The following is a 117661-nucleotide window of genomic DNA, read 5'->3' as shown; positions in this document are numbered from 1 at the left end:
GCTCTGGAGAGCAGCTGGTCCTTTTTATTCCTGTCTCTCTGTAAATACTTATATTTTATATATTTATGTTTAATGTTTTTCTGTTTGAGAATTCTAATATTATTTCAAATACATTTTTATAATGACTAATGTCTCAGTTCTACTACACAGCAAATGTTGGCACACGACTTGACACATGTAGAATTTATTTCATATTATACTAATGACAAAATATACTAATACAGTGGGATGCAGAAGTTTGGGCAACCTTGTTAATAGACATCATTTTCCTTTATAAATCGTTGGTTGTTACAATAAAAAATGTCAGTTAAATATCATACAGGAGACACACAGTGATATTTGAGAAGTGAAAAGAAGTTTACTGGATTTACAGAAAGTGTGCAATAATTGTTTAAACAAAATCAAGCAGGTGCATCAATTTGGGCACCACAAAAAAAGAAATGAAATGAATATTTAGTGTATATCAATGTGTGTGTCTCCTATATGATATATGGGGTGCCTTTGTCTGGACGTGCTTCCCATCCAGAGCTGCACAGCACAGAGGGAAGTTCCAGCGCTCCTGGAATCCCTCTGTGATGGACCGCCAGTCTCCAGGTGAAGGCACAGCCATGAAGTCGTCCACTAGACAGTCCCAGATGGCCGTCGCTGCCTGGGGGGTGATCTGGCTCACCGACTCTGTAACTGAACGCTTGGTGCTGAAGGAGTCCGCGGTGACAAGGAACCTGGACAAAATTGTTCAAAATCAGTATTATGTGTACTGCAGTTACAAAATACATTATTCAAATTCCAAAATACTTTTGTGATGTCAGATTTAAATCACAAAACATGAATCTTACATAAAACCTTTTGTAATTATAAGGATAATTCTAAACGTATATTAGATAATATCTAAAACAGTTGTGTTTTATTTTAACTTTAACATATCATAATTTGATTGGTAGCAACTTTCACAACTACAGTGAGCCAATCACTCATAATTCCTAAACATGTCAATCAGGTAGGAATGAAGTGAGACATTAATAGAAATAAAGAGTTGTGTGTTGACATGTAGCCCTTTCCTTGCTTAAATCATTAATATTTTTGAAAAATTAATCCGTGATAAGACATAGCTTATCAAGATAGAACCATGTAACTAAAGATGAACCAAACTGTTCAGTTTTATCTAACTCTGTTTTAATAAAGGATGCTCAAACTGGCCGAGTGAATGACGGTGATAGCGCTGGAATCGGCCGTCATCCAGGCGCAGCTCCTGGAGCAAGTGGTGAAACTCACCAAACTGCTCACACCTCTGGAGGACCTGATGGACCCAGGTACGGCGAGGATGTCCTTTATGCCGCTACTCTGCTCTCCACAGTAAATAGAGAAGGGAGACTCTCTCTTCAAGCGGTAGCTCGACACCTGCCATCTTGCAAAGATACCGGTCTGGCAAAACTTCCTCCCACATCCCTCCCACATTTCCGGTTCACGCGCGTTAAAATATGATATTTTGGGGCGCGATGGATTTTTCTTGGACACGAGTAGAGGTGCGAATGTACACGCGTCAAGTTAGGGGCGTTTGGGGCTTTTTTCTCGCGCCCATCGCGTTCGGTGTGAACACGCCGTTAGAGATGCTTTGACCTCCACTGCTTTTATTTTACAGAGATGAAAGATGTTGCCAGAGGCCAAACATGCCAGGATTGTGAGCTTATGGGCTAACAAGGTGTAATTACTGGTGTAAAGAGCAAGCTGAAGTCTTCTGCAAGAACTGCATTCAAGCGTTTGCGATAACTGGCAACGAGTCTCTCTTGCTGTGGAGGAGTTTGGCACACTCTTTATTACAGAATTGTTTTATTCAGACATACTGGAGGGTTTTCAAGCATGAGTGGTGTGTTAAGTATCAGATCAAAGTCCAGATTTTAATTATGCCACTTTCAATTTTTTATTTTTTGAACCATTCAGAGATGAACTTGCTGGTGTGTTTTGGAATATCCAAGTGTGCTAGCACTTCAGGAAAGCACCAAAACATCCGCAGACCATCACACTACCACCACCATGTTTCACTGTTGCTATGAAGTTCTTTTTATGAAATGCTGTTAGTTTTACGCAGATGTAACAGACTCAAAACTTCCTAAACGTTCAGCTTTGGTCTTGTCAGTTCACAGAATAGTTTCCCCAAAGTCATCAAGATGTTTTTGGCACATGTAAGACGAGCCATTGTGTTCTCTAGAGTCAGCAGTGGTTTTCTCTTTGAACTCTCCCATGGATGCCATTTTTGCCACGTCTCTTTCTTATTGCTGTATCATGTATTCATTTATTACATAAACAGGCTGTTTGACCTAATTTGGATGTTAGAAAACAGTTTAAGAGTGATTCCTGTACTTTTATACTGCGTGTCACTCACTCAAATTTGACGTCCACGTTTCCACTGTTTGGTAGAGATTCCCATTGGATGTGAGAGTAAAATAAAACTGCTATAAAAGTGGAATCACATTGAAACCTTATAAAAAGGACATAAAATTGTAAACATAATAGTAAGTTAAAGGATGAGTTTTTGTATATCAGTGTTTAAGAAATGATTTCCTGAATTCCTTAGCTTCAATTTCACCATCACCAGGCTGAGCATGAAGACTCACATCATGTTTTGTGTGGTTAGAACAGTTTGTTCTTTGCGAAACAAAGAGGAACGCAGCCAACGCCAGGCTGCTCAAAAACTGCACCTTCTTTTAAGTTTTATCTCCTTTTAAATGCTGAGTTGTACAAAAGAATGCTCACTTTTGTCTTCTTTATCTACGCCTTCATTTTGTACCCTGTGTACATGACTCTGCTAACAAGTCAGCTCATGCTTAAATCAGCTGTGAGCATCTACTCTAACATGGGCACTCTAACAGCTCAAAAATGGATTTTTGTGTCTCAGCTGAAAAGATACACAAAGTGTAGAAAGAGTTTTTTTTTTAAACATTTAATAATGTTAACCAACAGTAAATTAAAAAAGCAATGCAAAACGTTGCTGTTTTCTACATATTTCACATTTTTTGTAAAAAGAATTAGTTGGTCATGAAATTAAATTTAGGAACAAAGCAAAAAGGTGTCAAAATGTGTTTAACCCCGCCCCCCCCCCCCCAAAACAAACAAACAGAAAACCCTACTCATCCGTGGAGTCAAAATGTGAAAGTTATCATTTTCCTGCTCTGGACAAGCGTTCCCGTCCTGTGTGGTTGAAAATGCCATAAATACACTCTGTATTACACCGGGAAAATCTCAGGGCTTGCATTCTTAGACAGACTAAGAGAAGATCTGTGCAAAAAAAAGCTCCTAAAGGACAAATTATCAATCTGTGAGGGATCTGTGAGCAGTTCAATGTTGCAGCATCAAACAAACTTTTAGCAATGTAAACATTAGGGGGGGGGGGTTGCTACAGTCAAAGTGCTACAAGTGTTAAAGTCCAAGCTATTCAGCAAATATGATTCCCATGGAGTAAAAAACAAAGCAAATGATTCTGTTTGCGATCCGTCCTCCGCTGTGGTGCGAGCAGACGGAGCATCTGAGGATGAGGATGGAGTGCTGATAAATGGTTATTGACTAGTTTCTAATCATCGCAGCCCAACAGCTCCATGCGCAGAGTGATGCGCTCGTGCCATTCCCAGGGGATGACTCGGACGTATCGAGCATAGACCGGAGGCTCAAAAACATTCTTCTTATGGGTGTTGTTGTCAGTGTTTCCCTGGAAGAGCTGCAAAAACATGTTAAGGTTACTGTTAAATGAAAACACATTGTTTTGAACACACCTTACTCCCATTTACACGTGTCAGTGACTGTTTTTGTGCATGCGTGGGTGTGTGAGTGTGTGTTTTGTTTGTTAGATTACAATTTTTTTCTGAAGTGGAGGTGAAGTGGAATTTTCTATGATTTTGTGTAGGTTTTTTAATACTGCTCCTGTTTTTCTACCTTACTGAATCAAAATATTGTTTTGTCATATTGTATTTTATTACGTTTTGTTTAATGTTTTGGATGCTGCAACACAGCAATTTCTCAACTTTTGAGATAATAAAGTATATCTTACCTTATTTTTAACGTAGCTTTGACATATATGGAAAAAAAAAAGAGGAAATGGCATTTCAGGTATTCACATACGTCTGACCTTATCATTTCCGGTGTTCTCCTTCACTGTACTCCAGGACTCCCCATCATTGCTGTAAGCAACTTTAAACACTGATACAAACTGCACTACTCCAAAGTCCTTTGCACCCTGTGTGATGATGCCCGTGAGGCGCTTTGTCTTCTCTAGATCAACCTAAGATAAGATAAGATAAGATAAGATAAGCTTTATTAGTCCCACACGTGGGAAATTTGTTTTGTCACAGCAGGAAGTGGACAGTGCAAAAGTTATGAGGCAAAAATTAGAATACAATAAGAATAAATACAGTACACAACTGTACAGAATAGAATAAAATAAAATACTATATACAGTAGAATAAAATAAAATAAATATACAATAAGATAAAAATAGAATACAAATACAAATACTATATACAACTGAGTAAAAATACAACGATGACAGAAAGGATTATTGCACTTAGTATTATTGCATATGTATGGATGTGTGTGCTTGATCAGTTAAAGTCTTTATTATGGAGTCTGACAGCAGTGGGGAGGAAAGACCTGGGAAATCTCTCCGGGGAAGGAGCAGGAAAAAAATGGCATTACCAACTAGTAACTTCAAAGAAAACAAGATTTTTAAAAAAGGTGACTGCTGCGGTTTCCCTCACCTGGATCCACTCTGAGCGGTTGTTGTAAGCAGGAGACCATGCATTAGTCTTCCCCACCTTATCCAGCCGGGCAAACTGAGGGTGCCACGTGAAAGTATCAATGCCCCACGTGCGGTAAGAGCTGGAGGCTGAAAGCTGCCCGTCTGAGATGAACCGAGACTTCATACCAAGAGGCTCTGAGCAACCTGCCGTGTTTGAATAAACTGTGAATCAAAAGGCAGACGGACAGACGGAGGGAGGGGGAAGCCAAAGCAACAGAAAGAGAAAAGAGGGGAAAAATTGAAATCACCCGACAGAAAAGAAGAATCAACTTCACCCAACATTTTAAGAATGACGAACATTCACAAAGCGAGTGACTGATTACAATCACAAATACCCACCAGTGACCGAGTGAAAGGAAAAAAACAGAAGAGCCACACAATGCAGAAGAAAGCATGCAACATAGCACACAGAGCTGTTTTTCTTTAAACCTTTTAGCATTAAGATCAAATAAGACAAAAGCTGAAGATGGACAAAAACACAGCCGGCAGTGTTTTTATTCTTGAGTGCTTGAAATGGCTTCTTTTGTTGTTTCATAATAAGGACTGTACCCACAGAGCTATAGTGGATAACTTCTATGTGGTCAAACTAGGCTAGATGTGGTGCAATTAAATTTCAAAAGTCTGTCATTTCACCTGTCAGCAAGACCACAGTAAGAAGACATCAACACAGTAGCACAAGACACACTAACGATGCTGCGAGGAGTTATGCAGTTTAGGTTAAGGGTTCACAGAGGCTGTGACCTGACTTCGACTTAGCGTACACCACCTGTCCTTTTTCATTATTGTCCTATCTTTTTTATCTAACTGCTTTTGCTCGCTGACCTTGCTGTAAGTGTTACGGCTGTGCTGGAAGTTTATTGTGTTTACCGTGAAGTTCACAGCCCAGCAGCTCCATGCGCAGCGTGCAGGCCCTGCGACAAACCACGGGGATGATGCGGATGTACTGGGCCACGATAGGAACGTCAAAAAGGTTTGTCTTTGTGCGGTCGTTATCTATGTTGCCCACAAAAACCTGCAGCAAACAAACACAGGTGAGCAAACTGAATAAACAAAGTCAACAAGAACACTCAGAGAGCACAACTAACTCCCACCAAAGGGCAAGGGCTATACTAAAACTGTTTTATGATGTTTTTATTACAACATGATGATGTCAGCCTGTAATGGCGTCACGGTGTGTTTTATAGCTCTCTCTATGCCCTTTCATATGATAGATTACTCAATATGGTTTCTTTAAATTCTTTTCAAGATCAACTATGATCTTGTTGATTTTGAAGGTCAAGGTCAAATGCTTAGCTACCCTAGATACCCAGGTCCCCCAAGGGTAGTATATAGTTGTGAAGTTTGAAGACAAAGAGAATAATCCTTATTTGTCCTGCACTGGACTTTGGTGCAACAGGGCGGTCTGGGCTGCCTACCCTTCAGCTTTTTTTTGATTGGCTGCCTCTTACAAACAGAGGGTTCAAACAAGAGGTGGGTGGAGCTTGTCAGTGAGAGCAGATATCATCTGTCATCTCAGGAACACAGCTCTAAATAAACATCAGGGAGAGGCATGAGTTGAAAAAAAAAGTCTGGCTCATTGGGATTACTTCTACACCTCATCTCATTGTTCTAGATTGTTTAACACCTTAATATCGACATCCACCACTGTAAGAGTATCTATGTGTTAGAAAATGAGAAAAAGCTTAACAGGTCCACTTTAAACATAATAGAAAATAACATATGTAGTACAAAGTTGTGTCTACCTTATCCCTCTGCTGGCCATCCACTTTGTAAGTGATGTAGGAGTTTCCATCAAGGCTGCTTGCCACCTTGAAGGCTTTGATGTACTCAGCTGTGCCCAGGCGACTGGCACCCTGAGTGATGATGCCCGTCAGACGCATAATCTTCTGCATATTAATCTGTTGTAACCAAAACGCCATGGGTCAGTGAGCATCTGGACAGGTCATGCACTGCTCAGTCTCGTCAAAAGCATTCACTTCTCTCACCTCGATCCAGGGGTTCTTGTCGTGTGTGGCTGACGTCCAGGCGTTGACGATGCCTTGGTTGTTCAGTCGAGCCAACTCTGGGCCCCAGCGCTGAAGACCCAGAATGCCATAGTGCACAGAGGAAGCAGAAATCTGGGACTCCACGATTGCTCCTCCCTCCATCCCCAGCAGAGAAACACACCCTGGGGTATGAGATGGAGGGATTTTTTGTTACTCTTGCCACGCTTTAGATCTTTTTCTCATGCTTGAGTGAGCCACGCTTACAAGGATATCTCATCAGTTTTTAAGTTCTTTAAAAAATGTTGAGGCAAAGCGAGTAACAACAGGCTGTCAGGCTGTTTGAAATGTGTGTGTCTAATGGTGGTGCACATACGTAGCTGGCACTGCTTTCCAACATACGGTGAGGGGCACTGGCAGGAGTAGTCTCCATCCAGATCTCGGCATTGCCCTCCATTCTTACAAGGCTGTTTTTCACAGTCATTTACATCTGAAAATCAAATTCAGAAATTACAAAACAAATAAATAAAACAACAAAAACAAAAACAAACAAAGAGTGCTTCAGATGCGGTTCACACTTGTCAAACAAGCACAAACATCTGAGGGAAAACTGGTGGAGGACTGAAGCAGGTGAATGACCATAATAATTTCACTGTGTCTCCAGCATTCAGCTGGTGACAAATAATTACTCTTCAATCTTATTGCGTTGACAGAAGTGGCCCTGAGGCATGGCGTCATTGAACAGGTGGGAACAGCGGAAACTTTGAAGTTATATCCATGTCGTGTCACCTGACACACTTACACACCAACTATTCTGGCAACAAGCTAGAACATCTGCTCAACAGCAGTATACACAAACTGAGCTCTTTAAAAAAAAAGAAAAAAAAAAGAAGGTATTTCAAATAATAGTGAAATTTGTCATTAAGTATCATTAATGTTTCTCCTTTGATTGAAGGTCCAGTTTTGATTGAAGGTCCACTGTCTAGGTAATGCTTGGTAATCTCCACAAGGTGGCACACTCATACAACATAAAGACTACAGACAGTTGGGATGATTACACATTTTTCTTCTCTACTGTTTGAAAAAGAACCTATTCATTTTTAAACCAAGCAGTGAGATTGCACACCAAACAATATTCCTTCAGTTTTTAAAAGGCAAAATGTGACTGAAAGTAAGCAGCTAAGAAGACAAAAGGTGCTGTTTTACTAAATGACCAGTATATAGATTGCTTTGTAATAATAGTAGGTTATGTTAAGTCTTTGTGTTTGGTTTGTATTGAAAACCAGTGTGTACCATGTTTATGATGTTTTCCCAAACCCGCAGCCAGAGGAGGTCAGCCCCACTCCCTGCTCCATGAAAAATCCACAAGCAGAAAATCTCAGCCGCATCAATGAATTATATGATCTACACAGCAGAATACACTGTCTTCTGCTTTTTCATCTCTGTGTGAGAAATAGTATGCGCACTGGCTAATACAGGGATATGACATATGATGATACAACATAATATATAGTTTATAATCTGAATATAAATTAACTGTTGTAAAATTGCAATGATACAGTGCTTTTATAAGGTGTTATAGGTGCATAAATGCTACAAATGCGTCATTTTAGCCAGATGGTAGGTGGTTGCTAGGCAATGTGATGGCATAATATTGTATATAGATAAGAAACTTTAGGGTCCTAATGTACCTATGTGTCAATTTTGTTTGCTTAACTCTAACTGTGTAGGAGGAGTTTACGTGCAAACTTTTATAGTGACAGTGATAAAATTGAATACGATTTTTTTTTAAAGGTAAAGTCCAAAAACGTTGTTACGTTATTAAGTTCAGACTTGATGAAAGCTGTGTAACTGACACCTAAGCATCACACATGCCTTATTTCACCCGTTTTAGTAACGCCAAGAAACTTCAGAATGAATGCAGGGCTGACGTAATGCCACATGGGTCTGTTTAATTCCTGTTCCAGTTAATGCTAAGAGGATTGGTCACAACAGCACGGGCACAGCACAGCTAATAACACTGAGAAACAAATGATCTTACCAAGAGGCAGACTGTGAAATAGCCTTTGCTTTTTTTTGCTACTTAAATCTGAAGCCTGAAGATCTGGCTTGTACTGAACATTTTATTTTTGTCAAGTGGAATTCATTTTCACACGCTCTGGCTTCACCTCAGTGACTTCTCAAAGGCTCTTTACCTACTATCACATCACTTGTTTTTTGTGGAGTGTTATTTCTGTGCATTTACTGGACATATTATATAGTGCGGCGTATATTGTCTGCCTGGTTCAAAATGAGAAAATATGGGAGTAGACGACCAGACTGCACCAACACTACAATTGGTGGTCAGAGCATGGGCTTTGGGAGGGTGAGCTGTTCCTCCACAAAAAGAGGAAAAGAGGGGAAAAAAAGCCTCTTCACAAAGTTATGCAAGATTTTGAATCAGAAGGTTTATACATTAAATCTTTTTCATCATTTTTGCTACCAAACTCACAGTTCAGGATGTCAGCCACTGCTCAGAGGTGTCTAGGAATAATATTCACACACACACACACACACACACACACACACACACACACACACACACACACACACACACACACACACACACACACACACAATCCTAAGTTTGGCTCCCTTTTTGTTATTTTCTCATGCATTTGCTCCACTAATAATCCTCATGTTTTAATGCTAATTTTACAAGCAAACTTGTATTGGATTCTGCTATGAGGATATGACTGAATTCACTATTCATTTGACTGGGATAAAATAGATGCAATGTTGACCCTGTGTGAGAAGCATCTGCATGCTAAGAGACTTGGAGTGGTCTTTTACTAATTAGCCAAAGAGAATAACCACAGAAGCCACTGAATGGGCTCCTTTCATGAAGCTGCTGAGCGGACTACACATCCCTTTCATTGCCGAAGATGTGACCGGAAGAAAAAACTCCTTGTGTTAAAACTTCTAGAGAAATCTGCTGCAAGTGGAGCTTGCTACTGTGTTTTTCACATTTTTGGGTAAGCTGTTCTCTAAAAAATACTACTTTGAAAGAAATTAGAATGCAACCCATTCCTAAACGATAAATCTTTTATGTCAACATTAAGTGGCCAGAAATTGTTTTAAAATTCATTGAATAAGGAGTTAAATGTCCTCTGGAGTACAGCAAGTAGTCTTATAGATGCACAAGACAAAAAGGGTTCAGTTCAGGCTTTTGACTCATAGCCAGAAGTAACTTACTGATCTGGCAGTGCACTCCCTTAAAGCCGGGCTGGCACTTGCAGATGTACTCATTGAAAACATCTCCTCGTCTGGTCGGAGCGATGACCTCGCAGGACCCATCGTTCTTGCAGGGGTTGGGACTGCAAGGTCCTGAAGATGGAAAAAGAAAGGTGTTAATTTCGGTAGGTGCTTCGGTGCTTTCCCACCAGAATTTTCCTTTTCAGCTCTACCTGTCTCTGTCAGGTTACAGCTGTCTCCACCAAAGCCATCGGCACAGATGCAGATGAAGGGTTCCTCTCCTACTCCAGTCACGCATGTTGCTCCATTGTAGCAGTGATTTACCTTACAGTAGTCAGCTGAGTGAAAGAGATAAAGGAAAGGCAGTGCAACGATTATTAGTATTTACTATTCACACCGCGGCTGCACATGCATGCATCCACTGCAAAAAGCACACATTTCTATAGTAGATAGTGAAAAAACAACAACAAACAACAAAACAAAAAAACTTGTCATTTAATTGTTTATCTATTAATTAATTACTTGTTGTAGTATGAATGGCCCGGGAGATGTCTTAATCAGCAGGAGAAGCTCCAAACCTCCAAAATATATGCCCTCCTTTACATTATTCAAACCTGCAGAGTGGGCCAAATTGGTGTCTTTGGCAGATAATTCTAGTTCCCGGGCATTATGTTTGATGCCCCAGGTCTAAAAGATGGTATCGCTCAGCACTACCAACTCAATATAGCACTGCATTTCCCAAAGTTCAGTTCTATTGCAGATAATGTATGGTAAATGGTTGGGTACAGCCATCAGGTGTATCTAAAGAGTAACACAGAGATCTTTCCCTGGTGTTGCTGGAGTTTCTGCCCTGATCAGTGCTCCTGCAGTTTTTGCTGGGAGGCACTGAGTCACACATCATGCCTGGATTGTGTGAAATGATGGCTCAGACCTCAGTGGGAGCGGCAGGACAAAAGCTTATGAGTCATACGAGATCTCTCAAAGTTACAAAACCTTTACCTCATTATGTTTGTTTTCTTTTTCCAGTCTATTGACTCAACAGCAGCAGTCACCATTCAAACTGTGAGCAGCTCCAGGTACAACAAACTGCAATTTACTGGCATTTTGTTTGGCAGTGAGGCCAAAACCCTACATGAATTATTCTTGAATACAGCACAATCTATGTTTACGAAACTATTTGCCATGAAAACGGATCAGAAGAATAAACACATAAATAAATAGCCCAAAATACAGTGGAAATGTGACTCAATATAAAGTTTTATGTGGTTAAATTCTCAAAAAGTGTATCCCGAATAAATGCTGGAAAGTGTCTAAGGCTGTGTGAGCTGGAAAACAGCTGGTCCTATGATGTAGCCACTGTCTTTATGAGCCAACCTCTGACAGCAGAATGTGTTTATGTCCAGGATTAGCTGAGTTTTCCAGAAGCATGCGGATCTTTGAATAACAGACTAGGTACACAGCATGACAATACAGCAGCTCAGGGGTGGGACAGGATATGCACCACACCTGACAGACAGGTGGGACTCTGAATGTACACAACCACCATGAGAACAAAATCACATTTGCATGTTGAACTAAATTTAGATGAGTGGACAGCTGCTTCATGATGGCCCCAGACAGGAGCACAGATGGCATTAATTTCCTTTCCATCTGCATCAAATCCTTGTGAGTCCAGGTAGATGTCCACAGAGACAACTAAAGGGACACCTGTAAGTGTGCCTGTGAGAATAATGACATTTCTAGAAACACTGTCCACTGAGAAAGGGGAAAACAACCACGAGAACTGTTCACTACTGCAAGTATCGCTTCTTGTACAATGATCACTGCTCAGAATAGAGCTTAGTAATAACAGAGTATCACGTGTAATAACAGACCGGTCTCACATTTAATCACCTAGTCTACCAGGACAATAATGAGCTCACATTATCATAGGCATACGTCTACATTGACTGCTTTCAGGGGGTAAAAAAGTGCACAAAACTGAATCCTAAATGCTTAAGTAAGAATAGTAAAAATACTTGAGATATTTAGGCTACTGTTGTACATTTGCTGTTTTCTTTTCGCCCTGCATTACGTTGATTTATGTGAAAAGGAAAAACAAAAAGCAATCAAAGTAGGTCACTTCACAGTGAATTGACAATATAATGGGGAAAAGGGAAGCAAATGCCATGGAAAATACAACAAACAGCACCAGAGTCCCCTTAAGGAGAAATGGAGTCTAGTGTTAGAGGCAGAGACCTGTCAACAAAGTAAACTTTTAAGTTCTGCGTTAACGCAATATTCCGCTTTGATTCGTGTCGTTTATTCAAAAGGAAACTTACCTGTAACTGAATGCAGGCAAAGCAGCAGAGCAAATGTTCCTACATACGCTGGGGTTACATTTCCAGGACGTTTCATATTTGTTTTAGCCTTACTTTGTCCCGGGGGGTTGTTTGTCCGGAAAGACGCGCTACCTTTAAAATTTGAATACCAATGCGGCTTTGAAATGCAGTCGGAAATATCGCAATTCCGACTAAAACGCAGATGAAGAGCCGGGTGATAAATGGGAGAGCTGAGATTTTCGCTAATACCCGAGTTAACGACGTGTGACGTTTTCTGGTGGGCGGAGAGAAGTGAGGAGGAAGTCCTCTGATATTCATTCATGGCAGTCTGTTCGCCACTTCTTTCATTATTTTTTACTTCTTGTTGACTTCAAACTTACTTACTCCTACATTTAAACAAAACAACAAAGAACGAAAACAAATGTATTTATGTGCTATGGTGCTGGTCAATTTTTTAAATTGACTTTATGCATTCTAATATGCCTTACCATTAAAGGCATTTTCCACTTTAATTTTGTCTCTTCATCGTGAGTTAACTTTTATCTAAAATTAACTGAAAGTCGTTGAAAGGCATCAGTCAGCTTAATTACCTGTTATTCAACTTCATAGTGCACCCTAAAATATTTGTGCGTTGAATAACTTGTTTTATTGTGAGCATGTGAATGCACCACTACCCCCTCCCCTTGGCCAGATTGACAGGTTAGGCTGAGATTTGAATTAGCCCCAGGGATTATATACTGGAAACGAAAACACCTGTAGCATAGGGTACTGTGCAAAAGTCTTGAGCCACACCTCACTTTTTATTTCCCTTCTAAGGAGCCAGACTTTATTTAAATTCTTCTTTAACACTGGCCTATAAATCATTCAAGTATTTAAAACTCCCTAACTCAAGAGATGAGCCAGTGTTGTGTCTACACACGACATACAACTTAGTAAATAAGCAATTTTAATCGTATCTTTATGTTACTAGCAGCCTGCTTCCTATTTCTTTAGCTGAATCTAACCAAAGATAGCACAATTTGACAGCATTTTTGTACCAAATCAGCAATTACTGAAAAGCTATAAATTACAAAATGTAGTAAACAATCCAAAGAAGAGCTTTGAATGTCCTTAAAGAAGCCTGGTGACGTATTTCTGGAGAGTGTTCAGGCTGTGTTGAAGAACAAAGATGATCATAACATATATAAACTTTCAAGCTGGTTAGAATTGTACATATTCCAGTTTTTGCCTTGTATACTGTATTTCCATGTATCTTTGAAAATGTTTCAATAAACCAGTTGGAAGATATTTCTAATTTTCCCAGAAAAATGTGAAGAAATTAGGGAGGGCCCAAGACTTTTGCACAGTACTGTAAAATTACATGTAAACATGCAGTTGGAACATTTTGCTGACAGGATCTTTTGTTTCCCCCAACATAAAAGAAACGGAGGGATTTAACAAGGGATTTAACAAGTCTAAATTAAATCCTCGTGGGAAAACTCGACTGTTTGGTGGCAGAGCAGTCACACTGCAGAAATCAAACTGATCCAGATCTGATTATTACCAAATATATAATAGCCATTATTTATTTTTAAGTAGTACTTAATACTAAGGGTACTTAAAACTAAAGTGACAAACTACATTAAAGCCAGTGCCTCTTTCGGTTGCCTGCCAAATTAATAGACGCCACAAGGAGATTAAACTCTGTCTCCATCTAGTGGATATCAAGCTGCAATTGCAGTGGGGACATTAATCTTATTAATATTATGAAATTATCTGGACTCATTTAGACTCGTAATCCCAAAGATCCGATCAATAACACAAATATATAACTTTGCATAAGCAAATATAAATAGCATCTTGTAAATGCAGACAATCTATGCTTTATAGTGAATTTTAGAAGAAATTGTGTTAAAGTACGACACATTATGTTATATATATAGCGCAGTACAGGTGTAATTTAAAGCGAAGGCATGGGAGTTGTAGTGATTCAAAGTGATAAATTAAAGCTATTAAAAGTTGTAGACTGGCTGTGTTTAATTGGCAAGCAAAAAATGACCATTCTAGATCTTCCAATCACCTAACATGTCCTCCTGATAATTATCTTTTTCATAGGCTCTTTGACAGGGAATGTTATGTTGTCCTGTCACACTGACCTTCAGCGTATCTATGACGAGGGCTTGACCTGTAAATAGAAGCCTGGTCATTTAGGTCTATCATCCCCCGTGTTTACCTGAAATACAATTAAATGTAATGTGTATAGTTGTATTTCAGCCTAATGTGTTGTTGTGAATTTTACGCTTACGTTATATAGGCTACAGCTTGTCGAATGCTTAAAGCTTCACGATACAAAAAGGTGCAAAGGTGGGCGTGACAGCTGAGGGGATGCTGTAATAACCATCACAGAATAAATGGGAATTAAGTAGTTAAATTATAGAATAACAAATTTCCTGAAAATAAATATTCACGTTGCTAATACTGGTAGAACTAGAGAACGAGTAACCCAAAGTTATCCGCTATCCGCTGACATCATTTAGCTGTCAACAACAGCTAAATGCTAATGTTGCTAATAGACCGAGACATGCGCAGAAGAAACTTTATATAACGGTTTCAGTTCACGTTTTTATCACGTTCGGGAGGGACGGTATTGGCTGTGTGTCAGATACTCTTAGCAGAGATGTATCTCCTCAGAAAATCATATAAAGAGGTCAAATATTGATAGAGATGTCCGAACGCGTATTTAGGCTAATATGTAGGACATATATAAACCACCAGTAGTGTAATGTGGAAAATTACACCGCTGAAGGGGCGTGGAAAGTTATTGGCCTTAAAACGTCATCGCAATTTTATCCAATGGGGGCTTCTTTATGCAAATGACAGATTCTTCTAGGAAGTGGGATCCCATCGCTGCAGTCGCTACTTCAGCTATCTTCGGCTCTGTGAGGGCGAGCTGGACATCAGGCTGTCATGCTTTTATAGACACGTTAAACAAAAGAAAACCTGCGAACATAAATAAGGCCTGCCGCTTTTAAGAAGCAAGCAACTGACCCACAGTTTTCCTGCTGAGGTAAGTACGCTGGAGATGCGACTGTTGCTATGTCCGGTTTGGTCCTCAAGTGATGCTGCAACATTAAATCGATTATTAGCGGTAGAAATGAAGGCCGTTAAAAACATGTATGCGCCGCTGCTTTTTTTTTTTAAGGACTAAAACGATATCAAACTACGGCTAGGAAAGGGGCAAGGCGAAGCGGGGTCTTAATGTGGAGCTACTGCGGCAAATTCTGGTGGGTGGGTAGCTAATTCGTCCAAAAGGCGACACGGTTTTCATTTTCAGGATCGAGAGTATGGGAGGAGGACCGTTGGCCTGCTCTTAGAAAGCTTTTATCGTCCAGAAAAGCCCACGTTTCTCACTGGGTTAGCTACTTGATGGAATCTGTGTGCCCTTGTGGCTGTTAAGGTGCGTCTCAGGATTGTTGTGAGTCGTGACAAAGACCAGAGAGTAAAATTAAAGCTGTTTACACCCCGTCTCTTGGCATTAGTTGTATTAATGTGTCAGATATACTCTTTGGATTGGTTTCCAGTGAAAGACACGGGTATTAGTGGGGTTATTTTTGAAGCTATTTTTACACGCCTTTTGGTGTTAAGTTTGTTTACACGTGATGGCTGTTTAATTGCCTTACTTTTTAATAAGGTCTAATAAGTCTGAGGCCGACTTTTCGTAAGTGTTACATTTAGGTTTTCTGGAGGCAGCGTTATAACTTCCTGTCTGATATTGACAGTCTTGGTTATGGCAACAGGAACATGCTAGAAAATAAGTACAGCCGACAGGTGTCTGAAAGAGCTTAGGACACCAGTCAAAACTAAAATATTTAGATTCATGAAACTTAAAAAAAGAGGATGTGTAATCGTTCAGCAGTTACTTACCATGCAAATTAAGTGGTGTCATTATTCTTACTTAATTTTAGATGAAACTTCTGTTTAAGGAAAAAAGATAACTTTCTGATACTGTACAGTGAAGGTCTTTGTGTGTGTTTTGCTTTATGTGCTTTTCAGGACCACATCACTGTGACTTCACATTTCTTTGGATCTTTTGAAACAAATTTTCATTGGAGGCAAACTTGAACATAAAATGTAAGTATATTAGTTTATTTTAGCTTTCAGTTATGACTGTTTCTGTTTATGTCAGTTTGATGTGGCTGCCTGGTAACATCACACAAACATTTGCGTTGCACATCAGTGATCAGAACTTCCTTTTTTCTTTGCAATAGAAGGCATTGAGCCTCTTCTGTGCCCTTTATAGTTTCTGTTTGTTTACCTATAATTTCACACCTGTGGAGACTTTATTAGCTGTGAACATTAATACATTTAATAAATCTGCTAAAATGTAAATTTGTGCTGGCACATTACATTGGGAGAAATGCTAGTCAGGATTCACCGTGTCTGCTATATGTAATGATTTATTTAAAGCATTGTCAGCACCTCTATCTTCTATGCAGCAAGGCTTCCTATTGGCACAGTTTAAGCTGTAATGTAATTACAGGGAGTGTATTAAATAACCAGGTTTGTCTTATCTGACTCTGCTTTATCTGAGTTCCTTTGAGTTTATATTCCCACAGATGTGTTGCTGCAGGACACCTCGGGAATATTTAATTAATTTATTTCTTTAAAGTCCATTGTTAATCCCTAGAACTGGGGAAAAAAAACATTGACTTGTACAAGCGATGTCTTTTTATATTAAAATTCAGTTTAAAAATGGAGTTCTGCATTTATTGGCTGCTTTTGTTTTCTAGAATAATCATGAGCGCCCACGAATCCGACGTGCACACCATCTCTCCCGAGATGCCAGCAATGTTTGATGGCATGAAGCTGGCGGCGGTGGCCACGGTGCTTTACATCATTGTCCGCTGCTTGAACCTCAAGAGCCCCACAGCACCCCCGGACCTCATCTACCAGGACACTGCTGTCAACCGCTTCCTCCTCAAGTCCTGCTCTCAGTTGACCAAAGAGTGAGTTGCTTTCCTTTCTCTCTGTGCATGTCTCTTTGGAGGTTGCCACGGCAACGGTGCAGCAGCAGTGAAGGTAGCGGTTTGTCTGGCGGCGGTCCCAGCTATCGTCAGTGCTCCTAAGTGTGCCACACGTCTGTACCACAGCCTTCCTGTTGGCTCTTGCATGAATTAAACATGAGTCTGTATTTTTGGGGTTATCTCAAAGGTGCACGGAGTTTGTTGCACTTGCATTATAAATAAAGGCTCATTCACTGCAGGGTAAGAGGATTTGCATTCATGATGATGCTGGTCTCACATTCAGGGTAACTATGATGACCGCTATAATTTGAATGTTTCATCTGAGCTCATAATAACTGACGCAAAGCAGTCGTTCTTGGACCATAACAGAACAAGGCTTTGCTGTGAGCTTTAAACCAGGTTATGCCTCAAACTTCCTGTAATTTTGCTGGAAACACACTCCCTTGAGTGGGAATTGTATACTCAGTTGTGTTTCCTTAGTGAGCATCTCTCCACCTCTTGCTTTGACACTCGACAGGAACTTTCAGCTTTGTAGGGCGAATCTCTCGAAGCACCCTCGAGTGTCAGCTTACATAACGGATGGTTACTGAGCCCTTTGCCTTTCAGCTGCAGGGTCATTGAATCATAAGGCCGCACTGATGCTTACATCTGTGTCTAGTTTGTTATTATTCCCTCCTGAACAGCCGTATGCTCTATGCTTAGAATAGGAAGATGTCTGTCCAAGTGTGTAGTTTAGCAGAGATGTTTTTATCTTCATTTTTGTGAAGTCACGTTTGTAACTCGTGACATCCTGTGTTGTTGCATAATAAATCGATCGCACAGTGGAAAGTATAAGAGGGGTGATGTGAGGTGAACAGCCTTTTTGTTTGGCTGTGTTTGGAGACAGTTGAATAGGGTTTAGGATAACATGCAAAATGACAGAGCGTGCTATTTATTATTTCATTATTTGGCAGTCGCAGTCTGATTTGCTTCAGGTGATTGTCCAGGATATTGCAAAACATTGTAGAGCTTGTTTTCCTATTGGCCAGTATTATACGTGTGTGTGAATGTGTGTGTGTCGCTAGCATCTGACAGTATGTGGTGTATAGAAAAGAAAAAAAAGCCCAATGAACGTAAAGACTGATAGCATGCAGATTAATACAATTACCATAAATGACATGAGTCATTTTGGACTTTGACCAGGACTTCGGGTCTTTGTTTTATCAAGCCACACAGACACATCCAGTTCCTTTTTTCTGTTATCTAATAGCTACAAAGGACAATAGCACAGTCACTGTACATACCCCAAGAAGGTTACACTAGTTATCCCAATTCAAAGAGAGATTTAAGAGCTGTAAGAGCCTGTTACATTTGATATAGAATTATTAAAAAGGATTTCTCAAACTTTATCAGTTAAAAGCAAAGGAAAACTGATAACAGCATTATTTTTTATTTTTTATTGTCTTGATGAACTCAGCTACTCTGGTGTCACGCTTCCTGTCCACATTATAACAGTGAGGTCATCCTCTTCCTGTAGCCATGGATTAAGCCAGCAGAGTACCTTCTAGAACCATGTGGTAAAACTTTAACTACAGTGCACCCTGGAGGCGATCACATTATCACTAAATGGCAATAGTCGGTTTTGTGGTAGATAATTCTCTTATGTAAGACTGTATTTGTTAATTAAGTAATTGTTAGAGCCACTGTAAGAGTTGAGGAAACATAAGGTTAAAGAGCTTGTGCAACTGTTGATGTAACTGAAGCCTCGACTCTCGGCAGTCGCTGACTGTCGTCGTGTTTTGGGCTGTGCTGTACACACAGCTAGTGTCCACACTGCAGCTGTGCTTCAGAGTTATGCTGGTCTTGTTTATCCGATATAGCTCGCTACCGAGTTTTGTCACGAAACTATTCCACACAGCCTTTTATATAGCTGAAGAAGTGAGAGAGTGCCTTGAATGCTCACTAAAGTGTTATTAACAAGCACTCAACCAATATAGTTATCACTGTCGAAACGCTGCGTTTGGAGATCTAGCCTGTCTTTAACTCAAATGTTCCTAAATATCTTCCTGAGTCACTTCAAAATCTTCCATATTGAATAATACTTTTATGTCAGCCAATCCCATTTAAACGGCTGAAGCATTATATGAAAAGCACGGTGTTTTATCTGTTCCTGTCGCCACTGTCGTGATTTTAAACCTAATATTTTACCTATAATATGTGATGAAATAGTTGCAGTGGCAAGTTGAAGACGTTTCTCTGTGTTAGTTCACACTATTTTGCTCTCGGTGTGGAAATGTGATAGTGATTCATGATAATGCCCGGTGTCTCAAAGGAATGTTACATAAGCTAAAGACTCAACTCCTACAGTTAACTCCTACAGAAGTGTCACTGGAATACAAGCGCTGGTTCTGCGAATAACTTTACAAAACATAGCTACACACTAGTGAAACGTTGCTGTCTGTTGGGTCCACGTAGCAATCTTTAAATGTCTTGAAAAGAGATGTGACTTTGTGTGCAAACTCTGTGCTTGAAACTCTGTCATAAACCAGAAATGCAAAAGGCATGTGCTTCAGATAACACTGTGTTGATCTTGTGTCTGAGCATTTGCCCTGCCCTTGTACTGTCCATTAGGCTGAGGGCTCATATTTCGAGACCAAATTTAACAAAGGAATGCAATTTTGTGTTTTCCAGGTACATTCCTCCATTACTGTGGGGTAAGAGTGGTCACCTCCAGACGGCACTGTATGGTAAACTTGGTCGGGTGAGCTCGCCTCACCCTAGTGGAATCAGAAAATATTTGCCCATGCAGGATGGGGCGACTGCGACCTTCGACCTCTTCGAGCCGCTGGGGGATCATCGGACAGGAGGTGATGCATTTGATCAGGATCTGCTTCTTATTAGGGCTGCCACAAACGATTATTTTGATAGTCGACTAGTCACCGATTATTTATGCGATTAGTCGACTAATCAGATCATCATCCACTGGACGTAAAACTACAGCTTATTGCACCAGCAGCATCTGCTCTTATATAACTATCATTAGCTTACAGCTTTAAGCTTTTAAGGTGCTAACTAAAAATAAAGACAAGATGATAGTTTATTCAATTTTAATGAAATTTGCAGATTGTTTCGGTGAAGTTTAATAAACTCCTTGCTATCTAAAATATAACAGGACACCGGAGTATATTCTCCAGCATCTCACACTTCTGATAATCAGCTGTCTGCTTGACGTTTATTCAGCTGTGTAAAAACTATAACTTTAATCTCAGCCAAACCGATTTACTCAGGAACAAATAAAATACAAAAAAAAAAAAAAGCCAAACAACAACATTTTTAATTTATCTAAGTGACTCATATATATTTAACCTGAGTCGCGAAAGACTGCGGTGGGTTTGAAAACAATTTGCCGGGAGTCCGGTGTTCTCACGGCGCTAGTGACCTAGCCCCCGGCTAGCTATCGAGCTAGTGGGTAACAGACGTCTCCGAAAACGTCGGAGCGCTTTTGAAAATATGTGGTGTCCTGATAAACTGAGCCGATATTTGCGGTTTACACAGCTACATTCTCGCCTGAAAATATGTTAAACGTTTATTTTGTGACCCAGAAAGAATAATAAGAGTAATATTAAAACTAACTAGCTACCGCCATTGTTGGAAACTAAGCTGGGCCGCGCTATGAATTCTGGGACACAGCTGCTTCTTCTTCTTCGGGGTTTAACGGCAGCTGGCATCCTTGTACATGCTGTGCTGCCATCTTCTGTTTCAGTCCGTTATTACACTCTTAAATCCTGCTATTATTCCTGCGTCTTTTGCGATCTTACAAAGCTTCAAACGACACGTCGACTATTAAATCAGTCGTCGACGATTTTGATAGTCGACGTAATCGTGACTAGTCGACAAATCGTGGCAGCCCTACTTCTTATTAACCAACATTTTTATGCAGTTGTATAGAACAGGGGCAAGAGAAAGCACATTCATCACAGCTATGGATGAGCACAATATACAGCACTGCCTGAGCTCAGCCATTCTTGGGATGCCAGGGGTGGACAGCTCTCCTAAGATCATTTCACAGCATTGGAGGTGTGGGCTAACTCAAATCTTCAGTGAGGTTTCATTTGTTGAATGCAAGTTTTGTTGAAGTAATCGACCTTGGGTTCTGATATTTTGTCCAGCTCTACTGTGTGAATTTTTACGTGATGCTTTACAAGGGTGAACACTTTTTCTTGCCCCTGTACATTGCGTAGTTGGATCTTTACTGTCATGACAAACATTAAAATCTAATATATTGTAGTTCTTAGTTTCATACTGTAATTCTGTTGCTTTACATTGTAATTCTACTACTGCTACTTCTGTCTAGTCCGTTCATGCCACACCTAATGAGTGTTTGTCAGTCCTGGACGAGGGATCCCTTCTCTGCTGATCTTCTTGAGGTTTCTCCCATTTTGTTGTTCCTGATAAATTTCTTCATTATTCGATTCGAGGGTCAAGAATAGTTAGAGGGTATCACAAGAAACTTTGGCCCCTGGGAGTTTTTATATAGAACATATGGCTAAATAAAACAAGTTTGATGTTTGGAGAATAAAGAAATTCGTTGTCAGTGGTGTCATGTCCAACTTTGGTTATTTGTGCCAGGCCTTGCAAGTCAGCTACTAAAGAGACTTTGCTGCATTATTGTTCTTTTAAATCACGCATAAGATGTGTGTAATTCAGTTGTGGGGGGACCCTTTAAAAGATGCATATGTTTCTCTGAAGGCTTGAGCTTATCCAATCAAATTAACTTCGATCTATTAGTCCTCTCAAAAAGCTTGAGCCTCACATGACATTTTACTCCCGACAAAAGTAGTGTTGCTATTTCCACTGTGTTTGGAAAAGCTATAATTGACAGCCTTATCCTTTATCTTGGATTGGCTGCCGGGCTTTGCCTTGCTCCTTTTGTTATGATGATCTGCTGTTTAGGAGAGTAACACTCTCCTTTCTTTATCTTTGCTTACATTTTTCTCACTTGCAAATATTGCCCTGCTCCATCTGCCTGTTCAACCAGATGACATCACCATGGTGATATGCCCCGGTATCGGTAACCATAGTGAGAAGCACTACATCCGGACCTTTGTGGATTATGCACAGAAGGATGGTTATCGTTGTGCTGTGCTGAATCACCTCGGAGCTCTTCCCAACATCGAGCTTACCTCTCCACGCATGTTCACTTATGGTAAGACCAGTGAGCCAACTCAAAATAGTACCTATTTGGCTTTTGAAAAAATGTGTTTCATATAATTTTTGTCATTGTTGAATGTTTATATTGTAAATGTTCAGTTTCAAATGTTATATACAATTTATGTCTGTGGACCAAAAGTTTTCTACTTGCTGCTTAGGTGGTATCAGTTTGGCACTGATTACATATGGTGTAAGCAAACAAGGCTCATAAGGCCTGCATCTGTTTGTGGATGACAGTGAGGGGCAGCTAATGAGAAGAAAGTGAGGAAAGGGGCTTGAAAAAATGAAATGGGCTGCCTAAAGGCCGTAGTAGAGGACTGTGAATCATGCAGAGCTAGTCTAGTGATGACTCATCCCCCCACCCCTAATAATTTCTGAACCCCTGTTAAACACCAGTCAGTTTTTCATCAGAGGTCTATCTAAGAATGAAAACCATTATTTGCAATGATAAAAAGAATTCAGTCCTGTCAGTAATGCTGTGTCATCGCTTTTGGCTCAGCCTGCTGCTCTCATCCAATTGTCTGTTGTGGTTTAGGCTTAACCTATCCTCTCCAAAATCCATTAAAAGGGGTGAGCACAGTGAAGGTATTAGTTTAAAGCATTTCTGCTGAAAGTGTGCACTTACGAACAGCTTATCCTCTTTTTTTGCCCTGCTTGTACAGCATTATTTCAGGGTAAACGGTAAATTATGGAAAAAGAAGAATGTGAGGCTTTTTTATGGGCATGATGAGACCTGTGCTGTTTAAAAGATCTTAGACACTCAAATCTGATACCCTGAATTAAAGAAATCTTCAGCCAGAAGTGCCGAGTAGAATAAAGTATGTTTCTGTGTTTTGATTATAGCACTATACTGTTTCATTTTACAGGATGCACATGGGAATTTGCATCCATGGTTGGCTACATTAAGCGGGCATACCCTAACACTCAGCTCATTGTTGTGGGCTTCAGTCTGGGTGGAAACATCGTTTGTAAGTTCCTGGGGGAGAACAAGGCTAACCAGGAGCGAGTGCTGTGCTGCGTCAGCGTTTGTCAGGGGTACAGCGCGCTGAGGTGGGTTGCTGTGGTCTCATTTCTTAATTACATGCATTGTTTTGTCAAACCGGCTTTGTAATACTAACACTGATGTGCTCACATTTCTAAATATAAATGAAGCTCAGAATAATTCTACAAAATGAATAGCGCTTGCATAATATAATCACATGTTTATCCATGAGTCTGCAAAGCGGCTCCAGTCAGCTGGTTACCCTTTCTGCTCTTCCTTTTACCATAATTATTGATGGATTGCACCAATTTGGTAAAGTTGCCACTTAAAAAAATTTTTTTTTTCTCCCAAAATGTAAGAAATGAGACACATTTAAAAACCTGTTTGAGGACCTGTCTGATCCCTTCATTCACCTACCACAGTTTACTCTGAATGTCTACAGGACCATTGATAATGTTGGGCATTATCAATGGCTCTTTGCTGAAGTACAGGAGTAGAAGTCCTACCAGCTAATGACTAGTGTCAATTAGTCATTTGTCTTTCAATCAGTTAATAGTTTGATTTTAAAAAACAATAAAACCTTACTTTTTAAAGTAACTAGTAACCAGATAAATGTATTGAAAGTACAATATTTACAAATAGATTATGATGTATATGTCTATTTAGTGCATGCGGGTGTCTGCACTCTGTGTTCTTGTCAGATTCTGTGTTTTTAAATGCAGACAGCATCTCTTGGCAGACTTGACAGGCCGGGTCTATTAAAGTTTCAGTGTGGACAGCAGGGGATGGGTGTGTGTCGAGACTGGCCGTCTGTCAAATTGGCTTTGCAGTTTTTCTTTTTTCTTTTTAAAAATAAAAATAAAAATTTTAATTTAAAATCTGTTTCCAAAATTTAAGCTGGCCCTCCTGTCAGTGTACCTCGAGAGCTGAAGCTGTACAGTAATCAGCCACAACATTAAAAACACCTGCCTAATATTCTGTAGGTTCCCTTTGTGCCGCCCAACAGCTCTGACCTGTCGGGGCATGGACATGGGACCCCTTGGCGTGTCCTGTGGTGTCTGGCACCCGGCATTGGATCCTTTGGGCTTTGCGGGTTCGGGGTAGGCCTTTGTGGATCGGGCTCGTTTGTTAGCATCAGACTGATGCTCAATCGGATTGAGAATTTGGAGGCTGGCTCTGTTTTTTCGGGGTTCCTCGAGCAATTCCTGGGAAGTTTTTGCGATATGGCGGGGTGCATTAACCTGCTGGGGAGGCCACTACCATCGAAGAGTATCGTAGCCTCGAGTGGGTTGTGCTTGGGCTACAACAATGTTTAGGTGGGTGGCACAGTACATATTGTAGTGTCAACCGCATGAATACCAGGACCCAAGGCTTGCAGTGGAATGAGTGATCAATGTTTTTCACTATTGCCTACTGGTTTAATGTTGCGGCTGATCGATGTATGTTCTTCTTACAATAACACACATTTAATATTATGGCCTTATTGTATGAAAAAGCCACAAAAAAAGAAACCTTTTTCGTTTTTGTTTTTTGTAATCAGCAGTTAGCTGCTGAACCTGTTTTTCTTGAGCTCTTGTTTTGAGTCACCTTGTCACTGTCAGTGAGCTGCATATTGATGCCTGACACCATTGCTACTCTCAACCAGTGTGACTCTTTGTGTTAGTGGATTAGTAGACACAGGACATTCAATGTATTGTTTAGATTGCAGACAGTCTGTACAAAGCTAACTTCCTGTGTGTTTGCCTTCCCCTCTCTCTCTCAGGGCCCAGGAAACATTCCTGCAGTGGGATCAGTTCAGGCGCTTTTATAACTTTCTCATGGCCGACAACATGAAGAAAATCATTCTCTCACACAGGTACCACTGTTGCCCAGCTATAAATTTTAGTACATTGTGTGCCTTCTGTTTCCAATCACTGAAAAGTTTAATTGACATGTTTAGTGTTTGGGGAGAAAATTTTATGGTGTTTGCCAAAGACAGTGATTTCATCAGACAACCCAGTCAGTAATCTAACCTCCTAATTTCCCTATAAATGAAATTGTAGATTACCCACAGCCATGGTGGGTTCATTTGAGCAATGATCATTTTCACAGATCTGAGTAGGTTGAACTGCCTGAAATGGTACCTTCCTCTTGCCTCTCTTGCTCTTGCCCTACCTACCTATAACATGCTAAGGTGCCCATAAAATAAATAAAGCCAACTATAAACTACTCAAAACTAAGTAAAAATGTAAAATAAAATTAAAAAAAGCCACTAAATGAGCCACTAGCCTACTAAAAAGAACATCTAAAGTAACTTTCTAAATGCTAATCTGCAAATAAATGAATAGTTCTTACCATTCTTGGTCTTCGTTGTCACTCTGTGTAATAGAGGGAATAGTTGGTACATAGCTGACAGTTATGACTGTGAACTAATTGATTTTTAAAATTACTTGTGTTCATGTTAATGTTTGTATGTTACAGGCACAGTCTGTTTGGAGGACATTCGCTCAAAATGATTGATGCTGATCTAAGTCGGTTGTACACAGCAACATCTCTCATGCAGATTGACGACAACATCATGAGGTGTGTTCTAGTAAACTGCAGCTCTTCCATGTTCTTGATGCTCCTGGTGATACTTTTTGTCAGTGCTTAGAATCTGAAAAATATCAGATATTCTTGTCATTTCTATCAAACCCCTCTAAGGGTTAGGGACTGAATAATAATACCTGATCTTTTTGGGTTTCAACAGAAAATTCCACGGCCACCGGTCTCTCAAAGAGTACTATGAGAAAGAGAGTTGTGTACATTATATTCACAATGTAAGAACTGCTTTTGCATACGACTCACAAATGCCATCTTTCTCTTTTTTGGTCTGTTTGTGTATTTTTTTTGATGGATGGCATTTTGTTCTTAAATTTCCAGGTCAATGTGCCACTGCTGTTAGTGAACTCTGCGGATGATCCTCTGGTTCATGACTCATTGCTCACCATCCCTCGCACGCTAGCAGGTAATTGCCAACATGTTGCATAGCAACAGCAGCTGCACTAAAATATTTTTTTATCACCTTATCAACTAGATGGCAGAGTTGCAGTTAAATGGTCCGTGCAGATCAGGATCAACTTGCTGTCATAGCGTGGCTGCAGTAGCATCAAAAAAATCAAGCTCCTGACCTTAAATAAGAATCCTGCTGTAAAATTACGTGTTGAATAAAAAACAAACAAAAAAACCCCACCTGGACCTTCCTGCTCAAAATAAAAAGAAATTAAAAAATAAAGAAAAGGGTGGGTTCAATTTCTTTGAATATTGCTTCCACTGTAGTATTATGTAACTTTAAATAACTCACTGTAGATTATTAGTAACACCTATATTTTCCACAGTTCTAAAAATGCTGGAAAACAATTCTCCTTCAGGTTGATACAAAAAGCTGTTAATGTCTTAAAGACTGGCCTCAGTTGAATCTCAGTAGTTTTAAAAAAACAAACAAACAAAAACATGTCTGCAGCCTTAAGCAGGCCTATGATGAGCTGGCATCCAACCCCAACCGGGACAGGGTGGGGCACATAGTTTGTGACTAATGTTTTCTGCTGTGTGGCAACGGCTGTAACGCATAAATATAACACAGTGTTCCTCCAGTTGGATAAAGTGGTTCACTGGTCTCCTGCCCCCCCAAAAAACCTTCTGTCCTCCCGTATATGGTGCAGGGTGATTGATAATAAATAAACATAAGCAGGCAAATCTGGCTACACATGACTTAATGTCTATCAAGCATCCATTCTTCTCACTTTGTGCTATTTTTACTCACTGACCACTTTTAACTCTACTGGAAAAGGAATATTGCTTGTGTGTGCGTGCGTGTAAGAGGGAGAGTAGGAGGAGTCCTTACTGGAAGCAAATGGTACTGTATCCTATATGTCTCCAGAGAGCAACACTTACAGAAAAGTGGATTAGCTGTCCCTATGACCTAAAATGTGAGACAGTTGCTCAGACGCTTGACTACCATCAAAAGACTGACAGAAATACACTTGCTGTGCTGGTGCTGGAATTAGCTCGGACTAGAAGTGTTTGATAAGAGCTTTCAGCAGACTGTTAAGTAAGACTGTTCCTGTTCAAGCAAAAATGTTACAGGTGAATTAAAGAACACAAAGAATAGTTGGTGCTTCTTTATTGCAATGATATTTGAATAATATAATTAATCAAAATAAGATCATGAAACTGATGCAACTGTGTTTCAGTAATTACTTGGTAAATGATGCATTTAGGGACTAAGAAAAATCTTTAAACCACAAGCTTGTCTCCGGGCCCCTGTCGCTCAGCTCGTAGTGAGGCGGCAGTTCTCGGTCCTGGGTGAGCACGCAGTTGTCCAAGGGCAACTCAGCAGCTGTCATGAATAGTGCACAGTGTTCAAAGCCCAGTGGGATCTTAGTCACTAGTCTGCTACAGCAGGCTTCCCCACTAACCCAGTTAAGTCCAGGAGACCAAAGAGATCCAGGCCAGTCCTTTTCATGAAACCCCACCATAGTTGTTCACCGCAGCAGCACTATGCTGCAAGCAGAGTGAGTGTGTGGAGATGACCTAGTTTACATTTCAGACTTTATTTATCATCATTATTGTTATTATTATTATTATTTTAATTACACATTTAAAAAAAAAAAAAAAAAAAATATATATATATATATATATATATATATATATATATATATATATATATATATATATATATATATATATATATATATATATATATATATATATATATATATATATATATATATATATATATATATATATATATATATATATATATATATATATATATATATATTTTTTTTTTTTTTTTTTTTAAACTGCAGAATAACCAACCAAAAAAAAAAAAAAAAAAAAAAACAGCAAAGGAAATTGCAGTCCTTCATATTTTATTAGGCAGCACAGATGCAGAGATATTCAGGGTTCGTATATTGCGTGTATTGTGAATGACGTAAAGTCAGTGTGAAAACTACTGTTTTCTGTATGGACAGAGTATAGAAAACAGGTCGTCACATCTCCTAAGGGAAAATGTTAAAGTTTGGCCTGGAGTCCTATCTCGTCAATTATTAATGGTTGCATTATTTTACCATAAGTATGTGGACACAAATGTAATCGTAAGGATCTTGGAAGATTGTCAACATGGCAGTCTTTATTAAGAGAGAGGTATGGAAAATGATGAGTCTTATACTATGAAAATAGATTTTTCCATTCTGGATGACCATTTAAGCAATTAGACAACAAGCAATGAAAAGACGGTGTAACAATCTGTGAGACCTGTCAGTCGAGGCAAACCTGTTTCAACTGTTAAAGTCATTAAAAAATTGCCTCCAGGTTGAAGGAGCAAAGTTGTTTTGTTTTTTTTCTGCCAGCTGTCAGACAAACAAACTGAGTAACATATTGATCGTGTCTAATGGCCAGAAACGTAATCGCACTGTTATCTGCTCGACTGTGCAAACACACCCTTAACAATCCCTTGCAAGCCCATTTCTGGGAATGTGTTGAACATTGTTCTTCCGATGCTGACGATTACAAACTGTGCAGAGTACAGAGGGCTAATTACCGTGTGATTTGTCCTCTTCCAGCAAAGAAGCCGAATGTGATCTTTGCCCTGACACTTCATGGAGGCCACCTGGGCTTCTTTGAGGGTGCAGTCCTCTTCCCCCAGCCTCTCACCTGGATGGACAAAGTGATCGTGGGTTACGCCAATGCCATTTGTCAGTGGGAGAAACAGAAGCCACCATGCCAAAGTGACCACCTGAGTGAGGGCTCCTGCTTAAAGGAGAAAGCATAAACCTCTGTCTCTCTCATTTGTTCATTAACCTTTCACTTTCTCCAACACCACTATCCCCACACTGCACTGAGGAGACACTCTAAACTGATATCTCTTCTCTGCCTTCTCCTCCTGTGCGACTCACCAGTACCAACCCACCTTTCCCGGTCCTCCTTTGTAATCACAATCACCTTACAGTTTGTGAAAAAATGAACTAACTGCCTTCGTGCTCTTTTCCATGTCGAGGACTCGGAGCAGGGACATTTTGGTTCTTTACATCTACACAGTAATGACGCCCGGCTAAGTGATTCTTTTTGGCCGAAAGTGGCAGACGATGAAGTCAAGCTGTCATTTTAAAGGAAAGCAAGAGCACCACTTTAGAGTAGTCGAGTGAGAAACAAGAGCACACAAGAAGCCTCGTATTACATCGAAGAAGAACTGTAAGAAGCTCACTGCTTATCACCGCCAAGGCCATATAGCCTAGTCTGCTGTCTTAACAAACGTTACCGTTTTGTGTGTGTGTGCGTGCGTGCGTGAGTATGTCTGTGTGAGACTGTGTAGGGAAAGACCCAGGATGGTGGTCTTTGTGAGGTTGGTCTGATTTAAATTCTCTGTTCTTAGCCCTTGGCCATTATGTCTGCTCCTCTGGGTGCGTTGCTGTTTGTAGTAAATGTACTGTAGATTATTAAGTATTAAGGTAGGATTGTACACATTGTTTCCAGCTCGTAACATCATCCTGCACATAGTTTTGGCACTCAAAGTTTTTGGTGCTTACCAGACGTGACCAGGGATCGAGCCCCACCCTCAGATGGGATCCATGTACATTCCCACAGTTGCATTCTGTCACTTTGATTCCAGCACTTTACATACTGTACACCACAATATTTTCCCCCTTTCCTCATTTTATTTGTCAAAGTGCAGATATGGAAACTATTAACGGAGGGGCGAGGATGATAACGAAACGTTAGATGAATCAAATGTTCCCCGCGTTGTCTGTCTGTCAGTGTCTTTGAGCCCTCCTTACTCTTTCTGTTGCCTTTGATCAGCTGCAGGTCCAGCCAAGTCTCTGATATTTGTCTCTTACTGCACACACAACAGTCCTACTGCCACTGCGCTGAGGCTAACATTCAACCCACCTGGTTTGGTGCGAACATCTTAGTACAGCTTTTCCATTTTCCAGCAGATGATCATGTGGTTCTTTGAAATGTTGAAAATTTAGCCTTCTGATTGGCGAGCGTGGTGCTACAAAAGGGAAAGTTCAGCAGATGTGAAGCAAATTTTTCATTTGTAATAATCTGAGCTGTGAGGTTTGACGAGTAGGAGGGCTGAAGATACCAAAGCTCAACCGCTATTTATTTTAGTGGCTTGTTCGTATGATTCTGGTGTTTGTTTAACTGTAATTTAGATGGAGAATGCTGCATGCAAGAAAGAAGATGGATTTTAACCGTAGGGAATATTTTTTTATTTCAAAGACTTTGCCGAAAATCTCAGTTCTTGTTTTGTTGACTGCACTGAGAATAAAGGGTGTTGCTGCACAAACTGCTGAAAAAAAGATCGCAAACATCTCTTGTTGAAATCATACTGCAAGACTGGGACCTTTGGACTTTTCAAAACCCGATTTAAATTCAAACCTTGTTGTAAGGGCTCTAAGGAAGCTTCTTCCAAGGCAATATAAAGCCAAGAAATGTGTGATCTAAAACCTGCTTCTGAACACTGTGATGAGACGCTAAGGGTGGTTTGAAATGATTGACTGACAGCAGGGCATTTTATGAGGCTTCCTAGGCCGTGGTTTGTGTGTTGTAATACCTGGTTGATAGTATTTGATAAGTAGAAGTGTTTGAGTACTGGAAGGTTTGCCATATCAGGATATAACAGCACTGAATGTCAATCAATCGAAGCTTGTAAAGTAATAATAAATATCAGATAATAAGAATTGAATATTAAAGCTTATATATGGCGTTCCAAAGTTTGTTCTTAGCTTTAGAAATAGTTGCTTGGTTACCAGTAGTAGTATTTAAAGTGCTGTAATTGTGAATCTGATCTGTTGCTCTTTTTGCTCTTTGGAAATTTTATTATCAGTTATTTTCTGAGGTATAACTGCCTTAAACCTTTCTGAGCAAATACTATGACATCCAGGTATTAATCTCACCAATGCTGGCTTGGCTAATGTGGGGATAAAAGGGAACTCTTATCCAACTTCATCTCCTTTAACTCAGGGCATCTGTCAACACCAAGCACCAGTCTGACACCAGTGAACCCTTTTTTCTTTGTTTTTCGTCTCATTGGAGTCGTTTTTAATGTACTGTAAGATGAAATGAGACACGCTGTGGCAGGTGGTCATCAGCCTGTCTTCTGAGTGGAAACCCTCAGTTTTATAACAGTATTGGAAATGAGGCTGCACTTGATGTGATTGGTGACATAATTGTGTTTGGTGTTTCAGTCGGCCTGCCAACACCCTCTTTCTTTTCACGTCTAGCGGTCGTCAACCAGCATTTGCTCAAACAACAAATCACTGTTGCCATCTGTTGTCAGGGAAACCGAACTACAACTGCCAGTCTTCGTGGCAAACATCCTCTCATCCACCCACAGTCAGATTATAGTAAATGGTTCATCTGTAGTCCACAGCTCTCATTTAAAATTACACGTTTGGGTTTATTCGGGCTCGATTTCGATGACACCAGCAAAAACCCAGTTTCTGCAGTACGAGCCATGTGTTTTGGGTTGTTGCTGTTGTTGTTGTTTTTGTTGTTGTTGTTTTTTGTTTTTTTTAGAAAAATGTTTTTGCCTCTCCACAACTTTGCACAAAAATGCAAGTTTGGATGTATTATTTGGATTTTTTTTTATTCTAGTTAATTATTTTGGGGGTATTTTTTAATTTTATTTTTGTATTGTTCTTATGACTTCTTGTGTTATCTGCTTGTGTAAATGCAGTAGAGTGTGAGTGTTGATAGGTAAACATACAGCAGGTGTATACTGTGTCATATCACCACCTCTGATCCCCAAAAATCCAATATTGTTCACTTTAACAACAAAAATAAAACATCTATGTAAAGATGGTGTATATTAGATTTGAGGGACCAGGGATGGAAAAATAAAGGCAATAACCAAACAGAAGGGATTCTCTTATTATTTAAACACTAATGTGACAATAAATGGTGTCAAAGTATATTAGACCAAAACATGTCATACTCATTGTAATAATTTCTCATGGATCTGGGATCTGAAATGTTATTTTACTGTACTGATAAAAAAATTGTGTTCCTCTGTATTTATCCTAAACTCACTGCTTCAAACATCAAGTTTATGGGCTCATATTTAATTGCTTGGAAACTAAATGACTCAGATATCTTGAGTAAATTTAAAATGTCCAAAAAATTTGGGAAGAAAAACTTGGATTGGAGTAAAATTTGCTTAATATTATTGTTTTGTTTTTTTTCTAGAAAGATTTTTTTAAATGTAGAATCCATAACTGTCAGTACCAGGCAAGTGGATGGGAGCCCACTGTGTGTTAACCTACAATTATCATTATACAGCTTTAATTTTGTGTTTACAGTTTTGCTGAATGAAGGCTAAAGGGTGTGTTGGGACAACTAGAGGGGGGGATGCAGTCACACAACATAATGTACTCTGATACTGAACCCTGGGTGTGTTTGTTGAAGAAATACCAGTGGTGTGCGTGTGAACTAATTATGTGAGGAGACGTGCTTATTGTGTTCCAAAATAAATTATTTTCTCAAAAGAAAAATGGTTTCTTTTTTCTCCTCCAATTAGAGCTTTGTAAATATATTGTAGAACACGCTTTAATATTTAACAATAATTTGTATATCACAGATTGTGCTGAATTGAGCCTTCATGTATTGACTCCTTTTATCTTTATAGCTTTTCTACCTCCCCAGTTATCATGTGTACTACACCACAGGAAAAGTAATCAAAACACAACTAAATCAAACCTTGTTTTGTTTTTTCACCATCTATGCTGTCAATTAGCAAATATGTGGTGTGTTTAAGGACAGAACAGTTGGTGGGAATGCTGCATGCTGTAAGGGCATCTGTGTTTTAAATGCAGTGCAATTTAATAGCTTGCAGTCCAGATTTTAGGTACACATTATGATCAAGTCGTGTGAAAGGTTCTGACAAAATTCAAAACTCAGAAAGATAGGACAACTCTGGAGTTTTGCCAGGCCTAAAAAAGCAGCTTGACCTAGAAATCTGTATGAGGTAACATTGGTCACTGATTCATTTAAGCTACAGCTTGCTGATATTAGCTACTTGCAGATGTATTGATACTAGCGTTTATAATAACCAATGCATAGAAAATATAAGTGAGAAACATCTACCATGAGTATTGAGCTTGCATAGTTTGTCCATCAGAGGGTGGTCTTTAACTTCCTTATTGGCAACAGAGGCCTGGGCAGAGCCACAGCTAAGACCTTCATATACCATGATGACCTGTTTGTCTCTCATGGCTTGGACTTTCTTTTTATGACTGAAACGTGGCTACCCACTGATGATCTAGCTGCTTAGACCGTAGTACAATTAATTACAAAAATCCAACCTGGAGGTCACAAAAGCGTGAATAAGCTTCTCCAGGTCCTCATGTGGAACATAATGCCTAGCCTTAGAGATAAGGCGCAGTTGGTGGAAGCTAGATCTCACTACAGCAGACACTTGCTTATTGAGTTTGAGCGAGCTATCCAGCAATGGCTTAAAAGCAGATTGAAATTTCTCAGCAATATTGTTCGTGTCCAAGTACGCCTGGAGCTGAGAGAGTCTCTCCGGGATCTTGGACACGAATGAAAGCTTAGAGCTCGGTCTGTAGTTTGAAAGGTCATAACAGTCAGAGTTTCTTATGACAATAAACTACGACAAAACTGAGATTATAATTTTCGGTACGCAAGACTCTGTTAGTCTCATAAGAAATGACTTGGGCCCACTATCACCTAATGTACACCCCCATGTAAAAAAGCTTGGTTTCATTTTCAATTCTACCCTTAAGCTGGACAAACAAATAAATTCAGTTGTTCGTGGCAGTTTTTTCCAACTCGGGAGCATTTCCAAACTCAAAAATATCTTTCATCTGAAGGTCTGGAAATCGTTATCCATGCCTTCATATCATCACGTCTTGACTACTGTAACTCTCTCGATTTACACATCTGTCACTCAAGCCTGTTCCGCCTGCAACCAAAATGCATCAGTACCAGAAAGAGAGTATTACTCCGATACTCGCATCTTTACATTGGCTGCGAGTTAAATATGGAGTTGACTCATGGATTTATTATTTGTTTTTAAAGCCCTCCATGGCTTGGCTCCAGATACAATCTCCTTAGCCTGCACCTACCCACTCAAACTCTGCGTTCCTCCAGTCAGATGCTTTTATTGGTTCCACGCTCCCAGTTATAATCTAGAGGTGACAGGGCTTTCTCCATTGCCACTTCAAGACTCTGGAACAGTCTTCCCTCTTTCATAAACTCCTCTTCCTCTTTGGAAGTCATCAAATCAAATTTGAAGACCTACCGATTTCCAAAGGCTTTCGCATCTCTTTGACACCACTTTTATTCTGCTTTAGTTATTCTGGTCTTTTATCTCATTGGATGATGTATGCATGTATATATGTATACACCTATTTTATGTACACGTATGTGTGCTTGTGTGTGAATGTGTACACTTTCGTATATGTATCTGCATATGTGCATGTACATCTATATTTCTACAAACAGGTGTATATAAGAGTCTGCTTTGTGTGTCTATATATACGGATGTCTGACAGTGTTTTTACAATGTTTCTTATCTATTTTAATTCTTTTTTATTTGATTTTATTATCTCTCTGTTCAGCACTTTGGCCGACACTTGATGTCTTTTAAATGCGCTATATAAATAAACTTGACTTGACTTGATAGCTGGACTGGCCATCCAGCTACGCTGCACAGCTGCCTCTTCTTCTCTCACTCTCTCCCCCTCCCTCTCTTGCTGCTACTTCAATCACGAAACTGATCAATGACTTTTCTGTCGCAAGTCCCGTCTCTCTTGTTTGTTTATCGCCCACTTTGCACCAGAAAGAGGAAAACTGCATGTTTAAGCTGTTGTTAGAATTTATTTAATATCACTTTCTAGTATCAGGTGATGTTTGCTGGAGCCACAGACATACAAGCTGCTCATAATGATATCGGTTTGGATGTCTGGTGAGAGGGAAACATGAAGATTTAACCAGGAGATGTCCTTACTGAAACATCAGAGCTGAACAGGTGATGGAGAAACAGGTTTACCTTTTAGGTGACATGAATGAGTTAAAGAGAAGTTATGAACTGTTTCTGAGAGACAAATAACACCAGGATAATTTTTTACATAGCTGACATCTGTGCAGGGGCGGGTCTAGCAAAGTTTTGCCAGGGGGCCAGGTAGGGCATTAACAGGGAAAGGGGGCACAAACAAAGAAATACTTTTCTTTCTTATTCTCATTTAAAATGTCTAGCTTTTGATAAATAATTATCTGAATCTTACAACCAAAGTGGTCATCTGATGTAAAATGTAATCATACATATATACCAACATAACAGTGTACATCACCATCACAACAGCATTTGTTTTCATTCAAAGGCTTTATGGCTTTTCCTATAATTCCTGGTGGGCCGGTCTCTAGTCGGGGCCCGGGCCGATTTTTTGTCCCAGTCCAGCCCTGGGCAGAGCATTAAACAAACAAAAAACAATACAACAAACGTGTGGGAAATCTGTTTATGGTTCATGTGTCTGAAAGAAAAAAATATATCAGCCACTACATCAGAATAACAGATTTTAAAATCACCAAATATAAGGACTGGATATCGGCCTTAAAAAAAATCGCACATCATTCAGTCTCTAATTTAAAACTCCATTATTTTAAATATACTCATTAATTAACCCTGGTATAACCATTTAACCCTAGAGTGGGTTTAGCTGGTTAAAATATAGAACAAATGATAAAAATGGTCATTAATTTAAAAAAAAAAGATGCACAAAAAAGATTTTATTTGACATTTTTCAATCCAGTGCAACCTCCAGAATGCATCTTCTTGGTACATCACGCCTCACATGATATGTTGAAACAAGGCCACTGAGGCAAGCAACTGTTCCTATTTAAGGCACTGCATCAGGAGGCCCTTTATTCTAAAACATGCCTTATTAGTTTTCCCTCTGGATATCAATCTCAAATTCACCCCTCGAGACTTTGCTATGTTGAAATCTGTATCACGGGGTCGTAAGCAAAAGGTTGTTCTGTGTACAGCAGATTGATCTATGAGGCAAAGCACACCAAACACAAATCAGTCTGGTCTTGACCAGCTCTGTCATTCTTCCTCCACTCATACATGTCATACATGAGAGGAATGTCAGTACATGTCAATGTAAAGTAACAAGTGATTACTATCAGTTATTCTCTCCTTCATATATCTAAACAACATCCTTTACCTTTTCCATTTATATAACACAAAACATCCCCTGCTTCTAACCCTACATACGTCTATGTACTGCCTGAATTTTTTTTTTAAAAAAAAAGTAAAAATCTAGCCTTAATACAGACCACATATCTGATCTGATCACACAAAAAGCACTTCAGGTAAAAGGCTCTACTCTTGGGTTTGAAATGGGAGGATTGTTTCTTCAGAGAGCGGTGTCTTCAGAGCCAAAAAGCTTTGTGGCGATGGGCTGGTAGTCGGCCACCGGTGCTTTTCCACCGAAGTCTGAAGGCAGGATGTCTGCATCGAATTCTTTGAGGTAGTTGTCCAATTCATCACCATGAACAAAGACCTGAGGGAAGTTAGAATCAGCATTTAAAGATGTAGCTTAGATTTAAAACCAAAAAAATATAGCTGCTGTCAGTTGTGTCCCTTATCTTTACCCTCTCCAGCAGCTTGCTCTTCATGAAGGGTTTAACCACGTTGTAGGTAGTGGTGAAGTACCAAGGCTGGTGAATAACGTGAACTGCCTTGAAACGGGCTGGGAACGAGTCCTGCAGAAAAACACAAAAGAGCCAAAAACTAGTTTGAGGCTCCACATCAGCTTTCATTCTGAGTCTGTTTGGGCCTGCAGTTGGGGTGGGCGATATAAACGGTATACAGTAGAAATTATATGAATTTGGTCAATGTTAGAGATTTTGACTAGGCGCTCTACCATGATAGCGCATGTTGACGGAGTCACCAAGCTGCGCCTGTTTTGGTTGAAAGCATTGCAGCGGCTGCAAGCAATATCATCTGCAAATTATGCCGGGCGACAGTAATAAGCCAAAAGCTACGCTTCCTCCACTTCCATACCATTGATTTATTAATGCTGAATTCTCTTGCAGCTGCTCTATTCCCATCTGATTATTTCAGTTGTTCTCCTGACTGAAGTTTGGTCCGTTTACAGCATCCTGTCATGCGATTGCATTTGTCCCTAGTCATCGGGAACCCTCGCATTAACTTTTATTGAGTGGAAAAAAGATAGCATTCATCCTCCAGCTTCACTGTGTTTATGCTAACATAGCTGTGTTGCTAGCGATCACATAACACATCATTGTATACCAGCTAGTCCAACTTCAGCAACCCTAAAAAAGTCACTGCTGTTTCGTTTTCTGTCTTCATTTATGTTGGAAGTGATAGCAGAGCTGTACGTTTTAAGTCTTTTAGAAATCTCTCAGTCAAAATATCATGTTTAGGTGGAAACTAGCGAGCTGACTTCCTGCTAACGTCTAACTCTGTTAAATTTAATAAATTCTGTTTTCATGGATGCCTGGATGTTAAACTTAATTGTTACACCTGGTAAAGCAGCAACACTGATCATTTTATTAAAGATGAAAGAATTTAGACAGTTTTTAACTCAGTGATGCCGCTGTGTTCCTTTGACTTTGGGACCTGAAACAGATGGTGTTTTGGACCCAGATTATTCTGGGGATTATTCCGGATTATAAAGCACACTGTCGATTTTTGAGAAAATGAAAGGATTTTAAATGTGCCTTATAGTGCGGAAAATATGGTATACAGAAGAAGAGAATATATCGCGATATATATCGTTACGGCACATGCTTCAAATTAATAATAATAATAATAACTTTATTTATAAAGCGCTTTCAAACAAAGTGCTGTACAGCTATTTGAAACTAAAAAGATGAATAAATAAAAGCAATAAATAGCAGTATAAGTAAAAACACAATACAAGTTAAAAATAGTAAGAATTTAAAAACTAAAAGACATAGAATTAAGATATGTAAGATAGGGTGAACAAATGTGTCTTCAACTTAGTTTTAAAAACCTCCACAGAGCGTGCCTGGCTAATATCTTGAGGGAGGTTGTTCCACAAGAATGGGGCACGAAAAGAAAAAGCACGCTCTCCAACTGTCTTTTTTCTGGCTCTAGGAACCTTTAGAAGGCCTGAGATCGTAGAGCACGGGATCGAACATCAAGGTGTAAAAGGTCGGAGAGGTATGAAGGTGCCAATCCATTTAAAGCCTTGTAGGTGGGCAGCAGGATCTTAAAATCTGCTCGAACCTGACAAGGTAGCCAGTGAAGAGCTCTCAGTACAGGGGTAATGTGCTCAAATTTCCCAGTTCTTGTTAAAATACGAGCAGCTGCATTTTGCACCATCTGTAGACCTCTGAAACTTTTCTTTGGAAGCCCGTTACAATAATCAATACGTGAAGACACAAATGCATGGACAAGAACCTCTGCTGTAAAAAACTTGGGCATGTGGTTCAACATGGTGCTCTCCTTCGAGTCTCATGTAAACTCTGTCTTATCAGTATTTAGGAGCAAGAAATTATCCGATAACGAGCCCCTAATTGCAGATACACAAGATTCTAGTTTAGAGACTTCAGCACAATTTCCAATGGTTAGAGGAACATAAAGCTGCAGGTCATCAGCGTAACAATGAAAAGCTACATTAAAAGAACGTAAAAGAACACCAAGAGGCAGTGATGTTATACTGTGATATGGATTTTAGGCCATTTCGCTCAGCCCTAACCTGCAGCATGTCCACCATCTTCTTGAGCTCAGCTGGCTTGATTCCTGAGGCATGCTGCATTGTGAAGCCTTTGAAGTTCTCAATCAGCACAAATCCATTGATCTGGGTCTCGTCATTCTCGAGCAGCTTCTCTAGGATCACGCAGTATGCCCTCAACACCTATTACACGCAAAAGGACATATATTTCACAGAGTACACTTGGATGACTGAGCTGCAGCTGTGCAGGGCTGCTTTTCGGGTACCTCATCGAAGGTGATCTCCTCCAGGTCCCAGTTGTCGATGTTAAAGAGCAGGACCACGCGGCCATACTTGTCTCTGCTGGGCAGAACCACTGGGTATCCCGCTTCGACTGTGCTGCGGACTGCCTCGGGGGTCAGGTTCTCAAAAAGCTCAGGATACTCCTTCCTGAAGCGTACGTAACCTGGAGAACCACAACCAACAGATCAGCTGCATTCTCATTAGTTATTATTAATCCCCATCTCTCTTTCACGGCGCGTCTTTCCCGTTTTACTCCCATCACCACCAGTCGGTCGTGGTAGATGGCTGCTCGTCCCTGTGCCTGGTTCTGGCGGAGGTTTTATCCTGTTAAAAGGAAGTTTTTCTTTCCCACTGTCACCAAGTGCTTGCTCAAAGGGGATTATTGGATTGTTGGGTTTGTAGGGTCTTTACCTTACAATATAAAGTGCCTTGAGGTGACTGTTGTTGTGATTTGGTGCTATGTAAATAAAACTGAATTGAATTGAATTCTCTCACTGGATACTAATAACTCACAACCCCACAGTGTACACAGCACTGCATATTTCTGATGCACCCACACAATGATAGTCCTGTGTCAGTGGGGCTCCAGTCCATCTAAGCAAGGCACCAATTAACCCACAGTAAATGTGTTTATGAGAGAGAGAGACAGAGAGGGAAAGACAGTCCATCTGGATGTGCATGGATTCCAGTCTCACACGGAACAACTTTTCTATATTGATGAATGTGCAGGTGTTTATTTTTGTTTTTGTGGGGATGGAGTATTCCATCAACAGCAGCACCAAGATTCAGAAATTCTGGTTCCAGAATTATGCCGATGCTTGAGTTAAGGTTACTAGGTTTAAGATCAGCTCAAGGTTTAATGGAATATTACATTATTATATTATTGGAATAATAAATGGGCATCATTTTGACCCAATCTGGTTAGGAAACAGCATTCTGATCATTCGGAGGATTGAAAAAAAGATTAAGAGGTTTTTGTGTGTGCAGGGCAAGTCATAAGGTGTCCTCACTATTGTCGAATTGCTCTTTTTAATCTTAACCCGCTCCCAGAGCAGCAGAAGTTCCCAGCAGAACGCGGCGGACTCACAAGTGAAGCAAACCTGCCGTCCCATTTGGACACACAAAGAACAGCTTTGTCAGCTCACTCAGAAGAATCTCAAAGCTCCCAATTAATGAACACATGCCCCCCTGCCTCAGCGATGGCCTGGGATTCATGCATACGAGGAGCACAAAAGAGGCCTCACCATCAATTACTGAAGCGCTTGGGTGCCAAAATGATGCAAGGAAAAAACTCTCTTTTTTGTCTCTCTACTCAATGAAATAAAGTGCTTCTCATAAAGTTGTATTTAGTAGGTTGGAAATCACCTTTCATGAGCTCGTGGGCCCTGTCGACATCAAACTTGCGAGCTCTGAGGAAGCGCAGGAACAAAGAGTCGGGTTTGTCCCCAAAGCGCTCCAGGATCAGCTTGGCCAGGCCGTCTCCATCGGCTGCCCTCTCTTTCATCAAGGCCCGCAGGTCCTTCAGTGATGATGCCCGTCTCTCATCTGTCTCATTCAGCTCATCCTTCGCCTGGAAGGGTAACATCAGCACGAACCCTGAGTCATCCAAGGACCATATATATGACTCGTGTATTTGCTGCCATTAGAAACTATGCTTACTTTACCTTTTGCACAGTGTGTCCAGGCAGTTTGTGGCACAGCCCAAACACAGGCCCATGATCCTTCACTGTCAAATGCTCCAGCTTTGACCTCATTGCTTGCTCCTCCTCTGACACCATGCGAAAAGTACCAGTCTGCATGACAAAAAATCCACGTTAAAATCCTCCTTTATTGTTTGTGTTTTACCTCATCGTTTCAGGCTTCAGTAGTTTTCAAATAAGAATAAAAGTATGCATTAATTGTGCAAAAAATGGGTCCAAGGACCTCCGGACTCCATACGATGCATGCCAGCGAACGTCTGGTTAATCTGCTTCACATGATCGCAGAAAGGACTTCTAAAGCCATTTCTTAAAAACAGCTTAAGGACCCATCCCAGAGCCAGCATTTACTGGCACAATAACAATACTAAGCAGCATCATGTGCTGACAGTTAGACCTCAAAGCCCTCTAATGCTTTTAGCCCACACTGAACCACTGAACTGAGGCCAGAAACTGACCCAACTGCCGTAAACAGAGATAAAGTGACACTGGAGCACTCTGGACTGTTGCAGAGAAATTGAACTTACAGTAGCCATGGTTGCAGCGTCTCACAGCAGCGACGCTAAAACTGTGGAGGAAGAAGATTTGGCACAAACAGAACGTGACCACATTACACCAAAAAGAAACAATGCAGACGCTCTTTCAATTAATGATGTATGACATAATCTGAGAACTACACAAATACAACATCACCAGGAGGACGCAATAGCATTCAAAATGAAGAGGTGGGTCTTTAATACATTGTATTGCTCATTAAGCAGCTTGACTGAAAGCATTTTTTTAATTGAAAAGTTTATATATATAGATATATATATATATATATATAAACAATTTGCTTAAATATAGTTTCAATTCTGTATAAAGCCAAATAATTGTTATAATTGAGTTAAAGCTCTTTAACCAAGAATCATGACACAGGTGCTGAAGTTTCTCTTCAGTGAGTGTTTTAGGCTCTTTAGAGAGCAAAATTCAAACCTGATTGCAGTGCAGCAAACAATAGAAGAAACTTAGCACAAATGCATAAATCCTTCATTTAAACTATGAAAGACGTATTAATCAAAGTAAAAAACAAGGTTTCTGTCAATTGACATCAAAGCAAAAATATTTTGTTTTTAATGTGATTTTTAGTTACTACACAAAATATGATACATATATCCTCAAAGTGCTCATATGTTATTTGTCTGTGTTTATCTGTCTATCGAATGATTTAGAGCTGAGCAGCCTTACCTCGAGCAGACAGGATCAGAGACCTACAGCGAGTGGCAGAGGAGACAGCAGGGACAGAGAGGACCACGAGGGGAGGAGTTACTGGAAGAAAAAACACTCAAAGTAGGATTAAAATGACACAGTGGATTACGACAGGTGGCTAATCTAGATGATGCAAACTGCGATGCAAAGCGTGAGCTGGGATGGAGTCCCATGGTGCCAAAATGAAACATGCAAGACAAAGAATAGAATTTGTTTTAAATGAAATTAAAAAGTGAAATTTTATTTTTTATTTTAATTGTATGAAAAAAGATTTATTGAACAGGTATATGACTCGGCTTCTTTTCTTTTTTTGCTCTTGATGTACATAGAAATATACAAAAGAGCCATCCATCCGTTTTCTTCTGCTGATCTAAATCAGCGCTGTGGAGGGGCTGGAGCCTGGTCTGGCTTTAGGAATCAAGCTTAGGAACTTCTTGCTGTGAGGTGACCACTGTGCTGCCCTCAAAATCAGAATAAAAGAAACCCTTTCATTGAGAAAACACATGAATTAAACAAAGTGGTGTGTTTTTTGTTTTGCACCTTAGGACCACCGTACCCTGGACCAAACCTTCCACAACAGTTCTTATTAGCACTTATTTCCACATTCTCATGAAATATGCATTTCACTATCACTGATGTAGGAGAAATCCCACCTTTCATGTCACATGTGCTGTTAACCCAGCACATGTGACATGAAAGGAGGAAATGTCATATGAGCGAGAGGACCATTAGCTATTCCTTTATGCACATTCTTTGAAATCCTCCTCAGAGGGGATCACTTGTTTTGGGTCCCACATTATGGATTACTTATCCATGACTGCACAATATCAGACAAACTGGCCTCTCTTTTAGTTCCTCTCACTAATTGCAGGAAGTGAGAATCCATGTTTTGCTTTATTTCTTTTAGAGTTTCTTTTATTGGTTGTTCAGTCTAGCTGACCGTGAGTGACCTTAATACCACTAAGCATTTGTAGTTGCTGTGACATATGTTTGATATGAAATTTGTTATGTTCCCTTTATTATGATTTGTGAGTTCATGAGCACCCCCTAATATTTTATCATCTAACTGCCATTGTCTGGTCAAAACATGCTGGAGGTTCGTGTCAGTTTTTTGTGTACTTATGAAATGGCAGTGCAGTAACTCATTAAAATAGATGTTGAATTGGTTAAAAATGTAATTAGTCTAACTAGGTGATTTGTTAATTGATCATAAGTGTAAGCAGGAGAGAATGCAAACTTTACACGTATATGTATGCGTGTTTATGTGTATTAACGTAGATGTGTGTCTGTTTTAAGTTTGTTTTTCTTTAGTTTAAGCTTTTTAATACTGCCGGCCATTAGTTTCTATTCCCCATTCTTTTTCTCTTCCCTTGTTTTGTCTTTAAGACAGATGACATAAAATCTACGGAACAGAATGTAACGAGAGGCTGAGTACGGACAAGGAGCGAACTACTTGAATTCAACTCCGTTGAATTTTGTTGAAGATCAAGACCAGTTTCCTTAAAAGTGAGCTTTCTGAGCTCTCCCTGCTCGTTCAGTATCAGAGTCAAAGGTTCTTATGACACTCAAGGCAAACATAGATGGCGTAATGTTAGCTTATAACCTGTGCTTGTTGGGTTTTTTTCAGCTGGCTTGTTGTCAGCTTTTCAGAGTGGAGACGGTCGCTCTTCTATGCTGTTGACAATAACAAAATTGAGACAATATCAATTTGACATGCTTTTTATGTATGTGAGCAGAAACATGCTAGTTTCTGCTCACATACATAAAATGTAATTAGCCAGAACCAAGATGTCCAGATGGCGGCAACATAGCGGTTTCCAATAACTGGCCTGCTCTTATGCATTTTTAATGGATTATTACCAAGTTTATGTGAACGCATCAGTTCGTTGGAAGACGTAAATACACACAAATCGATCTATATTTTTTAGTAAAACATTCATTTTTTTTAATCACATAAGGTTGAAGCAATGATCGACTGTATCTTTAATGGCTGGATGAGTCATATGACATTTGTCACCTAAATCTTTTTCCTTTTTTTTAAATGGCAACAATCTTTGAAATGTGGTGTGCATTCAAAAAAACCTTTTCTGTGCAATTATAAAAAAAACAAATCATGTTTTTTTATGTGGTTTGTGACATTGTGCTTCCTAAGACCAAGTTGTGCCATCGCAGCATGAAAAAGGAGAGCATTTTAGGTACTTAGGATGTAATCTGCATGTCGGCGAGACAAAATGGGAGTATTCAATGGCATTACTGTAAGGAGGTTAATGAGGTATGGGTAAACCGTCCACCCCACACTAAAGCTTGATGCTCTGCCGGGTCTCCTTCCTCCACACACTGAGGCCTCTGTGATCTAGAACTGGCAGGCTTACTGTGTCATTGTTCGTCTATCAGAGGCTCTCATTAGTGATTTTCTTTCTGCTTTTTTGAATAAGCTCTTATTGCCTTACAGAGGCAGTCAGGGGTTAACCACTCCTCCATGTATCACATCGGATGTGGCTATGTTTTTTTTTTTGTTGTTCTTGTCTCTGGGTTAGAGTAAAGCTCAAAGATGCGAAGGAATTCCTGTCAGTTATGTCACCCTGCAAGCCAACAAGCAGGACTCTGTGACCACAAATCTAATAAAGAAGAATTTCGAGCTGTTTTACTGTTTCAGTGCACTCTGATCACCTCTGAAGTGCGAAGTATACTGTGCATCCTTTTACAGTGCAGGGTTCTCCTGGCATTCATGTGGATTTTACTTTGTAGACCCTCAAAACCTAGCTGCCACTCCCTGACAGTGCACCACACGACACTGCAAGTAGTAGAGGCACCCATATGGAAAAGATATATATAAATCTTATAAAGTTTGTATCTGTCTTGTGTGAAACTTGTATGAAAAGCATATAAGAGTGAAAACAGATATAAGATCCCTTGAAAAATTATATAATGAAACTTGTATGTTTTGGATACTTACTAAAACAATGTATGAAAGTAATGAGAAAGTGGCCACTTTCATGAGCAAATCACATATAAGTTTTTACTATTTCTTTCCATATGGGCACTGCCAACATTTGGGGGCACAAAGGGGACTTACACTATACTAAGGGGATGCTTTTAACATTGTGGACAACAGAAGTAAAATGTATTCAGTGTATGGGAATTATTAGGGCAAAATCTACAGTGTATTAAAGATTTCAGGGAATGAAGATGATGTACTACAAATTAAATGCTAAAAGTAAAATTATTTATTCAAGATCTTCAGTCAGCCAGCATACAACTTCGATATCACTGTTTTTATTATTTAGACCGTGCCCTTGATCCAACACAGCTGATTCAAATGGCTAAATGATCTCCACAACACGTTTTGTAGTTCTCCAGAGGCCTGGTAATGAACTAAGCATTTGATTCAGGTGTGTTGACTCAGGGTGAGATCTGAAACGAGCAGGACACCGGCCCTCACGGCCTGGAGTTCCCCACCCCGATTTAGACCCTGGCTGTTCCACACTAAATTACTACTTAAAAAGAAAATTAAGTGAGATGACCAGCGTGTTTGCAAATGTTAAAATACCTCCTTGAAATGTCGCCTTCATGCGCCTACACGTAATCACTAAATGGTATTCCTAAAAACTTAGATTTAAGTCTCTTATTTCTGTCTGTTTGGTATGCTGTCCATTTTGGATGAGGCTATAAGACAGAGGATCAACACTCCCACCATGTGGCTCCAGTAATCTGCTGCCAAATGCAATCAAACCCCCAAACACACCACGCAAAATTTTAAAAACCCAATTTGTTAAGTTAAATATTCACATTGGACTTGTTTTTCTTTCACCTGCACCCTTTAGAGGTCACCACAGGACATCATTTGCCCGTAGCCATACCACACCCCTGCAATCATGAACCCTCTCTGTGATCTTCCTCTTTTAAAAATTCTTCCTCTTTTCACATCCCACTCAAAAATGAAGGAATCTCTGTATGTGTGTTAGTTCCATTACTTTAAATATCTTATTTATTTTGCAGTTTTTGGTTTGAAGTCAGGGAATGATGACATTTGGGGTTCATGCATGAGATCATGTGTGAGTGAAAGTAGACGATGAGACAACGAGAAAGCTCCGTTGTAAACAACAACAACAACAACAACAAAGAAAGAACCAGAACTTGCACTCATTTTTTAAAGTTCCTTTTTACTTTGAAAAGGTTAACAAAAAGCAGTCGTGTTTCTCATGAGAAGAATGACCATAAGGCGCAAAATATACATGTAGTTTGCTTATAAAAAGACAGTCAAGGTTTTCAAATGATTTTTATATGTTAGAGTGCAAACTGGGTGATGTTGTGCTAAAGAAAAGGAGTGGCTTTTATTTCTTTGGCTAACCAAAGGTGACATTAAAAAATAAAAATAAAAAAGGCGAGGCATGTGACATGTCATGTCATTATAACACTTTTTTTGATGACAGTGTCCTTTTCATGCCAATCAAATTTATACTTCCTGCTTTTGGCACGTATGTGGAGTCAGAAGATTACACAAGAGATACTTCACTGCTTAAATATAACAGTCAGTACTTGGAGTGTAAGCAGGCTGAAATATGATACTTTATACTAGACCTGCAACCCTTTTTAAAATAGTAGTGATGCATCATCTTTTCAGTAATAAGAAGTAAAATAAGAGTATTAAGAACAATATGTAAGAACTTACTAAAATCACTGGAAAAACAACATTTAGTAAACAAGACCGGGTCAGTGAAAAACCAGTTTACAAACCCCAAATACCCAACTGAGCCAACTGTAAAGAACAACATGCGTGAAACAAAAGTAAAGAAACAATCAGTGCATTTCGGAAAGAAGTAACTGTCAAACTTCTCCGCTGACCTTGCGATTTATAAATATTAAAGCTCTGGAGGCACCAGGCATAGTGATTGAATGAATTAAAAGAGGTCATACTTATAGACTGCCCCTTTGTTGCAGTGGTGATGTGCATATCCTGAAAGTTCAGAGGCAACATTCAGCATGCATTTCAAAATAACATCAGCGATGAATTCAACAAATGCAGCACTGCAGTCAGTAGTTCATCTTTATGGAGGGCCAAAAGTGCCCAAATCAAAAACCAATATACAAATAAATGATATATAAACAAATGTATATCATTTATAAAATGCGACAGAAACACAATCCAGTCACAGGTTTGGACAAACTTTTGACTGGTTTAATTTAATTTGCATCTGTATTTATTTACCTTTGTATTAATAATCTTTTTTTAAATTTAATTTTTACCAGTGATATTTCCGTTTTATTATAAACTAATCATTCATTTTTTTTCATATTTATTTATTGTTATGTTTTATTTTCCCTCTTACACAACAACCCCCAGTACCAATTCTCCCTTGAAAATCCATGTTTAAGCACAAACGCATAAAACACTTAAAAATATGTAATAAATAAATGGCAACACATGATTTAGTTGGGCGGTGGGTTAAATAAAACACAAATATGAAACCATATGGAAGCACTCTTGAAAAAGTACATTAAAATAAAAAAAATTGGTGAATTACCACAAAGTTAAATACAGATGCAAATTAGAACGGAAATATTAGGATGTGTCACATTTTAGAAACAAGTTAGCCTACAATTATTTTTAATACTATTTGATGTATTTTATAGCATTTGTTGACATTGATTCTTCATGTCTTGGTCCTCTGTATTTCAATATGCAATACTGTAAAAGTTAAAACATAAATCAATAAAATGCCAAATGTTGTCACGCTCCTTTGATATGAACGACTCCAGGAGTAGGTGTGACCCTGTGGCAGCAAAGCTACGTCTTCCTTCAAGTTTGTCTCTGTGTACCAAAGTGAAGTGAATCTGTGGGAGCTGTACAACAGATGCAAGGGATATCCTGACGGAAATGTCAGCCGAAAGTAACGAAATGTCAGTTTCAACCCAAAAATGTCAAACCTGCCATGATGGTGAAGCCGAACAGGATGAACATCACCTTAAGGAGCTGATTCCCGGGGGAATTCAGCTCATGCGGGAGAATCTCCAGGAAAGTGATGTAAACAAACGTGCCTGCAGCGAGCCCCTCCAGCACGGCCTGGATCAGAGGTCCGGCTGTCAGCTGAGCCTCCATCACACCGATGCCGATGGCGATGCCTAAAGGAGACATCAAGGCAAACACTACGATGTAAGCGGCAACCCACAGTGGGTGAACTGTGCTCTGGATCAGCTTCACAGACAGGCTGAACACGATGATGCTCTTATGAACAAGAATAGCGATGCAGATCTCCAGTACCTGGAAAAAATAAAGACATTTTGCGTATATTTAGATTTACTTTGTGTTATAAAGCTGTAATTACAATGAAACAAACAACAGCATGTAGATGACTAGCTGTACTAAGGCTGGGGCTAAATTATAGAAGTTTAATGGTAGCAGGAATTCCGTCATTATTAAAAGGAATCTATTCTGTGACATGTTTTAATTATTATGTGTTTAGTTCTAACAAATTCACCAGCTGCCAGAGAAGAAGCCGTTTTATAAAACACAAATTTATGACAGCTACTGCAATGGGCTCCGATAAGTGTTTCAGCTATTTTAATATGGAATTCATTTAGTGAGTGGTACAACAAATGATTTTTTCCTGGGAGTAATTGAGTAATGCAGTCCATTACTTTTAATAAAAGTGTTCTGTGTAGTATGTGTAATAATGACTGTGAGTCACGACTCCAACACTGATCACAGGAAAGAGGGGGAATACCTCAACAAACATGCACAAACATTTGACCCACAGCATGCAATAAATTTGTGTGAATGTAATTTGCTTTTTGCAGCTTAGCAATGGCGGTGACTCTGAAAATGGAGCCAATAACAACCCAGCGAGAATCAATGAGGAACCGAATCGATATATTCTAATCAATTCCCATCCCTAGCAATATTTGTAGAGTAGTGTGCAAAAGTCTTAAGCCATCCTGGGGACTTACTGAAACGTCCAAACATACATACAAATACAACGTATTTATATAATTGTAAGGAGCTAGAACATCAATATGTGGTATAACCAACGTTACTCTTTTGGTTGTGTGTTTTGTTGTTGGTTTTTTTAAGCATAAAGGAGACAGCCTGCTGGGAAATGCTCTTTGGAAATCACCTTGGTGGTGAAAAAAACAATATAATGTCAAACTGTGTTATCTTTGGCAACAAATCACACGTTTATACAACAGACTGCTGGTAACAAAGTGCCTAAAGATACAATTAAAATAGGTTCTTTGATAAGTTTATGCTTGAATGATTCATATGTAGGGATGGGTACCGGTGTCCGGTGCCATGATGGTACCGGTTCTGACATAAACGGTAGTAACCAGACCGAAAAGCAGCGCACATTTCGGTGCTTTATTTCGGTGCTTTCTTTTCCTGAGCTGTGATACACTTCTAGCCAATCATTTTACGTTTCCGAGGATAGTAGGCGGGTCCAGGTACGTACGTTCTTTTAGAGCAGAGCTACAGATTAAAAATGTCCAAGGCGAAGCGGTCAAAAGTCTGGCTGTACTTCACAGCAGAATATGCAAACTCAGCAGCCTGCAACAAGTGCTTTAAGCTGATACTGTGATACTGTCAAAGGAGGTGACACCTCAAATCCGATGAAACACCTGGCAATGCATAGCGTTTTTTTTAAAAAGCCAAGAAATGCGCCGTATGATAGCTTGCTGCGAGACCTCACACCGAGCACATCTACTGCGGGTGGGTTGCCTGTTATGCATCATCCCCCAAAAACATGAAGAGGAGAGTCCTGGCCCCTAGCCCTGCCAGTGTAGCAGAAATGATGACGGATGATGATGCAGCAGCAGCCGTTCTTCTCTGGGTGAGTAGCTTAATGTTGTTCGTGTGTAATTTACGTTGAGTAGGCTAACCACGTTATTACATTAATGCATGTAAGGTGAACTAGCAAACATCATCGTAGTTACATGCGGCTGTCTTCTTGTTTAATGGCAGATACTCCCTTCACCCTGGCCAAAAAGGCTAAAATGACCAAAGAAAAAGAGGGAAACGGCTAAACATGAGAGGTTTTTGGACAAAGTTTGTGTTTTTTCCATTGTTTAAGCACTGCTTCCAGCCAAGAGTGATACCATATATGCCCCATAGCTGCAGAAAAGGCTAACATTGTTATCTTTTTACAAAAAACAGCTGAACATGAGAGGTTTTTGGACCAATTTTGTGTTCTCCATTCTTTAAGCACCGGTTTGAGCACCGTTTGAGCACCGGCACCGTTTCAAAAGTAACGATTTGGCACCGGTATCGGATAAAACCTAAACGATACTCATCCCTATTCATATGTCAGTGTTAAGTGGCTTAACAAAAAATAAACATTGTACTGAAAATGGTCAGGTACAGGGAGTGGACCGAAAATGGGTGAAAAAGCAGCCAATGTCCAAAGAAACAGAAAAAGTGTTAGAAAGCTTGGAGAGCTATTGCTCTAGACCAGAGCAACATATAAGGAAACTGGGGTTTACTCAAGACTTTTGTACAGTACAGTTACATTTTATGTATTGTATATATTGTTCTCAGTTGTAAAGTACAGCTGAACACACACATCAAATTTTCATGTGAATGAAAGATGCTGACTGAAATTCTGCTAAAGCTGCTTGTGCTGTCATTCGATCAGTAGAAATAAATCCGACTCATTTTGCTGCCAAAGTTTTCTGAAGCTCTGAACTGAAACTTGCTCTGCAAACATGACTTCAACTTCACCTGAGCATTAATTTCCCAAATAAATGCTGACACGGGTTTGACACGTAGCAAGAGAGAGGTGCGATTACGAGCCTTTAAAAGTTTGTGTGGATTAAGAAAAAAAAAACAAAACGCGATCACAGTTACCGTCAGGTGATTTGGTCTGTCTTACCTTCGAGTCAGTGCTTTGCAGGCCAATAGCAAGACCCTCAAAAACTGAATGGAGTGAGAGAGACAGGAAGAGCATGAAGGAACGAAAGGAGGAGTGAGCCTGTAAGTCTACATGAACGTGGTGGCCGCTGCTCTCCAGATCACGGGCTGTGGCTAGCCCGTGGCCGTGCCCATGGTCATGCAAAAGGGGAGCACTCTCCTCACGAGCCCCTCTCATCTCCCGGAAGCTCTGGACAATCTTCTCCAGTATGAGGACCATGAAGAAGCCGGCAGCTATGATGAACTCTGGAAGGGGAAAGGGGGTCTTTTTAAGACCAGATACAGAGATTCAACAGTTAATGTGGTCAATGTGGTAAAATCAAGAATTAGTGAATAGATGTTTAACACAGGAAGGAAATAGTAGACAGGATATCTACTGTAGAAGATGAAAATAGATGAAATAGAAAATATCAGCATTAATAGGAGTAATAGTATTTTGAGCTATAACAAACAGCCTTTCAATCTTGCGGTTTCACATGACTGTGGAGCAAATATGTTTGAATTTTGGACCACAAATACTTTGAACAGGTGACAATCTGAAAATCTGAGGTTGTTCATGCAAAAAAATAACATTAATTTGGAATACAGATCAATGCATTGTAAATATATGATATATTATCTTATATTATATTGTTTCCTTTATGAGTTCGTCTAAATCATTATTCCGAGATACCTCCACCTCCCGAGCATCCAGCACTGTGCCAATGTCTGACAGATAATCCGGAATGATGTCGAGCAGACATGCTGCCAGGAAAACCCCACCAGCAAAGCAGCTGATCAAACTGAGAACCATGCGATGAATATCTGCAAAGAGGAAGACAAAACATGCTTTATGTTTCAGCACAAACTTAAACACAGCAGTAAAACCTTGTCCTATATAATGGCTTTTTTATTGGTTTATTTAGCCTTCTATAACCAGGAAACCCAATGGAGATCAAATTTCTTTCACAACAGAGGCCTGGCCAGATGGCAGTCTGTATTACTCCCCTAGCTGTACTAGCTTATATGTTGATTTCTTTTATTAGAACATAACAGATAAAAAGCCCATGCTACTGACTAGTATGCAAAATGTATTGCTGGGAATCTAATAAACTATGACCTGTCACTAAAACATACTGTTTACAAATAAAGAACACTGACAATGATGTCATCATTTTTGAACACAGGAGGGGCCGGGCTCTTGTTAAATCACTACTAGCCTTCAGCTTCATCTGATCGTTCAGTAGAACCTAAACCTAAATCTGAAAGATTAATGGTACATGTCCAACTATAAATCACGGGATTTCCCTCCACCCTTTGAATTGTTGGAACATCATGTGACACGCTCATGAGCAATGATGACTCAAAAGAGGACTCCAGCAGCAATAAGCCAGAATTGATGCTTTCACTTCCTTGTAAGAAAGCCGAACTTAACTCACCTCTATAACACATTTTTTTCAAATTCATATTTTCACTTTTGTGTTCTAGAAATGTGACATCAGAGTTTTAACCTTCACAGCTATCAGGTGACTGAAGCCAGAGGTCAGAGGATGGTTCACTTGATTGGACAGATTAACCCTTTAGACTGACATAAATGACTGCTGTGATATTAGAAATAATAAACCGTCAAAATGTAGACATTAAAATATCTACAGCATTATCTTGCCCTCCACGTGTGAGACCCACCCTGTTTTTCAACACTTGTGCTGCGCATGTTCAGTTTCCAGGACCGGGCTAAAAAAAATCAACTGCAGCACTTAAAACATTTCAGCGAGGTGATATGTGATCATGTGATCCACTGGAAGCTACAACGGTGAAACCATTGAGCTCCTGTAACTGGGCTTTTCTGAAGCTACACTAAACTTCGTTTACATTTCTTGCAAATTAAGGTTTCCGCCTTTATCTGTAAATGGCAGCAAATCCCAAAAGAGGCAGGAATACCTTACAGGAATGAGCAACTTCTCCCGTTTAGCTCGGCATTGGTGACATCGAGACACAACTAACAGAGAACAAGTAATATTAATAATTTGTTCCCCCTTTCCGCCTTTTGAGCTGAGATTGGTGAGATCTCGGTATTTGAAAATCAGATTATAGCAGTCACATATTTTATCCTCTCAAATACAGATACTGCTGCTATTAGCAGCTGCTTATGCCATTCCTTTTTCATATTAGTGTGTACCAACCTGTCCCATTTGTCTCTCTGAACCATTTGATCCGAGCGGGGATAAATCCAAAAAGAAGAGTTAGGAGCAACAACCCGATCAGAGCGCCGATTTTCACCTGGAACAGATACTCCATCGTGTAGTGTCAGTTCAGGACTGAGGTACAAATATTAGGTTAACATCGGCGCAAGACGACGACTCCAGCAAGTTCCAACTAAAGAATCTGACAGACGAGCCGCCGCTGCCGCAGGGTTGTTATTTAGACAAGAGCAGGCTACGAGGACCGTGAAGGGACAAAAGTGGCGTGGCTAAAAACAAATGAGGAAAAAAGCGAATTTTTACTCTTTACTGTTTTATAGTAACAATGCTTCTCTAATAATGATTTTAATGCTGCTACCACAATCTCAACCTCTACTGCTACCACTAACAACAACAACAACATTATTATTGTTGTTGTAGTTATAATAATAATAATAATAATAATAATAATAATAATAATAATAATAATAATAATAATAATAAATCCAAGTCCTGCTTAATAATAAAACCTATGCGGAAAACTATATATACAAAATCCCACTTTAAATATCGTATAATCACTGTGGTTGAATTTTTTTTCTATTACTTTTAATAGATCAAAGCTATTTCTTGTTAAAATTTTAAACTGTGGTTGTGGTGCTAACTGCTAAACGTTAGGGAGAAACAGACCAACTGTGTGGGGTGATGGAGCATATCTTCAACCTAAACCTGAGGCTGGGGAGAGTTCCACAGCTCTGGAAAACCCTTCTGTGTTGTACCAGTGCCAAAGACTCTAAGTCCGAAGGCTCTGACATCCCACCTGATGCAGACCCTGGAGCGGCTGGTCCTAGCTCAGCTTCGGCCTCTGGTGAGCTCATCACTGGACCCACTTCAGTTTGCCTACCAACCTGGCATTGGAGTGGATGATGCTGTCACTCACCTTCCACATCGTTCCGTCTCTCAGCTGGAGACTGCTGGGAGCATTGTGAGAATCATGTTCTTTGATTTCTCCAGCGCCTTCAACACCATTCTTCCCACAGTTCTGAAGGAGAGCTGGAGTACACAGTGGACCATCACCTCACGTCATGGATACTGGGTCTACCTCACCGACCGACCACAGTACATGAGAACTCAGAGCTGTGTGTCACACAGGGTTGTCTCCAGTACAGGGGCCCCACAGGGAATGTTTTTGGCTCCGTTACTCTTCACCATCTACACTGCAGACTTCTCCCACAACTCCCAGTGCTTCTTTCAGAAGTTCTCTGATGACTCTGCAGTATTCGGCCTCATCACTGATGGGGATGACAGGGAGTACAAAGAACTGACCCAAGACTCTGTGGACTGGTGCCAGCAGAACTACCTCCAGATCAACACTAGAAAAACCAAGGAGCTGGTGGTAGACTTCTGCAGGCACAAACATCCTCCACTGCAACCACTGAACATCCAAGGTATGGACATTGAGGCTGTGGATAGCTACAGGTACCTTGTTGTTGAACAATAAACTGGCCGGACTCATAATTCAGATGCAGGCTGTACCTGCTGTGGAGGCTCAGGTCTTTTGGAGTGAAGGGCCCACTCCTGAAGACCTTTTATGACTCTGTGGTGGCCTCAGCCATCTTTTACAGTGTGGTCCGCTGAGGCAGCAGCATCTCTGTTGGGGACAGGAAGAGACTGAACAGGGTGATCCGGAGGGCCAGCTCTGTTCTAGGATGCTCTCTGGACAGAGTGGAGGTGCTGAGTGACAGGAGAATGGTGGCTAAGCTGTCATTTCTGTTGGACAACATCTCCCACCCCATGCAGGAGACCCTGACAGCACTGTGGCATTTTAAACCATGACATTAAATTCTAGAGGAAAAAAAATCATATTACCCTATAAAAGAAATTATATCCTTACCCCATAAAAAACAAATACAATACTTGAATAGCAAAACTATTCTAAACATCGTTTCTGCTTTAAATGTATTTATTCATTTATTTATTTATTTAGTGCGACTTCTAGAAATGGCCAGCAGATGGAACCCCGTGTCCATGGTTCGCAACTCACTTTCAACTACAGGAAGGAGGTTTGGCACTCTAAGAATCCAAATTAGTTGGAGAATTCAGGAACAGCTAGGCTGGTGGAAGAATAACTTCCAAAGAGAAAAATAAAACATTTTGGGGAAAGTTCATCCAACTAGTTGTGTTTTTTGTTTTGTGGTTGTTGTTTTTTTTTGTTTTTTTTTTAGCTAATTTGACACTCACTTGCCACTTTATTGGTATAATATCTGTTCAACTGCTCATTAATGTAATATCTAATCACCAAAACATAGGGCAGCAACTCGGTAAAAACAACTTGCTGAAATTCAAACTGCGTATCAGTATGATGAAAAAAGAGTGAACCTGGCATGACTATTGGTGCTGGTCAGAGTATTTCAGAAACTGCTGATCTAATGGGATTGACAAAGAATGGCCTGAAAAAGAGAAAATATCCAATGAGCAGCAGTTCTCCGGACAAAAATGCAGCCACTAGTTATAGCCAAGGTATGCAGAAGAGCATCTGTGGACACACAACATGTCGAACCTTGAAGCAGATGTGCTACAGCAGCAGAAGACCGCACAGAGTGCCACAGGAAACCAAGGCTGTAATTCATATGGACTCACTAACTGAACAACAGGAGAGTGGAAACGAGTCTGATCTCAGGAGTCTATTTCTGCTGCAATGGATGAACCAATCTGTGTGACACCATCACATCAACATGAACCAAAATCCCAGAGAAATCAGCACCTTGTTGAATCTGTGCCATGAAGAATTAAAGAGGCTCTGAAAGTAAGAGGGTCCAACCCAGTGCTGCTGAAATGTATGTAATAAAGTGGCTGTTGAGAGAATGTGATGTTTTTTTAATAAAAAAAAAAAACAATCAAAAAAAGTTTTTGTCCCGATGATCATTTAAATTAAAGCTAATTTATACAGTTGTTCATAAGTTATCCAGTTTAGTACCCTGTGTTTGAAGACAGCTGATGAGACTTGCTTTTCAGTCAGATCTTTATTTGTCACCTTTATCTGTCATATACATATCTCAAGACAAAATCATATACGTTTGTCAGCAAAGCAAAAACCAACAATAATCCTGAATCCAACTTCAACACACATGTTTTGACTTAACATAAGCTCCACAGCATCTGATACTCCTCTTTCACTGTAACAGCAAAAAAAGAGATAAAAGTTACTGTAGTATAATGTCACAGCCTTTGTATCCTGTAGTGACAGGTAACTTAAACCCGTTTGTCCCACAAAACCGAGCCCTTCGTGAGGCAACAGCAAAACTATAATAAACTTCACAGGGCTCTATATATAAAACACTGCTTGATCACAGACAGACTAAACAATGCAAGCTACATTTAGAAACTCTGTTCTTGAAATGCTAAAAAGAGGGAAACACATGCAAACTGCAGATATACTACAGATTAATACAGATTAATACAAAGGCTAGTATTTGGCTTTTGAGCGCAAGTGATAAAATATCATTTAAAAAAAATAAAATAGGTAAAGTAACTTCTTTAGATAACTTTGTATAGAAGTGCATAGAGTGATACTGGACTGTAAAATGAATACATGTCAGTACATTAAGGCCTTTGGTTGTAAGATTTACAGCCTCTGCTTCACCTAAGCAGACAATGAAGCCACACAGGTTGACGGGATGAACAAGATAAAAGAAACAACTGACAGCCATGTACTGAGGTGTGGCTGCTCAGGCCCATCTTCTGACTGTGTCAGATGAATCTGTGGGTGTTTGAACCGCTTGTCCACCCGTTACATGCTGTGGATCATTAGAGAGTTTAGAGTAAACACACAAGTTCAGCAACCATCGACTTGTTTCAGCTTATAATGTAGTAGTATAGTGGCAACTAGAGAAAAGGTGTGTGTGTATGTTTCTGTATAATTACTTGGTAACTCTGACTGATCCTCGCTTTCTGACCAGCTTATTCAAACACGACTCCCTGCTTCTTCATGGTCAGTGGAGCGAAGTGGAATACATTACATTAACAATATTCACGGCATTCAAGGTTTGAAGCCCAAATTCAACATTTCACACAAACATGTCAGCTTTTTGTCCTTCATCCTCACAATCACATCCAACGAGCGGGAGAGACTAAAGGTAAAGGTAACAACGATGATGTCAGGTCTAAGGTTAGTCTGAGTTTTACACTTAAAATTAGTCTAAAACACATTCAGTAAGGTTTTGGCAATAGTAACAGACAGTACAGTCAGAATACTTATATAATGAAAACACTTTAAATAACTGCAGCACTGAGATGCTGGCAGCTGTACCAGTGCTGAGAAATATATAGACCAGGGTGTGTGTGTGTGTGTGTGTGCAGCTGTAGACCACATATCTATCAGGCACTTAAACTCACAATTTCTACATTTGTAACCAAAATGTAACAAGATAAGAGTTAAACTGCACTCTCGCTGATTTGGTTTAAGGCTCATACACAATTTCCGAATTCAGTCAGCGGTCAGCTATTGGCAGGCACGCCGAGCCAGCCGCTGGAGATTTTGCTGGGCGTCTGGCACCTCCGGCTCTGGACTGACTGAGCGAGCATGCTGAATGGACAAGAGCTGATGGAGAGCTGAGGCTGGTCAGCTAAACAGCAAAGTGAAGTGAGCAAACTTGCTTTGCTAAAAGAAAATATAGTTATTATTTCCTGATCTATGTGTGAGTGTTGCTGCTGGTTAAACACAGCAGGCTAGGTTCAGATGAAAGAAGGAAATAAAAATGCCACCGTCTCAATGCAGTGTATTATAAACCACAGGGAGCAACTCACCAAGCATCATCTTAGCACTAGTGGTTTAATTCCACAGCCACAGAGCTATGTAAATGACAGACTGGAGTCATTTATGACTGCTTTTTTTTAAATATAATGACTCTATTTGTGTTCATCCCAGTTTATTTATTTTTTAATCTATGACATATCTTGTAAAATGCCCTAATATAATTAATTATGGGTTTCAATCCCTGCTATGTAAAACAGGGGTTTGGCTTAGGCTTTGCCTCAAGGCTTCTACAGCAGTAAATCGGGCTGCTGTAGGTGTGTTTGCCATGGTTCACTGCAAAACACCACAAGTGGAAATTCACAATAAAACCCACCCCAGCAGTGTTATATATAATAACTTTCTATCAGCTGTGCCACACCAATAATTACTAATTCGTGGCTTATTAATAGGAAACCTTGAAAATAAGCCCACTCGGTTACCTGATGGTTACAGAGGAATGCCTAACAGAGGGAGGGACTGTGTAATATGTCAGGTGATCCGTGCTGTGTTAGTGTGTGGATTTTAGCCTCCTCAGTGTTTGATGAGGCCCTGCATCATCTCCAGCGGCAGCGGGAAAATGATGGTGGAGTTCTTCTCGGCAGCGATGGTGTTGAGGGTCTGCAGGTAGCGCAGCTGCAGGGCGGACGGAGACTCTGCGATCACCAGGGAGGCCTCCTTGAGCGCCCGCGACGCGTTCATCTCCCCCTCGGCGGCGATCACCTTGGCTCTGGCCTCGCGACTCGCCTCTGCCTCAGCCGCCATGGCTCTCTGGAGCTGGAGGGGCAGCTTCACATCTTTGATCTCCACCCTCTCCACCTTGATTCCCCAGTCATCCGTGGCGTCATCCAGTGACGACTGCATGCTGTGCGCGATCTCCTCGCGGTCGGACAGGATCTCGGCCAGGTTCTTGGTGCCCAGCACGTTCCTCAGGGTGGTCTGGGCCAGCAGGCGCGTGGCTGCATCCGCGTTAGTGATGTTGGCCACAGCCAGGGTGGCATTCTGGACGCGATAGTAGACCACGCCATCAACGCTCACTGTCACCGAGTCTTTGGTCAGAACCTCTTGAGGTGGGATGTCGAAGGTGATGGTGCGCATGTCCACGTTAATGAAGCTGTCGGTGCACGGCACGATGAAGAACAAACCCGGTCCTTTGGCTCCACCACGCAAAATGCGCCCCAGGCGGAAGATAATGGCCCTCTCGTACTCCTTCACGATCTTGATGCACATCCAGATAGATAAGGGCAGGGTGAGCAGCACGAGGAGGAGGGAGAGGCCGACCAGCAGCCAGCCGCAAAACCCGATGTCCGAGTCAGTATTCTCCAAAGTTACCTGACGCTCGCGTCTCCTGGCTTCTTTCAGGGCGGTGTCCTCGTTGTCGCCAGCCATTGTCTGGGCCCAAAATCTGAACTAACTGTTAAGCTGAGGTAAAGATGGCAGTAGTTTACTGGAGCAGCTGCTGCGCACTCCTGAAAAAACACAAACAGAAAAAAACTACACAACGATTACGCAAAGACGCGGGAGACGGAAATGGAGCTGATGATGCCATAATCGTGCGCCGGATGTGTTGCTATTCCCCACACAAGCCGTGAGTGCTGATGTGTTTCAAGAGTCTGGACGGGTTTAATGCAGTAACGAGCAGAGCGGCAGCGGCGGCTCGGAGGTCGATGTCCAAGAAGACGGCAGCGGAGGAGAGCAGCAGCAGCACCGGTCCGGAGAGCGAATGGCGGTGAGGCACACACACATGCGGCAGAGCTGAGTAGTTCACTTCCACATTTCCTCAATGCTGTACCGCAGCTGATGCACCGACTCAGCTGCAGAGAGCATCAGAAGCCTGCGGTTTGTTCTGCGATGGCGTGAAAACAAACTCAACACAAGAATCTAATTTCTGTCACTTTCTCACGTTTGATCTCTCCCACCCCGGCTTCGTTCACGCGTGCTGCTATGCAGTACTGGTGGAAGGGATCGATCCATGTATCGGGAGTGTCGATACCGACGCTGGTATTGGACACTAGCGCGGATACTTTGTTTCTATCCGATTCAGTTCAGCTGTGTTAAATTATTATCATAATTATGGGGGGAAATTAAAGAGAAATACCTCAAATATACACTATGAAAAAATGTCTGAACCTTTTCGTTTTGAGTCCCATGTCTGTTTTATTTTATTTACACCTTATGGCCACATTGATACCACAGAAGCTGCCCTGTCCCTGAAGCCCAAAGTGCTTTAAAGACAGGCACATTTACACTCCAGGTCCCCAAAATACATGAAAAGCTGAAAGGTGTGTTTTGTTGTGTTAACTCATTTTACTAAGTAAAAATCACAGTGATTTGGTGGTCATTAAAATGTGTTCAGAATATGCAAATTGATGATGATTCATGTCATAAATCATGACACACCGCTCTCCCCTACATAAGCTGCCTGTACAGGTTAAAAGAATTGGTATCGGCAGTATGGGAGAAGCGTTTCATACAGACAGGCACCAGCCAGCCAAAAGGTTTGAACGCAGGACCTTCTTGCTGACGCACTGCCCTGCATCAGACAGATACTGAAGGTAGATGAGTTTAAATACCTGGAGTCAGTCATACAAGACAACGGAGAGAGGTGAAGAAGAGAGTAGAGCAGGTGGAGATGAGTATCAGGGATGATCTGTGGCTGAAGAATAGCAGGAGGTAGAGGTGTCTGAGATGGAGATGCTAAGAGTTTCATTGGGAGTGACCAGGATGGGCAAGATTAGAAATGAGTACATCAGAGTTACAGCACAGGTCGAGCAGTTCGGAGACAAAGTTAGAGAAGCAAGGCTGAGATGGTTCGGACATGTATAGAGGATATATTTAATAAAGGATGCTGAAGATGGAGCTGCCGGGCAGGAGGAAAAGAGCAGGAGCACAGAGAAGGTTCATGGATGTAGTGAAGGAGGACGCACAGAGTGTTGGTGTGATAAAGGGGGATGCTAGGGATAGGGTGAGATGGAGGCAGATGAAGAAGAAGAAGGTATTTAAACATCTTTTGATTCGGGCCTGTATTTTTGCAGAGGGAACAATAAACAGAGCAAAGGCAAACTTTTAATGTAATCACATAAAAATGTGCATTAAAATCATATTTTACATTGAAGACAAAATTGATCTTGACAAAGACGTTTACATTTATCTGCTAAAACCTTCACACTTCATTCATTACTGATACTGTACCCCTACACTGATATTTAGTTATTGTGCATCATGTCAGATATCATCAGTTGAAAACATAATGAAAAGGTTTCATGTGAGTGGAAGCTTTAATCTGTGTTCCTTCTGTAGGACGCACTTTTTTAACCTAATTTTGTTTTTGTTTTTATATCATAGTAACGTCGTATTTAATGGACTGAAGAAGTGAATTAACGTTCTGAGTGTATGCTCATGCATTTGTAAATCGTACAACCAGTAGCGGTCTTAGATATGGGCGACATGGGGAGTTGCCCAGGGCGGCATCGTGGTAGGGTCAGCATCATGGCATCCGCAAAAAAACAAGTTGCACATACCCATGCTGCCCCGACATCATAACAGCGCATTTTGGGGATTGCAAAGGCACTGAACGGTTTTCTATCGCCCCTTTGCGAGGAGTAAAGGCGCCCTTTTTGAATAATTAAACGGCGTTTTTTTTTAATGCTATTTCTTAACCAGAGGTGTTCGAAAACTCACAATACTTGGCTGGCCTCTGGCTGGTTGGAAAAGCGTGAAAAATGTGCTTTAAAGTGTTTACATTAATTTTGGGGAAAATGAAGTGTAGTCCAAAATTTGGACTGTTCATATAACGATATATATCGGATGACGATATAAAAACGTCTATCGTTTCATTTTACGCTATCGTTTATTTCGTGGTGTCGCAAAATAAACTGTTTACGGCAATATCTTTTCATTATTTTGATGGTCACTGTAGTGGCTATATTAATTTCTTAAAGTTTTCTCTTTCTCTTATATTTTATATAGCAACACTAGGGATGGACAAGCGCCTGTTTTTATGCGTTGTTGTTAGCAACAACGACGGTAAAACCATCGCATGTCCGCTTGTTTATTTCTACATAAACCTTTCACAATAAAGCTCAAGATCCTGTTGAGACCTTTCAAAATAAACGGAATCACGTGAAAAAGTATGCAGAGTATTGACGGATGAGAAGCAAAAAAAGAGTCGTCAGGTGCTAAAAAATAAACCTTAGACTCAAACGTTAGAACAGGCTTTTCCCTGCAGCACGCCGTGTAAGAAATACAAAGAAAACGGCGAACGTTACAACCTGTCTAAAAGTGTCTAAAATGTCTAAAAATGTGTAGTTTCATGCATCGGTTAAAACACTCTACTCCAGGTAAGCGACGCCTAGCTGGAGACAATTCACCTACCCGAGAGTCACAGAATTTACAGAAAATATTACATTTTTTCGTTATTGGGACGATAGATGTTTTATATTGGGATATGAGATTTTGGTCATATCGCACAGCCCTAGTCCATATGCTTTATGTCCAAATGTAAGTGGGGCCAGTGGAACAACCACTGTGTTACTGTCTTGTGGTGCTTTATCATCACTGGAGAGAAGCTCGAGTCCAGAGGTGACATCTTCGCTAAGATTACCTGCTCATTTTAAGACATTGTTCCCTACCTAGTTGTAGATCTAATAACTCTGAAGACGTACACACATTGGTGCTTTAGATGAGTTGAGTTCTTCTATTTCAGATATTTATGGTAGAAGCTGATAGATCCAGCCAAACACCATACAGTAAGAAAGAAGTATCTGAAAGCTTTTGCGCCTGCCTTAATTAAAATGCTTGGATACGTATGGTAACACTGTCATTGCCCTCTGTGTTTTGCCCATCAGCCCAAAGGTAAAGTTGGCACGAAGGGAAAGAAGCAGATCTACGAGGAGAATGAAGCCACTCTGAAGTTCTACACGAGAGTCATCCTCGGAGCGAATGTAAGAGGCCCTGTGTTGTTGTTGGATGTTTTCAGTCATGTTTTCAGGCCTTTACAGGGTCTCCAGGGTGAGAAATTGATTCGTAGGGGATCAAAGTGTGTTCACACTTCATTTTCTGAGGCTTTGACTATTTGGGACACTCAGATCTAATATCAGTTTAAGTCCTGACTGTAGGATTTGGGTGTTTATATATTGATTTAGGTGCATTTTTTATTTTAAAAAAATGTAATTCATAATTTGTTTGAAATAGTGATCGCAGGTCTCTTGTGCTCCTCTGCAGGCGATATACGCCGCTGTAAATTTCTTGGTTTTCTACAGTTCGTCCACATTTTGGACATGGGTGAGTTTATTTAAAGACCATAATTTAAACTGTGAATGTCCGCAAATAGGATTGAATGTTTCTGGCTTTAAAACTCTTCTACGACTCCTCTGGCAGTTGCTGCTCGTGTTCGCGTTGGCGGTGTACGTCGGGAGTTACCGCTCCATGGCAGCCATGGCCAAGCCGGCGTTTGCTGACGACGGAAGTCTCCTGGACGGAGGGATAGACCTAAACATGGAGCAGGGAATGGCAGAGTAAGTCGTCCCTCCAAGATGTCTCACACCGTCCAGTGAGGTGTGTGAGGCATTTCCAGCTTTTGTTGAAGTGCGGTGGTATATCTGTCCTACTTGTGCATTGTGGAAACTAAACAGAGTTTTTGGTGTTTTTCCACTTAACAACATGCATGAACTCTCACAGCATTTTTTGTCTTTGAAAAAAAAAAATGACACAATTAATATACTGCTCAACAAATGAAAGGAGGCTCATCGTCGCCCCTCTAGTGCACCTGTTGATAATTTCATAAAGACCAAAGCAGCTGAAACCGATTAACATCCTGACCAGATCAATATCCCACAACTTTAACTGACTTGATGCTATAGTCTGATTAAAAAGTGCTCCTTCATCTTTTTGAGCGCTTTATAAAAGTAGTTCAATTTCAAGCAAAGGCTTCACCAGATTTAGATTTGGCTGCTGTCCCGTACAACGCCGTGTTCTCCAGACATCAATAGAGAATCTCTAGTGGTGATGGACCTCTAAATTGTCCATCACAAATCATCAACCTCTGTGTCTGCCCGACCTGACTTTTTTGTGAGGAGGAACCTCATTGCGGATGAAAACATAGGAAGAGTCCAGTGTGCAGGCCTGAAGGTGGCGCCTGAGGTCAGGAGTGTTGCCAGTAACACGCTTGTACTTTAAAAAACCCCAAAAGACATTCATGTGGTTGTACTCCATGTCGAGACTCCAAGATGAGACTGTGAATGTGGCTTTACTGTAACGCCTCGAGGAGCCCAAGGTGAAACATTTGCTGGAAACCACCTGAACCGTGGCACGTGTGCAAAGGTCCAGGCGGCCTGATGAGAGCTCTGTGTCCTTTGCTGTGGTCACATGTTCTTTTTCAGTGATGATTAATTCTGGTTTTAGACACCTGAAGGACGTGATCCTGCTCACAGCCATAGTGCAAGTGCTCAGCACCATCTCCTCTTACTTCTGGTATCTCTGGCTGCTGGTAAGAGCTTTTGTAGTCCCGACTTCTTTTCATTTTGTTTTCCACACACGTCATAATTTAAGTTTGTCCTGTGTGTGTGTGCCAGGCCCCGGCCCGTGCCCTCTACTTGCTGTGGGTAAACTTCCTGGGCCCCTGGTTTATGGCAGAAAGCCCGTCGGCGCCGGAGGAGGTGAACGAGAAGAAGCAGAGAAGACAAGAGCGCAGGCAGATGAGACGATTCTGATGCTGCAGAGCAGGCGAAGCAGTATTTTTATACGCAGAATCTAATCTAGAAGATGGCGAGGAATTCATAAGTTATTCAGGAAGAAATTTAGTTATTAAATTAAACTCAATCCAGATCTGATCTTGTGGAATCTCGTTTTCCGTGTTTGCTTTCTTTCTGCTCTCCTGTGATTGAGTTTTCTCCCGAAGTTATGAAACAAATTATTCCTTATTTAGATAATATTACAGCCCAAATGTAATTTGTCCCCAGGCAGAGATTAGGGGTTTTGCTGTTGCACAATGCTGCTGCGCTGTCCCATGCAGGTTTGAGTTACAGTGAGTCAGATTTCAGTTCCACAGCAAGATGAGTCCAAATTTCTTTGAATCTGTCAGTGCCGCTTTTATTGTGGTGCACGGTTTGTTTTATTTTTCAAAAACTGTGAGCATTCATCGGAGAATCAAGAGACGTTTATGAGTTATTGCTGTCGTCAAATCAACTGAATGCCAGTGAGTTTTAATAAGAAAATTGAAACAATTTTGCAATAAACAAAAGAAATCTTCCTTCAGTGTCTCGAGTTTAAAATTTTATTTATTTGCAGACGTAATGTTTGGCTTAAACGCGACTAAAGGATTGAGAGATGATTATCAGTTTCCTTACGAGACTAAAATTAGGTTTTGGTGTAAATAAACCTGACAGGTGTTTCATGGGTTTAAAATGTAACTCTCAGAGAAATGTCGGATTTTAAAATCAATCCAAGAAGAAGAAAAATGTCATGTTTGGCAAAAGCTGAAGCCAGATGATCCACATAGGACACGGTCATTTGCAATCAAATATTCATGGCCTAGTTTAGACAAAGAGAAACATGAGTAATTGTAATGGTCGGTTATAATAAGGATTATTAAATTCACGAATTCATTTTGTGAAATGCCAGAGGAGGAAAATGGTTTACAGAAACTCTTATATAAAACAACTAACAGTACTATTATCCACATGACATCCATTTATTTCAAACTAACTATGATACAGTTTTTAAGCTTGTTCTCAACTCACATCCACTCACCAGCGAATTCATTAGGTTAATTGGGTTCAACTGCTTGTAAATGAATATATCTCATCAGCTAATCACGTGGCAACAACTCAACATGTGGTCAAGAGGACCTCCTGAAGTTCAAATCAAACATCAGAACGGGCAACAGGGATGATTTTATCTACTAGAGTTTTCCCACACAACCATCTGTGGAGTTTATAGGGAATGTTTGGAAAAAGAGAAAGTATCCAGTAAGCAGCAGTTCTCTGGGTGAAAATGCCTTGATGTTGGAGGTCAGAGGAGAACGACCAGACGGCTTTGAGCTGAGCTGAACTCAGATAGCCACTCATTAAAACCAAGGTATGCAGAAGAGCACCTCCGAACAGTGAACACTGAACCTGGATGCACACAGGCTACAGCAGCAGAAGATCACACTGTCCTAAGAACAGGTAACTGAGCTTACAGTTTCCACACTGTCACCAAAGCTGGACGACAGAAGACTGAAAAAATGTGACCCGAGTCAGCAGCAATTGAGAAATGAGATGCTGTTGGTTTAAAAGCCTGCTCTGCACCATCTAACCGTTGCTAGTAAAGTGAATTTAGTGATTATGTTGAAACTCCAAAGAGCGCAAGTAGGCTGGCAAAGCCCTGATCTGCTTCCAGTGTAATTACAGATTGGCATTGTTGTTCTGTTCATGCTTACCCAACGCAACAAGCTACGACCTGCAGTCGTCGGGTTTGACGGGGAACTGCTGTGATGGTGTGAATCCTTTTATAAGGAAACAGAAGAGAAAAAGCATCTACAAACAAAACAAACCCCCCAAAAATGAATTTAACCAGCTTTATTTATTTTATATAACTTCATGCTTTTCCTAAAAAGTCAGTGTCCCCACAGGCTTTTTAAAAATAACTGCTTTTACTTTGCCTGTGTCCTGTCCTCCTTCATCCCAGCCCTGTGGTCCTGTACTGTCTCTATTATAGGGTTATAAACAAAAGTAACCAAAATTAGAGCAGCACAGCATCCAGTTGTCAAGGCCAATCCCAGATGTGGGCTTTGAGAGGGAGCATGTTGCAGTGTAATTTAGTGCCGGGGCCACTCACACGCACATAACCCCCCCCCCCCCCCCCCCCCCCCAAAGGGGCTTGCATGTGTACTTTGTGTTTTCTGACTGTTGTGCTTTCTATAATAAGATGTACCGAAATTTGATGTTCGTTCTAACCGTGCAGCGAGTTCAGCGAGAAACCTGAGACAGACAGGAAAACGTCTTTTTCTGCAGGCTCAAACTTTCCCCTTTTCTCTATAACATGAAGTCGTCTCGCTTTTTACTGTAAAGTACAACAGTATGGAAAAAAGCACAGTGCTGCATGTGAACATCCCTATCGCAGCTGCTGATTTAAGATGGAAGGGGGGGGGAAGAGTGGGAGAGCGAGGATGTTGTTTACCGTGGCAGTAAAACAGGGTTTATCCTGACAAGATGAAATAAGGGAGTTAAAGCTGCATTCCATAGGCTTCTTGTGTAACTTTGTATGGTATAACCTTTAAAAGGCTTAAACCCATCATAAACTCGGAGAGGAAAGGAAAAAAGCACGAGCTCAACAATCATGAGATTAACAGAAGGATGAGCAGACACAAATGGAGCTTCTTGACTCCTCGCCTTGAGCAGAAGGTGGCCATCACATTGTGGCTCCCTTTGGGCTCACGCCACTAGACGAAACAGGAAATTGGGAGCATTTGGGCAGCAGTCGAGCCTCTGACCTTTGAACTGCGGCTCTTCTCGTCTTTGAAGTCAAGCGAGAGAATCACTTACAAAGCAATTACACGCGATGTTGAGTGTGTTTCCTTGAGCATTCAGCCTCCGCTGTGTAAACAGAATCAGAGCTCTCAGTGTGTTTGGCAGAGCCGTGGGTGTAGTCCAGTCCTGTTTTGACTAAACCGAGCCACACACTACGGACGGCTCGAGGTTTATGGCGCTAATTTTTCACTTAGACCACGATCGCTGCGATTTCTTTTCCTAATAAGAATCATCTTCGAGCATAAAGATGTCACCGGCGAGGCAGCGTTAACGTCTCCCGCTGTGGCCTTAAAAGGCCGTCGAGAATTCCTGCTGCATTTGACTCTGCGTGGGTGTGTCGGTTTGTTTGTGTGCTTGTAATGCTCATGTTGCGGGGACATACATCTGTCTCAGACACTGTTACACACACAAAAACACGTATCATGGTAGTGACTTCGCTTTGGTTTATGCCAAAAAGTTTTATTTACAGCTAAGAAAGGTGTCCTTGTCTTCTAAAGAGAAACATAACTCTGTGTTCTTGAGCATTAGAGTCCCATCAGAGATGACCCCCCCCCCCCCCCCCCCCGATTTCCCTGCCAGCTTGTTTGAAACGGATTCAACAAGTTGCTGGAAACATTTCATGTAAACGTGACGGCATCTGTTGGATTGAGATCAGGTGACTTGGAGGTCAATTGAGTCCAGCTGACTTACTGTGATGTTCATGAAACCAGTTTGAGATGATCTGAGCTTTGTGACATGGAGCGTTATCCAGCAGAAGATGGGTCTCAAAAAGGATGGACGTGGTCAACAACACTGCTCAGATAGACTGTGGTATTTAAACGGTGCTCATTTGGTACCAGGGGGCCCAGAGTGTGCTAAGAACATATCCCCCACACCATTACAACACACGTAGCCTGAACTGTGGATACAAGGCAGGATGAATCTATGCTTTTATGTTGCTTTCACTAAATTCTGACTGAACTGTAGCCTCAGTTTCTTGTTCTTGGCTAATGGGAGTTGCAGCAGGTGTGGTCTTCTGCTGCTGTAGCCCATCTGCTTCGAGGTTCGACATGTTGGGCGTCAGAGATGGTCTGCTGCGTACATTAGTTGTAACAAGTGGTTATTTAAGTTACTGTTAACTTCCAATCATCTCGAAGTACTCATGCTTGTTTCCCTCTCACCTCTGACATCAGCATGGTATTTTTGTCCAGGGAGCTGCCGCGCAGTGGATGTTTTCTCATATTTCAAAGCGCACATTTCAAAATAAGGCCACAAAATGTGACGTTGGACTAACCCACAGACGTACCGAATACATTTCTTTTTATAAGTCCTGGAAATTCCCGATTTTGCTTTCGTTTTGTTTTATTTTTTACTAGATATGAAGAAACCTCTTTATCAAGCCTTCTATTGCTCTGAAACACGGCGTGGCTGAAATTTGAACCTCATCTAATAGCTCGGGGCTACACCTGCTGCTACCATCAACCAACCAAATTACTGGCAGCTAAGCTGTACTGTGGGCAAAGCAGGTGCCAGACTCTGACAAGGAATTCATTGAGTGCAATAAAACAGTAGCCTGCTTTGCAATATTTTTGTTTGATGGTCTGATACTTGGACGCAGGTCAAAAACAATAAAAAAAATTAATAAATTAAATGTGTCACGCTTTTTAATAACATCAGTTTATAGTCTAATTTAATTATCACACATTGCACACAATGAATGCTTTAGAGCATTCAGGTTGTATTTTGCACTCGCTGGCCTTAGCAACCCCATGAAACTTCGTTTGTACGTACATGTATCGGAGGATATGAGAGGATAGGCCTACAAATCAGCATAATAGCAGAAACGTCAAGATTGTGATGAATGTTCTCCTCTGGAGCTAAATTGATCATAAATAATTCACCGTACAATAAACTACACGCAGAGTTTGTCAAAACTTGTACACGCTGTTAAAAAAAATGCTCGCCAAATTATGTTTTGTGACACCGTGTATTACCTGGATGCGTGTTGTAGCAAATGTCCTCGTGGCTTGACAAGCTGATAATAAAACAGCACAAATATAAAAAGCAATTTAAGCAGTTTGAAAAAAAAAATGTTCTGTAATATGTAAAAATCTATTAATGTAACCATAAAAAAATCTGAAATTCGAAGCACCAACTTGGTCTGTTTGTGAGTTTCATTACATTGTTCAGCTTTTTTGGAAAAAATATGCTAATTCACAGTTTGCTTTACTGTGAACACCTTTGTTTATAAAGATTTACAACCTAGCAGTAACCTCCCAGGCTACAAAATGATGCCAAAGGAAAAGTGCCAAAGATTTTAATTTCTTGAGGTCCTCTCCAAAAGGGAGACTCCTGTATTAAAATGCCCAAGCGCCTTGTCTATGTCTATATAAGCAGACAACAGAAAAGTGATAAAAGAGGCAGATGGAGATTAATGCTAGATGCATTAAAGGTCCCCAGACAGATCATCTAATCATCTGTGGCTAAAAACAAACAAAACAAAACAAAATTAGCAGCAACTATAGACTGTATGCAGAAGACGGGCATAACTACTGTGAGCTCGTGTCAGGTCTCCACAGAGACTGTCCACAATTTCCCTTTTATAAAAATTCTACAGTGTTTCTTCTTCTTCTTCTTAGAATTTAAATATTAAGCCCTATAGTTTGCATTATTAGTAGCATGGCTAGTGGGTGCCATGACGTGTAGCTGTAGCTACTAGCTTACCGCTAGGCTTCATCTCAGGAAGTATGAGTTTTACCTATTGCTAATGCAGTGCATTTTTAAGAATTTTAATACAATATTATGAAGAATTATATGGCATGCTATTATTATTAGTGCTGTCAGCATCAATCTCGTTAAAATGATCTTAACACCATAACCACATTAACACGTCGACGCATTAGCGCCATGCAGCCCCACGCACAGGGCAATCCGTGTTAACTCGCTAACGGAGATTTTCTGCGTTAATGCGGTTATGGCGTTAATAAATATATATATATATATATATATATATATATATATATATATATATATATATGTATATATATATATGTATGTATATATATATATATATATATATATATATATGTATGTATATATATATATATATATATATATGTATATATATATATATATATATATATGTATGTTCTTCCTCTACACCCCCCCCCCCCCCCCCCCCCAATTTTTGCACATGTCGAGGAGCGTGTCAGGCTACATTTCACTGTGTGTTATACTTGTATAACTATGCATGTGACAAATAAAGAACCTTGAACCTTTACTTGTTTATTAATCATAATTATTACATAAAAAGAACTTTATGGAAAGTGAAAATAAAGTTGAGCTAAAATAAAGCTGCATAAAAACTATATTTTAAAATTGACTTCACTGGCGACAAAAACGTAGGAAACATATTTTAAATACATTAATTACTGTAATTACAATTACAATTCATCACTGTAAGTCAAAGTTTCTCATCTCGTCCATATCTTCCTGAGATCACCGGACCTGCAGCCACAGCTTCAGGTTCACACTGCTCCGCCTCAGTGTGCAGCATCACCTCCTCAGCTCTGCCCAGGCCTGAAACCTGACCAGTTTGGTTGTTCTGCTTTGGATTTCAGTCTTTATTTACTCAGATGAAATCTCCACACTTTGGATTGCCTGCTAAGTTCAGCTACGGTTCCTCTGCTGCTCAGAACAGTCAGACAGTTCTCCATGCATTCAGTGACACCCTCCCGTCTCTGCCCCTGTGCTCGCAACATCAAATCTCTGACTCGATCTCTGATTTGTTTTTCCTTTTTATCGTGCACAAACACCACAATTCACTATTTAATTAATAAGCTAATTTTAGGAAAAATCATGAAATATGAGATAATGTTGTGTCATTTTAACAGAGGTAATGATTTTTTAAATGCTATGGGATCAGGGACAGCCATGATGTTAACGTTGAGACAACCTAGAGCGTGACATTTCATACCCATCTTCAATTTACAGTCTATGTTTATTATTATTTATTAAATTGTTTGATTTGTTTGATTTGCTGCCAGCCTGGTGGACTTTTTCTAAGGCACCAGCCAAAAGCCATGATGATTAGAATCTGGATGTTAATATCTGTTGCATCTGCTCTCCATCGCTCCTTGCCTCTTTTATCTTTCTGTTGCTTCTCTCTGATAAATTTATAAAAAGGCACCCTGCAGCCTTTGATCCAGTGATGTGACCTTGTAAATAGATGTTTTCAAGTACTTGAACAACATGACCTCAGCGAGGATCACTTGCTGATTTTAAGTCGCGATAACAACACAGCAGTTCTCCGAGCCCCATTTATTATTTTGTTTGGTTGTTTCTCAGAAATAAATAAATACACAACCCTCTGTGAGCAATCATGGATTAGCTGTGGCAGTGGCGCCACTGTCTGAACGCCTCACACTGAACCAGGATCAGTAAGAGACAGTCTCCATCACACTGGGCTCCCTTCCTTTTCCTTTGTTTTCATTCAGTTTCCTTCCACGTTTTCTTAGATACTATTCTCCCCAATGCAAGTCTAAACAAACGACAATACTGTGAAAGTAAACAAATGTACAAATGTGATATTCTTCAACCTTTGGCCTCACTAAACCCCAGGACCAGATTCAGGCTCATCATTTTGGTACTTACATCATAGGTTAAGGAGAATGTCATGCTCGATTTTGTTTGTGATGGTTTTAATTTTGCATATGTTTACACAACTAAAGAGAGGTTGCTGATTCAGAAGAAGCAAGATGGCAGGGAAAGGTCTGTGTCAGCGCAAACCCTGTTTGGGAAAACATACGCGCTTTCATGCATTCTTAAGGTTACAATGTAATGTTTGGCTTTTTCTGCATGGATTAGAAATCAAAGTAAAGATACGCATCAAGGAAAGAAACAAAGAAGAGCATGATATGCAACACGGGTTCTGAGGAAATACATACTTAACTGGATGATGAGGAAGGATATTGTACACTTTAAGTGTAATAGGATATTAAATCAAGGGTAATTTATGCTGAACAGTTTCCATTGAGATTGATCCAGAGATAAAATTTAAAAAATCCTGATGGTCTTAGCGTGTCATTGCAATGTTCGGTGAGAGCTCAGACTCTTAAGACTTCATGTTTCATGTAATCCTGGTTTATTAAGTTAAAATGATCAAATCCTATGAATTGTTTCTTTGACCACACAGCTGGTGCTGGAGTATTTTTGTGTTTTTTGTTTTGTTTTGTTTGGCTGTTTGAGGTTTGAGGCTAGCATTGTGATGCTGATCGCCTTTTTCCACCATTTCATACCGATCCATCCCCGCCCACCTCATGCTATTAGACATATAATGGAAGTCTAGATTAATGGTTAATTTCCAGGAAACTCCTGTGTTCTGTCATAAAGTGCTTTCCATTAATTAGGGACTCTGTTTCTCAGAATGGAGGGGGAGTGGAGACGAGTGATTAATGAGCTAACTAGTGCAGTCAGCAGCTCGTCCAGCCCCAGTGGGGAGCCTGAGAGTCGGACCAGCGAGGACAGAGGAAGAAAAATAAATATGTGGCTGCTGGAAGAAGAAAGAAAGGCAGAAAAAGGTGCATGGAAATGCATGGAAGGGGTAACCCGGTTTAGTTTCAAAGGGATGGCTGTAGTGTTTGAGCTGAACTGTGTGAGTTTAGGATGAGGCTTGATTATGATCCTCCCTGGTGCCAGGAGTCTAGCACATGGGGATGAGTGTGTGCTGAGTAGCTGAGTAGAGAAATGCTCTGTTTATTTAACTGACATAGTGATAACAAGCACACACACACATGATTTTTGTGTTTTCAGGGTTTGGGATATTCAAATGTTCAGTGTTAGTCAGTTAGAAAAAAATGGTCACACTGCTAAATAAAAGGGTCCCTACAATCCCCTTTTTTTCTGATCTGGCTAAGCCTAGCCAGATCAGAAAACATGAAATTGTTCATTAGTGAGTTTTTAATAGGCTGATTTTACTTTTTACTTTTTATGGTACTTTTTATTTTTTAAGATAAAAAATGTACGTCGACATCAGGAGGTGATGATTCCAAACATTCACACAAGGTTCTCGTTACAATTATGACGGGAAAAGTTAAAGGTTTAGCAAATCTTTGGTGCTAACACTTGGAGCACTAAAAGTACAGATGTACAACCAAAAGCAAACAACCGTTGATGTCTTGTGTAAAATCCTCTGTTCAAGTTAGTTAACAGGTCAAATCAGTAGTTTTTTGTGCAAGCTGTTATTAGGACGTACAGTGTAGATAAGTCTAGTAAGTACTAGCAGTTAAGTGACATCTTCCTGCAACACGGCGAACACCAAGGTTGTTATAGTTAAAACTAAAATAAAAAGTAAAACTTAAAAAAAATTTAAAAATGTTTTCGTTTTTTGACTTTTGAAAAACAAGAAGTTAAACTTGCTGATTTGATGAACGTGCAAAACTACATAAAATTCAAAAAGATAATAATAAAGTAAATCTCAATTTCAGTATTTGTTAGTTAGTTAGTTTTTTAAATGCTATTACAGCTTCCTCGATGAAGCTTTGATGGGTATTTTTATTGAGACTCTACAGGGCGACTGTAGACTGTGAGTCAACATGCACGCCCACTCTGGAAAATACCTGAAACTAAACTGAAGTAAAAACAAAAGGTCAAAATGAAACAAAGAAACAAAACCTAATTACAAAATGCAAAACTAAATAACAGGTATGCATTTCAATGAAATCTGCCTAAAGTGTGCAGGTTCCTACTTTTACTTTTGATGTAATGCTACTTTTGACAACAATGTCTAGGAAATAAGGGCAGCCAGTTCTCAGGACAGTAAACCTTAATCCTCCACTGAGAGGGCCCCACTCTGAGTCTGCATAGGTTTACTGCTGGTGCCAAAAATCAAGATGTTTGAAGGCAGAAGATCAAAAGAAGGAATTGTGTTCCCAATAGCACCACAATCAATTTCATAGATTTAACATGGTGAAATGCAAGGCTTTTATGGATGTCTATGTCTTCCCATCGAATCAACTGTAAATTACAACAGTATTGCAAGCAGACTGGAATAAAAACACAACAGCGCTGACTGCATATCCATGGTGGTGCCAATTATCACATGTCAGGAAGTATAATCCCAACATTAAACCCCAGTCACACAGGCCTAGAGACTGGTTGGTGAACCCTGGCAACCACAGGTCAATAAGGAAATACGCCAATCAAATGAAAATGTGAATTTCAATCTTTTAATGGTTCCTGGAGGTCACACGGATTGTATGCCACCTTTACGTCGCCGAGTCGCCTTTGTGACTGGAGCTTTAGCTGGCTAAAATCTCTGGAATCATTGGACGTACTGATTCTGTAAAATAATCTTAATTGCTTTAATAGGACAACATCACAAACAGCAACTGGGAACCACTGTCAGTGGACAGTGCTGCTATGATGCAGTAATGGGGATGCACATGAGACTTGAAATCCAGAGTTAGTGATACCTCCACTTTGCCGCAGACTCTCTTGGCCCTTAAAAGTTGAAACTATCCTCCAAGTCATTTCATTTTTGTAAGTGTGAATTTGCTAAGACTACTTTAGCCTCCGGTATTGAGTAAGAAACAGCGGCGCCAGCAGAGCGACGGCAGACAACTCGAGTCATCAAATGACATGAAGTGGGCCTCATTCCCATCACTGCTTTTCCTCCCACATAACGTGGGTGTGAAATCATGTCCAACAGCGTGTGCAGCAGAGTGGTATTCATGTAAATCTTTGCACGAAAGCAAATCATCTTTTAAATGCTGAAATATTCCTTGAAGTCAGGATCGCTGATCCTGGCAGGTAAATCCTGTAAACGCTGGCCGTGTTGCTAACCCTTGGCAGTGTTTACATATGCAGAGTTTCCTATGGGCATCTGATTAAGAGGGCAGCCTGGCCTGAGTCCAGAGGTCTGGCTCGACATTATCTCCAGCACCCCTGACTGTTATTATAAGGGGGCCTCCTAGTCTCTCCGCTGCTAGCCTGTAAATGGCTGGGAGTGGACAGCCACAGTGTGTGTGTGTGTGTTTGCAGAGTAAACTGCCGCCTTGGTGGGGCAACATACTGTCTGCCATATCTCTGGTCTAGAGTAGAGCCATTAGGGGAGCGATGAAGCTGATGACATGTTGTTCCTGTGACAGGCCGCCTGGCCCCAGACTCCACTCTGCTGCCGCTGGAGCTGAGGGAGCCTGCGGGTCTGCCGCTGGACAGACACAGAGACGCAGGGACGGCGTTTATTTTGGGAGGTGGTTTGGTGCCGGACACCCTGTCTGCTCTCCCACCAACCTTAACACACCACCACCCTCCTCTTCCCACGCTCTCAACGCAAATCACCGCCAACACACACACACCGGTGCACTTTTGCCAAAAATGATGACGGTGCTACTGACACATATTCTTTTGGAGGATCAGTTTGCACAAAGCAGTAAGAATAACAATAATAATAAAACAAGAAAAATGTTTGATAAAAAAAATCAAATGCATAATAATAAAGGAAAAAAGAGATTTGTATGTAATTAATAATCTTCATTAACTGAATAAAATAGATCATTCTTATAAAAGCCATCTTCCAGTGAGCTTTTGTCTTCTAATTTGTTTTTCCTTGCAGGTTCAACAGTACCACATTTACTGAGTCGGGTATTGTAATTGAGCTTTGTTGTGATAACATGACAAAATTAATATAACTCCAAAAAGAGCACTATTTTGGGGTCAGCTTCTGTTGTTTAAATGTGCTGTAGGCTATAAATAAAATATACACATACATCAACACAACAAGGTTTAAAAATCAGGCATGTTTGAGGTATATATATATATATATATATATATATATATATATATATATATATATATATATATATATATATATATATATATATATATATATATATAATTTATTAAAGAATTCAGTAAGCTACACAGTGAACTTAGAAGATAGAAACAATAGAAACAAAATCTTGCTCCTATTACACTAGTGTCAGTCTGAAACCAATATCAGAAATATATTATATATCCACATTTTTTATATTATATATCCAAATATCGATGCTATCGATACTTTGGATCGTTCAGCACTGTTTGAGTTCATTTGGGATTTCCATTACAGCTTTTTGTCTTCTAATATGCAAAATACCAAAAACCTGACCCCAAAGTTTTTCTGCTGCCTCTGATGTTTTATTAAACCCTTCTGAGCATTTGCAGGAATACATTTTACATTTATTCATGTGTTTAACTCAGCGGCTGCAGCAACGCTCGTCTGAATTTTTTTCTATTTTTCTGTTGGTTTGTTGGAGTCTGTGATAAATTTAGATAATAATAATAATAATTTATGGCTGTTGTTTTCCATGGCTGCTGTGACTCCAGTGACCTGTAAAACATTAAACTCAGGACAAAGCTCTTCCAAATCACTTCCTTCTTCCCTTTTTGCATATTTGCTTGTGATTGACTTACACAGGGGGACACATTTTGAACAGATGCCCAGTAAACCTCGCTGTAGCCACTCACAGACACTGCATCCTCTTCTTTGTCAACTCTCTCCTGCTGCCATTGCAACTTGACTCTCACTTCCTCTCATATAGACAGTAGGCACTGATCTTGGACTAGCACACATTACTGGACAAGCCATGAATAGACAGGGTTAATGCTTCTGTTATGAGGTGTGGACTTCCCCCCACCACATTGTAAGGAGTTGCTAAAATACCAGTTAGGAGTCACAGAGACCAGCACTGGACTAGTGCTATGCCACTGGGGGATGCCCTAGTCCCTTGCTTACACTCCAGGTGTTTATCCTGACCATCAAAAGGAATGTGGGCTTCACATTTCAACATGTGAAGGAGAGGAGCTAGGAACTGAACTGTGTGATTAATGGAGAACCTGCTGTATCAGTATCCCCTGTAAAACAATTAAAGAGTACATTCAGCATTAACTGAAGAATTATGTTGTACCACACCTAAACAATAAATGAATAAATAAATACAAACACACAGTCATCTATATGTTACTAATAATGTATTAATATTAGCTAATACTTACTCTTGTTAACCCTATTTCTCTTGCTTGGTCTCTGCTCAGGACTGAGCAGAGGAGAGCAGGATGTTGCGTCTTTAAGAGTTAAGAAACTTGAAACCGTGTTTGCGCAACAATCATTGCGGCTCCCAGCCGCCAAAGTGTCTAGACTGGCACATGATGGCGGGAATCAACCAATGGCTCCAGAGCTTTCCTCTGGGGCCCCGAGAGAGAGAGAGAAAGAGAGAGAGTCAACACCAAACGAAAACCAAGGCGCTGTGACTTTGGTTTCAAAATAAAAGCGTAAAAGTTCCGGAAAATTGTATCTTTTAGAATCAGAATCAGAGAGACTTTTAATCCCAGTAGGAAATTGAGTTGAAGATATATACAACAAACGTCAAACACTCATATAAAAGGAAGTGTAGAAACAGAGATATTAACAGATAAATATTAAGATAAGTATAGAGATATAGGTGTAGATATAAATGTAAATATACATATAAATATAAAAGGACACAAATATTTGTGCACATATATGTCCAGAAATGTGTCTACACATTTCTGGACCCCCCCCCCCCAACTTTCTCGTTTTAACTGCTGTATGTTTTATTTTGAAAAGTTACCATTGGATAATCCAGGTTTTATTCCGTTTGACTTGACTGAAGCTTGTGTCCCTGTGTGTTTGCGGGAGCGTGTGTGCACGTGTGAACGCGTGTGTTTGTGTGTGTGCGTCCGAAAAGTTCCTGCAGGGGAGTGGAGAGTGGAGTAATTCCAGCTCTCTTTAAAACAACTTCTCAGCACGGATTCCGTCCTGGAGTTTGGCACCGGAGTGTCCGATCATCTCTGCTTTGTCCCGGGACACTGACGCGGAGTTCCTGCATCCCACACAGCGACAGAAACCGAGATTTTAGTGTTGCAAGGATTTATTTTTCGAAGCCAAGGAACCACGAAGGGATCGAAGAGGCTCTAGTCTGGAAAGTCTGGAAAAGTTCTGAGTTTCTGATTGTGATGGTCTTTCTGTTCATGTAAGCTGATCCTGGCCCTTTGGGCGGTCTGACTATGTTCTGTGAATTGTGTGTGGGACCTTCAGAGTGTCGGGGAGTTAACGGCTTTGTGAGAGGGCAGGCGAAAGAAGTGGCTTAATTGAGTTGGCGACAGCAGGTCACTGAGCAGTGACTGCATGTAGCCTTCTCCCTCATCAGATGTTCGGTGATGTTTAACGCGATGCGTGATTGATCATTACCTTCTAATGCTGCGAGGAAGCCTGGAAACGGTGACCACCGGCTGCGCACGCTGTGCGCACCGTGCACAAACTCACGGTCTTGTGCGTCGAGTGTAAATCGATGTGGCATCTCCCGAGAAGCGGACGGGACCGACGGGACTCATCCGAAACTGTTTAGGTTATCGTATGTTCAAGTCGAGACGCCCAGGTCTTGTACGGCGACTCTGGAGAAGCCGTGTGGTCACCGAGAGCGACGGGCGGGATGGAAGCAGACGAGGTGAAGGAGAGCGGAACGGTGAGTGGGGCAGACACTCGGGTAAGCTCCACAGACACGAGCAGCGGTCGATGACACACACCGACACGGCTCCGGGACTCACGGGGGAGGCTGGAGACCTGACAGAGGGCGCGGAGAGAGAGGACGAGGAACAGCCCGACGATGACCGGGGTGCCATGTGCGTCCCGGAGCACAGAGGCTCCCGGCGAGGACAGGAGAGCGACAGCAGGACGGTGACGTGTTGTTTGTTTGGGGAATGGGATTTCAGACCTCGGAGCTCTTACTGGGCCGCGAGAAAAGACGGAGCTGGCCCCTGTCAGTGCGCACCGAGGCGTGGGGTTCTGGAGGAGGACCTTGCGAGCACCGCTCACGCTTTTTTGAAGAGACTCAAGGAGAGGTCTCTGGACGCCTTGGTGAAGGCTGTGGAGACCAAAGGAGGGATACCCGGCGAGTGCGTTATGGTGCCGAATACTGAGCTGCGGCTCGGTGCTCATCACATCTCTCCATACTATCTCCTTTGTAAGCTGTTCCGCTGGGGCGACCTGCCGCTCTCAGCGCGACTCAAATCGCTGTGCCACTGCCAGAGCTTCGGTGCGGTGGACAGCGCAAAGGTGTGCTGCAATCCTCATCACTACAGCCGCTTATGCGGGCCAGGTAAGGACACTGACACCGGAAGATAGGGGTTGTGGAATCAGAGAACATCGATCAAACTCATTAATCAGACATCATCCCTTAGAAAAGACCATTATAAATGCCTTAAACACCGAAATATCCACCAATATTCCAACCTCGAGATTGAGTTATCTGAAACCATCACACACACCTTCACGAGGGCCCCTGGTCTCCCCCCAGAATCCCCTCCAAGCTGATAGGCCTTGCAGAAAGTTAGTCTCATGCAAATAAAAAAAAGTGTATTTAATGCTATATAAAGATTGATGACCTGTATAACTACAGTATAACGAATAGCATAATATAATGGGGAATTCCAACAAATATGTATCGCTCGCCTGAGGCCTGCAGCTGAAGAAGAAAGTCAGTATTGTTAAAGTGTCGAGCATTTCTTTTCCTGCAGTTATTACAGATGAACTCATCATGCATTTGCAGGCGTCTAACTGGCTGCACTTCCAGCTGACAGTGCGAGTCTGTTTTTTCTTCGTGTTTTATCGTCTGTCTTACAGGTTTATGGTCTATTCATAACTCTTTTTTTTTTTTTTTAACTTTGGGCAACCATTACTTTGGTCCTTCTGCACATTCCAATTACGTTACACGCTTATTTCAATTTTCGCAAAAACTCTGGCGCTTCTCACATCATCCAAATGGAGGTCGCACTCAAGTTGCACTTAGGCTCTTTTTCCTCTGACAAGGAGGTCCTCCTCTTGTTATTTAGGTTAAGGAGTGCCGATAATATACAGTTTGCATAGTGCTGGCGCCAGACTGACTCGCTGGGTATCTGACTGACTGAGGACTCCGGCAATTACTGGCTCTGCTCTTAAAGGGGCCGCAGCCACAAACTTGTGTCCACTTTGGAGTGAAGGATTTATTCCAGCAGCAGCAGAATTATGGAGCTTTCAAAGCCGCTTTAACACAAAAGTCATAATGAGAGCTTGTATGAAAGAACGGAAAGATAATGAAGAAGTAACAGGGGGTAAAAACGAAGCAAAGGCTTTTAAAAGTGCATCAGATAAAGACGCAAATATATTGTCTAGGGTGAAATACTTAACTGGGGGTCTGATGCAATGTGACTCGTGTTGATTAAGCATATTTATTTAAAAAGCTCCAAAGGAATTCCAAGATATGAGCTGTGCAAATATTCCCCACGCTTTAAGTTTTTTCCTTGATCTAGGGTAGAAGGTATGTCGATACAAAGTGAAATTACAGACACACACAGCCTTATGAACATATTTTCCCATGAAAAATAACACAGTGTAAAGTTGATCTGCAGTGCTGCATTCAGGTCTTGCATGTGTTACCATTTGATATAACAACAGGTATGTTTAAAGACTTCCCTGAGGAGAAAATACTTTTTATGTGAGTGTAGGCTCTAGATTTTTTTCTTTTTAGGGGGGGGGGGTGTTAAGCAAAATGTCTTCAATTTTGAACTGACAGACAGAGTTCGACATGTTACATTCTTGTGTGCCTCCTTGCATAATTGTGCATCTCGTAAAACCTCGTGGACTTCATGCATCTTTACGATATGATTAATAAAACAGTAATGAACTAACCGTGCATACTGTGCGTGGCAGTCTTCATTGAACCTTTAGTTTAACCTCATGTTTTTTGGCTGTTTTTACAGAATCGCCTCCACCTCCATACTCTCTGTCCCGTTCAGATGAACACAAGCCACTGGGTGAGTTTGGAAAAAAAATGGCCACCACAAAACAAAGTAGGAAAGGAGTTCATTATATCTTTCATCTGAAAATACAGACTTTATTTGATATAAGACACTTGTGCTGAAAGAGACACATGATGGTGTTGTGTTATGATAAAACAGTCCCCTGTTTCATTGATCTGACAATTATGCTTTCAGATTAACGGATTGATTAATCATTTTGTGCACTGTCAAAGAAAGTCCAAGGTGTCCTATCGACAGTCTAACAATCAGCGAAGCTTGAGCTTTAATGACGAGAAGATTTTTATTGTTTGATAAAGGATTCAAGGAGTGCTTGATTACCAAAATCATAGTTGGGGGAAAAAAATTAACCTGGATCTCACACTTCTCCTGTATGCCTTTGCTTTTTCTTACATTTCCCAGACTCATCTCTGTCTTACACTGAAACTGCGCCACCCCTCTTCTCCAATCCGCCTCTCAATATGCCAAGAGACTACACAGGTGAGTAACTTGCATAATAACTGCTGGCTTTTTTGCTTTTCCTGCAGTGCATGGTGAAGAAAGCTGATTCTGAAGAAAGGAAAAGTTCTCACAATGAAGTTTGGAAGCACAAATGGGGAAAAAGTTTTTGAGACAGGCATCCCGTCTGAATGTTTACATAAAAGCCAAATTATATTTGCTGGTGGTGTTATGTTGTGCTTTTCCCCTGTTTTCAAAGGCCGCAAAGGCAACAGAAAACTCCGCTGCATAAAGCTTCTATTGTCAGAGAGGCATGGAGGGCTCGGTGGGGGTCTGGGGTCTCGCTATCTAGATGCCACAGCAGTGTAGGCTTTCTGTCTCTCTTTCCCCCGTCTATGCTTTCTGCACAGCAAAATATTTCACTGCGACGAAGCTGCAATAAGATCCCTGTGCATACTCTCAATCCCCTTTTGCCTCTCTAACCACCCATCCCCCTCTTTCCCTCTTTCTTCCCTCAAATCCCTTCATTCCTCTCTGCAATTGAGCAGTGGAAAGAGGCTGGCACTTTGGGGGCGGGGGAGCCGAGCGGCTCTGATGAGGCGGCGATGTAGAGCTCTGTGTGTGTGTGCGGACGCGCGTGTGTGTATGCGGTAAAGGGGGAGAAGGGGCTCAGGGCTGCTTTGGACAGGAAACAGCCCCCTCTAGATGATGAAACTGGAGCTTTATTTGTTTACGTGCTGGGGTCGGGTGGAGAGGTCCTCACAGTGTTAGAAGAAACCCACAAACCTACTCGATCAAGCCTCCCCGAGCTCGCTTGTGGACGGTGTTGAAAGGTGAATGGGCAACCTATGAAGTCTGCGTAGTGTAGCCATGGTATCGTTGACCTTTATGAGGAGTCACTGAGGATTTTCTTTTTGGAGGAGGGGGTTGTTGTGCCCAGAAGTTAACTGGAGACCTTTAGTTAAAGTTGATGTTGGAAGCAGAAGCAGTATATTGAGTTGTTATGCGCGTTTTCCAGGGGCAGAGCCTTAGCCAGCTTTTTTAGCAATACTGAGGTCGGCAGTCCTCCCAAAGCACACGTCACCCCTCTCAGAAGAGTTTGAGCTGAAATGCGAGCAAGAAGATGCTTTAATTGCAAATAATATAAACTGTCCACCTGCATTCACCCTACAAATCAGTTTTCTGTTGAACACCATCATGAATGTGTAAGATTGCTTTTTGGATAGTTTTGGAGAAGTCATCCACAGTTGTTTATCAATGACTAACAGTCACTGCACACTTTCTGAATTCAAACAATTTATCTGATTTGTGAAAGTGTACTTATTTTAGCAGACTGTGTCCCAAATCATCCACACTCGGTCAGAAGTCCATCAAATGTCAAGTTTTTGACTTTCTGAGTAATGAGTGAGGGGGAACCATCTATTGTTTGCCTGTCTATATGAATGGAAGTGTATCAGCTTCCTTACAACATGTGGTGTGTCGAGTGTATAGACAAGTTAGCTTGTGTGTGTGTGTGTGTGTGTGTGTGTGTGTGGTCTCTGATCCCCTGCCCCCCACCCCAGCACTCTGGAGCCGAGAACCAGAGCGGAGGCCAAGAGGCATGAGTAGGAGTGAGACTTGGGTAAACAGAGGCAGCCAAGAAATCTGCATGTAGCTTTTGTTGTTAGCTCTGACAGGTTAGAGGACTCCTGTTTTGAGCTACAAGCTGGGTGAATAACAGGAAGTGAGCTGAACGCGAAGCCTACTTAAACATGTATCAGAATGAGCGTAGCTGTCACAACCTCCCCCCGAAAAAACCCCTTGATGTTGGTAAGATCTTTCAAGAGTGCAAATTAATCTCTTTTATTGTGCAGGTAATCCTTTGGCATATCATCTAAAGCTTGCAGTGTTTTTTTTAGGACAAAAACAAGCATTGGACATGTGCTTTGGCACTTTAGCATCTTTTTTCATTCCTTTAAAAACCAGCTGTGTACTCACAGCTTTAAAAAAAAGTGCAACAGCAGGGTGTGGTCCATACATACCTTTGCCCTGGCCTCTTTTATCATTCAATCAGTTAACGTTCCCTTTAAACCACAACAAACAGATCTGCCTTGAAAAAGAGTGTTTCTGCTGGAGGTTTAGTAGACTTATATCTGCTGGGATCGTCCCCCTGTGACTCCAACGAAATGTGCCGTTCAGCTGCTTGTGTGTGTTGTGTGTGTATGACAGGGAGAGAGACAGGGAGGAATTTCTGTCTGACTCGGTGATAAGATCGTCTCAAAATACTCGCATAGGGGTTCTATCAGGGCAAACACACACACACGCTTTCACCAATCACGCGATTTGTTGGAGGGGATTTTTCCTCTTTGTACCTTTAAAATCGATGTATAACTGAACAGGCCTGCTGAGTACTGTACTTGAAGGTGTGTGCTGGCTTTTCTCTGATTCTTCTGACTGTAAGTTTTTCTCTTGTAGCTTGGAATGAAATTTGCTTTTTCACGCACGGACAGTGTTGTGGCTGTCAGTTTGGAAACGTAATGAAATTTGTGGATGAGACTAATAAATGGCTTCCACTTAGCATAGCCAATGGGTCAAACTAAAAAACAAAGAGGTCTTATTAGCCTGAGCTGACATTAAAAGTTAAGGTGGTAGTGTAACCGGTCTGTTCCTGCATTGTGTCTGACACTGAAAGACCTCCAAGTAAAAAACGTGCCCACTTCAGCTCCTATAACCAAATATAAATAGGACGAGAGTTAGCTCAACCCACGCCAACTAACAAGCTAGCAAGGCTTATCTGTTCATGCTAGCATTAGCATTGCCTATACACATACGCCGCACACACGTACCACATATTCACAGCATCTAAAAAAGACAGGCGTAATTATGACAATAATGAACCAAAAACACACAATCAGAAACATCAGGGTGGATAAAAATATAATTAGTGTTGGAAAAGAAATGAAACTGACCTCTCCCACAGGGGAATCGAAGAAAAGGGGAAAAGCCCAAAGGGGTACCCCAAATTTATAGGGTTGCACCAAAGAAGAAGAAAAGGATAAGAATAATGAAGATAACTACAGGCTTGGAAGTCCTAAAAGTCAGATATACCAGGAACAGTTTGGGGTTTCGAACACATTTTATGTAATTATAACAATATGTAATTTATGACCCGATTACATTCGCACATTTGTGTCAGCTGTACAGGTTAGCTTCTACAAGCTGTAGCTGTGTTCTAAAGTTTGATATGGAGGAATTTAGTATTGACAGCATCTGCACAGAAATGTTAGAGCCTTTTCTGATTTCAGGGAAAAAATATTGTTTGATTTCTAACAATAATAGACTTGGTACCTGATGGTTACCTGCTTTGGCATAGTTGGCTGGACAGATTCATGGTTTCTTAGAGCAGTGCTCATTGGTTTCATAGGCAAGATGAGCGGCCAATCAAAAACAGCTATCAAAATTTAAACGTATAACTTATTTGAATTACTGTAGCAGTTAAAAAAACAATTTTTTTTGAAAGGTCTCGATAACAGAGGGCTGATTGTACATTATTGTCGTAATCTTCGCTGTTGTATGTGAGAACCCTGGGCAATGAGTTCTGTTTGTGGTTTGTTTAAAAGTGCTGATTTCACAATGCATCCATCCTTTTCTTGTAAAACTGGAAAACAATAAATCTATCTGAGGGGGGAAGCAGTTAAACGTATACTCCCAAACTAATGTAGTACATCTAGAAACAAAGACCTACACTTGATGGTGTTGCAAATTAGTTGGAACACATTTGTTGTCTGGCTTTAGTTTAAAAACAAAAATAAAATGTGCTCCTGCACTGTATGTAAGTCTTTTGTAAACTCTAATGTAGTAACGCTGTACAAAGAGTTTCATTTTTCTCGCCAAAGGTAAATGCATCTGATTAAATTTAATTCATGGTGTAATATAATTGTATAACTATGATAATCCCAACACTAGTTGCAGATTTCCATACATCGAATAACAACTTGCAAACCTGCTTTTTAAATACTGAGAAAGGCAATAAATAGAGAGCTGAGTGTAGCTTCTCCGGCGTCAATCAGCAGTCAGGACGTGCCATTTACTGGATAAAAACAGAGCTAAGTGACATTCCCATCCAAACACGAATCAGATGACATCAAGACAGTTTCTGGCCATCATGTTAAAACTCGCAGCGTAACAACATGCTAACTGTTACCATGTTGACTCTAGCACATAAACTCTAGCATTTGGTGTTAGCAGCTAATTCTGATGCACTAAAGTCATGCAGAATTGCAGAATGAGGTTTCATATTATTAATAAGCGGTCCCCTGTCATCACACCATCACATAGCCAAAAAAAGTAAGGATTTTATAGGTGTAGCTCATTTGGAAAACCTTTATTAGTAAGTTAAAATACAAACAAATGTATTTTTCCTCCCCACTGTCGCCAAGTGCTTGGTCAGAGGAGACTGTTTGATTGTTGGGTTTTTCTCTGTCTTATTGTAGTCTTTACCCTACAATATGACGTACCTTAAGGAGACTGTTGGTGTGATTTTGTGCTATATAGATACAATTGAATTGAAATTAACTGAATTTGCGATTATCTCAATTCTCATAATTTTATTTAGGCTGACTGTTGTCGACTCTTTCTTTAGTTTATTTCGTGCTGCTTCACGCGCATGTTTAAACACTGCGTGCAGATGCATCTTGCTCACATTTTCAGCACGTAACATAAAATGTATCATAAAATGTAAATACTTACATTCAGCCTTGGGATAAATGTTATATTTTTGGCATAGATGTTGTGTTTCAGCTGCTTTCTTGTCCTCCTGGTGTGTAATGAGTATAACAAGCTCGTTTTACTAGCATTTCAGTGAGCACTGTGTATGTTACTCACCACATTGTCAAGTGTGCCATATGCAGATTCATGTACATTTGACGCAACTGAGAGTGTAGCTAAACAGTGCCAAGAGTTTGTGATTTCTTTGCCATCTTTCACCATATGACATTCTTGTGCATGTCAAACATTTGCTCGTCTTCTTGTCATTAGCCCCTTGGCTTTTGAACATGTGGAAACAAGTAAGGCAATGATACTTAGAGGACATTAGTATGGCCTGGATGAAATGAGGTAAGACAAGAGGACTGGTCCCTTTTTGCCCTCAGTAATCATATTTTGGGGGCTTGTTTGGTTAAGCAGAGCGAGGTATCAGCCAAACATCCTGTCTCAAAGCCCTGTCTGCACTCACAGCAGCATTAACCCCATGAATTGGCCCTTTGACTGATGTGGCACGGCCTAGGAATGTTGGGAAATTGGGAAGGTGAGGGGGAGCGGGGTCTCCGAGTAAAAGGAGTAGGTGGGGGATAAGGGGAGGAGGGGGTCTGACTCTTGGGAGTGACATGTGATACATGTTTGAACATATCGCCGTTAATACTTAAGAAACGTGGAGTGGAACTGACATTCTTGGAAGTTTGGAAGCAGGCAGCTTTAAGAGTTTTGACAGTGCTCCCATGCTACGTTTAGCTCAGAAGGTTTTGGGGAATTCGCCCACCAAAGCGATGCTGCTCTCAAGTAAAGGCTTTACTCTCAGAAGTAGAATATTAAATTAGATACCTAGATTAAACAAAACAAAAAATGTTATCACTTTCAGATGCTTGATGAATTGTTCAAAGACACAAAATAAACACCTGCATTCTGCCGTGTCCGGTGAGAATCCCTCTGCCGCCGCCTGAATGGGTCCTCCCGGTGACCTGAATCTCCAGTCTGTTTGCTGGCACGCGTACAGCACTTGCTCCTATGCCTGACTGAGACACATTAGACTATGGAATTCAACATCAAGTGCCGGCCCATTAACCATTTGCCATTTCCTCAAATATTTTCCACTGCGCCTCTTTTTCACTACAAGCAGCCGCATGGGTGAGGACGCAGCACACAACTCGCTCAGTTTATTGTGTTTGTGACCTTTTTTTTTCTTTTTTTTTAACACATTTTGGACTGAATGCCATGTTATTACAGCCCTGCTCCCAGAGAAAATACAGCAGTGAAGGGAATATCTGGAAGAGCTGACAAGTTCTGGATGTGGCATTTCTCTCAGTTGGAGAGCACCATTATTAAACTTTTCGTGGTTTTTATTTTGCAGTTTAATTCTGCAGTGCTCTTCCCATAACTTTGACCTTTTGTGGCTTAAACCAAAGCACAGACCAGGTTAACATCTGAAAGAAAAGTAACAAATAAGAGTAAAGTTAGATTTCAGATTTTTCAGGATAGCAAACAAATCTTAAAAAGCAACAGAAAAAAAAAATATATATATCAAATCAAATCACTTTTTATTGTCACATCACATGTGCAGGTACATTGGTACAGCACATGCGAGTGAAATTCTTGTATATATATATATATATATATATATATATATGTTTAAACGCCGCGTGCAGATGCATCTCGCAGACATTTCTAAATGAAGCAAAGTGAATCAGCAGGCTTCCAAGTTCATACACTAAGAAGACGTTACATATTTGTAGCCATCCTGGTGATTAAGCAAAGGTTGTTGTTTCATTGTTCACAAAAACCTTTTCTCCTCGCTTTCATTATCTCTTCTGCTCTTGCTCCCTTCCTGCCCTTACTGAAGATCCATCTCTGCTGTTGCTTCTCCACAGTTCTTCTGCTTGCTTTTTGCTCTCGTAGTCTTGCTCTCCTCTCTTTCAGCCCATGTTGTCAGGCAATCACAATTTAAAATAAGGTTTAAATTACAGGACTGGCTGTGGCTTTCCGTTGTTCCCTCAGAGTTTTTGCCAACTCGCAATTTGGCTTTTAATGGAATCCTGCCATGCTGCTGAACCTAAAGATTCTTTGCAGATGTCGACAGACTCTGACTCTATGAAATGTAAGAAACTGTCGGCAGCACCGTGAGCTCCAAAGGCAACCCTGAGCTAAGACGCACGTTAATTAATATTTGTAGGTATTTTCAGGACTTGTAGCCGCCTGTTCACCCCGCTTTGGAAATCACTTTTGACAGCATTTGTCATCATTTGATTTTGATGACCGAATGACGAGAAATAGTAAATGTGCTCTTGCACATGTCGCCCTCCGCTAAACGACTGCAGGCCCTCGTGTCACCTCGCTTTCAGTCCACACTCCCGCGTGCACGTCTGAGCTGGAGTTTCACATTCTGATAATTCTCCCAAATTACATTTTAGTGGAATTCCATAACTAATTCTTCATAGTGGAACAAATGGATCTATTCCACCAATAAACGCGTGTAATTATGTTGTGAGGAGTGAAGGCCATATAGTCGGACCACGTGAGGCTCAATGAGAGACTTGTCAACTTGACCCCTGTGACTGGCTGAGGGGAGGGTGGGTGGGGGGGAGGAAGTGTTGAGGAAGAGGGCCTGTCCAGGAATGTGTTGGGAGGGGAGAGTTGTCAACTACCGAGCTCTGAAGCAGCCCTGCGTCTGCTTTTCGTGCCTCCGTTCAGACGTTAATCATCTTTCTTTGAGTCATTTGTGCACTTTAAACTATGCATTGTCTTAAGCAAGCCAGATTTAAGACTCTAAGTCTTTAGTGGTGATGACACCTGCGTATGTATCTCTGGTGGCTCTGTAGGTGCACGCACAGTTGCATGTATAGGAGAAGCACAATGGGAATAAAAAGGTAAAAACTGACCACAGATGAGATCATCTTGCAAAGCCAACTGTGTGTAAGCCATTTACTTTCACAATTTTTTTTTTTATGGCCAAGGTGATGGCATAAACGCGACAGTGGAGTTGTCCAGGATGCGAGTTGTATGCAAAACCTGAGACATTCCTTGGCTCGAGTTGTTTGGCACTTTGAAGTAGCAGCAGAAATGCAGGAAGCTCGTTACTTTCGCTCTTCCTTTCTAAACCGCCTCCGAGCACTTCTCCCTAGGAATTTTACAGGGACACACTGTAACTTTACTTCAGCTCAGTCGGGTCGGTCCAAAGGACGTCTCCAGCTGGCGAGGCCAGGTTTGTGTCTCTTGTGCCGTTAAACACGAGACATCTCCAGTCACACACCGCTCCATCACACAGATCCACTTCACAATGGAAAAAAAAAGAGGGAGAAGGAATGAGTGTGTGTGTGCAGGAATGCGTGTTTGTGCGCGTGTGTGAGCAAGAGCCCCACTGTGTTCGACTGTAAAGGCCACGTCTGGCGATAAGGCAGCCCGCTGATGGTAGAGATAGTCGAGACGCCAGCTTAAATGTGGCTTGCTGGATTGAAGTTTTTTCCCTGTAATGATAGTTGTCTCAAACAACATAGAATCTACCATTTGTAGGCAGGGAGGGGTGTCTCTCTCTCTTTCTCCCTCTCACTTTTTCTCTGTTTTTCCCCCACCTTATTTGATTTTATTTCTACTCTTTTAGGATCTTTGGCATTAAGTTGAATCAAAACAAAGCATTTTAAAGGCAACCGACGATGGTCAGTAGATAAATTCTATCCTCCCTTCTCGTCCCTCTGTCCCCCTCACACTCCCTCCTCATCCCTGCCCGCCCCCTTCCCAACCCACCCACTTCTTTCAGCACAGTGGAAGAGTCTAATAACTGGAGGGGAATCTAATCCTTGGCACTGGATGAAAGACGAGGGTCTCCCTCCCTCCCTCTCTTTCTCACAGTCTCTTTCTCTCTCTTCATTTTTTCCTTGGATGCTGGTTATGCTTGGCAGGTTCTCGCTCCCTCTCGTTCCCCCGCTCCCTCTTTCAGTCTACCCAGTCTCCCTTTTCCTCTGTCTCTCTCTTTTTTACTCCTCTGCTTCCCGTCTTTTCCTGCACAGCTTTATTCCTCTCTTCTCTCCAGGTTACAGTTTGGAGGAGGAAGCCTCCACTGTTCAGACTGGAGTAAGAGAAAACAAAGCAGGAAGTTTGGAGGAAGTTAAAGTAGCTTTACAGCTATAGACATGTAAACAGCCAGCTTATTAGCGTGTTTGCTTCACATATGCAAGACCCAAAATATGTTCATAACCAATTAAGCTTTTATGCATCATTTTGTCTGCTGAGGGAGCGTCACATCATATTCCCAACATTGTTACAGGAGGGAAAACAGAGAGATGCGGAAATGTGAGATAAAAGATGAGTGCTGGCGTCCTCGTTTGAAGTCCAGGTTTAACAATCTGTGAGCATCCGGCAGGAAACTGACTGTCTGACCTCTGAACTTTGATTGCCACTGCCTTTTACTTTGTTTGTGCAGTAAAGTTGCAGCTTGTTGTCGTGTATATTCCCACCTTTGTTCAACCCCTAAAGTTCAGTGGGCGTCTCGGTGAGATTGGCACTAAGAGACAGCGATTTTGAAATGAAATAACAAAAGCTACTTATCTAATTGGTAAACAGGGCTGTTAAATAGAGGTTGGCTTAAATGCTTGCAGGACTTTGTAATTGCTGCCAGCCCACGTACAGATGCGGGCATGCATGCACACCAACAAAGTCCCACAGACACACACACACACAGCTTTTTGACTTCCTCCAGTTGAATATAAACATGCTGATAACCTCCAGCTTCAACCCCTCTTTAAAAATTCCATTGAAGAAGTCAGTTGCCCTCCTCCTCCTCCCTCCCTCCTTCATCGTTCTCACACAAGCTGGTTACACCTTTACTTGGATGATAGCCAGGCCGAGCGTGATGACACCGAGGACTCTGCCAGAAACATTAAACATGCCTCGCTGTCAAAATGCTGGTGGAAATTTTGATCTAGTGTTTTGAACTTTACAGCAGGTCAGTCATTCTTAAATTTAATAAAGTCTGCACAAGCACACTTCAGGCGTGCATGAGACCATAAATAAAGAGAGCAGGAGGAGATCTAAATTCTTATGAGTGCTCATGTCTTCTAGCTGCTGCCTCTTATGTTTCTATTTCCAATATACTATCCAGCTATGAATACTGAGGGTGTCTGAAACGTAAAAAAGCCAGCCTTTAAAACCATATTATTTGCCCCATCATTCATCATATGATTGAAATTAAAGTGTGCCGTGCCTTTTGAAAGAAAACCTTAAAAGTTCCAGTTTGTTTTAAGTCTTCTTTGGGAATTAAGTTGATCGTGAGCTCATAAAGTCTCCCTGTGTTTCCCCAGACATGTTTGCGTTGCCTTATTACAGGGAAGAGCATGGCTTGTAAAAGTGTGTGTTTGTGTGTGCGTGAGCGAGCCACGAAGAGATAGAGTGGGAGAAAGAGAGAGATCCTAGCTAGCCGTGCAGCCCGCTCTCTTATTGGAGAGCTGTAAAAACTGCAGTCCGCAGGAGTTGCCAGCCTGGAATTCACTAATGACACACGTGGGCCTCAGATGAGAAGTGCAATTTTGTGTGTGTGTGTTACAGTCATACTGTTTGGATCAGAGGGCTCAATTTGTGTGCGTACGTGGGCATGTGTGAGGCCCTGTCTCATCATTTTCTGTGTGTGTTTGTGCTCGTGTGCAACCACTCACATCTCTTCTACATTTACCAACCCTTCTTCTCTGAAACCCCTGAAATGAAAATGGCCGGGGCATAAACACAAAAAAGATCTCGGCCCTCGTTTCACTTTCTTCTTTTAAAGCAACCCGCCATTGGGAGAAAGGCTGCCGCCATTTTGGCCCCTGGTAAATGAAGTCGAGGGTTTTTTCGCTGGAATATGAAAGGAATGGGGCCACAGGCACATGGGTCTTTAAATCTTCTGTGTCAATAGAGTCTCTGGAGCAAAATAATGGCATCACTCTGTGTGGGAGTTAATGTGAGCTGATAGCATGAGGGCTGGGGGGTCAAGGGTTCATGGGCTTGCGCTAGGTTGACAGAGAGCTGAATGCTTTCCACCCCAGACACCCCGCTCTAAAACCTCCTCTTTAACTCCGGGCCTGAAAGAGGCTTGCAGAGGGTGACAGTGAGGAGATGTCAGTGGAGTTAACAGTTTTAACCCCCTTTTCAAAATACCGCAACAGGCGACTAACTAAAGGGAAGAGCATGCATCCATGCAGCTGAATGGGTATAAAAATGATGTGAATCATTTACAGCATCGAGTATTGGGACATTTTGTTTATCATTTATCAGGGGAGGGAGACCGTGGTCAACACTCATGTCCATGTGTTCTTTTTTTTAATTGTTACAAAAGAGGAAACAATCCAAGAGATGCATTTAGGACATCCAGAGAATGCTAATTTTACATGAAAGACAAAATAACAGCATTCAAGGAAGCACAAGGAATTTGAGATGGTCCCCTCTATCATCACGGTCCTTCCTCTAGAGCTCAGTCAAAGCAAATAAATGTTCTATAGTACTGAGATGTGGTAACTTAGGTAAGCCCCTTTTAACCGTATGCTGTAACCATTCACGCCATTCAGCAATTGCGGGCTGCATTGACCCGAAGTGTGGTAACATTTCTCGGGAAGTTGCATCGTGAGTTACAATGTAGATTTCCAGAAGAAGTCCAGTCTAATGAACTGTGGGTGCATTTTCACACATCAAACTGTGCTAAAATAAAGCCTTTCTCCACTTCCTAGAAAGTGATTTCCTGCTTTCAAAACAGGCATGTTTTCTGTGGCCGCGTGAAACCTGCTGTAGTTGTGTTAGTCTGATATATTTTGAGTGAAGAGGTTGTACTTAAACAAGATTTTAACACACAAGGTTCACACAAATTGACGACCATCAACTTAAAAAGTGAAGTAGATCGACTGATAGCTACTTCCCATTATTCCTTTTATTGATGAGTCAGAACAGATTTCAGGGATAGCAATATAAAGATCCATTTATGATGTTCTGATGTTGTTTACTTGTGCTCAGCAGCTAAAATGTCTTTTATATCATCTCACACTGATAGAAAAATTAAATACACTTTACTGCTACGACCATTACCTCATTCACTTCCTTTCCTTTCCTCTTCAGACACTGGTACCTCCATCGGCTCGGTGACCTCTGGCGGACATCGCTCTCACTGGTGTAGTGTTGCTTACTGGGAGCAGCGCACACGCGTGGGTCGCCTTTATCCAGCCTACGAGCCCTCACTCAGCATCTTCTATGACCTACCTCAGGGCACTGGCCTCTGTCTTAGCCAACTCCAAGCCAACGCCTACCATAGCCGGCGTGACGACCCAGGGAGCCACAGCTTGTTAGGTCATCACGGACATCACAGGCACGGAGGGAGCAGCAGCAGCAGTGTGCAGCAGATACGCAGTAAAATTGGTTTCGGCATCGTTCTGAGTCGCGAGCCGGACGGAGTTTGGGTGTACAATCGCAGCCAGCACCCGGTGTTTGTTCACTCGCCCACTCTGGACCCGCCCAGTGCTCGAAGGCTAAACGTGAAGAGGGTGATGCCGGGCTTTTCTCTCAAGGTGTTCGATTATGAGTGCTCCAGCTGGATGGCAGAGCACAGCGTAAAGCCCGAGAGCCAGGAGGGGCCCTGGGACCCCCACAGTGTTCGCATCAGTTTTGCAAAAGGATGGGGGCCCTGCTACTCCAGACAGTTCATCACTTCCTGCCCCTGCTGGCTGGAGGTGCTGCTCAATAACCACAGATAGCACGCACACACACGCTCATAGACTCACAGGAAGCGTCCTGGTCCAGTATCCTAATTGTAATCTACCTAGATTTAATATAAAATTTATATATTATATAAAATATATTATACTTGTAAATATTTGAGTCATTTTTACAATGCAATTATTTATGTATAGTGTAATGTGTACATGAACAAAATAAAAAGGAACAAGAATATGCACTTTTGCCTCTATATATACATTACAGATTCTCAGCGTCGTTTCGCAAACATAAATATGAAACTCTCATGATTTAGCAATTCCATTGAAAAGTATGCCACACACACATTGTCAATAAAGTCTTTGTATGAAGTGAATGTTTCCGTCATGTTCTTGAGTGCTTGTACCTGAGCTTTGGCTGGCTTGCTTGACTTGTATGCACATGCAGGTTTATAACATTGTCATTAATAGGATCCATTAAAGGTGAGTAACTCATTCCTGAGAAAGGTTGTTAATGTTTGAACTCAACAACCAAACAAGCACGCCTCTTCCTTCAGTGCAATCGACTTTACATAAAAGATGCACAGAGCCACTGAAACACCATCGACTGGTAAGTAAAATTCTGTCTTGAAGCCTCTGAGCTTGTTAGTCATTGTCATTTCCATCTTGGTGTTTTGAATTGAGGTCTGATGAAGGAGCTGTGGACCTGACCTTCATACTGAAGACACGCCACACTCATACGATGTGAACTGTTAACTACAAGGTAGCCCAACCTAATGCACACCCTGCTTTGGCATGAGGTCATTATCCCATAGACTTCAATACCATCAGACTTCTCTGCGGAGCCATGGTAGTCCTCCACCCCCTGTTGAATATTAGAAACAATTGACATTTAAGAGACTTCCACATCAGCTTCTGTCTTCACGCGATGGTAAGTAACTCATCAAAAGGTCTTGCCCTCAAAACCACAGGTCTGCTTCCTGCATACATTTGAAGTGATGCTAAAAACTCAGCAAGCTAACAATGGAGAAACATTCCAGGTTTGTAGTTTCTTGTTTTCATGGAGGAAGCTGAACACATACAATGTAATCATACTAATAATGTAAGTATGCACAAACACAATAGAGAAGTCCGCTGAGAAGAAAAAGGGGACTATTAATAAATGTATAAGCATACCAGATAAACCTTATATAAGTTTTCGTTTTTTGGAGGCAACGATTTTGCATAGTTTTTTTTTTTAAGTTCTGGGAACTAATTCGATTTTACAGTGGCAGATATTTCGTCTGTTTTTTTGTTTGTTTTTAACCAGAGCAGAACAGATAGTTCACACTCCCAAAAAGTTGATTCTTTGATCAGTGTTGCTGATCAATGGTCATGAAAATTTGCATATTAATGATCAAGAAACTGATCTCACAACACGTTGTTCGCCAGTGGGCTAGTTTCAGTCATTCTGTAAATGTACTGTTTATAGGATTGGGGAAACCTGCAGTCAGCTGAGACTGAAGAAGTCACTTGGATGAGTGACGAAACGTTTCTCCCCCTGAAAGCGTTACATCCAGATCAACTTTTGGGATTTCCTTACCTGGATGATTGAGCATGCATCAAGACAGATACGTACCCACTCCAATGATTGGTGATTTGTACTGTATGTCTGATCTTTTAGCTGCCGTGGTTTAAAACTCCATTCAGCAGTCAGCAGATATTATATTTTGTCCAGATTATAAATGTCTTGAAAACTTGACTTATCTTAGCATGGTGTGCAGTGTGTCCTTAAAAACTTACAGAAACTGGACAAGTGTAGGACAAAAGAAGAAGTGGCCTAAAAACAGCAGATGAACAGTAACTGTTGTGTCCAACCAGGGAAAAATCCAGCAAAAACTTGACACAGGACCTCATAGAAATGAATACAAATCTAAAATGACTGGTTCATTTCATCACCAATATGTACAAAGGAGGTCAGGAGAGAGGTACAACAGTGAGCGTCTACAGCCATCTGAAAAACACTGTGGAGCCTCTGTCATTTCATTTGAAAGTTGATGGAATCATGAAGGGACCCCAAACGCACCGCCAATGCAGTAAAAGTGAACCTGGATAGAAAAACACACAGAGGAACACTATGAGTCATGGACTGGCCTCCCCAGAGCTGGACCTCAAGATTATTGAAGCAGTGTGGGATCATCTTGACAGAGAACAGAACAAAAGGCAGAAACATCCAAAGAAGAGCTTTGAATGTCCTTCAAGAAACACGAGAACTGTTCCTGAATAAATGTTACTTATACACTGTATTTCCAGTTATGTTGGCAAATGTTTTAATAAATTGCCCATTTTCCTTTAAAAATGTAAAGAAATGAGCAGTGGCTCAAGACTTTGGCAGAGCAATGTAAATACAGTTGCTTTTTGGTAGTATGGAAAATCCACCAAACCTTTATTCAAGTAACTCTAGGCTCTAGTTGCTGTAGATCATACAGAGACATGTGAACCAACTCCATTTGCTAAAGAGATGGTAAATGATCTAAAAAGCTGGTGGATCAATGTACCTCGGCTCATTGTAACCATACTGAAATGCTTGTTTTGTTATGTCTCCAACACCGACACGAGGATATCAGATCGTGCGTCTCCATGCGTACATACAGTCCCATTACACATACGCAACATGTTCTTTAAAAATGCGTTCAGACTGTGTAAATCATATCCAAGTTTCAGCTATCTTCTCGCTTTGAAAGCACCAGCAGCAATGGAAAACAGTGAAAGGCGTCACAGTGCCAGTGGTAAGAAAATAAAGTGCATAACTGAGAGATTACACAACAAACCACAGCAGGGCACTCAGGCCCCAACCGACTCTGGTAGGCGAAAGTTTTGTGTTTATAGCGTAACGGCATCCTGTTTGAGACTTCCAACAACACAATTATTTATGGAAACTCATATCTGAGAAAAGGTCAAAGAGCTGGAGAAGTGAGATGAAAAAGTAACGTATACGTCAGAAGGGTGTTAAAAAACGATAACCTTTCCCGAGTTTCGGTCGAAGAAGCAGAAGCAGCAGCGGGACATCGCTCGGCTCAGGCAGTCAGGCATTTTTGTTTTGACCCTGAACCTCTTCAGGCTGCTTGCTGAAACCTGTAATTAACTTTAGCCTGAAAAGTAAAGAGGGGTTGATTACAAAGTTGCAACACTCCTGAGGAAAAAGAAGAAGAAGAAGCACCGCACCACTTAAAAACTTCTCCAGTGTTGGAAGTTTGAAATAGATATCTTAGCACAAAAACACAGTAACAGTATCTTAGTTTTAAACTTTTATTTGTTTAACTGAATAAAGGCTTTGTAAAAGTTTTGGGCATTCCCATACACCCCTCCTAAAAAAAATTCCAATGTATATTTCAGTCAAGGCTCCTCTCTGCTTTTCCAGGCAAAGTGTGGGATTTGTGGTTTGGATACAATGGAAGGATTCAGTGCAGGGGTTGGGGTGGGAGAGTTGCTGCTGGCAGGACTAGTCCAGAAACCTACCATGTTTCTCTTCCACCTCTTTTTTGGTTTTCCCATCTGAAAACAGCCAGGCACAGCCTCCTGTTCTAATTGTTTTCCTTTGTCCCGATTCAGAGTCATGAAGACAATGAAAGGATCCTATGCACAGCGAGCAGCGGAGGATGGTATTTTCTTTTTTCTTTTGGCCCTTGACTTCGGGGCTGCGGTGGCTGCTGACCTCACTGTGAACTGAAGGAAAACGGGCTAATTCTGCCCCTGGCTCTTGAGCTCCACCCCTTCACTGTATAATTATCCCTGTACGAACTGTCATGTTATAATTATGTTAATGAATACATCAGGGATGTGTAATTAATGGAAGGCGTTCTCTGTTTTTGCTACAAACAAGATAAGTGACAAATGGATGCATATAAGTTTGAGCTCCTTAACTGCAAACACCGTCTACCTTTTAGCTTTGAGTCTCATGTAGGTAATGTTTCATTTATTAAGGGTCACAAAAAAACATGTTTTAAACAGAAGTAGAAGCTCACCTCACCACTCTTCAGCTATGTTGGTAACATCTTCAGGCACTTATTTGGGCATTTATTTTAAAGCCCTAAAGCGAGATCCACGGTCATCAGGACATAAAATATGCAGGTGCAGAATCATCAGAGAAATCTGATTAAAAAGATGCTCAAACATTTGTTGACTTTGTTCCAAAACCCAGCCAGTTATCCTCTTCTGCTTATCCATTGGGCAAGTACCAGCCTATCACAGAGCAATAGACAGCTACTCAGGCTCAAACTCCCACCAATTGATCTAAGTCCCTAAGTGGGTGGAAGCCAGATTACCTATAGAAAAAACCCACACAAACATGGGTAGAACATATAAACTCCAGACAGATAAGCAGATTTAAACCCAGGGCTTTCCTGCTGTGGGGCAACAGTGCTAACGCCCATGCCACCATGCTGCCCTCATGCTGGACCTCTAAAAGCATTTGTTTTTTCCAGTCTATTATAGTTTGCTCGTGTGCAGAGTGCTACTCCATTCATGTTGCCAACATGATCAGTGCTCTTGCTTACTTCACTAGAGCACCAAACAAATGCCGTGCTAAATTCACTTAATGACACAGTGGATGCAATTAATCCAAGAAAAATGATACCTACTCTCACCTACCTCTCCAGTGCAGTAATGCTCATCATCAAAACTACTAACCTGTGCAGTGCCAGTGCAGCAGCATGACTGGGCTCACAGGCTTCCTAGCTCGATTATTGTAAAGGTGTTATTTTTTTCTTTTGGCACCAGGGTTGGGACTGCCGCGATCTTGCTATCTTGCTCAAGTGTCATGTTTCTTTCTTCTAATATCTCTGATATCGCTGTGAGTTATTCAATACTTGCAGCTTGTTAGAGCTCAGCGGTCAGTTGCTCTGAACTGTGAGTCAGTATCAGTTTTGTTGGTGTAATATTGAATGGTAACTATTTTAACAGCAGTTTAATCAAAAAGGTTAACAACACGATCTGATAATCTATCGCAGCACACTTTGATCTTATGTCAGCTGGACAAAGACAAAGAAGAGCAACATCCACTGTTTGTCTTAGTTTCTCTACATGATAAAGAAATGCTGCTGTAGTAAATTTCTTTTTTTAAACTGTATGAAGTAAATGTATAAAATTACAGAAATGTGTAATTTAATTACTTTGGTGTATTGTGGATGGCCATGGGGGAGGTCTTTATCAGTAGGACAAGCTGTAAGACTTAAAAGTCCAAAATGTATGTCCTACTTCACATTTTCTAATTTCACATGCGTTGTACTCGCATCAGGGCTCCCAGTTTAGCCAGGACATCGGAATAGTAAATAATGGATACAGGGGTGGGTGGAAAACTTTGTTCTGTCTGTATCCATGTATCTCGTTTAGGAGTTGAGATACATTTTCGATTGTGGCTCAAGAGTTGGGAGTTCGCCTTGTAATCGGAAGGTTGCCGGTTTGAGCCCCGGCTTGGACAGTCTCGGTCGTTGTGTCCTTGGGCAAGACACTTCACCCGTTGCCTACTGATGGTGGTCAGAGGGCCCGGTGGCACCAGTGTCCGGTAGCCTCGCCTCTGTCAGTGCGCCCCAGGGCAGCTATGGCTACAATATAGCTGCCATCACCAGTGTGTGAATGGGTGGGTGACTGGATGTGTAAAGCGCTTTGGGGTCCTTAGGGACTAGTAAAGCGCTATACAAATACAGGCCATTGTCAGGGTCCTGGGTCTCCTGACCCAGCGTTTTAGTTCATTGTGATTTTTGTATTATTGTACTTGGTGTGAGTTTCTAGTTTCGATCCCTTGCCCTTCATGTTTCTCTGTGTCCCCTCTGTTCTGTGTAAGTCTGTGTCTGCATGTTTGAGTTCCCCTCTGTGTCTCTCGGTTCTTAGAGTCCTCTGCCTTATGGTTTATGTCTCTGTTTTTCTTAGTTGCTGTCTCCACTGTGTCAAGTTCGCGTCTCTGTGTGATCCTTCCTGTTTTACTTTGTAGGTCCGTGTCTTATGTGAATGTGTCCTGCTTTGCTTGTCTCGTCAGTTCTAATTTCCCCCAGCTGTGCCCTCCTTCTGTGTCTCATTCTCCTCGTTACTTCCCAGTGTATTTAGTCCCTGTGTTTCTCTGAGTCAGTGTTGCGTCGTACCCTCAACAAGCTGTGTGTGTTTTGCCTCCGTGTTACCAGTGTTTTGTTTCCAGCTCTAGCTCCAGTTCAGTATTTCTGCTTCAGTGTTTTAGTCCACCAGCGTTTTTGTTTGTCTTTTGGTGAGTTTAGTTAGTAAGAGGTTTTCCAGCAATAAAGCTGCGCTTTAAGTTGAACTTCTGTGTCTGAGTCCTGCATTTTGGATCCACCACTCCTGCTTGCCCGCCTGCCACACAGCCAACCATGATAGAACGACGCAACCATCAAATGGATCCGGCGGACTCACGGTCTCAGTATCTCGCGCAGTTGTGGAATTACTGCCGGGAAGTAATCCACGCTGAGGACACCCCCAAGAGACTCCTTCAGGTGGTCTTTTTTGACAACTTTTTGTCTTCCACCCTCTGCACAGCTGGTTTTTTGGACATTAACAGATTAAAACAACTAATAACAGCTCTGAGAGCCAGGATATGCTTCGAACTGTTTGGCATGGGCGGTCCAGGCACGGTAGAGTCAGCTACCCTCCTGGAAGCCCTCGCTGCCTGGTATTCTCAGCATCAGCATCTGTTCCCATCAAGCTTTATCACTAAATCATTCCATCCTCCCTTAAGAGAGGGACTGCATCCTCGTTGCCTTCACCCCAGTACACCAGCGTCACCTGTGTCTCCAGCAGCTCAGCTCCCAGTGTCACCTGCCCCGCAGCCTCCCTCAGCTCAGTTAGCTGCCCCGCAGCCTCCCCCAGTAGCTCCAGTGCCGCCTGTAGCGCAGGCCCCAGTAGCTCCAGTGCCGCCTGTAGCGCAGGCCCCAGTAGCTCCAGTGCCGCCTGTAGCGCAGGCCCCAGTAGCTCCAGTGCCGCCTGTAGCGCAGGCCCCAGTAGCTCCAGTGCCGCCTGTAGCGCAGGCCCCAGTAGCTCCAGTGCCGCCTGTAGCGCAGGCCCCAGTAGCTCCAGTGCCCCCGCTACCCGTAACTCTGGCTCCAGTAATAGTGGTCTCACACACTCACTCCATGCAGGGAGAAAGTATAATTTTACCTCAAGGTGCTTTTTGTAGTTCAGCCGCCTTTGGCACAGTTTGCCGCTCCAGGGCTTCCCCAGAGGCTAGGTCCCAGTCCTCAGCTGATTCTGGACCCCTGGAGTTTAAGCAGCCACCCGAGGGACCGCTCCGGCCTTCGTCTCTTGTCTCCGCTGGAGGGTCCGAGGGACCGCTCCGGCCTTCGTTTCCTGTTTCCGCTGGAGGGTCCGAGGGACCGCTCCGGCCTTTGTCTCCTGTTTCAGCTGGGGGGCCCGAGGAGCCCGTCCAGCAGCCTTCCTCGTCAGCTGGTGGTTCCGGAGAACCACACCGGCCTCATGCCTCGTCGGCTGGAGGGTCCGAGGGGCCCGTTCAGCCTCCCGTCTCCGCTGGAGGGTCCGAGGGGCCCGTTCAGCCTCCCGTCTCCGCTGGAGGGCCCGAGGAGCCTGTCCAGCCGCCACCTGCGGCCGCTTCGGCGTCGCCTGGTCCAGCTTCATCCGAGTCTTCGTCCTCGTCTGGTCCGGCTTCATCCGAGTCTTCGTCTTCGTCCTCGTCTGGTCCGGCTTCATCCGAGTCTTCGTCCTCGCCTGGTCCGGCTTCAGCCTGTGCTTCGCCTGGTCCAGCTTCATCCGAGTCTTCGTCCTCGCCTGGTCCGGCTTCAGCCTGTGCTTCGCCAGGCCCAGCCTCATCAGAGCCTTCGGCCTCGCCAGGCCCAGCCTCATCAGAGCCTTCGGCCTCGCCAGGCCCAGCCTCATCAGAGCCTTCGGCCTCGCCAGGCCCAGCCTCATCAGAGCCTTCGGCCTCGCCAGGCCCAGCCTCATCAGAGCCTTCGGCCTCGCCAGGCCCAGCCTCATCAGAGCCTTCGGCCTCGCCAGGCCCAGCCTCATCAGAGCCTTCGGCCTCGCCTGGCCCAGCCTCCGTGTCTTCAGCCTCGCCTGGCCCAGCCTCCGCCTGTGCTTCGCCTGGTCCGTCTGTTCCTGCCTTGTCATCGCCTGGTCCGGCCCTGTCATCGCCTGGTCCTGCCTCGTCTGGTCCTGTGCCCACCGGGCCTCAGCCAGTACGCTTGACACTGGAGCGCCGCCGCTGCCTTCCGCGCGGCCGGCCCCCTGAACTGCTCCGTCTCCTTCATCGCCGCCGCTGCCTTCCGCGCGGCCGGCCCCCTGAACTGTTTGGACTCCTGTGCTGTCGGCCCCCGGGCCGGCCCCCTGAACTTATCTGTTTTGGACTCCATTTGCTTCGGTGTTTTTGTTTCGTGCCCTCCTTCCTGGGCCCCCGCCGCCCGCCCTGGTCGGGTTGTTTCCTGTTTTGGGCGGTTTTTGTTTTTTTTGTTTTTTTTCATTTTCTTGTGTTGGGCTGTCGGGAGCCAGCCCTTGGGGGGAGGGTACTGTCAGGGTCCTGGGTCTCCTGACCCAGCGTTTTAGTTCATTGTGATTTTTGTTTTATTGTACTTGGTGTGAGTTTCTATGGTTTCTAGTTTCGATCCCTTGCCCTTCATGTTTCTCTGTGTCCCCTCTGTTCTGTGTAAGTCTGTGTCTGCATGTTTGAGTTCCCCTCTGTGTCTCTCGGTTCTTAGAGTCCTCTGCCTTATGGTTTATGTCTCTGTTTTTCTTAGTTGCTGTCTCCACTGTGTCAAGTTCGCATCTCTGTGTGATCCTTCCTGTTTTACTTTGTAGGTCCGTGTCTTATGTGAATGTGTCCTGCTTTGCTTGTCTCGTCAGTTCTAATTTCCCCCAGCTGTGCTCTCCTTCTGTGTCTCATTCTCCTCGTTACTTCCCAGTGTATTTAGTCCCTGTGTTTCTCTGAGTCAGTGTTGCGTCGTACCCTCAACAAGCTGTGTGTGTTTTGCCTCCGTGTTACCAGTGTTTTGTTTCCAGCTCTAGTTCCAGTTCAGTATTTCTGCTTCAGTGTTTTAGTCCACCAGCGTTTTTGTTTGTCTTTTGGTGAGTTTAGTTAGTAACAGGTTTTACAGCAATAAAGCTGCGCTTTAAGTTGAACTTCTGTGTCTGAGTCCTGCATTTTGGATCCACCACTCCTGCTTGCCCGCCTGCCACACAGCCAACCATGACACCATTTACCATTTTACAAGGCATTTTTACCTTCACACTGCTGAATCCCTCTCAAATACTGTTGCTAATATCAGTTAAAAGATGGAGTTATACAATATACAACATCCATCTTGTATATTGTGTGGAAAATACAAACATGTGCTGCTTTAAATGCAGTATTGTGTTGATTAAAATTTCTCACACAAATCTGAACAAATGTGCACAGAAAGTGTTGAAAGGGCTAAACAATGTCAGTGTGTGGCGTTGTTTTTAAAGCGCTTCGGGTCCTATTAGGCTCCAATGATTGCAGACAACACTGTAAAATCGGATCTTTTCACCTTCTGACCCTTAAAGAAAAGCAACATATCAGATGTCTGTGGGTTGCTACACCTCCCAGCTTTTCAGGTTTTATGCAGGTCACTGTTTGAAATCCAATGACGCATTTCACTGAAAATGAAACACATATTCCAGAAAAAAATAGCAGACATTAACACAATTGTGTGTTGTTTGTGGGGGGGTTTTCTATCTTTGTTATCAAATCTCCCCCACAGATTTATCATGTGATGCTTTGAAAGGAGTCCTGAGGCTGGGAACTACCAGCTTACACAGGAAGCTACAATATCGCCTTGACCAGTGTAGCAGGAAAATGCGATGGAATTAAAGATGATTTCATATACTGTATCAGCTACTGGTAGAAGATAAGTCAGTCACAGGGCCCAGTCTAATTCAACACTTTACCCAAAGAAATTTGGATTTTCAAATCATATGTGTACTAGAAATGTATCTAATTACATATTTGATTGCATGCATACATATTTAAAAATTATATTAAGTACTAAAACTGAGAAATATCATTGTTTTTCCTGCTCTGTTAGAATTTGATACCAGATATATAAAAAAATTTTGCATGAAAAAACAAAGTTGTATCGGGAAACCAAAAATTAAACTAGTTCTTAGACTAGACAAATATTAGACAAGTAAAAAAAAAACACTAGTTTTGACATTTTCAACAAATTCAGCTAATGCAACAATGATGGGCATAAAAAGAGCATCACAGTAAGGCTGAGTTTCACTGTTGAGGTTTGAACCACTCTGTGGAAAACTGTCCTGTGGTGTGATCAATCAAAATTTGGTACTAGCACCACTGAAAATATCAGTATTGTTAAATCTACATAAATATGTCAGTATACTTTTAAAACCAAAGGCTCCAAATGATCCGAGTACAAAAATCTAAAAAAATATCCGGAGCCAAAAGCTCAAACCTCAGAATCCATAATCTTCACTCTCCATCGCGTCATCATCACCTTGACAGTGTTTTGTCACTTTGCTATTGAGTGGGCCCGTGGATCAATATCTCAGCTGTTAGAGAGCCCTCTTGTGTGTGAAACCGCAGACAGCTCAGACAGCCTCCCTCTCACCCTACTGCAGCTGAATAGACTCCACCCACCGCCCCACCCCCCGCAATCTTAAATTAGCTTGCTGGTTAGGAACATGGATGGATGACTGAACAAAGGCTAATGAAAAAGATCAGTTTAGTTAGAGCACAGGTGTTACTGGAATTCAAGCTCCATTAGTTTTATTAGACCTGCGGCCATAGTCCATCCATGTGCACCACTGCTTTCTTTTTTAATTGTTTATGATCACCAGCCAAAATGCTGGAGGTTTATATTAGAGAGTGAATAATATACTGGTCAAATTTACTCTCCAACCATGCTGCCCATATTGCACTTTTTACACCTTTAATTAAACTGTCGCAGAGTTTAATTAAATTTATTAGGGAATTATTGTTTCCTCTTTTTTGCTCTTAAGTACAATTTACACTAAAGACACATTTCTTCGTTTTTTCCTGATACTTTGTATCATACACTCCTTGTATTCGTGACAAATGAACAAACCCAGTCTCAAAGTCAAACACACACATACACTTATGTCACTTATATTTAGTGTGTGACGTCTCTGTCAGCAAATTACAAACTGAAGGGAACATGACTCATTTTTGCTATTAGAAATAAAACAACAGTTGTGTTGGAGCTTTGTTTTACATCAGTAATAAATGAAAATGAGCAATAACTGTCACTTTTAGGAGTTATAAGGAAATGTCTTTGTTTTCACTGTAAACCACATCCAGCTCGCAGTAAAACTATTGTCTATACAAAACTCCGCACCGCACTCATCTCTCGCTCACCCTTTCAATGAATGACTGAGGTGCTGTTTATTTTCCAGTTCGTCTTTGTTTTGTTACCTTAAGCACCGTGTCTGTCAGCCATAGTGTAATTATATGGAGACCGGGGGGAGTGGAGACAGCCTTCTCTTTCAGCTGCTGTGAGCCGCGACCAGTTCGGCCTGAAGCTGCTCGCCTTTTGAACAACAGCCAAGAGATACTCCAACTCGGGTTTAACCCCTTAGATCACCCGAACAGGTTTTTGGTTTTTATCAGTTCACCTGTGTCTCAGAAAATAGTTCTGACCAATCGGCAAACGTAGAAAGTGACGTTTTTTACCCTTTAAAACGGTTGTGATCCACAGGTTGGTTTATTAACCACTGCCAGGTACTGAAAAACACAGAGAGGGGAGATTCTCGTTTGTTTTTACAAGACTCATTTATCATTCATTAGGTCTAATCCAGACTGAGGCAGCACCTGTAGGTGTAGAAGTAAAGAAGTTAAGGATTTTCTGCACCAACACAGCCACCGAGTGTGATGTGAAAATTTATGTTAAGCATCAAACTTTTAAAAAATCTTGGCTTCTCAGTGATCTCAATTGCTGACTTTAATCTTTGCTGCCTATTTAGTATTATGGTGTTTGCCCTACCGGCATCAAGGGGCAGCCCACCTCCTCTTCCTGTTGAAAATGACTAGCTAGTCCCTATTTTATCTACATTGTTTTGTTTATTTACTTTTTTATTTGACCTAATGCAGCATTTCCACCTCAGTGTCAGAGTGTTCAATGCACTTTGCTGTCATTCACAGACGTACATCTCCTGTGCTCTATCTCCATGTGTGTGTGCGTTTTACAGGTGACTAGAAGCAGAGCAGAGCAGCCGGGAGAAGATGAGATTACCTGAGCTGGCTGCAAGTCGTTATGTTACTCTAAGTGCCACAAAATGCGCTGATAGCAGGGAGGTTAGTCTTGGCCAGATGTTACAGCTGCATCCCCCTGACGAGCACCTGAGACCCTGGAACTCCTTCTGGCTGTACAAGTAGAAGCAAATGTTAATAAAAAAAGCCGTTCACACTCAATATGGAATGACATAAAAAAAATGCATACAGGGAAAAAACGGCATCATTCTCACCTGTTCACCTGACTAGAGGCCTGTTAGCCAACTGTATATCATCCCCCACTTTCTTCGTTTTTAAGTTTTTCTCTTCAGCTGTTTCTTAACAAAACGCACTGTGGACATAAATGCAAACATACCAATATTGGATTTTTCCACTTTACAAGCTATGCACAACCCAATTATAGACCTATTTGTCAAATGCCAAAGTGGCAATAAAGCTAAGTGGCTTCTAAAGCAGGACCCAATAAAGACAAGTTCAAAATTCAAAAGGTTTATTGAGCTGAGGCAAACAGACACAGCCACGGAAACTATTGGGGACAATTTGGATCACAGGGACTGGAGCCACTAGTGGAGAGGAGAGGTTGGTCACCCCTGGTTAATTCACGAGAGTTGCACAAAATATATGTGACTGCTTACTTGCTCGGTCTGGGAAGGATACTTGGGGGGCACTGGTCTGTTTTATGCTGGTTGTACAGTTGTAGCAGGGTGAGCAGCTCGGTGGGGACACTCTTCAGCCACACGGGGAACACTAGGAAGCAATATGTGCTTAACCCAGCCTAGACTAGAGATTGGGGAAAAAACCAAATCCATGGCACTATTAGTGTTCATAAAAGCTGAATGCATATGATGTCTTATTCTTACATGTTGCATAAATCTGCCAGACATCAAATAACAACTAGATCGGGGCTAGCTTGCTTCTTTCCTCCATCTTTTTGAAAGGCATGTATCTGAAAACAATGAAAAAGCACACAACATATGGTTGTCAAATAGTGGTTCAATAGTGGTTAGTGAAAATATCATGGCTGGTTATGCTGGAGTAGAGCCACACCACCCGGACGATAGCTACAGCACGAGACCACACCATCAAATATCAAAACCAGTCCTGTTTTCAATTTCTTATTGTTCACAGATAAAAGATTCCACTTACAAAACTTGCATTTATCCAAAATACCAGTGCCCCCCCCCCCCCCCCCCCCACACACACACACACACACACACAAATAAATTAAAAAAACAATCACTGCGCAACCACTGTACGACTTGACTTTTCTTCTTTAAGAGGTTTAAATGTTTTCCATATTGCGGTATTCTAAATGGATGCAGGAAATGCTGTCACTCCACTCTGCTTTCCAAACTTCCACAGTGAGGTTTTGGCTCTGGTAGATGCCAGTGTGGTAGATTTCAGAACCGACCGACCCTGCTCAGGTTTCGTTTCGCTGGGGGAAGTCTCATTTCTCTGTTGTGCACACTGTGTTTTGCCTTTGTTAGCGATTGAGCTGATTTTAAATCCTGTACAAATGTGTTTGCGTGACTTTTCTAAACAGAAAATTTCTGAACAGACCCAAAAGGCATCATTTAAGCACAGCTGACCGTGCCCGTTTTTTCTCCTCCTGTACCATAAAGTGTCTAGATCATAGCAGATGCCCTGATGTGCTGTGCAAGCACAACGGAAAGCACATATAAATGCTGTGACATAGTGAGAAGCATGTGAAAATGTAGATGTAGATAAATTTCAGTATGCATAGCAGCATGTTTAATGCTGACCTAGTCTTGTCAGGAGTTGTTGGGGTTTTTTTTAAATTTGCATGAACAGCATTTAAAACTGACAGCAATTAGCTTGAAGAATGAGCCTGTCGCTACACGCTTGTCAGTGAACATTCATAAAGCCGCAGTTTATCTACTCCTCAGAAGTTTGTGCATTTCTGAAAAACTAATAAATGTCACAAAATGTGAATAAAATGTATTAAATATAAAATTCTTCCAATACACATTGAGAAACTGAACTGTTACTATTCAATGGCTCTGCAGCCATGCTAGCAGCTCTGCTGTTCTCGTTGTTGTTGTTGGATTTAAAAGCTAAACGATCATGCATGCTACTTTATCAATATTTATCATGTCGAGGATATTATGATACCAAGGCAGTGCATAATCAGGAAGGTAAATGAGGGAAGATGAGAAAACAGATTAAAGGTTAAGGAAATACAGTTTATCTTTATCAGGACATTTAAAAGTAGTCTGAATTGAATCACAGATTTCTACTTGCGACCATTAATTGTTGAACATTATTTTAGCCCTTCATCTAATGCAATACATTAAAGTCTCGCCCATAGTGCTGGACCAACCAGCGCACTGTTATTCCCATCCTACAGCTACACCCCAGATGTGAAAAAGAACGTTGGCGCCCTGCCCTCAGCTCGTACTCCGACACCCGGCCTCTGGCAGAGTCGGCTGCCTGTTGCTTCTGGTCTTTTGGGGCTCTAGACATGCGATGGTAGACCGTGGTAGATCAGGACATGTGTCCTCGGGTCTTCAGCTCTTTTGGGGGTCCGTGAACTGGCCGGGCCTCCTGGACTTTGCTCTGTCAGCCTTTGGGCCCCAGGGGCCGTTATTGCAGTTTCCCACCCTCATTGTTTGTCTCACGCTCACCACACACACACACACACACACACACACACACACACACACACACACACACACACACACACACACACACGTTTGTGTATCTATTTTTTCCCCTTTCAGGTGCTGTTTGTCTTTGTTGCAGATGCAGCAGTTGATGACCCGTTCCACTTTATTTGTGCTTTGACCTTTTAGTCTTATCGATTCACCTATTTTTTCTCCTTTTTTCCTTCTCTTTTCTCTGCCTCTCAGCTTTGGCATTGTTACATGATACATATATAAAAATAAAAATGAAAACAAATTATGACGATCAGTTAATCAAGTGCATTCGACTAGCAGGATCTAGCTGCTTACTGACCCTCTTTATTCCTTTGGAAGCAGTAAGAGTGGACTTAGTTATTTTACACATTTAATGACGTCCCCTTTAAAGTCCTGTCCAGAGCTTTCAGATTTCTATACATTGTGCAGTTTAAAAATGGAAGTAAATCCCAATTTAGAGATTTTCTTTTTACATTTTCTTCCTTTTGTCTTCCCATTCACCTTTTAAATAAAAGCATTTAAAGAACTCATTAATTATACACTGAAAATAATAATATAATGGACCTGCCCATAGGCCTTTCATCCTTCTCAGTATAATTATTATGTTTAATGCTCTAACTGGCTGCATTCGTGACATCTGCAATCTGTGGTAACGGCTTCATTTGTGAGCAAGACTAAACTGAACCTGAACACAAGAAAGTGCAGGGCTGCATCAGACAGCCCCAAACGGCTGGAGACATTAAACGTGACTCTTTCATCTCTTTTCCTTTCTTCTTTTCTTTCAAAGACATTATCCCTCATATCAAAGCATGTTACTGAACTGCAGCAGCCATCTAAAGCCACAAAGCCTCGTTGTCCGACCCCATTTGAGCCAGTCAGAGGTATAACATCCATTTTTCTTCTCTCACCCTTTGTCTCAAGGAAGGTGTTAAAAACAAAAATAAAAAGGTGGAATTGAGAGAGCCCCTGCAGCTCTAAGGGTAACATGTTGGAAACTGAAGGAATCATTTTCAACCCATCGAACTGACAAGAGAAGATAACTCCTCTACTGTCAATCAAACCGAGGTGGAGGTGAGAAAACTATGTTGGCCTGTCAGGGTGCTAGTGTTACAAGTACTAGCCTGAGCCCTAAAGGCAACACAACCATCGCTACTGATGTTCTTGAGATAACTGAAGGAGTTGTCAACACATGCCCTGCAGTGCTACGTTCAAATCTGATTTCTCCCTCTCTGTCTGTGTTTCTTTGTGCTATTACATTTTCATCTATAATGTGCTGGAAAGTCCTGAAAATCAAGACATCTTCAAAACCTAAGGAGAACTTTTTTTTTCTTTTTAACTAAAACTCAAACCACAGAAATGTTGGCACCAGGGTTTGCATTGCATTGCACCTAAAAAACAATGGAATACTGTGCATATTGCAGATATTACATGCCAGTTATCCTTGCATCTACAGTGCAATTCTGACTTTACTAGAACAATTATTTTTCAGAGGCCTTTAAAATCACGCCTAAAATTCAAGCATGACCCATTTCACCCTTTAAAACACCCTGACACAGGCACACTGTAATCAGTTTAGTTATTTGGTTTCCTGTCTCTGAGGCAGATCTTCAGAGCAGTAAGGAAATCCATCATACTCATGACATCCAGTAGAGCAAGGACATTTGACAAGAGTTTGAAAAGTAATTTTAAAACATCTGTGATTTTAATTAAAAGTAAAATGTGAATATCACCCGCGGCTGTGGGATGTGGCTGTGGCTCAACAGCATGGTGAGAGTTGAAGCTGGAGGGTTCAGGGTGGAGGGCAATACCAGAAGAAGCTGGGCTGGTAAAGCTGGGGAGTATTTTATAATCCGGTTGTTCAGTCTGACGTCACTAGCCGTGTCTGGGCCTAAACTCCGCTGCAGGTCCATATATCAAACGATCACTATGGCATTACTGAGAGTTGAAAAACTGTCTAAAGTCTTTCATCTTTAATAAAATGATCTGTGTTCTGCTCTACCAGGTGTAACAATTGAGTTTAACATCCAGGCATCCATGAAAACGGAATTTATGACATTTAACGGAGTTAGAAGTTAGCATGAAGTTAGCTCGCTAGCTTCTATCTAAATACAATATAGCATGTCCTGACTGCTGGGTTTTGGAAACAAATTAAAACGTACAGCTCTGTTATCACTTCCAGCATAAATGAAGACAGAAAACTAAACAGCAGTGATGTTTGTAGGGTTACTGAAGTTGGGCTAGCTGGTATATAATGATGTGCTACGTGACCACTAGCAACACAGCTATGTTAGCATAATATAAACAAGCTAACTTTTTTTCCACTCGATAAAAGTTACCGTGAGTGTTCTCGGTGGTCAGGAACAAATGTAATCGCATGGCAGGATGCTGTAAAAGGACCAAACTTCAGCCAGGAGAACAACTGAGATAATCCATCCACAATACGAGGTTAGTCATTCATATACTGCTGCATGGGCTGGGCTGTAGTTACATCCTAAGGTTTTAAAAACTGACCTTAAATAAATGATTAGCGGTAATAAAAGCCGGGGGAGGTCAACAGTGATCACTGACTGTTTTAGGAGCTTTTTGAGATCAAATAGAAGAAAATACATAACATTAAACATGTTAACAACACAAAAGCCATATTAAACGCAGACTACTTTAGACCCGGAAGTAGGATTCGTCGCGTCATCACTGAACAACCGGATTCTCCTTCTCTTGCAGTACTGCGCCGGGACCAGGAGGAGGCAGTATAAGGAACAGCCACCAACGCTGCAGGGGCCATGCTGGGTAACCACTGAGAAGTTGCAGCATATACAGGGAGTGCAGAATTATTAGGCAAATGAGTATTTTGTCCACATCATCCTCTTCATGCATGTTGTCTTACTCCAAGCTGTATAGGCTCGAAAGCCTACTACCAATTAAGCATATTAGGTGATGTGCATCTCTGTAATGAGAAGGGGTGTGGTCTAATGACATCAACACCCTATATCAGGTGTGTATAATTATTAGGCAACTTCCTTTCCTTTGGCAAAATGGGTCAAAAGAAGGACTTGACAGGCTCAGAAAAGTCAAAAATAGTGAGATATCTTGCAGAGGGATGCAGCAGTCTCAAAATTGCAAAGCTTCTGAAGCGTGATCATTGAACAATCAAGCGTTTCATTCAAAATAGTCAACAGGGTCGCAAGAAGCGTGTGGAAAAACCAAGGCGCAAAATAACTGCCCATGAACTGAGAAAAGTCAAGCGTGCAGCTGCCAAGATGCCACTTGCCACCAGTTTGGCCATATTTCAGAGCTGCAACATCACTGGAGTGCCCAAAAGCACAAGGTGTGCAATACTCAGAGACATGGCCAAGGTAAGAAAGGCTGAAAGACGACCACCACTGAACAAGACACACAAGCTGAAACGTCAAGACTGGGCCAAGAAATATCTCAAGACTGGTTTTTCTAAGGTTTTATGGACTGATGAAATGAGAGTGAGTCTTGATGGGCCCGTGGCTGGATTGGTAAAGGGCAGAGAGCTCCAGTCCGACTCAGACGCCAGCAAGGTGGAGGTGGAGTACTGGTTTGGGCTGGTATCATCAAAGATGAGCTTGTGGGGCCTTTTCGGGTTGAGGATGGAGTCAAGCTCAACTCCCAGTCCTACTGCCAGTTTCTGGAAGACACCTTCTTCAAGCAGTGGTACAGGAAGAAGTCTGCATCCTTCAAGAAAAACATGATTTTCATGCAGGACAATGCTCCATCACATGCGTCCAAGTACTCCACAGCGTGGCTGGCAAGAAAGGGTATAAAAGAAGAAAAACTAATGACATGGCCACCTTGTTCACCTGATCTGAACCCCATTGAGAACCTGTGGTCCATCATCAAATGTGAGATTTACAAGGAGGGAAAACAGTACACCTCTCTGAACAGTGTCTGGGAGGCTGTGGTTGCTGCTGCACGCAATGTTGATGGTGAACAGATCAAAACACTGACAGAATCCATGGATGGCAGGCTTTTGAGTGTCCTTGCAAAGAAAGGTGGCTATATTGGTCGCTGATTTGTTTTTGTTTTGTTTTTGAATGTCAGAAATGTATATTTGTGAATGTGGAGATGTTATATTGGTTTCACTGGTAAAAATAAATAATTGAAATGGGTATATATTTGTTTTTTTGTTAAGTTGCCTAATAATTATGCACAGTAATAGTCACCTGCACACAGATATCCCCCTAAAATAGCTAAAACTACAAACAAACTACAAACTACTTCCAAAAACATTCAGCTTTGATATCAATGAGTTTTTTGGGTTCATTGAGAACCTGGTTGTTGTTCAATAATAAAATTATTCCTCAAAAATACAACTTGCCTAATAATTCTGCACTCCCTGTAGTGAGAAAATAACAAAAGAAACATGCAAACAACGCTGCTACAGCCCACAGAAGGCATTTATACTAGTGTATCCACTGGAAATAGATTTTTATAAAAGGAGCAAAAGAAATGAATTTTTAAAAAAATTTAATTCTTGTTAAACTTTATAATGTCTCTATTTAGAAATAGTTTCACTTGTTGTATAAACTAAACACAATCCAACCTTTAATAGTGTTGTTAGTAATACTTATGTTTACCTCTACTGTTTCATATCAAAATGCTGTCTAAGAAATGTTGATTCATGTAAATAGACACTGTTAGTGAGTTTTTATCTTTGTTCAGCAGGCACTTGCTGCTCACTGTGCAACTGGCGAGTTTTTGCTGCCACCATGTGGCACGAGTGTAATAAGGCATGTAATGTTTCCGTCTCAACAGCAGACCTGTGTGGTACACAAAAACAAAACAAAACATTGTTTAAGTGTATATCCATTTTCAACCTCTTACAGAATTTCCCAGATAAACCTTAACCCACAGCTGAGATTATAATTAAATTAACAGCTAAAACCTTGATATGAACATAACAATTAGTAATATGTCACCACCTTCCCCATTAGGCATATAACAGCCCTGCACACTGGGCTTACATCATACTTTAATCAAGATATCATTATTATTTAATCACATTCGCTCAACAGTGTCACACAAATATGACACATACTTGAAGTGACCTGTTCAGCATTTCATAAATCATTTTTTTTTTAAAAACAAATCAAAATATAACAAAACATATTAAACATGAATATGTACCAGTTAGCATAACTTATATTTGGTTTTAATGAGAGTTAGGCATGCTCAATTGCTCAATACTGGCATGTTAAATAAAAAAATAAAGAAAAATAAATATGTTTCAGTTAACCAGTATAATGAATCAGAAACGGAACGGTGATTCTGATAACAGGCCTCGCTCAGAGCTTGTTCACAGTCTGATCTTGCTGTGTTTGGTTGGTCAGAGCAATATACTGGAGCCACTAATCTCAGAGAATGTCTGACTTATGAAATGTATGATTTAATAAAAGGAAGTTGCAAAAAATAAATATAAATAATTAATTGGTGTTTGACAAACACAGAGTGCTAAGAGTGCACTCACACTGAGGCATGTCAGCAGCCACAGATCTGAGTATTCCAACCAAATCGACAGCCTTTGTGAATAAAGAGAAAAAGGTACAATTGCACTACCAGCGGCTATTTTCCTTTATTACAATCATATAGACCTAACAATTTATCTTTCTGACAATGTAGGTTGCTTACTCAACCAAATCAAATATTATATATCTCATAAAGTAATTAAAGCTCATTAATCCTGAAAAATCTTAATCTTTTTTCTTCTCCTAAAGACGAACAACATACTTTATGTCTAAAGTCCTCCTACTCTGTGGGATTTTATGAGCATGTCTGCTGCACATCATACGCTGCAAACAGAAAAGTGGATGAGACTGAGAGTAAAATTCCAATGTGACTCATAATTGCACATTATGTCAAATATACCAGCCTGCTATTTGCATTTACGGGGCAACTAAAACCCTCAGAGAACATATGCATAGAAGAGCAAGCATTTCTTAGTGGCTGATATCAATTCTCACTCGCCTGAGCCCCATTCACACACTCATGACAATATGCAAACCACTGTATTGCTGCAGTTGAGCAATGCGAGAGGTATGAGCACTCTGGTTGTTGGAGTTGTTATCAGACTATATAAATCATGGACACAAACAAAAGAGATCTGCCTCATAAGGGTTCTGCATGGAAAAAAGAGGACACTAAATTGATTTCACAGCTCATCGCAATTTATTCCAACTTTTTTTCCTCTTTCCTGCTCGTAAACAAACGGTCACCTAGGCAACCGGAGCCTCGGACATCCGCATGGGACCGGCTGGCAGCTGCATAGCGATGTGCGAGGACCAAATAGCTTCCAGTGTGTACGCAGCTTAATGGTAAGTAGTGTCGAATCACGTCAACATAAGAGAGATTAAAGCTGGAACATTTGAAGAGCATTTCAACCCAACCCAGATATTGTACCTACCGTTAGCGGAGTTGTTTACCTTCTGTGCGCATGCGCTAGGAACACGTGTACGTCATAAGGTGGAAAGAGCAAAGCATTTCGTATGACGTCAAAAATTCGCAAGATTAACTTAGCAGCAAGAAGTCTCGATAGGACAGCATTAACTGCAACGAATCCCGTTTATCTGACTTTACTGATTATTCTGATTATTTGGTGAAAGTAAGTACCAAATCTTTAAAATATGATTTCCCAAAGAAGGCAACAAGGTCTGTAAGATTTTGTTGCACAATATATGTTCTATATTTGTATTTAAAAAAACAATTCTTTCCATATTTGTCTTTCACAGCTATGCTGAAAAGAAGCAGTCGGTTACAGTCTAATGGCTATTATAATAGCACCGGCAAACCAGTCATCTCCTATAAGGAGAGACTGTATAGGTAAGTGTTTGTATGCATATTTTTTTGCTGTCAAACGTGTGTATACACCCATGTCATGTATGCTTTCATTAAACAGTCAGCAGTTCTCAAGCAGACTTTTGTTCTCATTTGGTTTTATTTCATTCAGAGTTTTCAAAAGGCGTCGATTTCATTTCCGAAACGGCGAAGAACGTCACTTTGAACATGACTTGGAGCATAAAATTTGCACAAGTGACGCAGAGCCTGGATGTGGCTCAACAAAAAGAAAGACATTTCTCCTCATCTTTCTGGTCTTCTCTTTTGGTAAATGATCCCTTTCCACAAACCATTACATCCTCTCCAGTAGCAATATGTGATTTTCTTTTGAATTAACGTCTTATCACATGATTTCTCTTCATCCACCAGGTCTACTCTTCAGTCTGGCAGTTTTCACCGGCATCCCCTCTGTCATCATGACAAAGGTATGGCGTACTTATGCAGTTTAGAAGAACAATAAAAGGAAAACAATCCTGAACAGAAAGTAATATTGTAAAGGTGTTTACATTAAACATAAACAAATTCTTTTTGCAATTATAGATATTCACTACAAGCTCCAAGCAGGCTTGGAAACAACTCGAGGAGCTTCAAAGTGAACTGGCCAGTCTGAAAGAGAAAATAGACTTTCTAGTTCCGGTGGCAGACAGGATGCCAAACTTTGCCCTGGAGTCACTCGGTAAGTCAGAAACTCAAACTGTCAGTTAGGTCCAAAGAAAATATGTTGTTGTTTTGGAATTTCTTTCTCACTGTTTTTTATCTATAGGAGCTAGAATAATTTACGATAAGACGTCAGAAAGCTATCCCCCTGATAAACCGGTGCTACGAATCTTTGGTTTCACGTTGATTTGTCCCAACCAGCGACCATACAGAAGCCCAAGAATCCTTCTTGAGGTAAAAAAAACGTATTCCACAAAGCAAAATATGTCATGATATAACAGCCCGACTGCTTTGCCCTTTACTCAACTCTATTTTCCTTTTGGTTCCCCTCTTTAGGGCCGGGCACCAATGCTTCCAGGTCAGTGCTGGGCATTTGGTGGTAGCCAGGGACAGATTTCAATTGGCCTGGCCCAATACATCACGATCAGCCACGTGTCACTGGGGCACATACCACAGATGCTATCTCCATATCTGACCGTGTCAAGTGCGCCCAGGAAGTTTTCAGTATTTGTAAGTCACAGATTCCTCAGTACCACACGATTGAACTTCTGCATACATTACAGTGTGTTATAGAAAAACTTGATATGCATCTCTTTGTGTCTCAGGGAAATCAACATGCTGAGGATCCAGTCATTTATCTGGGTACCTTTCAATATGACCCAAAGGGAGGGCCGCTTCAAACATTTAAGATAGCCGTGAGGCCACTGTGTCATTGTTCACATGCACATACACTTTTTTTTTACCAACTTTTTAGAAAATAATAATTGTAGATTATCCCCTATATC

General features: G+C 41.3%; 8 protein-coding genes and 1 long non-coding RNA gene across 13 annotated transcripts in view; 5 read left to right on the top strand and 4 right to left on the bottom strand.

Moving 5' to 3' along the window:
- LOC145429175 (uncharacterized) overlaps positions 1 to 125 on the top strand; it is a 1648-nt gene extending 1523 nt beyond the window's left edge. Inside the window, exon 3 of the long non-coding RNA XR_013909392.1 lies at positions 1 to 125. This exon is cut by the window's left edge and continues 140 nt beyond it. This is a non-coding gene — a long non-coding RNA (uncharacterized LOC145429175).
- A 43-nt stretch (positions 126 to 168) lies between these two features.
- On the bottom strand, positions 169 to 12580 carry LOC113019574 (lactadherin-like). 2 transcript variants are annotated; one of them, XM_026163345.2, is made up of 10 exons: positions 12324 to 12580; positions 10215 to 10340; positions 10003 to 10134; positions 7145 to 7258; positions 6772 to 6953; positions 6529 to 6684; positions 5654 to 5798; positions 4746 to 4948; positions 4118 to 4270; positions 169 to 3709 (listed from the first exon to the last, which is right to left on the bottom strand). In XM_026163345.2, the coding sequence occupies exons 1-10, from the start codon at positions 12397 to 12399 to the stop codon at positions 3566 to 3568; spliced, it is 1431 nt and encodes a 476-aa protein (XP_026019130.1). In that variant the 5' UTR covers positions 12400 to 12580; the 3' UTR covers positions 169 to 3565. The 2 variants fall into 2 exon arrangements, with proteins under 2 accessions (XP_026019130.1, XP_026019138.1); XM_026163353.2 differs by having other exon boundaries at positions 4746 to 4930.
- Positions 12581 to 14945: 2365 nt separating this feature from the next.
- LOC113019569 (monoacylglycerol lipase ABHD2) lies at positions 14946 to 33016 on the top strand. 2 transcript variants are annotated; one of them, XM_026163331.2, is made up of 11 exons: positions 14946 to 15369; positions 16356 to 16433; positions 17093 to 17308; positions 19997 to 20172; positions 22344 to 22511; positions 23383 to 23566; positions 25261 to 25353; positions 25959 to 26060; positions 26227 to 26296; positions 26400 to 26484; positions 29084 to 33016. In XM_026163331.2, the coding sequence occupies exons 3-11, from the start codon at positions 17100 to 17102 to the stop codon at positions 29290 to 29292; spliced, it is 1296 nt and encodes a 431-aa protein (XP_026019116.1). In that variant the 5' UTR covers positions 14946 to 15369; positions 16356 to 16433; positions 17093 to 17099; the 3' UTR covers positions 29293 to 33016. The 2 variants fall into 2 exon arrangements, with proteins under 2 accessions (XP_026019116.1, XP_080158378.1); XM_080302252.1 differs by lacking the exon at positions 14946 to 15369 and adding an exon at positions 15489 to 15759.
- A 2971-nt stretch (positions 33017 to 35987) lies between these two features.
- On the bottom strand, positions 35988 to 42519 carry LOC113019563 (retinaldehyde-binding protein 1-like). The gene is made up of 8 exons (XM_026163317.2): positions 42421 to 42519; positions 41721 to 41761; positions 41161 to 41289; positions 40862 to 41066; positions 39481 to 39659; positions 39239 to 39397; positions 37143 to 37253; positions 35988 to 37051 (listed from the first exon to the last, which is right to left on the bottom strand). Exons 2-8 carry the CDS (start codon positions 41727 to 41729, stop codon positions 36905 to 36907), a joined length of 939 nt encoding a protein of 312 aa, XP_026019102.1. The 5' UTR covers positions 41730 to 41761; positions 42421 to 42519; the 3' UTR covers positions 35988 to 36904.
- Positions 42520 to 47619: 5100 nt separating this feature from the next.
- slc39a1 (solute carrier family 39 member 1) lies at positions 47620 to 53760 on the bottom strand. Its single transcript, XM_026163314.2, has 4 exons — positions 53506 to 53760; positions 52017 to 52147; positions 51306 to 51608; positions 47620 to 48703 (listed from the first exon to the last, which is right to left on the bottom strand). Exons 1-4 carry the CDS (start codon positions 53618 to 53620, stop codon positions 48350 to 48352), a joined length of 903 nt encoding a protein of 300 aa, XP_026019099.1. The 5' UTR covers positions 53621 to 53760; the 3' UTR covers positions 47620 to 48349.
- Positions 53761 to 58360: 4600 nt separating this feature from the next.
- LOC113019532 (stomatin-like) lies at positions 58361 to 59683 on the bottom strand. Its single transcript, XM_026163286.2, has one exon. The coding sequence runs from the start codon at positions 59681 to 59683 to the stop codon at positions 58829 to 58831; it is 855 nt and encodes a 284-aa protein (XP_026019071.1). The 3' UTR covers positions 58361 to 58828.
- A 137-nt stretch (positions 59684 to 59820) lies between these two features.
- tmem208 (transmembrane protein 208) lies at positions 59821 to 65543 on the top strand. The gene is made up of 6 exons (XM_026163298.2): positions 59821 to 60023; positions 63142 to 63237; positions 63518 to 63577; positions 63674 to 63810; positions 64697 to 64781; positions 64867 to 65543. The coding sequence occupies exons 1-6, from the start codon at positions 60018 to 60020 to the stop codon at positions 65002 to 65004; spliced, it is 522 nt and encodes a 173-aa protein (XP_026019083.1). The 5' UTR covers positions 59821 to 60017; the 3' UTR covers positions 65005 to 65543.
- A 12900-nt stretch (positions 65544 to 78443) lies between these two features.
- Positions 78444 to 94859, top strand: LOC113019522 (SMAD family member 6-like). Its single transcript, XM_026163280.2, has 4 exons — positions 78444 to 79940; positions 81580 to 81633; positions 82039 to 82116; positions 93898 to 94859. Exons 1-4 carry the CDS (start codon positions 79199 to 79201, stop codon positions 94527 to 94529), a joined length of 1506 nt encoding a protein of 501 aa, XP_026019065.1. The 5' UTR covers positions 78444 to 79198; the 3' UTR covers positions 94530 to 94859.
- Positions 94860 to 115442: 20583 nt separating this feature from the next.
- Positions 115443 to 117661, top strand: part of LOC113018553 (SUN domain-containing protein 2-like) — a 2689-nt gene continuing 470 nt past the window's right edge. Inside the window, exons 1-8 of one of the 3 annotated variants that reach the window (XM_026161771.2) lie at positions 115443 to 115699; positions 116114 to 116204; positions 116332 to 116486; positions 116589 to 116644; positions 116760 to 116895; positions 116983 to 117110; positions 117213 to 117386; positions 117482 to 117571. In XM_026161771.2, the coding sequence (XP_026017556.1) occupies positions 116116 to 116204; positions 116332 to 116486; positions 116589 to 116644; positions 116760 to 116895; positions 116983 to 117110; positions 117213 to 117386; positions 117482 to 117571 (828 nt within the window). In that variant the 5' untranslated portion in view covers positions 115443 to 115699; positions 116114 to 116115. Of the gene's footprint in view, positions 115700 to 115846; positions 115987 to 116113; positions 116205 to 116331; positions 116487 to 116588; positions 116645 to 116759; positions 116896 to 116982; positions 117111 to 117212; positions 117387 to 117481; positions 117572 to 117661 lie in introns of those variants that run through there. The other 2 variants (XM_026161679.2, XM_026161853.2) reach the window with 2 other exon arrangements.

Source organism: Astatotilapia calliptera, chromosome 1 (assembly GCF_964374335.1).
Source record: "Astatotilapia calliptera chromosome 1, fAstCal68.1, whole genome shotgun sequence".
Classification (NCBI taxonomy): domain Eukaryota; kingdom Metazoa; phylum Chordata; class Actinopteri; order Cichliformes; family Cichlidae; genus Astatotilapia; species Astatotilapia calliptera.
This window is presented reverse-complemented; position numbering and strand designations above follow the sequence as displayed.

Excerpts from the sequence above, each read along its gene's own strand:
- LOC113019532 (XM_026163286.2), bottom strand. The coding sequence starts at position 59,683 with ATGGCTGGCGACAACGAGGACACCGCCCTGAAAGAAGCCAGGAGACGC.
- slc39a1 (XM_026163314.2), bottom strand. The coding sequence starts at position 53,620 with ATGGAGTATCTGTTCCAGGTGAAAATCGGCGCTCTGATCGGGTTGTTG. Across the intron at positions 52,148-53,505 it reads CAGAGAGACAAATGGGACAG|ATATTCATCGCATGGTTCTC; the intron begins GTTGGTACACAC and ends TCCTCTTTGCAG. Across the intron at positions 48,704-51,305 it reads TGCAAAGCACTGACTCGAAG|GTACTGGAGATCTGCATCGC; the intron begins GTAAGACAGACC and ends TATTTTTTCCAG.
- LOC113019574 (XM_026163345.2), bottom strand. The coding sequence starts at position 12,399 with ATGAAACGTCCTGGAAATGTAACCCCAGCGTATGTAGGAACATTTGCT. Across the intron at positions 7,259-10,002 it reads GGGAGTGCACTGCCAGATCA|ATGTAAATGACTGTGAAAAA; the intron begins GTAAGTTACTTC and ends TTTGATTTTCAG. Across the intron at positions 6,954-7,144 it reads TGGAAAGCAGTGCCAGCTAC|GGTGTGTTTCTCTGCTGGGG; the intron begins GTATGTGCACCA and ends CTCATACCCCAG.
- LOC113019569 (XM_026163331.2), top strand. The coding sequence starts at position 17,100 with ATGAGCGCCCACGAATCCGACGTGCACACCATCTCTCCCGAGATGCCA. Across the intron at positions 26,061-26,226 it reads ATTGACGACAACATCATGAG|AAAATTCCACGGCCACCGGT; the intron begins GTGTGTTCTAGT and ends GGGTTTCAACAG. Across the intron at positions 26,485-29,083 it reads CATCCCTCGCACGCTAGCAG|CAAAGAAGCCGAATGTGATC; the intron begins GTAATTGCCAAC and ends GTCCTCTTCCAG.
- LOC113019563 (XM_026163317.2), bottom strand. Across the intron at positions 39,660-40,861 it reads GGCCCACGAGCTCATGAAAG|GTTACGTACGCTTCAGGAAG; the intron begins GTGATTTCCAAC and ends GTGGTTCTCCAG. Across the intron at positions 39,398-39,480 it reads AGGAGATCACCTTCGATGAG|GTGTTGAGGGCATACTGCGT; the intron begins GTACCCGAAAAG and ends TGCGTGTAATAG.
- tmem208 (XM_026163298.2), top strand. Across the intron at positions 63,578-63,673 it reads CGTCCACATTTTGGACATGG|TTGCTGCTCGTGTTCGCGTT; the intron begins GTGAGTTTATTT and ends CTCCTCTGGCAG. Across the intron at positions 63,811-64,696 it reads ATGGAGCAGGGAATGGCAGA|ACACCTGAAGGACGTGATCC; the intron begins GTAAGTCGTCCC and ends TTCTGGTTTTAG.
- LOC113019522 (XM_026163280.2), top strand. The coding sequence starts at position 79,199 with ATGTTCAAGTCGAGACGCCCAGGTCTTGTACGGCGACTCTGGAGAAGC. Across the intron at positions 79,941-81,579 it reads CAGCCGCTTATGCGGGCCAG|AATCGCCTCCACCTCCATAC; the intron begins GTAAGGACACTG and ends CTGTTTTTACAG. Across the intron at positions 81,634-82,038 it reads AGATGAACACAAGCCACTGG|ACTCATCTCTGTCTTACACT; the intron begins GTGAGTTTGGAA and ends TACATTTCCCAG.